The sequence below is a fragment of the Tenrec ecaudatus genome, chromosome 14 (genome assembly GCF_050624435.1).
Source record: "Tenrec ecaudatus isolate mTenEca1 chromosome 14, mTenEca1.hap1, whole genome shotgun sequence".
NCBI lineage: Eukaryota > Metazoa > Chordata > Mammalia > Afrosoricida > Tenrecidae > Tenrec > Tenrec ecaudatus.
This window is the reverse complement of record NC_134543.1, coordinates 44,749,356-44,893,534: the sequence shown is the minus strand read 5'-3', so window position 1 is coordinate 44,893,534 and position 144,179 is coordinate 44,749,356. Positions and strand designations below refer to the sequence as shown.

At 41.5% G+C, this 144,179-nt stretch overlaps 2 protein-coding genes across 4 annotated transcripts; both read left to right on the top strand.

The window, feature by feature from the left end:
- Positions 1 to 3,489: 3,489 nt before the first annotated feature.
- LOC142425367 (large ribosomal subunit protein eL32) lies at positions 3,490 to 3,996 on the top strand. Its single transcript, XM_075530556.1, has one exon. It carries the CDS (start codon positions 3,535 to 3,537, stop codon positions 3,940 to 3,942), a length of 408 nt encoding a protein of 135 aa, XP_075386671.1. The 5' UTR covers positions 3,490 to 3,534; the 3' UTR covers positions 3,943 to 3,996.
- A 45,710-nt stretch (positions 3,997 to 49,706) lies between these two features.
- PPM1A (protein phosphatase, Mg2+/Mn2+ dependent 1A) lies at positions 49,707 to 97,318 on the top strand. 3 transcript variants are annotated; one of them, XM_075531792.1, is made up of 6 exons: positions 49,707 to 49,834; positions 82,505 to 83,358; positions 87,414 to 87,531; positions 91,547 to 91,655; positions 92,883 to 92,940; positions 93,889 to 97,318. In XM_075531792.1, exons 2-6 carry the CDS (start codon positions 82,525 to 82,527, stop codon positions 93,916 to 93,918), a joined length of 1,149 nt encoding a protein of 382 aa, XP_075387907.1. In that variant the 5' UTR covers positions 49,707 to 49,834; positions 82,505 to 82,524; the 3' UTR covers positions 93,919 to 97,318. The 3 variants fall into 3 exon arrangements, with proteins under 3 accessions (XP_075387907.1, XP_075387905.1, XP_075387906.1); XM_075531790.1 differs by lacking the exon at positions 49,707 to 49,834 and adding an exon at positions 50,413 to 50,769; XM_075531791.1 differs by lacking the exon at positions 49,707 to 49,834 and adding an exon at positions 63,054 to 63,161.
- Positions 97,319 to 144,179: the final 46,861 nt, after the last annotated feature.

Here is a 144,179-nt window from a genome sequence, read left to right as displayed (position 1 = left end):
TCACCACAACACGAGGAACTGTATTAAAGGGTTGCGGCATTAGGAAGGTTGAGAACCACTGCAATAGAGGAATATAGCAGAGTGGCAGGATACAAGATCAACAAGCAGAAGTCTATTGGACTGTTATATTCATCAAAAAATATCACAGAAGAGGGGATCAAAAAGGTAGTACCCTTCACAATAGCCAAACACAAACTGAAATATCTATGGATATACTTAAATTTAAAAAAAAGATTTGTACAAGGAAAACACTATTACAAGAAACCAAGAGTGACTCAACAAATGGAAGACTATACCATGCTCATGGATCAGAAGATTCAATATAGTAAAAATGTCCGTTTTCCCCAGGGCTATGCCAACACAGATACCATTACCTTTCTTCACAGAATTGGAAAAACTGATTGCCAACGTCATATGGAGAAGGAAAAAGCCCAGAATTAGCCGAGAATTCCTCAAGAAGAAGGACAAAATGGGAGGGCTTTCTCTACTTGACTTTAGCACATATTTTACAGCCATTGTGGTCAAACAGCATGGTACTGGTATAATGATAGATACTTTAACCAATGGAAAAGGATGGAAGACCCAGAAATAAAATCATCAACATACAGACAACTGATCTTTGATAAGGGCCCCAAAAAATATAAATGGGAAGCAGATGTCCTGTTCAACAAGTGGTGCCAGAAAAAATGGATATCTACATGCAGAAAAATTAAGCAATACCCTGCCCTCACCCTATGTACAAGAATAAATTCAAGGTGGGTCACAGACCTTGAAGTAAGACCCCCAAATATTAGAGCCATCAATGAGGGAATTGGTATAAACCTTAGAACTTTGGTACAGGGAATACATAGACTATTGGAAATAGGGACGGACACAAATACAAAGGAGTCACATATTGACGAATGGGATATACTGAAGATAAAAACATCTGTGCACATCGAAAGAATTCACCAAGAGAGTAATAAGAGAGTCCACAGACTAGGAAAACATCTTGAGCAATGACACATCAGACAAAGGCCTTATTACTAAAATCTACAGTACTCTGCTAGCTTACAAAAAGAAAAAAAACTAATTACCCACTGAGGAGGGGGGCAAAGGACCCGAACAGAAGTTTCACAGAGACAGAAATCCGAATGGCCAGTAAACATATGAGAAAATGTTCCCAATTATTAGCCATAAGAAAAATGCAAATTAAAACAAGTATGAGATACCACCTAACACCCTCAGAGATAGCCCAATTTAAAAAAAATCAAAGTAACAAGTGATGGGGGGCTGTGGGGACATAGGAACTCTCGCCCACTGCAGGTAGACTATAAGTATGTACATCCATTATGGAAATCAATTGGACAATATCTAAAATAGATGGAAATCAAGCTACCATATAACCCCCCCCTCCCCTACTGGGCATATACCCAGAAGAGGCAAGAAACAAACCACAGCCAGACATGTGTGCTCCAATGTTCATCGAGGCACAGTTCACAATCACAAGGAGTTGGAAACAACCCAAAATTTCATCAATGGATGAATGGATTAAAAATCTATAATACATATTTAACACTGGAGTACTATGCATCCCTAAAAAGCAGTGATGAACACATGAAGCACATCACTGCATGGGAAGATTTGAAGGAAATTATGCTAAGCGTAGTAAGCCTAGCACAAAAGGACAAATAAAACATTAATCCCCTGAGGTAAGCTTAAAAATGCAAAAGGGGCATAGGGGAAAAGCTACTGTATACATACATTCGTGGGGTGAGATCCAGGTAGTATGGCAGGAGCCAGACCCACTCCAAGGATACATATGGAAGACAACTAAAAAGTAGGGGGAAAGAAAGAAAAAAAAGATGGGTAGCGGGAAGAGGACACTAACTCACCCAAGGGGATGGGTTTATTTATATCTCCACAGGAGTGGGAGAGAGGGACTAGACTTCAACCCGGTGAGCCAAGATGTGGAGGCAACCCACTGGCAGGAAGCAGGGAACAAATAGAGAGGTCTTCGGGCCAATCCCAATCCCACCTACATGGACACCCCCTACCCTCACTCCCAATGGAATTCACTTCAGAGGACAGCACTGAATCTACAGCTCAAGGAGAGGGGCACACCTGATCAGGAGCAAATGAAGAGGGAAGGAGAGAGAGTGGAGCACATCCTGTCACACCAAACCCCAAGGGTGATATTCCTGCTCAGAGCAGCCAATGCATAGAGAGGGCTGGCCCCACCTCGAGACACGGCATCCCTCACTGACCATATTGCTGTGAGGGACAACACTGAAGGCACAGTGTGGAAATTGTGCCCAATATGACCACACCACACTGGGGCGGAATGCTATGGGCATGCAACAGAGCACCAAGGGGTGCAAAGCAATGAAGTCCCTGGAGAACACAAAAAATAAACTTTGGGCCCAGGGCATGACACCCCATCAGACTCGACCAGAAAACACTCCTAAAGGTCAACAAACAGATCTGGAACTATTTATAGGCTTTTCTTTTTTGTCCTTTGTTTTTTTTTTGTTTTCTTTTGTTGCTTTGTTTTGCTCTGTCTTGTTTTTGTGCTTATTGTTGTCTCTGCATATCTATACAGAGAATATAGGTGGGATAAACAATCTGGAGGAGTTAACAACGGGACCAAAGTTTCCAGGGGAACACAGGAGAGGGCGACGCAGGGGGAAAGGAATGAAAAAGTGTCAACCAACCCAGGAACAAGGGAGTGACAAGTGATCTAAAACAGATGACAAGGAGGGCATGAGATACCTGGTGGAGCTTGATCAAGGGCAATGTAGCCCAGAGAAACAACTGAAAACCAAATGAAGGCTGAGCATGATAGTGGGACAAGAGGAAGGTAAAAGGAAATAGAGGAAAGAACTAGGAGGCAAAGGACATTTATAGAGGTCTAAATACAGTCATGTACATATGTAAATATATTTATATGTGATGATAGGGAAATCGATCTATGTGCATATATTTATACATTTATTAAGGTAGCAGACGGACATTAGGCCTCTATTTAAGTACTCCCTCAATGAAAGATCACTTTGTTCTAATAACCTGGCATTTTGTGATGCTCACCTTCCCAACAGGATCGCTGAAGACAAAATGGGTGCATGAACAAATGTGATGAAGAAAGCTGATGGTGCCTGGCTATCAAGTGGAGGGTGAGTGGGTTGGAAAGGGGGAACTGATTACAAGGATCCACATGTGACCTCTTCCTTGGGAGAGGGACAGCAGAGAAGGGGGGAAGGGAGACTCCGGATAGGGCAAGATATGACAAAATAACGATGTATAAATTACCAAGGGCATATGAGGGAGGGGGGAATGGGGAGGGAGGGGGGGGGAAGAGGACCTGATGCAAGGGGCTTAAGTGGAGAGCAAATGCCTTGAGAATGATTGGGGCAGGGAATGTATGGATGTGCTTTATACAATTGATGTATGTATATGTATGGATTGTGGTAAGAGTTGTATGAGTCCCTAATAAAATGTAAAAGAGCTCTTCTTCGGCGCTGCCTACGGAGGAGGCAGCCATCTCCCACCGGCATCATGGCTGCCCTCAGACCCTTGGTGAAACCTAAAATTGTAAAAAAGAGGACCAAGAAGTTCATCCGGCACCAGTCCGACCGCTATGTAAAGATTAAGCGCAACTGGCGCAAGCCCAGAGGCATTGACAACAGGGTTCGGAGAAGATTCAAGGGCCAGATCTTGATGCCCAACATTGGTTATGGGAGCAACAAGAAAACCAAGCACATGCTGCCCAGTGGCTTCCGCAAGTTTCTGGTCCACAACGTCAAGGAGCTGGAAGTGCTGCTGATGTGCAACAAGTCGTATTGTGCAGAGATTGCTCACAACGTTTCCTCCAAGAATCGCAAAGCCATTGTAGAAAGAGCAGCCCAGCTGGCCATCAGAGTCACCAATCCCAACGCCAGGCTGCGCAGTGAAGAAAATGAGTAGATGGCCCATTTTCGAGTTTTATTTGTGCTAAATAAAACCATAAATGAAAAAAAAAATGTAAAAGAAAAAAAAAGATATAGCATCTGGGGTTTTAAAGGCTTGAAGATAAACAGCCATCTAGCTGAGCAACAACAAAGTCCACATGAAAGAAGCACACCAGCCTGTATAATCATGAGTTGTCAATGGGATCAGGTATCAGGCATCAAGGACCCAGAAAACAAAAAATCATATCATAGTGAATGAGGGGGAGTGTGGAGTGCAGACCCAAAGCCCATCTGTAACCAATTGGACATCCCTTTACAGAAGGGTCACAAGGAAGAGACGAGCCAGTCAGGGTGCAGTATAGCACCAATGAAACATATAACTTTCCTCTAGTTCTTTAATGCCTCCCTCCCCACTAATATGACCCCAATTCTACCTTACAAATCCAGCTAGACCACAGCATGTACACTGGTACAGATAAGAGCAGGAAACACAGGGAGTCCAGGACAGATAAACCCCTGAGGACCAATTATGAGAGTAGCGATACCAGGAAGGTAAGGGGGAGGTTTGGGGAGAAAAGGGGAATGAATCACAATGATCTACATATAACCCCCCTCCGAAGGGGACAGACTACATAAAAGTGGGTGAAGGGAGACATCTGTCAGTGTAAGACATGAAAAAAAATTTTTTATGTTGACAAGGGTTCATGGGGGAGGGAGTCTGGGGTCTTAAAGACTTGTTCTCAAACAAGCAGCCGTCTAAGCGAGGCGTCAGCTAAATCTACATGGAAGAAGCACACCAGCCCGTGTAATCCAAGGGCTATAAAGAACATAACCCAAATCTAAATCAGGGAATGGTATCAAAGCTTAAATTGCAAACACCTAGTTTGCAAAAGGCTATGGATGACCATGGAAGCCCCAATCCACTTGCAGCATCTGCACATGGGTTAACCCTCCAGTGACTCCCCTCTGGTCACAGTTGAGGGATGTGAATAACAGGGAGCATTGTAAACCCGATTGTGGCAGAGGAAGTTAGGTCAAAATGTAATACCTTATCATTTGATCTCTCTTTTGACCCATTTTTTAAATGTTTCCATTTTTTAAAATAGTGAGGAAATACATGTGGATTAATCCCCAGGTGCATCCCCTCTGACCATGGTCTAGGGGAGTAGCTGTGCTAACATGCAGACTTCATTGGAAAGCAGATTGTTGCAGATGCAGCTAGGTTAACATTGAGCACCCTGTCATTTGATCTCCCTTATGATCTATTTAATTTTGGTCTTATTTTTAATGTTTTCTGCTTTGTTTCGATTGAGGCTTTTGTCTGTTTTACTTTGTTATTCTTGTTAGCTTTGCTTGTTTAATGTTTTTCTGTATATGAAATCCGGGATAGATAAATCTCTAGAGATAGTAACTGGATTAATGCTTCCTTGGCAGTATGTCAGGAGAGGGTGGGGGAATGGGGAGTTAATAATGATGAGCTCAGGAATGAAGAAAACGAAAAAAATGATGAGGGCAAAGACTGTACAGATGTGCTTTATACAATTGATGTATGTATATGTATGAACTGTGAAAAGAATTGTATCAGCCCCAATAAATTGTTAAAAAAAAAAAGAATGAAGAAAACGTTCTAAAATTAGTTGTGGTGATGATTGCACAACCCTTCTTGATGTGAATGAACTATTGAATTGTATGATGTGTGAATTATATGTCAATAAAACTGTTGGGGTGGGGGGGATAAAAGAATTGCAGTCTCAGAAAACCACAGGGCCAGTTCTACCCAGTCATATAGTGTACCTGTGAGTTGGAATCCACTTGATGGCGATGGGTTTGTTTGGTTGAAACAAAGTTAAGGTCAAATGATAATTGAGAAAAAGATCTGTGACTGTCAAAGTATTCATAGTCTTACTATTAAAAATGCTTACACCCCCCCCCCACAGACACACAAAACAGAATATAGTTGGCCATTCCAATAAAAAAGTCATTCCAAGATGTGATGAGGAAATTCACAAAAGAATATCCACCAAGTACCAAGGCCTATGCAGGATGTCCATCCTTTCTAACAGCAAATGCAAATTAAAGCAAGACCGAAGCACTCTTTGGGCCTTTCATGCTGGCAGTGGGTGGTCATTCCCTCTCCATGGTCTGAGTGGAAGGGCCATTTCCTTTTGTCAAAGTGACCAGCTCCACACCCTCTCCTTCTAGCCCCTGAACTTGGGCACTCAGCAAGGTCAATCACAAGTGTGTCTCTGTTACTAGTCACACCAACAAGCTGGGAGGTTGTGGAACTCTCTGGCCTCAGAAGGAACATCCAGGTGCCATAGCGGGAGTGGTGCCAAGAGTGTCTGGTGCCCGGTGTCCAATGTCTCAAGCACAGCCCCTGTACCAGCATGTTACTCCACCTCAGTGGCCATGGCCCTGCAGTCCTCGCTGCATGACTCTGCGATGAGATCGTCACTGGGCTTCGGGCTGCACTGCCTTCCTGTGTCACGGCCCATTTTCTAAACTGGAGGCTCTAGTCTTCCTAAAAAATCTGTGAGCTGGCCAACTCCTTCCATGTATTCTTGTGATAGTTTCTGTTGACTGACTAATATGTTCTACGAGGGGGCTGCAGACAGTTTGCAGGGAAAAAAATTCCATTAACTTTCTATTCCATTTTTCCATGAACTTTTGTAAGCCCCCCATTTATAAAGATCTCTGACCTATTAATTTCACTTCTAAGGTCATAAATCAAGTAAATCAACAGAAAGGTGCACATTTATGTTCAAGATGTGCTCCTGAGCATTGTTTAGCAAAAAAAAAAGCGGGGGGAGCAAATTTTTATCCTTGGGAATTTGTTAAACAAATTTTATTTATGTTTATAATGTGGAATATTATCTATTAATTAAAAATCAAGCCCTTAAAGAATATTAAAAGACTCCTACCACTAAATTTCCTTAATGAAATATTCAGTAAGACACTCAGTTTTCATAAATAATCAAATGTTAATGGTTGCTTCTCCTGGAGGAGGGATTACTGGCGAGTTCTGGAACCCTGATGGCATGGTGGGTTATAGGCTGGGTGCTAACAGCAGAGTCAACAGTTCATCAAGACCATCAGCTGCTCCAGGAGAGGAAGCTGAAGCTCAGAAATCCACAGGGGCAGTTCTGCCCTGTGCAACAGAGTCACCATGAGCGGAAATTGATTCAATGGCAGTGAATTTTTGTGCTTTATTTTCCTTGTACTTTGTATGTGTTATTATTCCTCCAGAGTGTGCATTGCTCTGATATGTGGGGGAAAAAAAGTAAAGAAAGGGTCTATTTTAAGAAATAGATTTATTTGAAACTGTCAAGTGGGTTAATTGATTTGATGTCTGTTCGTTTGTGTGTTTGCTTTTTTGCATTTTGTTAATATATCTTCAAGTGGTAAAGGGGGAATTTTAACCAGCTTCTGAATAGTTAAGACACCACAAAATAGCCTGGAATTCGTTTGGCCATATAGGGAAGGATGGAGCAGAAGGGAGACGAATGGACTTACGGAGAGCCCTCCTATCTGGGGTCATCAAAAACCAGTACCAATTCTAAAATCCCTGGGAACAGACATATATCATTCTCCAGCGAGCACATGTTAATTATCTTTGCCTTATGATGATGCCACTCTTAATAACACTTCTTCCAGGACAAGGTGCTTTACATTTTATGAAGTATTTGCACTTCCCCGTGTATTATGAGCAGACTCGTTTTATGGGAGAGAAAATGAAGCCCTAGAGAAGCTAAATGGTTTTCACAATGCCTCGTGATTATTAACTAGTCACAGAACTAGGCCTAGAAACCAGGTCTTCTGCATTTTTGACAGTTCCTGGAGGTGATAGAGCCCAGTGTGGTTAAAAGCCCGGGCTTTGGAATAAGACAGCCGTGTTTATGCAGCCAGCTCACTAGCGGTGTGAACTTGGAGAAAGTGCTTGAACTTGCCACCCCCAATTTCCGCATCATTGAGGCAGAGACATAGACATGTACCTTGGAAAGGCACTGAGAGATTAAAACAGAAATCCAAGCCCTTTGCCCTTGGCTCCCTTCCTGCTCATAGAAACCTTGCAGGACAACGTGGAACTGCCCCTCTGGGTTTCCAAAGCTGCAACGTGTTGGGACCAGCAAGTCTTATCTTTCTCTAGTTGCACCAGTAGAGCGACTGGTGGGTTCAAACTGTGGACCTTGCAGTTAGCAGCCCAACGCATTACCCACTGCGCCCACGGGCTCCTTGGAAGAATAAAGGGTGCCAATTACTCTTATCCCGGGAAAGATGAAGCTGTCTGCTCTCGAAAGGACTTTAACCCCGGAAACCCTCGGGAGAGAGCAGTTCGACTCTGTCCAATAGGCTCACTCGACGTCAGAACCAATTGGATGGCAGTGGGTATCTTATTATCACCCTGCTTACATGTTGACAGATCTTGTTTTTGTCCCAGAGACCTTCTTTCCCTAGCCGGTGTGGCACTGGTGTCTCAGAGATGTGTGTCACTGTCATGGGATCACAACAAGCTGCCCTCTTGAGAGCCTTCTTGCCTCCAAGTTCATTCAACACAAAAGTCCCTCAAAGGGGAAATCTGAACAAATGTAGGTCCTAGTTTTGGGTTGTTTGCTTGTTTTGTTTTAAGTTTGTTCTTACCCTCTTGTCAGAAATATACCTTAATCATAAATGTACTTCAGGTTGTCATTGGCATTTATATCATCCACCCTATTGAAGCAGGGTCTCCTGTCAAGCCACGTAGACTTGCTAAGGATGAGGCTCAGGAAAATGTCCTCTTCCAAAGGTTTCCGAGGGATTTCAAAGATCAGTTGGTTTTATGAAACAAAATGACATTATTTGTTTAACTGCATTCAAAAATAGGACCAGGTAGCAATAACAGCAAACCAAGACCCTAAACAAGTGCCACCTTCAGCTCCCTGAAAGAACCAGGTGGCACTGGCTATCAGTACCACCTTCTGATCGGAGGCACAATTGAGGACCTACAAGGCCAGGAGATGCTGCAGAAAGGACTCGGCTCCGAGAATGTCCGGAGTGACTGGAACAGTTCAAATTAGAGGAGGCTCCGAAACTGTTACCCTCAGAGCCCTTTCAACTTTTCATTGAAACTGCACCCTGAGGTCACCTTTTGACAAGATAATAGATGGGGAGACAAAGGAGATCATCCATGACTATGGTGCTGCATTAAATATAGATATATATACACCTAAGCATATGTTTCATCCAAATCACAATAAAACATTTTTAAGGAAAAAAATCCATATGAAACCAAAAGGTCAACAACTCCTCTAAAGGAAAGATGAGAAGAGAAGGGGGTGGGGAAACAGAGCACCGGAAACAGAACAAGAACCCAATGAAAGAGAATGTTAACACGTTGTGGTAAACACAACTAATGCTATAAAGAATTTGTGTAGAAATTGTCAAATGAAAGCCTATTGTGCTGTGTACACTTTCACCGAAAACACAACAAAACATTGTTGTTGAAACAAGAAGAAGACAAAGTAAAATGTATTCATTAATTTCTTATTCCAGCTGTACTAAGCTACAACAAACTTAACTTAGTGGCTTTAGAACAACACAAGCTCATGGTCTTCACCATGCTGCTGACGGACGACCTAAGATACGTTAGCACGCTTCTTCTGGAGAGTCTAGGGAGGAATTTATTTCCTCGCTTCTAAAGGATGCCCACATTCCTTGGATCATGACCCCTTTGTGGAATCACTTTGATTTCTGATTCCTTCATCATACATCTACTACCTGAGAATTTTCCCCGTTGCCTATTTTATAAAATGTGACTAATATTTATAATCCGTTATAATCATTGAGTCTATGCAGATAATGCAGGATAATTTTTCCATCTCATAACTCTCATTTTACTTTTTGGCCATGTGTGCCTGTCAGGGTGCTCCAGAAAAAGAGAGCCAAGAGGAGATTTTAGGTGATAGGTAAGTAGGTAGGTAGGAAGGTACATAGGTAAGGAGGGAGGGAGGGAGAGAGACTAGACACGTTGGTAGATAGATCATTTATCTTTAAGGAATTGGTTCATGTGATCTTGGGGACTGGCAAGTCTGAAATTAGCAGGGCAGGCTGGAAAATCCAAGAGGGCTTCTATGTTTCAGTTTTGAGACAATTCTTTCTTCTTCTAGAATCCTCAGTTTTTGCTCTTAAGGTTTCAACTGATTGGATGAGATCTACCTACCTCATTTGAGGCTAATCTTCTTCACTTAACATCTAGTGATTGTAAATGTTAATCATACCCTCAAAATATCTTTCTGGAAATAAATTAGTGCCTGACCAAGCAATTGGGCACCACAGCCTAATCAAATCGACACATAAAATCCATCATCACATCATCAAGGCTCTGAAAGTAGCACCTAGACATCTCTGAGGGGAAGGAATATTGTTCTGTCTGCCGCAATGTAAGAAGGTCCTATTTCTATTTGTGGTTGTCCTTTTGTTGTTGTTGTCATAAGATATGAGTGATCCACACAGGGTCATTATTCATCAGAATTTCCCCAATGCCAGTGCGTTTGAGTTTGTGTGTGAAGGACTGATCCTTTCCCCCCTCCTTAATTCTCATTCTGAATTCCTTAGGTCCATGATGGCTTTCCTGGCTTTCTTTTCCACATTCTCATGTTCAGTTTTATATCATTTTATGGGTAGCAATTTGGAATTGACTTACTAATATTTGAATGTCTTAGGAAAATAAGAAAACATTTCATTTTAGTTTTCAAAGTTTAAGAACTAGGGGGACAGAGAGTATATATGTAATACAAACCTAAAAAATGTTCTAGAATCTAGATGAATTAAGAGAAAAAAATAGAGATAGACCTTGGGTTTGGGACACCACAGAGTTTCTCTAATGACTTCGAACAATGTTGCTAGATTTTAAAGTCATAGCAAATGGCATGAAAAAATTCGTACAAAAATTAGTTAAAACAAAACCCACTGCCATTAAGTGGATCTGAACTCGCAGCAATACTATGAGACATGTCCCATAGAGTTTCTAAGGTTGTAAATCTTTAGAGAAGCAGAGAGTCACATCATTCTCCCACAGATTGGTTGGCGGGTTGAAATTTGCTGTGTAAACTTTCACCTAGAACACAATATATATATATGAAGTTATCAGGATGGCATTTATTTTTATTTGCATTAACATGAAAAATAAAAGAAGACGCCATATACATATTGTGAGATAGAACTGCATTGTAAAAGAGTTTTCAAGCAATATCACATTATGATATTGTCAAAGAGGCCCTGGGAATCATGAGCTTTGCAGATACAATATTAATTATCTATTGTTATTTGACAAATTAGCCTTAAACTCTGTGGTTTAAAGCAACAAACATTTATATCTCCCCATTTCTATGGGTCGGGAATCTGGGGGCCGCTTAGCGAGGTCTGGATCTATCTGCAGTCAGGGTGTTACTGTGGCTTCAGTCCCCTGAAGGCTCAGCTAGGGATGAATCTTCTTCCAAGTTCATTCACATTGTTGTTGGCAGGATTGGCTTTCTTCTGGGATGGTCCAAGGGCTCACTGGAGGTTGCCATTAGTACTAGACGAATGAACCTCTTCATAGGACAGTTCAGAGCAGCACAAATGAGCTAGAAAATGAGCAAATACAAGCAGAACAGAATCTACAGTCTCTTGTCATCTAATTTTGGAATTGTCATCGCAACTCTTTTGCCATATTTTGTTGTTTTTGAAAGAGTGACTAGGTGCAATCCACATTCAAGGGGAGGGATTACACAAGGGTGTGGATGCAAGCAGATGGAGTCACTGGGACTGTCTTAGAAGGCTGTCTGTCTACTACAGATGTTAAACAGGGAGATGGGGGGGTCTTCTGTCGGTGGCTTCTTGGGCCCCTCTCTGTTCAACTACTCTATGCCTTTTCTTCTTTTTTCTGAGTTCAGACTGTCCGTCACATTGGTCTATAATTATGTCTACAGGAAAGGATGTAGCTAGTTTTCTGAGGCCATCATTTCCAGTGTTTTAGACACTGATAAAGCACAGCGGCTTTCAACTGTGAGCATAGTGATATGTCTCCATGACTGCTGCCTTCTGGTCCAATTTCCACACCTCCATCAGGGTGGACTTTAAAAAATCCTGCCTAATCCTACCATTTCCCTACCCATTCTTATATGACTCACATACATGTCTCTGTAAAACCTCGACAAGAAGGGGCAAGAGCCCCATTTACAAAACCAAGGCTCACCAGTCGTCCGTAGCTTCAGCCTTCTTTACGCTCCCTCTCAAACAGCATGATCAGGTGCTCTTAAATGATTTTAAGTTGCTCAAGAACATAATGCTTCAGACAGCATGCTATTCCTGCTTGAAATTTGCCTCCCTTCCAACACGATCAGCTCCCTGTTCATTTTCATTGAATTCAATCATATTTCTATATAACACGTGACTTTTGGACTTACTTGAGTCTCAAATTATGCTGCACATTGAATTCTAAATACTCTCATCATACATAGTTCTTCTTCATCTTAACAGCTTGTGTTTTAATTGCTCATTTATTTAACAGTTACTCCTCTACTGCAGGGTTTTTCAAATTGTGGCTGTGAGTCATCAGTAGGTGATACATTCAAATTAGCAAATTGTGACCAAAGTTTTTAAAAGAATAAAATAATACAAGACATCAGAGTACAGTATGTAGTAAGGGTGTCTATGTGTTCCATTTTTATTTGTGCATATACATATGTAAATTTATACAAGTCATACAAATCCCTATCTAAAATATGTTATATTGACATGTAAAAGAAACCATTCTATCTATATGCACACATATTTGTGTGTATTGAATTGTGGACAACAACTTTGAACAACCCCAAGTGAAGTTTCTTCGGGACTGGGGCCAGTTTCTTGTTCTTGGTTTCTTCCAAGACTCAGCACATAGCAGGAGTCCAATAAACAGTTGTGACCTACTAACTGAATAAGCAAAGACAAATCATATGCAAGACAGTCACCTCAGGACTTTGATTTTTTTAATTATTTGTATGACTGGCACATGAGATTGGTTATATATTTTGTGGGTTAAGTGCAAAACGAAAATGTAGGATCCTTGCTTAAGAAAAAATTATAAAGAATTTCAGGATGGTGATAACAGAGTATTAAATGGAACACAGAGCCTTGCTCAGCACTGGTCTTGTGTGCAATGTTGGATGCCATAATGCTGGTCCTGCTTACACCACTTCCTGGGGCAAATTCCTCTAAACCGATAATGCATTCAAACAGGGATCTGATGTAGATGGTCGCAAGAATTGGATGACAAAGGTACCCTTCTCTTAACTCCAGCTATTCATTTTTAAGTCCTGACAGCAAAAACAAAACAATAAATCTGGTGAAAAAAATAGGCTCTTGAGAAACTAGTTGAAGACTAATGATATTTTGTGTTTCAAAACAACTCTTTTCAACCAGAATCCTCAAAAGGTCTCATCAATATGGATTTCCCCTTTAAGAAGACATGCTCAGGAAGCAGGTCATTAAACCCATGGAAAGATTCAGTGTCTCCACTTTCCCAATGGGAAATAGAAGCACAAAAGTAAAGAAATAATGTTATTATAGAGAAGTAATAAAAAGACTCTATCCCTTGAAATTTGTAAATAAAAGAGTAGAATTGTGTGAATTACTCATTTGATTATTCCTCCTACTTCCACCCTTTCCCTTTGTTACTCCCCTTCTTTTAAGGGGAAGAAAAATAGCATTTTTTTCTCCTAAAATGTCTGTTCCAGGATTTGAACTGTCAAGGGCAACTGTTGATGAACTATAATGGGCCCATTGGTTAAAAATAAAAGGAGAAGTAGCCTAAGAGGGGCGACTGAGCCTGAATCACTCTGCTCCAGCCTTCAGGGGTTCCCCAAGGACCCATTTTTTCAGTACTAAAATTAGCTGCTTAAAAGGGTAGATACAACTTTAATGGCCCCGGTGCACATTCTGAATGAGGGGGATGAGACACAGTGGTCGGATTTTTTTCCCATTAAGCCACCATCCCTCTTTTCCTTTATCTTGGGAAGCCATTTTTCATTGCTGTTGATTCTCTGAGCTATACTTAGTGATCTAATGGGTCATTAATAGTCTTTGACTTCAAGCAGCTCACACCAACATCATCCTATCTTAGAAAAAAGGGTAAGATAATAGACCAATACAGGATAGGCCAGAAAAAATTGGAGGACTCGATTTGGTATGTTTAGTCTCAAAGGACATTCAGAAGGAACTGCTCAGGCTGAAAAACAAAAACAAAAACAAAAACCCAGGCACTGGCTCAAAATGAGAAAATGGCCTACAAAGCACCTGTGGGTGTCACTAGCTCAGGACTCAGAGCTCTGAAAGTGACTGTCAACCATCTCACCTATGTCTGCCAGAGGAGCCTTGATGCACTGTGGGCAAGCATTGGCAGCTAACCACCAGATGGGTAGTTCAACCCATTAGCCTGGAGAAAGATGAGCCTGTCTGGACCTGTAAAGATGTATAGTCTCAAAAGTCTGAAGGAGCAGTCTACTCTGTCCTGGAGTACAGAGCGTGAGGCCAGCTCTGACCTTCTTTGGCTACACAAAGGACCAAACTCCATCCCCACACCAGCCCAAGGCTGAAGGCCATGAGATAGAGATGCCTCCACTTGCCTATTATTTATTTTACCTTCTTTTGACACCAATTGTTCCTACTCTGCTGGGTTGGACAATGTAGTACAATAGCCACATAAAACTCACAATCGAGGGAGCTTAGGGAAGTTAACAAATTACCCTAAGTCAGGATCATAAAACATGAAGGACAGTCACTGGTCCACAGCAATGCCTCTCCTCGGGTAGCAGCCAAATCTCTCTCTGGGCATCTGCCTTTCAGTCATGTGGTCCTGTGACCTGGAAACCCACCTGCTGCTCACAGTCTCAGAGTCTTGGGATGCTCCTCTGCTCTAGCTCATGGTCCCCTTGCCTGGGCCTCTGGTCTCAGCATGGTATGGCCTCTGCTGCCTACACCACTCTGGCAGGGATTTCTAATGTGCTCCTTTGATGGCTCTTCTTCCTTGAAGTTCCTGGGAATTCTGTCTTTCTGCTTCTGAGTTGCCTCATTCGTATAGTCAGGAGACTGGCAAAAAATGACCAATCCCTGAGTTAGATTCCTCTACATCTTATGCAACCTCAGGGTTGGCCATTCTTGCCATTGCCCCGACTGTAAGAATGAGGCATCTGGCTTGGATCCACAATCAATGCTCATGGAAGCAGCTATCAAGAAATCAAAAGACAAGTTATATTAGATAAGTCTGCTGTGCAAGATCTCTTTAGAGTACTGAAAAGCAAGAATGTGCATTTGAAGACCAAGGTGCACCTGATCCAAGCCATGGTATCTTCCATTGCCTCATATACATGTGGATGTTGGACACTGACTAAGAAAGGCCAAACAAGAATCAATGGATTTGAATTGTGGAGCTGGACGGGAACATTGAAAGCACCAAGGACTGCTGTCAAGACAGACAGATCTGTCTCGGAAGAAGTTTGACTAGAGTGTTTCTTAAAGGCAAGGAAAGTAAAACATTGTCTTACATACTTCAGACATGTTGTCAGGAGAGACTAGTCCCTGAAGAAGAGCATCATGCTTTGTGAAGTCGAGGGGCGGTACAGGAAAAGGCCCTTAAGAAGATGAACTGACACACTGGTGGTAACAATGGCTGGGAGAATGGTGCAAAATGCAGCAGTTTGGTCTTGTTGTGTATCGGGTCACTGTGGGTCAGAACCGACTGGATGGCACCTAACAACAACAACAACAACAACAACAACAACAGCAACACATGATTTACATGGTTCCACCCAATCATTTGGTGGAATTTGTAAAGAAATAGATAGAAGAGCCATAACCAAAACCAAAACAAATTCACTGTCATTGAGTTGATTCTGAGTCATAAAGACCCTTTTTGGGTTGCTGAAATATTAAATCTTTATAAGGGGCAGACAGGCATCTTTCTTCTGTAGAGCAACTGGTGGGTTTGAACTGCAAAAGAGCTCTAAGTAAGCAATTTCACTTCATCACAATTCCACATATTGTTGCTATGAGTGAGAATTAACTTGATGGAAATGGGTTTCTTTCTTTCTTTGTTTTTGTGTTTTATGTCTGCCAACTGTACTGCCAAGGAGGACCCCATCTGTCTCTAGCAAAAGGCAAGTACTTACTTCCACGTAAACAACACAAGAGGAGACTTTCCCAAAGAGAAGTCCGTGCTATTAGGAAGGGGTGCAGAAATGTTTAAAAATCACAAGTTTCTTTATGATGAAGACGACAGTGGATTCCCCATCTTTCTGGTTATCTAATGTTGGATACACAGGTTTGCCTTGGCTCCGCAATAGCTAAGGTCTCATTTGATGACGCAAAGACTGGAGTTGACTTAATAATGGATATTGGAATCAGATGAAAGCTCATTCACTTAGCTTCTAGTGATTGATGCTGCCTATCCGCTGAGACTCAGCTAGGACTGGCTGTCAATCAGAATACGGACACATGCAGCCTGAACTTCCTGACAACATGGTGGCCAGGTGTCTTGGTGGTGTAGTGGTTAAACACTTGACTGCTAATTGACAAGTTGGTGGTTCAAACTCATCAGCTGCTTCATGGAGAAAGATGTGGCTATCTAGTTCCACCATGATTACAACCTTAGAAATTGTGAGACAGTTCTACCTTTGACCACTCTCGATGAGCTGTAACTCCTCCAATCACCAGCCATTCTGCCCCCAGCTACTTTCTCTGCCCCAAAGAATTCCTTCCAGGAATAAGCACCCTGACCACAGCCACCATCTGTGCTGCCATGAAATATTTCCAGATCAGGGACCTTTCCCCTAGATAGCACTGATGTCAGTGGAACTCGTTCTGGGATCAGTGCACCGCTCAATCACAGCCCACTCTGTGAACTCTCTACTAACAGAAGGTGCCAACCATACTTGGCTTTTGTTTGGTTGGTTCTTTTTCCTTATTTTTATGGCTTTCATTCTTTCCTTCTGTTTCTTTTCTTTTATCCCTTCCCTTGTTTCTATTTTCTTTTCTTTTTTAATTTTCTATTCTCTTATATCTTTTTTCTCCATTTCCCAATCTTGTTTACTAATTTTGCTTATGAAAATTTCTTTTTTCTATTTTATCTACTCAATTTATGTTACTCTCCTTTCTACTCTCTATTTATTTTACTTTCATTCTCTTTCATTAATTAAATTCCATTATTAACTTATTTTTTTCTTGCTTTTTTTTCTTTCAAGCTCTCTCCCTGCTTGTTTTTTAATTTTAGTTGTTTATTTTTTGACTGTTGTTTGCTTTTTTTCCTCCCTTGTCCTGCACAGCAGAGTGATGGATAAAATAACTAGAAAGAAAAATGACAAGGACTTGGAATGTTCAAACAGCACAACCACCTAATCTGACTTCATGGACACACACAGAGCACTCCATCTATCTAAGAACATCACAGTGTACATTCTTCTCCAGAACACACAAAACATTCTCCAAAATATCCCATACTTTAGACCACATGTCATGTTGCAATAAATTGTAAAACTATCAAAGTATTATAAGCTATCTTCTCAAATCACAAGGCTATAAAATTAGAAATCAAGGATAGGAAGATCAAGAAAAAAAATCAAATACATGGAAATTGAATAGCATCCGTGTTAAAAACGACTGGATAATAGAAGAAAGAAAAAAATAAAATCAACAAATTCCTTGAATCAAATGAGAAGGAAAACACAATATACCAAACCTTTGATATACAATAGAAGCAGTACTCAGAGGCCAATTTATAGCTATAAATGCAGTGATAACAATAAATGTACGCATCAAAACAGAAGTTAGATTCAAAACCAACACCTCACCCTAACATCTTTGACAGTTTGGGAAAAATGCAGCGAAACAAGCTCATAGCCACCAGAATAAAAGAAATAATAAAGATAAAGCAAAAATAAATGAAGCAGAAAATCAATAGAAAAATCAACAAGGCGAACAAAAAAATCATATCATTGTGAATGAGGGGCCGTGTGGAGTGGGGACCCAAGGTCACGGGGAGGACACAAGCCAGACAGGGTGCAGTGTAGCAAGGATGAAACATACAACTTTCCTCTAGTTCTTAAATGCTTCCTCTCCACCCACCCCCTCTATCATGATCCCAATCCTACCTTACAAATCTGGCTAGACCAGAGGATGTATACTGGTACAGATAGGAACTGGAAACACAGGGACTCCAGGACAGATGATCGCTTCAGGACCAGTGGTGAAAGTGGCGATACCAGGAGGGTGGAGAGAAAGTGGGGGGAGAAAGGGGGAACCGATTACAAGGATCTACATACAACCTCCTCCCTGGGGGGATGAACAACAGAAAAGTGGGTGAAGGGAGACATCAGATAGTGTAAGACATGACAAAATAATAATAATTTATAAATTATCAAGGGTTCATGAGGGAGGGGGTTAGTGGGAAGGCAGGGGAAAAAATGAGGAGCTGATACCAAGGGCTCAAGTAGAAAGTAAATGTTTTGAGAATGATGATGGCAACAAATGTGCAAATGTGCTGGATACAATGGGTGTATTTATGGATTGTGATAAGAGTTGTATGAACCCCCCAAAAAATGATTGAAGAAAACCAACAAGACAAAAAGTTAAACAAAACAGACAAGCCACTGAAAATTCTAATAAAGGAAATGAAAGAAGATTCAAATAACATGAATAAGAAATGAAAAGGGCAACATCCTAACAGAACCAAACAAAATAAAAAGGTTAATAACAGAATATTATGAAGAGCCAAGGAGCCTTATATGTCTCAGAGAAGGTAATTACATTTCTATTGGTAGGTAAATGGGAGGAGAAATCTCCTATTGGGGAAAAAAATGCTTAACAACTCTGATAGTTATATAATCATTTGTCAGTTTGAGGATTAAGAATTTAGGGGTGGAGACTGTCAATCAGATCATAGAAAATGAGGCCTCTGTGTGGGCATGGCTTTCTCCTGAAAATTCCGGGAAATCTGGGATTTCCTCCTTGGAGGTAGGAGAGACTCTCTCACTACTTCACTCCCTGGGAGACATTGCAGCTGACAAGACACATGAACTACCCTAGTGCCCTGAGCCGGAAAAGCCACATAGACGCAGCCAGAACTCTGAAGCTGGAGAAGCCACAGAGAGACCCCTGCCAGCACTGAGATGCTTACACCACCACTGGACGCAAAGACTTTCTACCCACTGGCTTATGATCATCCTGAATTTGGCTTCATTACATGTGTTTCGTGAGTTGGAAGAGGACTTTATAAATTGGTATCAGAGAAATGGGCTTATGGCCTTGGACTGGACTGGGTTGTTTTCTTAATGTACAATTGCCTTTGTATATAAACCTCTTCCTTATACACATATGTGTGCCCAAAGATTTGTTTCTCTAGTCTACCCAGATTAACACAACAACACTTATATAGAACCCAAGAGGAGAATATGCCTGGTCTTATGTGCCCAAGTGGACATTTTGACCTAGTTTCTATTCATCATTTGGTGACCCAGGCAGTGTGCTGTAGACTTTTGGAACTTTACACTCTGTTCTTTCAAGGTGCACAACATCCTTCATGGGCCACACTAGGACTCCATGTGTGAACTCCACTAAGCGAACTGGGCTTGACCTCAACTTAACCATAGGCCTGGAACTTAAGGCTAAAATTCCCTAAGAAGATGACTGCTTTCTCACATTATATAACTGATGGTCATTGGACTTTGGTTCAGATTTCTTGCCTTGAGGGTGTCCAATGAATGATGACCTGGAACTACCATATATTTCCTATTTAAATGTCCTCCTTGCTTTATTATGACAGGTATTAATCTGGTAGGCATGGTTCTGTTGATGTTAGTGAATCTTATTGACACTTTTGCCCTATCACCAACTCCCACTCTTTGTGTAAATAGTGTCCAGTCACATGCAAGTTTAATCTATCAACAATTCATGTATTGTGGTCTGAAGCCAGCCTATATTTGTATAAATTCCTTTCCTCAACAGTGTTTTACATTCTATATCGTTGGCTAAATTAATAACACCATCAATAGAATCACCTTACACCCTAAGGGGGTGATTGATAATGTCCTCTATTATAAAATGATAATGACGTCTCTAAAGTGAACCAGAGATCGATATAAACCATAATAGCTGAATGGATTTGGGCTTGCACTTGATCATAGCCTCAATCTAAAAATAGTTGCTATGTCATGGCCTTGTTCGGTGCTCGCCTGCATAAAGGGATCACTAAAGATCCGGGTGCGGCGGCAAAGTGTGGTGAGGAAATCCGATGGTGACAGGGCGTCAGAAAGAATAGGGTGTGGGGTCTTAATGGCTTACCTGCAAACAAGCAGCTATCTAAGTGAGGCTTCGATTAAGTCCACATGGAAGAAGCCCATCAGCCTGTGTTGTCCAAGGATTATAAAAAATAAAATCCAAATCTGAAAGAGGATGGTATCAGAACTTAAATTGTGAACACCCAGTTGATAGAAGGCTATGGGTGACAGTGGGAACTCACATATCCTTTGCAGTGTCCACACGTGAATAAGCCTCCAGTGAACCCCTCTGACTATAGTGCAGGGATGTGACAGACAACAATATATTCAGATACTGTTCACTGTTAATAGACATGGTAAAGTTGATGATGGTAAATTATAGTTTGGTAGATAAGGTTAGGTTAAAATGTAATAGCTTATCATTTGATCTCCTTTTGATTAAATTGAAAGTAGTTTCACTTCTGTTTTATTTTGTTTTCTAAGTGAAGGGACATACATTTGGATTAAGCCTCTGGTGACTCCCCTCTCACCACAGGCCAGGAAGGCACACAGCCAGCTGTCAAGCAAAGTATATTGGGACATGGATTATTGCATATGCAATGAGATGAACGTTTAATACCTTATCATTTGGTCTCCTTTTTAACTCTTGTAAATTTGGTCTAGTTTTTAATATTTTCTTTCTTTTATATTGAGGTTTACCTCTGTTTTATTTTGTTATTATTGATGATCTTTTGTAAGCTTTTCTGTGAATGTAATTCAAGATAGACAAATCTATATAGATGGCCACTGGATCAATGAGTTCTTGGGTTATGGCAGGGGAGGTTATGAGGGACATAAGGAGCTGATCACAATGAGTACAAGAAAGAAGAAAATGTTCTAAAATTGTGGTGATTATGGTAACAACACTTCTTAATATGATTGAACCATTGAATTGTATGATATGTGAATTATATGCCAATAAGACTATTTTTAAAAGAATATTATGAAGAACTATACTGGTAGTCCAGCAAATTTGAAAACCTGGAGGAAATGAATAAATTTCTAAAAACATGCTACTTAACTAAATGAAGTGAAATAGAAAACCTGAACAGACCAATAATAAAAGAAAAATTGAATAATTCATTAGCGAACTCCTAACCCCCCAAAAAGTCTGGGCCCACACAACTTCATTGGTAAATTCTATCAAACATTCTAAGAAGAGCTGACACACATTCTACTCAAATTATTTCAGCATACAGAAAGATGAGAAACTCTCAAATTCATTTTATGAAGCAAGTCCAAGACAAAGACATTATTTAAAAAGATGATTACACATCAATACTTCTCCTACACACAGATGCAAAACTTACAATAAAATCCTAGCTAGTAGAATCCTACAACACACCAAAAAATAATAGTAATAAATCTTGACCAAGTGGGGTTCAACAATGCATGCAATCCATCAGGCAATAAAACAATTAGCCCAGAAAAGGCCTTTAATAAAATCCAGCAACTATTCCTGATAATAACACTCAACAAAATAGGAATAGAAAGGAAATTCCTCAATATCATAAAGGGCATGGATACTAAACCAGTTGCCAACATTAATCTCAACAGAGAGAAGCTGAAAGCATTATCCTTGCAAAGAGGAGTCAGACAAGGATGCCTTTTATCATACTCCTAGCACCAATATGGTGCCAGGAATCTGAACAAGTTCTATTTGACAGGAAAGGGAAAGTAAAGGTACCCAAGTCAGCAAATAAGAAGTAAAACTCTTAATTCACAGATGGCATGATCCTATACATAGAAGATTTCTAAAGCTTGGCAGAAATAACTGAAAGATCCGCAAAGTGGCAGGACCAAAGATCGACATGGAAAAAACCATTGGTTTCCTTCATGCTAACCAACAGAACTCTGAAAAACAAACCAGGAACATGATAACACTTACAATGGCATTACCATTTACAATAGTCACTCAAAAGATGAAATACTTAGAAATAAATCTAATTAGAGAAGCAAAAGATCTGTACAAAGATCAGAAAATATTGTTATAAGAAACCAAAAAGAGACCTAGCTAAAAGAATGCACAATGCTAATAGACAGGAAGGTTTAAGATTGTGAAAACATCAATTATACTTAAGGTGATTGAGGGAATGACCTGGCGGTGGTCGAATCTGATCTCTGGCTTCACAAGGAAGGAGGAGAATCCAATACCACACCAGCCCAAGAGTGTTTGCCACGTGGCAGAGACACCAACTCTCCTCACCCCACCCCACAGCACTCTTACTTCTCTGCTGGATTTGATAGCTTGTTGCAATAACCCCACGAAAAAATACTCACGATTAGGTGGGTTTATTAAGGAAATGACCAGGCTATGAAATGGTAAGGATCCTGTCCTTTAGTCCACAGAGACTCTTTTCAGTCATGGCTTGCAGGCATGTCCCTCTGCTCCTTGGCCTGTCCATCACGTGAGCTTGTGACCTCTGCCTCTCTACCTCATTGCCTCATAGTCTCATCACTTCTTTGCTCTCTCTCAGTGTGACTCCTTGGTTCTGTCTCATGGTTTCTGTGCTGTGGCTTCTGTGCTGCCTCTGCCACTTCAGACAGGGAAATAGACCATGTTCTGCTGCTGGCTGTTTTTTCTTGATAGTCCTAGAATCCTGAGAGGGCTGCCTTGTAGCCAGGTACGTGGAAAAACCGACCAACCCCTGTTAGTCTACACTTTATTTATATGGTCCCATCCAATCACTTGGTGGAAATTAGAGAGAAATAGAAGAACTCTAGGTAATTACTTTCACTTCTCCATAGCAGTCTACAATACTAATGCAAGCCAAATTCCAATTCCAACACGACTCTGCAAAGAGATGGAAAACTAACTGCCCACTCTCTGTGGAAAGGAAAGAGACCTAGACGAGAAAAGCACCACGAAAGAAGAACAAAGTCGGAGGTACACTGTCGACCTCAAAGCAGTCTCCTTGCTCTTCAACACTTGGAAGTGGTCTTGGGCAGCAGATTTGCCTAATGCAAGATAGCCTTTGATTTCTTGACTGCTGCTTCCGTGAGCATTAATTGCAGATCCAAAGAAAATGAAATCTTCCCCAACTCCGATCTTTTCTCCCTTTTGCATGAAGTTGCCTATGTGTCCAGTTGTGAGGATTCGGGTTGTTTCACTTGTTTGCTTACGTTGAGTTGCCGTCCATTCTAGAGGCTGCAGTCTTGGCTTTCATCGGCGAGAGCTCCTCCCTTTCAGCAAGCAGGGTGGTGTCATCTGTGCATTGCAGGTTGTTAATAAGCCTGCCTCCCACCTTGATTCCGAGTTCTCTTCCATATCATCTAGCTTCTTGGATCATCTGCTAGGCATACAGAATGAGTAAGTGTGATGAACAGATACAACTCTTAGGTATACCTTTCCTGATTATAGACAACTCAAAATTTCCTTACTCTGTTAAAATGAGGCAAATACTGCAATATACAAAATCCTGCAACCATTGGGATCTACAAGTAGAAGCTTGGATAAATACATAGATTGAACAGGCTGGAAAGGGAGAGTGTGTATATATATATATATATATATATATATATATATATAAATACACACACACACATATATAGTTTTCACAAAGGATAGTATATGTATATATATATGAATATATATACATATATATGTATAGTTTTCACCATGGATATTTGTATATGTATATTTCCTCTTATGGAAAATATATTCATGAATGTGGTGGAACATCCAGGGTACAAAATTTTGAAAAATCCTTAGATATAATACAACACCTGATAAAGGCTCATGAGTGGCCATCTAAGGTGCAGTTATCCCCTAACCAATAGAAAGAAGAGTGACAAAAAGCAAAAGACACATAGAAACAATTCATCCAAACTATTGGGCCACACACAAAGATCCGTTTCCACAACGCTGACACCACGTGAGACGAGCTAATTTCTCTGAGAAAGATTGCATTAGAAGGTCCTGGGTTGAGGAGGAAAATGTGGAACAGAATTCAAAATCAAAAAAGATGCCTGGCTTACTGGTTGGACAGAGATGATAGGATCCCCAAGACTCTGATCTTACTCTTCAGGCCTGGTCCTAAACTCAGTCCTATGTTAGAATAGCCAACCATTTAAGATTGAAGGGGCTTCCTATACTCAAGGACAGAGGGTTAGGAAAGAAGTAGCAGTGAGAACAGGAAACACAGGGAAGATGTCAGATAAAGGATGGTCTTGAAAAGGTTGCAATAGATGAGTTGAATCAGAATGTGCATGAATTGTTGGATGTAAAACTATGATCTGCTTTGTAATCCTTTATGTAATTCATGGTAAAAACTTTTTTCCCCCAATTGTTTTATTAGTCTGGTACCCTTTTAATGCAATAGGAATTTTAGGTTCAGCTTGTAAATTTCTGCAAAACAAAACAACAAGGCAGCTTTGATTTTGATAGGTTTTATAGAGAAGCTGTAGATCAACTTTAAGTGTATTACCAGCCTAACAATATTGGTCTTTCCACAATTTAGAGCCTCTTTAATTTCTTTCTATTTTGTTTTGTTTTTAGTGTACTTTGTAAAATTTATTCTGAAGTATTTTAGTATTTGTGAAGTTATTATAAATCAAGTTGTTTTCTTAATTTCATTTTCAGTTTATTGCTAGTGTAGAGAAATGCTGTGAAGTTTTGTACCAGTGGTAGGATTCAAATAACTTAATAACTGATCCACTGCCCTAATGACCATTTTAAGTATAAAAAAATACCAAAAGGTAGTTTATTATTTCATATAATTAATACTTAAATAAGAACAACAAAATTGGCACACAAAACTAGATAATAAGAGTTTTAAAATATTAATAGAAGAATATGAAATAATATCTGACAAAAGCAATAAAACTGTATTTAAGGTATTTCTATATTGCTTCTTGATTGGCATCCTCACTTGCAATATTCTTTGCTTTTATCGAAAGAGCATCAACATCTCTGCACCGTAGGAGTAGGACCCCATGCCTTTAGGCAAACAAAAAGACAAACAGGTGACTTCTCTTCTCTGAGCATATTATGTTTATCTTTGAAAAACCCTTTTCCACTTCTGCTGAACTTACGTCAATGTTTCTGACAATATTTCTAGCTCTTTGAACACTTTTAGGAATTGCAGAATTCACTCATGGGAATGTGGGGCCTAACACAAAGCTGAAACGAATGACAGCGAATCAACCACTGGTCGGCATTTTTATTCTTGACATTTTATGTTTGTTTACTGAAGTAACAAACACAAGGGAATAAAAATGTAGCATTTCGTCAAAAGTATAACGAGTTTTATTAAACGAGTAAATTGATATTACAAGCAGAGTCCCATCTAATTTTTTAAACTCTGGACGGAATGAACACTGTTGTGGGTGCTTAGAATACACTGCTGCACAGATGCACATTAAAAAAGAGCAAGGAATGTAAATTTGTGATTTCCATATTGGGCAGCTGCTAGCTGCTTGCCTTAGGAAGAACCCCAATTACCCATGCCATTTTAACAAGCACTTTGAAGAACTCAACAAAAAATTAGGTGTCAGTTTTGCTGAACTGGTGTGACCGGCTGAATCCGATCATTGTTTTACATATTGAGACACTTTTTCAAATGAGGATATTCCTTTGTATTCCTAGCTGAGAGGGTTGACCACAAAAGGGTTTTCTCAAATGACTTTATCAGGGATTGTCTCAAATGATTTTTGTGTCAAATAGAATTATGATGGTTTTGCTTTTTTATCTACTACTAAATCAGTATAATACATTGACTTTCAAATGTTAAAATAAGCTTACATTCTTATGGTAAATCTCAGATGACTATCCCCTTTATGTGTTTCTGGATTTGACTTGCTTGCACTTTGTTGAAGGCTTTGCATCTGTACTTACAGGGATTATTGGTTCATGGTTTTCTTTCCTTGTGTAGTCTTTGGGGTTGGCGTCAGGTTTATCATACTGACACTAAGATGAATTTGGAAGAGTTCTGTACCATTCTAATATTTGGAAGAACTTGTGAAGCATTTTGTTAAGTCTTGCAATATTTGGTAGAACATCAGTGAAGCTATCTGGACTTGAGCTTTGTGAGGTGAGAATTTGAAAAATTAAAACTCTAATCTCCTTACTCTTCTACATGTATTTCTCCTTAAGTCAGCAGCAGCAGGACACTTGTCAGTAGGAGTTTTCCCATTTCATGGAAATTCATTTGTTACATTCAGTTTCTTCTGTAAAATTGGTAGTAGCATTCCATCTTGCATTCTCTATTTTAGCATGTTGATTCTTGTTTTTAGTTAACTTTGTTTAATCCAAGGGTTTAACAAACATAAGGCTGAATAGACAGAGTTCAGAATTCCATCAACTTAATCATATCAAGCACATATGAAGCCTCTTCTATATAAACATAGCTCCTTGAATGCCCGTTCATCTTCATCTGGAGAGCTAAAAAAGAAAAGGCCAAGTTGTCTTCTCTCCATATATTCAAAATACAACTGTTATCCATACTATTCCAACAAGAGAATGATGGGAGACACACAGTGGTCATGGCTCCGCCGAAATTCTAAAGCCCAACTGGGCACATAAGCCACCTATTAGATTTTGGGTCAGTGTGCTAAATTGGGTTGACTAGAGAAACAAATCCAAAGACACTCATATATGTGAAAGAAAGAGCTTAATATCAAAAAGTAATTGTATATTAAGAAAACATCCCAACCCGGTCCAGATCAAGTCCATAAGTCTTGTATTAGCCCATAAGTCCCATACTAGTCCAAAAATCCTTCTTCAGACTCATGCAGTCATATGCAAAGATGTGAAATGCAGGAAGGTTTGTGGGTGCAAAGTCTTGTGGATCCAGTGGCTGTGGAAGCATCTCAGTACTGGCGCAGGTCTCTATGTGGCTTCTCTGGCTCTCCCAGTGTGGCTCTTCAATAGAAAGGTGAAGCAGAAAGAGAGCGCTCTTGAATGTCTCAGCAAGGCTCTGCATGGCTTGCCAACAGGAAGACTTAGGCAGAGGGAGAGAGAGGAAGTTCCCAGAATCCTCATGAGAAGGCCCAATGAGGTATCATCAAGCTATGACCTGATTAACAGGGTAAGCTCCAGCCCTTCACTCTTAATACCCTCAAATTGACATGAGATTATGTAACCACCACAGTCTGTTAACCTAGGAATGAGTCTCTACTATTTGTGACTGTGTCTCTGAATCTCCGAAGCTCTGAATTGCAGTCCAACAACAGCAACAAAAGGGTGTTTTTGGTGTCTTGGCTTTCAGACCTCTTCCTGGGGACATATGGGGCACTGATTCAGATGATTGCATTGGCTAGACCACATCAGCTCTAATTTCTTAGATACGGTGTTTCCACTACATTTTCTGCTTTTAAGTTATATTAATTTATCATCTTAGTTTTAAATATGAGAAGACTTCAAACCCACAAATTATAGGATAAGACTAAAAATAAGAAATATTTTAAAATAATTAGGTATTCAAGGACCTCCATGGGAAGCTGTCTATGGACTTATGGTGGCTAGTTGGTTACACACTGAGATGCCAATTGTAAGGGCGGTGGGTCGAACCCACCAGTCACTGCAGGATTTATAAGAATTAAAGATTTGGAAACCCCACAAAGCAGTTTTCCTCTGTCCTATAAGGTCACTGTGAGTCAAAATTGATTAGATGCAGCAGGTTTTTCATTTTGGCATGGGAAGCTGTGTACTATATTTAGAGGCTGCAAGTTGAATATATATATATATATATATATATATATATATATATATATATATATATATATATATATATAAAGTTGGATATATATAAAGCTTGAGAAAAGTGGAAAAGAAAATTGAAAAGCCACATATATAAAAGGTATGAAGGCCATTTACTCACTTCCATGAGTCAATGCTGACTCACGATGATCCTCTTTGGGTTCCCAAGACTGTCACTCTTTGCGGGAGCAGAGAATGCAATCTCTCTCCTGCAGAGCTGCTGGTGGTTTGAACAGCTGACCATGCAGCTCACAGTCCAATGCGTAACCACTATCCCACCTGGGCTCTGAGGGCAATTGAGAGTGTTGAAAATATGACTTCATAGCAATGTTCATAAATAATTTGAACCTCTAAAATTTTCTTCTTCAAATTATGAAGTAAATATTTCAGAACACATTTTAATATATAGAAGTCAATGGATAATTCATGTTAAGTGTTTCAGAGGTAAGGTTGACTCTAAACTTCTTTATAAGAAAACTCTTTCAAGAGTTTCTGTGCACAAGTGGTTAAGTTGTACCGTCTTATAACAAAACTGGGACATTTTAATGGCAATAAAGTAATTTGAACTGACAGACCCATTTTGGGTTTTAGAACATTTGAATCTCCTACTTATTGCACCAAATTCACTACTACCAGTGAATCAATTGTGACTCATAAGGCATAGGACAGAGTGGATTTGCTTTCTGTGGGTTTCTCAGGCTGTGCATTTTTATGCGAGCAGATAGATATCTCATCTGGCAACAGGCCTGGCGGGCTCCCATAGATTCCCGTGCAATTAGCAGTCAGACACAGAACCCACACACCACCAGGGCTCCTTATGTATTGTACCGTAACTCTTATTTCTGGGTCCTTTTAAAGATAACAAATTAGAAGAACTGCCTGCTATTCCGTTCCTCATAAAGGTGAAATGACACTTGGGGAAAATTCCAAGTTCATATAGTTTGTGTTGTTCAAAAATCTTTGAATCAAAGGACACCATGTGAAGGCTAACTTGACCTAAATACTTAGTACAACATGGTACTTTCAATAAAGCCAGGATGTATCCTCTCACATAGATTAGCTAACACTGCATTAAGATAATCTTGATTTTTTTATGGGCAGGCAGAGTGGTAGATGATGTATGTTCTGAATCTCATAAACTAGAGCTGATAAGGGAAAATTAGTACCATTATTTTTTAAATCAGCGGGTCACGTATACTCAGAAACAAGTCTAACACATGAGGCACCAAAATGTGTGTTGGTCTTCTCCAAAGTAGCTACTATTTGCGGATAGTTTTCTGTTTGGTTCCTGCCCATCAAAGTGCATGGATAGAGACCTCTTTTTCCTTTGTACTGTCTCTGCCTCTTTCAGGACAGGCTGATAAAAATCCATGGAATCTGTTGTGGGTTTCTTTTGAGTCAATTGAGTCCATTGCCACTCAATGTCGTTGAGAAAAGTGTTTCCTTACATTAGCATCTTTGTATGTTACTGTAAAACTGTCCCTTAAGATTCTTGGAAGTCAAAAAAAAAAAAAAGATTCTTGGAAGCCCTGTCCCATACTGTAGAGTATTGATGAAGCATGCCATTAAGATCCATCAAGTAACTTTTGACTGTTTGAAAGGGTCTATGAGGTACCACTTTACACACGTCTGAGATCTTAACAAGGAATTTACAGCCAACCCTTGGCCTCTCCTTTAGACTATATTTTCCTGACAGCACCCTCAATTTGACCTCTTCCAGGAAGCTACTTCTTATTTTTAGCATCGTTTGCCATCTGGAGAGACTGGGAATGAGAAGCAATTTTATTTTTGAACCCAGCAAGTCCTGGCTCTTTCATCTTTGACAGATGTTTCTTTCGCTTATCTTTCTCCTCTCACATTTTACTAAGGCATTCAAAGGAAGCCATGGGGCATCATTAACATTCTGTCCGAAATGTTCTTAGCCAGATCGGAACTCGTTATTTGGCTACAATTCCTTCATTCTACATTACCTCAGGTAACAATGATGACCAACTTCCTACATTACAAAACAAGGGTCTACTTTCCTCCATTTCCCAGTAACATTCCCCTCATTTTCTATTTGGCCCTTATCAACCTACTGCTTGAGGGCTCTCACAATTTCCAATAATAGTTTCTGCAAGGTCCTTCTACTCGCTGTCTCATGCTTTAGGTTTGATTACAAGAGCACCCACCTCCAGGTACAAAAATATATTTCTATGTTCCAGTTATATATTGCTATGTTATGTATTACCCTAAAATATAGAAGCATGAAAGAGTCATTGGAGGGGTTCTTTGGGCAGAAATTTGGAGAAGGCATAGGAAGGATGACTTATTTCTGTTTCATTTTGTCTAGGGCCTCAGGTCAAAAACCCAGAAGCTGAGAGTAACTTGATACATGGGTTCTGGAATCCGCCGAAGGCTTATCCACACACATATCTATGGTCATTCCTGGCTAGGCACTTAGACCTGGGCTGCGGCTGTCAAACTTAAGACCTACACAGGGCTTGTCCATATGGCCTAGGTTTCCTCCAAGCAGTTGGCATGGTTCCAAGGGAAATGTGCTCAAAGAGATTGAGTTAAGTACAAGCTGTCTTGCATTTATGACCTGGCTGCATTTAGAAGAAAGGCAGTTGTCACTTCAATCACATTGCCGTTGTCCAGGCTGTTCCAAAGGCTTGCCCAAGATGAAGGGGAGACAATAGCGATTCCTCCTTATTATGTGACAATGTCGAGGCTTGGAAGAACAGAAACCTGATAACAGAAATATCATTAGAGTCTTTCTTGAAAAATGTAATTTGACAAATATCAAGTCTAAAATTGCCCTGGGGGCTTTCAAGATCTTTGACAATTCGGTTTCATACTACTCTGCCTCCCTGGTCTCTAACCGCCTCCTTTCACTTTCCTTCCCATCCAGTTACGAGAGTCGTTTCTGTCTCACAGGTCCTGGGCATAGCCCTCCTTTGACTAGAAAGCCTTCTCCTAGTGAAAGGAAGCCATCTTTCAACGATCTCTTATTTTAATATCTATGAACTGACAATGACATTGTTAGGGAGGCACCGGGGGTGCACATGGTACTGGGTGACAGCATCAGAGGAGGTGACATGAAAATGACCATAAGATTTTTGTGAATCAGAAATTTATTCTTTTTATTAAAATATTCCTTTAGTTAGTTATAAGAGCAAAAACATTTTTCATAAGCCCAGCTTACATGTATCCATGTACCTATCAGCTAATATTGTACGCTACTTTACTGCTTGAACCTTCCAGTAGATTCTGGGCCGGCTGCCATTGTTACACATCTCTTCATGTGATTTCATCTGCACACACAACACGCATGTGGTCCTGTTTTCATTACAGCTGATGTCATTATAGTTACTAATATCAAATTTTCTGATATTTTAACTACACTATCATAGTAATTCACATTTCTAAATATAATGTACATCAGTAACTTTTTCTGAGGATGAACTCCTAACTAAAGGGGACCCCACAGGGCTTCTGAGACTAAATCTTCACAGAAGCCGACAGCCTCAGCATTCTCCTGTGGAGTGGGTGGTGGATTTGAATCACTGATTTTGCAGTTAGCAGCCCAGCACCAAATCTGCAGCAACACCCAAAAACCAAAACAAAAAGAACTCGCGTCTATTGGATCTGTGGTAACGTGTAGTGACCCTAGAGGATAGAGTAGAACTGCCCTTGTGAGTTTCCAAGGCTGTAAATCGTCATGAGAACAGAAAGCTCCATATTTTCCCCATGAAATGGCTGGTAGCTCTTAAAGGAGGAGAGAGAGAGAGAGAGAGAGAGAGAGAGAGAGAGGATTCCACTCAGTTACTAATCATGTTGGTATTCAAAGTAAAAGATTATGCAAAACATTTTTGTTGTTATTATTCACATAATCTTAGGAACACTGAATTTAAGCAATTTATCTCTATACTGATTACATATTATTCTAGGATTAAAATTGATCATAAACATTACTAAAGATTCTGTATGGCTTGATGAGGGAGGAGGTCCATGGTGGATGGCGGGGTGACATCGTGAACTACCATACTGTGTGACATCACCTCTAGTGACCAATAAGCCAAACTATCCATTAAAGCGGCTTAATGAAGTAGAATTTGTTGCCTCAAGTAACTGAACAAACCAGAGGAGGAGCCGACTGTGGCCCCGCCCCTAGAAGCTCTCAATTCCCATTCTGCTTAGGGTTACCAGTCCTAGGACAACAGAGCCCCTTCCCTGTGAATCCAAAACAACTCCTGGGATTTACTCTTACCTGGTCCACTGATATCATGTGCCCATTTTGCACCACATTCCCAGTCTGAGAAAGCGACTGTACTGATTAAATTTAGAAAGAGGACAAGGTGGCTCTCTCCGAATGTGAGTTACTGTTGCCAGATTAAAGGGGAAATTGATGCCCAATTCCAGAGTCAGAGGTTTGTCCTTGCTTGGAGGTAGAATATTGAACCTGGAAGGGACCATCAATACGATCTGATCCAATGCCTTTATTTTATAAAAGTGAAGACTTGACATTTTGAAAGTTGCCAATTTACATAGTGACCTAGTGTCAGAAGAAGACTAAAATCCTGTGTATTGACCCTCTAGGCTAACAGCTGTTTGTGCAGTCCGATGTTTGACGTGAAGCCAAGATTATATTTTAAACTTTAGTTCTGTGCGCTGTGGTGGCTTACAGAATGTGCAAGAAACTTAACCGCTTTGAACGTCCTTTCTCATCTCTGAAATGTAGGTAGTTAATAGCACCTACTTCAAAAGGATTCTGTTAGGATTGAATTCGACACTCAGAAATAAAGATTTTGGCAAACAGGAAATGCTCAATGAATGATAGTTATTATTTAAAATACATCTCTTGTTATGCTTAATAAGGCTTGACACCTACTATGTTTTTATCTCATCTGTTGTCTGATGGACTTGATTCTTTCCAGAGAGGGAGTGCAATCTACATCATCTAGAGAGAATTTCATTGTTGAGTCAGTGAGAGTTCTTCTCCACAGACTTCAAATACTTAAATAATCAAGAAGAATCTAATCCAAATTATATAGAATCACAAAGAGCATTTCATGGGCTTTTAAGAGCAATTTTGTAACTAACATTGCCTTTGGGGATTTAAGTGTAAGATTGTAACAATTTCATACACTGTCAATCCCATGTGTAACTTGTATTTTAGTTTTTGTGTGTCGAATTCAGACCGGATGGACACGTGAGGATGATTTATCCCAACTGCCTTGAAGCTGATGCTTATGAGCACATAACCCAGACATGATGCACATGACTCACTAGGCCTTATAAATCACTGGTATTTTAGATCAAGCCAAGATTTTTTCCTTTGACATCAAATGTTTCAAGTACTCACATTGTTCCCTTTAACCTTTCCACGCTTTTGTTGTGATTGACGACACAAAAGAGTTTTTTATGCCTTGTCTACTTGGACAAAGGTCAGTACTTTCACTGCCCCCTCCCCAACAGATGTACACATGGTTCTTTAAAAGTACAGATGGAAATAGTTTATTAAATATTTCCTTCAAAAATGTATAGTTTTGATAAAAGTGTAATTTAAACAGCAAATTTTTGCGAACATATTTATAACAGAATTGGTACCACATACATACAAAAATAGAGCAAATAAGGGAGGTGCAAAATATTGTGGTAGCAATTGCTTATATCCTTCTCTATGTTTAATGGTGTCTGACACATTGCTGGATATTAATCAATACTTGGTTGTGAGTGATGTATTAATTATTCTTTCTGATGGTGGGTCATTGTGATTCACATCAAAGTACATGAGCAGAAATTATTGTTTTAGCTCATTAACAGATTTCAGATGTAATTAGTAGCAGTAATAATTTTTATTATGAAAATTTATTTATTATGAAATTAGTCATAGTCTCTTTCCCAAGACCTATTTTAAATGTACTTTCAAGATGATCAACTTATGACCATTAAATGACATGAAGAAAGCCCTATTGAACCTAAGAAGACTCAACATCTGAAGTGTATATATTCCTTTCATAGATCCATGGGAACTGAACATAGGTACAATTTTAGTAGATGTTAGATCATCTTTGGTGTTACTGAGGTTTTGAACTAAATCCCTTCTAAATTTCCTTTACCCCACTTTTCCAACATATGTCAAGGCAACTTGCTTCCCAAGTATGAAAATCTGACTCTGAGAAGGATCTTTAGATCTTCATATTAAAATGTAAATATCTACTTTAGGTAAGGTTACCTTAACTATGATTTTCACTGGATGGCACAAGACATAAAATAGTAGAATTTTAGAATTTAGCCTTCAGATGTGTGTTCATCATTGTGAGTAGCTGTCGTCTGGTTGGTAAGACTCACAGTGACCCTCTGTACAACAGAACGGGAACACTGCGGGGTCCTGCCCCATCCTCCCTGTTATGCTTGAGCTCACTGTTGCAGTCACTGTCTCAATCCATCTCGTCTCGGGTATTCCTCGTCTACTGTACTGGATAGGGATGTTCTTTTCCAGACACTGACCACTCCTGATAAAACGTGCAGAGTATGTAAGACAAAGTTTTACCATCCTTGTTTCTAAGGAGCATTGTGACAGTGCTTCTTTCATGACAGATTTGTTTGTTCTTCTGACAGTCCATGGGATTTTTTATATCCTTTTCCCAACACCTAATTCAAATGCACCAGTTTTTTAGTCTTCCTTATTCAATGTCCAACTTTCACATATATATGAGGTGACTGAAAATACCATGACTTGAACCAAAGCACGTTAGTCCTCAACGTAACACTCTGGATCTTCAACACTCTGTTTACTTTTTATGGATATGTGATGACCATAACACACAATCCAATGGCTCCAGAATTTCAAGAAAGGCTGTGCAATTGTTGCCACAATCACTGTTGCCAGGCTTTCCCCCACTTCTTTTACACAATGATGTTAGATATAGATTCGCTCAATGCTATCCATTGTTTGATTTCTTGACTGCTGGTTCCATGAGCATTGATTGTGGATCCTAGCAAAATTAAATCCTTGATCATTTCAACCCTTTGTTTATCATGATGTTATCTATTGGTCTAGTTGTGATGGTTTGTTTTCTTTACATTGAGTTGCAATCCATACTAAAGGCTGCATTCTTTGATTTTCAACAGCAAATGCTTCAAGTTTTCTTAGCTTTCAGCAAGCAAGGTTGTATCATCTGTGTATCACAGGTTGTTAATAAGCTTTCTTCCAACCTTAATGCCAAGTTCTTCTTCATTTGCCCAGATTCTTAGATTGCTTTCTAAGTATATTGAATAAGTATGGTGGAAAGATACAACCCTGACAGACACACATTTCCTGATTTTAAACTATGCAGTATTTCCTTTTTCTGTTCAAACAAATACCTCTTGGTCTGTGTACACACTCCACATAAGCATAATTGGAATATTCTTCTCAATGTTATGCATTGTTTATTATGACCCATACAGTCTAATGCTTTTGTATAATCAAACACAAGCAAACATCTTTTTTTTTTTTATTCTCTACTTCCAGCCAACATCCATTTGATATCAGAAATTATATCCCTCATGCCACATCCTCTTCTGAATCCATCTTGAATTTCTGGGAGCTCCCTACTTATGTATTGCTACAAAAATTCTTGTTTATTTGCAGCAAACTTCTAGTTGCATTTGATATTAATGGTATTCTTTAATAATGTTCACATTTTATTGGGTCACCTTCTCTGGAATGAATACAAATATTGTTATCTTCTAGTTGGTTGGCCAGGTAATTGTCTTCTAAATTTCTTGGCATAGACAAGAGCGTGTTTCCAGTGCTTCATCAGCTTATTAAAACATTTCGATTGGTATCCCATCAATTCCTGGAGCCTTATTCTTGGTTAATGCCATCGATCCAGCTTGGACTTCTTTCTTTATGACCATTGGTTCTTGATCAAATGCAACCTTTTGAGATGGTTACATGTTGATCAGCTATTTTCTGTATAGTGACTCTGTGTCTTCCTCCCATCTTCTTCTTCCTGTATTATTAAATATTTTGCCCAAGGAATCTTTCAATATTTAAACTAAAATTCAGGTTGGGATTTTTATCAGTGCTTTTAACTTGATATATGCTGAGTGTTTTCTTTCCTTCAGGCTTTCTATTTCCAAGTATTTTCACATTTCATTTTTCTACTTTGTCTTCTCAAGTTGGCTTTTGAAATTTTCTGTGTAACTCTTTTCCTTCATCATTACTTCACTTGTGTTAGCTGCTCTACATTAAAGAATCATTTCAGAGTTTCTTCAAACATCCACTTTGACCTGCTCCTTCTTGTCTTTTTAATGACCTTCTGATTTCTTCATGTATGATCAAATTTTGATGGCATGCCACAACTCATCAGGTCTCTGTCATTAGTCTTCAATAAGTCAACATTGATATTGAGATGTTCTCTAAATTCAGTTGGAATATACACAAGGTAGTATTCTGGCTCTTGTAGACTTGTTTTAATTTTCTTCAGCTTCAATCTAAATTTGCACATGAGCAACTGATGGTCTATTCCACAATTGGCCTTTAGTCTTATTTTGACTGGTGATACTGAGCTTCTCCATCATCTCTTCCCATAGATTTAGCTGATTTGATTCCTCTGTATTTGTTCTAAGAAAGTCTACAAATACAGTTGCCATTTATGTTGTTGAAAAAGGTATTTGCACCCATCTAGCTCAGAAGCAACAAAGCCCACATGGAAGAACCACACCAGCCTGTGTGATCAAGAAGTGATGAAGGGATCAGTTATCAGGTATCAAAGAACAAAAAATCAAACCACTATGAATGAAGGGGAGTGCAGATTGGGGACCCAAGACGCATCTGTAGGCTGGACATCCCCTTACAGAAGGGTCATGGGGAGGAGATGAGCCAGTCAGAGTGAAGTTTAGCAACCATGTAACATACAACTTTCCTCTAGTTCCTAAATGCTTCTTCCCACCCCCACCACCATGATCATGATCCCAATTCTACCTTACAAAACTGGCTAGAACAGTACACTGGTACAGATAGAAACTGGAAACACAGGGAATCCAGGGTGGATGATACCTTCAGGACCAGTGGTGTGAGCGGTGATACTGGGAGGGTGGGGTGGAAAGGGGAACTGATTACAAGGATTTACATATAACCTCCTCCCTTGGGGATGGACAACAGAAAAGTGGGTGAAGGGAGATGTTGGACAGTGTCAGATATGACAAAATAATTTATAAATTATAAAGGGTGTAAGATGAAAGGGGAAGCAGGGAGTGATGGGGAAAATGAGGAGCTGTATTTGCAATAAAGAAGTCACTGGTCCTGCAAAATTCTATCATATGATCTTGGTTTCTATCACCAATGTCATTATTTTTCAATTACTGTTCTTTTCCGTTTCCATTCCAATCACCAGTAATGATCAATGCATCTTGATTGAATTTTTGGTCAATTTAAGGCTAGAGAAGTTGGTAGAAACCTTCTATTTCTTCATCACTAGCTTTAGTGGTTGGTGCATGCTTGAATAATAGTTGTATTGACTGGACTTCCTTGCATGTATACAGGTATTAGCCTATCACAGACACTAGTGTACTTCAAGGTAGATCTTGAGATGTTCTTTTTGATAACTAACGTGATTCCATTCCTCTTGAATTGATCATTTTTAGCATAGTAAGCCATATGCTTTTCTGAGCAAAATGGCCAATACCAGTCAATTTCAACTCACTAACGTGTAGTATATCAATCTTTGTGTTCCATTTTGTTTCTTAAAACTCTAATTTTCCTAGCTTCATACTTCACACATCCCATGTTCCTATTACTGGTGAAGGCTTGCAGCTGTTTCTTTTCATTTTAAAACATGGCCCATCAGCAAGTGCAGGTCCCCAAAGTTTTACTCTCTCCACATCATTGGGGTTGAGGAGACAACTCTTCCTTAGTCATACTTGGAGTGTCTTTCAACCCGTGGAGTTCATCTTCAGCTACCATATGTGACAATGCCCCATTGCCATTCATACAGTTTTCAGTGGCTAGTCCTTCAAGCCGATCCACATTGGAAGCAGTAAGGCCAGAGCCCTCCTTAGAGGTGAGGATGGCAAGACTTCTTTACATACTTTGGGCATATTGTCAGGAGGGACCGGTCCCTGGAGAAGGACACTATATTTGGTGTAGAGGATGGGACTGTGAAAAAGAGGAAGGTCCTCAGCCAGATGGAGTGACCCAGTGACTACAACAATGGGCTCAGACATAGGAACAATTGTAGGATGGCACAGGATCTGCCAGTGTTTCATTCTGTTGTGCACAGGGTCACTGTGGTTCAGGGCTGACTCAATGGCAATGAACAACAGCAAAAATACGCCCTCCAGAGTGGACAGCCGATTCCTACTTTGTCATCTGATCTTTGTCTGGAAGTTCTGCTGAAACTTGTTCATCATGGGTGACCTTGCTGATATTTGAAATATTGGTGGCATCGCTTCCAGCAACACACAGCCATGACAAACTGACAGATGAGTGGTGGATATGTGTTGGAGATAGTGGTAAGTAAAGAGAGAGAGAGAGAGAGAGAGAGAGACAGAGAGAGAGAGAGAGAGAGAGAGAGAGAGAGAGAGAGAGAGAGAGAGAGAGAGAGTAATGAGGCTTTTAAAGGATATTTTTTAGGTAACAAGCCTTTCTTTGAAATCAAACTGCTTAAATGGGCTTCTATTTTACCTACACTTAACTTTGTCCTCCTTACTACATTTTACTAAACTTACCAAGAGAGGTTACTTGATGATTCATTGGCAAAAGACCCAGTAATAGTTTACAAAAAGTGAAAAGATGAGCCCCAGTGAAAAGAGCTCCCTAAGTGACCACATTCCTAGCACCAAACTAGAGTTGGGTTTTGTTAGGTTTTAAATGACATAACAAATAGGTTGCTATGTCATTTTACACTGGAAGCTAGTTTCAATTCCTCTTTGTAAATATGAAACTGATGAGAAAAATAATTTCACACTTCCACTTTTACTTTCCTAAAACCTCTTCACTATACTGCAGCAAAAGCAAGACATAAATCCCCAGAATAATAACCTACCATGCTTTTCCATCACACTCAGGGACCCTGACTACATCACACTCTCCTTGGTGGGCTATGCCCTGGGCATCCAGAATTCTGCCTGCTCCTTAAACAGTGAGCTCCTCCATGCTCACTGTCACTTCAGGACCTTTGTTCTGCCCTGGGATGCTCCCAGATCCTCCCAAAGAGGCTTCCTCCCATCATTCCAGCCTACTTGGTTGTCACCCACTCCAATAGGTCTTCTCTGACCCACCTGCTTACAGAAATCCATATCGCTCCCACTCTGACCAGCCAGCTCACACTTGCCCTGCCTGTGTGTGTGCTCCTCTGCACCAAAAACCCATTGCCAATGAGTAGTCCAACTCATAGTGACCCTACGGAACACAGTGGAATGCCCGCTGGGTTCCCAATGGGCATTCTGTAAATCTTTACAGCAGCAGACTCCAACTTTTAGTAGCAGATGAATATTTGAACCACGACACCACCTAGGCTCCTTCCCTCTACGCAATGGCCTTGTTTATTTTCTGTTTACCCACATGTCTTAGTCTGGGTTCTCTGAAGGAGCAAAATGAGTCCAGCTTACATGTATATATGTGTAAATATGGAGAGATGCCCTTCAAGAACATGGCTCGTGCAATTGTGGGGAGCGGGCAAGTCCTAAATCCATGGGTCTGGTGCAGACGGGAAACGTGTGCTGGTTCATGGGTTGTGGGGGCCAATTCAGGTCAGATGCTGAGAAGAGTGCGTAGCCTTGAGAAAGAGAGTGAGAGGAAGACCGTCAAAGCTGGGGATCCAGGGCTTTGAAAGGGGAAGTCCCTGTCTTTTCCCTTCAACTGACTGGATGATCAGATCAGATCACATAATGGGAAGTGGTTGCATTGTATGATGTATAGAAGAGTATCCAGTCCAGTGTCTACAGAACTACTGAGACGCTCCATGAAAACTGCATTTTTTAACCATAATATCCCCAGCATCTAAAGCAGTGCTTGGCATATTTCTGGTGATCTGTATCTATTGAATGACTAACTGAATGAATGTATAGTGTGTCAGATTCTCTAACCTAAGTTAGATAAATACTATCAAACATCAAATATAACAATGAGGTGTTTGGGTTCTTCTTTTGACCCACTATAAGAAGAACGACGTAAGAGTTTAGTTTCTGTGGTAATTAGATATCATGTCAACTAACCACTCCTGACGAGGGGTGGAGTTCAACCTGTCAATCAAGTCACAGCCTGATGATGCCCTCTTGGGAGTGTGGCCTTTTGATAAGGGAGAAGCTGGAGCTTCCTTCTCTCTCTCTTACCCCTTCCTCCACTGGCCAGTTGGCTGGGGCTCTGTGTCTGCTTCAGGGATCCCATGTGGGCCGCCTGCCTGTTTCCACAGACCTGACACCCACGCAGCTCTGCACCCACTGGCTGTGATCCTTCCTGCTTTCTACTGTATTTTTCTGTGTAGTCCGGCTGCAGTGATGGGTCAGAAGAGGGCCCCCGCTAGCATTGAACTTATGGACTTGAGGTGAACGGAGCTGGGATGACTACTTGATCTGGAATTATTTCTTGACATAAGGCTCTTTCTTGTACCTAGATGAGTGGCACTGATTTGTTCCTCTAGACAACCCAGCCTAACACAGGTTCAAAACCAAATAGTCACCTTTGGAGTAGAGGGTATGAAGGAGAGAACACACACACACACACACACACACACACACACACACACACACACCCGTGAAAGAGCAGCACTGCTGGGAGAGGCAGAACAGGACAGCAGAAAATCATCTTCTTCCCGTGATGATTCATCAGAACGCATGAGGCAATGTACCTTGCCACAGGCCCGCGCTAAGCTGAAAATCTGGCCATGATAACAAGTCTTTGACATGGCACAAACAGTTGACCCTTCATCTACTAACTAAAAGATCCGTGATTTACACCCACCTAGAGGCCCCTTGGGAGAAAGACTTGGAGACCCGCTTCTGAAATGTGGCAACCATGGAAAACCCTGCAAGAGCACAGCTCCTCCCTGAAACGCATGGTCACCGTGAGTCGTCACCCGCTGGACAGCTGGCCCCTCTAGCAGGAATTTCTAACTCAGCGGTGGGATAGATGAAATACTGAGTGGATATGTCAAATCATTTACAATGTGTTGTTTTCATTCAAACCTCACACACCATCTGGTTAAAACTAACAGTTATGCTTTGTTGTACATCTACAAATAATGTGCTAAGTTCATTATGTGTGGCATCTCATCTGGTCTTGTAAGGTAGGTACTATGAATCCCATGTTCCAGATGAGGAAACCAAGGCTGAGGGGTAAAGAACTTGCCCACAGAGTGGCGAGAGCAGAGACGGACTTGGGCCCAAGTCAATTCACTAAGAGGTCAAGAAGCATCCTCTTTAGCTAATCTGTTTAAAATCTTTCTTACCTATTATTGTTTGAAGATCTTCAAATGGAGCAAATATTCTCTCCTCCCCCACAGTTCCCACCTCTCCTTATTGCATACATTCTGCCTGATCTAATGTAGGGACTGCCTGGCCCCACTCATAGGTATGTGGGTTTGAGTCTCTGATGCTCTGCTGCATGATTTGCATTTCATGGCTACTGCTCCACAAAGAGTCTGCCTACCATGCTGGTACCAGTGACAGCCTCCATTGAGGCTCTCCAGGGATATGTGATGCTAGGAGGAGACAATGAGTGGTGTGTTAGCATCTGCCTTGCTGAATGAAATTTCTCAGGAGAGTGTGCTAGGAGTCCTTTTGTGGATTAGATTGAAGCAGGGGTGAGGAACCTTTTTTCTGCCCAGCATCATTTGGATATTTATAACATCATTCACAGGCCATACAGACTGATCAATTTAAAAATGAGCCTATGGTATTTGGTCAAATATCTGATTAACTCACCCCTAATGTAATGGCTGGACCTGCTTCTCTTTGGTGAGGCGTGTGATGTTAGCTGGGATTGATTTCTTTTTTAAAAATTTTTTTATCATTTCATTGGGGCTCGTACAATTCTTATCACAATCCATACATACATCCACTGTGTCAAGAACATATGTACATTTGTTGCCATCATCATTCTCAAATCATTTGCCTCTACTTGAGCCCTTAATATCTGCTGCTCATTTTCCCCCTCCCTCCTACCTCATGAGGTATTGATTTCTTAGGTCACACATTTCCAATGCCTGGATTGGAGAGAGGGTTTAAGTGGAAAGAACAGGAGAAATCTGGAAGCAGAATTATGGAACAAGCAACAAGACTTTTATGTGAAGCGTAAGAGAGATTTGATTGTGGAATGTGTAGAATTATGCCTATGCCATCTCCACAGGAAAGAACTCTGGTGGCCTAGTGAGTTATGCATTGATCTCATAAGCACAAGATCAGCAGTTGGAACTCATGAACTCATCCTGCTGTGCAGGAGAAAGATGAGGTTCTCTGCTCCTGTCTCAGAAACCCAAAGAGGCAGTTCTACCCTGTTCTCTAGGGTACTGTGAGTGAGGGCGGAGTTGGTGGCAAGGGGTTAGGTTTGCTTGGATCTCTGCAAAACCCCTTCAATAAAAACACTCTTTGGGGTATTGTCTACTTTTTCTCGTGAGTGAGCTTGTGCACTGAAAAGCGTCTCAAGGAAGAGCAAGCCAGCCCAAGAAGGCACAGCCGTCTTCTGCAACAGAGAAGGCAGGGACTCTGAAACCAGATGGTCCTGGGGTTGGAAAGGAATGTGGAAATAATCGTATCTTCTTTGCAAAGTCGTTATGAGAATTAAAGAAGATAATATCCATACGGGGCCTGCTATAGAGCTTGGCATATCCTCAGCCAAGGTCATTCCCCTTCAACTTATATTGAGTTAAAATGGTCTCTGAAATTCCCAGAAATGACTCCTCTTAACCATTCTGGAGAGCACAACATGTTTCTGTCCCTGCTTTTCATGAAATAGTGCTTGCCTAACTCCTTCAATAAAAGAAAATGCATAATAACATCTTGTGTCTGTTTGTTCTCAAGCTTAAGTGGCTTCATTTAAAGTTTTCAATAGCACTGCCCAATCAGAAACATCTTAAAGAATTGAGAAAAAGACTAAAAGTGAAACTCCGAACTGAACAAATTCCTCAGATATTTAAAGAATACAGTCAGTATACATTTGACCATGGCAGTCCTTCTAAAGGCAATAGATGTTATTGTGGGGACGTCCTAGCTTTACTGAGAGCACATAGGTGTCAGGGACGTACCAAGGCTTCTACTGTGTTTGGGTGCTCTTAGCCACAAATGGTAAATATAAAAAGCAAGTGTGTGACACTTACAGTTCCCTCTGTCCCTCACCCCCACCCCCGCGGCAAGATCAGTCATTGCTGAGATGGCTTAGTGGCCCAGCCATGTGAAGGATCTGACCTCCTGCTTCTCTCCCGCCCCCCCGCCCCCACCTCACTGTTAAGGTTTGAATTGTGTCCCCTGAAACTTTGTGTCGAAGTTCCAACTCAGGTACCTGTGACTGTGAACTTGTTTTCATGGAATTTAAGTGTGAGCATATATAGTATAGTGTTTTTATTATATATATATTACTTCTAATATCTATTACATATAATAATACATACTACTTCATATACATTAGAAGTAATATAGTCTATGTGGCAGTTACATAATCTGTTGTCAACTTGAGACATTAAGAATGAAGGGGTGGAGTTTAGTCTGTCAACCAGATCGCAGCTTGATGACTTCATTTGGAGGTGCTAAGAAGATAAATCGCTCGCTAGAGATGGGACACAGAGATACTCCCTGCGAGACATTCCTGTTGACAAGCCACATGAAAACCCCTGATAGAACCAGGACCCTCGAGCTGGAGGAGCCACATGGAGAACAATGCCAGGGCTGAGATGCTCCCACCGTCACTGCATCCACAAGACTTCCCACCTGCTGGCCTGTAATCTTCCTGAATTTAGCATCATTGCATGCGTTGTGTGAGTCTGAAGAGTAAATTATAGACTGCTATCAGACATTTGGGCTAATATCGGACTTATGGACTTGATCTGGACTGGACTGAAATATTTTCTTAATATACAATTGCTCTTTAATATAAAGTTCTCTCTTACACACACAAGTATCTATGAATTTCTCTAGTCAACCCAGACTAACACAGTCTAATATGAATATTAGTGTGTGTGTGCATGTGTGTGTGTAATGTAGCGGGGCGGTGAAGAGGAAGTAGGCCCTTGACAGGATGGATGGACAAAGTGGCTACACTGATGGGTTCAAGCGTAACAACAATTGTGAGGACAGTGCAAGACCGGGCAGTGTTTCCTTCTGCTGTCCTTCGGGCCCCTACGAGTTGGAACTACTTTATGGCACCTAACAACCATACACAACCTTACATTTATAGCAGCAGTCCATACCGTTGTAGAGGCAGGCAAGTTCCAAGTTAAGGGGATCAGATGTCAGACTGGAGGACTTTCTTGACCCACTCATGTAGCTGCAGGAGCTGATGGATCCAAGGTCAGATGATCAACTTCTAGCTGCAAAGGTGAATGCATCCAAGGTTGGCAGGCAAGATGGCAGGCTACTGACTGATTCTCCGGAATGGCAGACTACTATCTCAAGTCCAGAGAACCAGAGGTCAAAAGACAAGCCAGATGCAGGATCCAGACTCAATAAAAAGCAAGCAGTAAAAAGCTTTCTCCATGCACCCACAAATAACAGACAGGGCACATTTCCAAGGAAACATCCTTTCAGTCGATTGGCTGCTCCTAGCTGATCTGATAATGGAGTTGATTATATTAAAGCTCATCATGCGGAATTAAGATATCTTAACCGCCAAAGGCTGAGACTCCTGGCCCAGCCAAATTGACACATAACCTTAATGATCACATAACCCCTCTGACCTCGGATTTTCTCTTCTGCAAAGAATGGGATTAACACTCCTTGCCCTACCTACTCGCACGGGTTGTTGTGAAGAGTGATTGGGCTGCTCTGTGTGGCTGTAGAGTGAAGACAAGCAATGCTTTACATTATGAGTATGTCACCACTGGTTTTCAGCCAGGCCACTGTCTTAAGGATGCAAACTATGTTGCCGATCACAAAGGGATTATATCAGTTAAGATCTTCCACAATGTTTGAAATACACAGTAAACATGAGGAGCCTGGTGGCCCAGTGGGTTAAGCATTGGGCTGCTAGCTGAAATAAACAGTAAACACTTGGGAAAATGTTTCTCAGGATGTCCATTCAAATGTTTGAAAGGTCTTTACTTAATAATCATTCACTCACTGCCAGTGAGTCGTTTCCATCTCATAGCAGCCCTATAGGATCGGGTAGAACTGCGCCTGTGGGTTTCCCAGATGGTAACTCTTTACAGGAGTAGAAAGACTCATCTTTCTACCAGGGAGTAGTTGGTGTTTTTACACTGCGGACCTTGTGGTTACTGCCCAACCATAAACACTATAGCACCAGGGTGCCTTTACTTAATAATAGCTAATATCTATATTGGTGAGATGGGGTCCCTAAATGTCCCAACAAATGAAGTGCTCTACGATTAACTGAAATGTTGGTGGCTCAAACCCATCCAGAGGCACCTTGAAAGAAACATCTAGCAATCTACTTCCAACAGGTCTTGAGTGTTTGGGTCTCCATTAGTCGAAGGCGACTCAACAGAAACTGGTGGTTGGAGAAACACGACCCTCGACTCCACTGCCCCCATAAAGCTCATAGCTGGGTCATCAGAAAGGACCTATGACGGGGTTGTGGCATGCGTCTCAATTTCAGCAGTGGAAAACAGAGTTCCTTGATGTGGAATTTTGTTTCTCCACAGTTGCTTCGCTTCTGAGGGCAGAACAATTCACTAAGCTTTTTGAATCAATTGTACCCTTTTGCTAAAGGTAGTTTCTTTTTTTTTCTTTTTAAGGTAATTTCTTAATGATGAAGTTAGTAGATATTGTAATATCCTAAGTTGAAACAGATTCTAAATCTTTGTGACTTTATAAATTTGCCTTGACACATGTACAGAGACCAAAGTTTATTAGTGAGTAGTAGGGGTAGCAGAGATTCAGGAAGGAGGGCCCTATTGCTTAGAAAAGTGAGTTTCTGTTTATGGTGATGTGAAATTGGAGAGTGATGGTTGCTATGGAGGATGGGTAAGCAACATGATAATTATCATTGATATAACCAAACTGTACAGGGAAATATTATACTAGCAAATGGTATGCATATATATCAACATATGCTTATATGTATAACAAATATATGTCTATAGTTGTATACATTTATATGTATTTATATGTATACATAGGTGCACATATACACATGTGTACACATATATGTACATGTATACAAAATGGTATATAGCTATATCTTTATGTAGCTATATCTATTATATACAAATAGATATACACTTATACATACATGCCATTTGCCAATATAATTTACTAATTATAAAACCAAAAAAGATTTGCCTTGGGTTTGCTAGGCTCCTTTTGGGAATGAACTCTTTTTGTAGGAAAGTCTTTTTTCTGCACACTCTATCCCACCTCAGGCCTTTTGCTCAAGCAGATACCTCTCCTGGAATGCCCTCCCCTGACTCCTTCTCATTCTTCAATTTAAATGCTACCTCTTTAGAGAGATCTGTCTTGATCATCAGTTTCAAATCATCTCCCCTCCTCCTTTGTATTTGGTTCCTTCACAGCACGGATCACAATCTGTAATTTATTTATCCACTTCTCTGTCTGCCTCCCTCACTATCATGCCAGCTCCTTGGGGGCCGAGACCTTTTCCCTTGATATCAGTATCTAGCCTCAGCATGCAGCACAATGCCAGCCATGGAATCACTATCAGATGAACTTGTCTGGCAAGACACACACCAATCTGTAAGGCTGTGGGTGAGAGGCTAACTTAAAGACCAATCCGAATTTTGTGACTCTTACAGTGGGCCATGAGTCATAATAAATAAGTTGCCCCTGGTCTATGGATGGGCTCACAGTGGTGAATCACAAAGCACTGCTGACTACCTTACCCTGCCCCCACCCCTCATGAGGCTAGCCCAGTGACGTCACATAGGATTAGATTCTCTAATCCTTTCATTCCATGACAGTCCTCTTAACAGTCTGGGTTTTTAAGACATGATATGATGGGAGGGAAGGTAGTAAGGGTGACTGGGGAAGGAGGGTTCACACTCTCTAAAGGAAATTAGTTTTAGGGTACAACTAGCTCCCATGTACTACTTTAGGAGCAAAGAGGAAGCAGAGGCTGTAATTTGGACTAAGATAAAAGAAGAAATAGAGAAGAGAACGATGGGGAAAAGAAGGGCCAAGGAGATGAAAAGAGAACTGAAGAAAATGACAAGAAAGACAACAAAGAAAAAAGAGAGACAAGGAGGACAGCTGAAGAGGATGTGCGGGAGAAGAAGATGGGAAACGGGCTGTAGAGGAGGGGAAGGTAGGAAGACTCCAGTCATCTTCCACTGGGCTTTGAAATTCTTGGGTACAGGCTGTCTTCAGTGTGAAGGACTAGATGGCTCAGGTGAAAGTGCTTTGCAGGCATCGCTTTGCCCCACGCCCACCCCTATCCCCATCCCCGCCCCCAGGGGTCACTCACTGCTGAGATTATTTTGAGAGGCCCAGACCAAGCTGGCTCAAGGGTTCATTCTAGTAATTTGGCATAAGAGAATGTAATCCTCTTTAAATCATGATTGTGGAAGAAAAAGAGAGGCTGTTGCTGACCAGATGACATTTTTAGCTTTGCCCCAACACAGTGCTTAGTCCTTCGCCCAGTTTCTAGACTCGCAGCCCCCTGAGGAATTCTGGGCATTTAAGTCAACTTTCAGATAACGCCTCCATGTTAACTGAATACCGATTTCTCAAGCAGAGCAGTATCGTCTTAGACCATGCTGATATAAATTGCTATACAAATGGCAACACACAGCCCACTGAAGTGACACAAACTCTTACTGTGAACATCCATGATGTGTGTCCGACACCCAAGCTCAGCCTCCAAAGAGGAAAACAACTGACTGACCTTCAACTCTCGGGTCTCATACTTCGCTTTCTAAATATTTAGAATTTCTCCTTACTAGATTTTCTGGGAGGAAGATGGAGCTTTCTATTTCTGTCCGGAGTTACAGTCTCAGAAACTCACAAGGGTCCCTCTTGAGTCGGCCAACAAGTCGATGCCAGTGAGTTTGGTCTGAGGATAAGCTTTACCAACAGGGATATTATAGCAGTGAGCATATTTCCAAATATTAATCTTATAATTCATGAGTTTCCTAGTTCATCCCAAAATACCCCCCCTGCAAGTTGTCTCCAGAAACCAGAAACACCAGGAAGGGGCAGGTTGATTCGTCTTAGTCTGAGGCACACCCTGCCAATTCCTATAAATCTCTCTTCATGCTCATTTCGCCCGCTATTTTTCTGCCATTCCTGCCACTCAGCCCAAATGTACAGCACAGGGAAGGGCAGAAGCCTAAGGGAAGGGAGAAGAAAGATGGGGCAAGACCTTCAGTTGTCTGCGGCCCACTTCTGCCTTATGAATAAGAAAATTCATTTTGTTAAGAGCACGCTAAGTCACGGTTGCCACATGGGCTTTTCTATTTCCGAGTAGTAATAGGCCCACCAGCACGCTAATCGTGCTGTTACTTGTCTGAAGCATTCAGGATTTCAGTAAGGCAGCATTTCAAAGATCTTTGATCCAATTTCTTTCATTGGCAGGTGTGTGAATTAGGAAATGTGTCCTCAGATGGGACCAAAAATGCCTAAGTGAGTTTTATTTTTACTTCATAGGTCCGGAAAGGACCCATCTTCATTTTACTCTAAGAAATTGTAAGGCCAAAAATTGGGGGTAGAGTGATATCAGGTTTCTTGAAGATCTGGCTATTTGGCAGATTGGAGGCCTGAAAGTGGAAGGCACTGGACCTTCCCTACGAAAGCCAGATTGAAGAGGAAAAAGGGAAAAAAAAAGATATTATGCACTTTAAAAGCAACTAATTAGTGTTTGCCATATGACCAAATGACATAATACGTTGTTTTTGATCCAAGAGTTGAGGCAACAAAGTGATTTTAGGAGATAAAAAGTAGCAGGCTGCAAAATGCTACAATAAACTCCAGAGATAAAATGGAGAGGCCGCATCACACATTTACCTTCCTATTGGCCAGGTCTCAATGTGACTCATATTTTCAGGTGCGCTTTTAAAAGTAACTTCCTCCTATAAGTGAAATATTTGGTTTGTCTATTATATACCAAAGCATCGCTTAATGCATGGATTTTTCTTTTTAACTTCTGGGACTGCGCAGGTGGTGTTAGGTCAAGTCCATGAACAGGTTAATCCAGGAGAAAGACCGCAGCCAATGGGAGCGTGTTGGTGATGTATTGCTCTCAGACCTGATTCATTGGCCGCCCAGGGTTTGTCATTCTACCCCTGGCGTTTGCGTGAAGCGTGGGTCGCGTTATCCGAGTCTAGCTAGCTAAACTGGATTTGGGCCGCCTGCACGTGCAGTTTCAATTCAGTTTAGCTCATCTCTAACTCTTAATAGAAGCAGCCATTCCGCTTCTGAATATTCTCGATTCGGAAAACTCCATTCCTAACCTCATTGGAGACCGTTGGAGGTCCCCCTGTGGCAGAATAACGCGACTGTCTAGCATGTGCAAATGTGGAATCCCATGAGTTACAGACGGAAAACCTGCCAGAAACTCAGAGCATGTCATGTGCCCTGCGCGTGAATCAGTTGCACTAAGTGTGGGTGGGTGGCGATAGGGTGTGTGTTCTTGCTCTTCGGAGCCCGAGGTGTGTGGCCGTGGCACTAGCGTGGGCTTCCCGGGGTCACCGGGGGAGGGAGAAGAGACCCTGGGGGGAGCAGGTCTGGTTGGGCCACGAGACCAAACGCGCGTCCGGAGGCCAGCGGCCTGACCACGGTTGCGCCGGAGAGGACTTGACAAACTCGAGGTCGGTCCTTGGGGCTGCGCGGGCGGCATCTCCGCGGGGACGGTCCGGGGCGGGGAGTGGGCTGTGCGGCTGCAGACAGGTGGTAGCTCCGGGACTGGAGGCGCACACGCCCTGGGCGGGTGGGTGTGGGGGTTCTTCAGCGACCCGTCTGGGCCCACGGCAGGGCTCAGAGAGATTCAGGATCCACCGGGCTCGGAAGAGCAGCGCACCCATTCCAGCCCCCAGACCCCGGGCGTGAAGGCCCCAGTCCAAACTCCAATCCGGGATTCAGACGCCTCCCTCGGCCTGGGCCGGGAGCCGGGGCGGGGGAACGGCGGCCGCGGCCTCAGAAGCTGGGTAGGGCAGTGACGTCATTCGCGACCGCCCCTCCCCCCCGCCCGCCGGCGCTCGCCGCAGTTCCTGCCCAACGACATCCGGGTCTTTGCGGCTGCTCGGCTGCGCCGCTGCTGTAGCGAGGGCGGGGCGGGGCGGGGCGGGGGAGGAGAGGGGGAAGGGCGGCGCGGCGCCGTCGTGAGCGCGCCTGCGCGGGGGCGCGCTAGAGGCGGCGGCGCTGGGGGCGGGAGCGCGCGCGGGAGCGAGGGAGCTGTGGTCTCTGCGCCGGCCCGGCCCGGAGCTTCGGGAGCTCGGGCGGCTGCAGCTCCGGAACGGGTGGCTGGGGTGGGGGGTGGGGGGGCGCCAGGCAGGTGGGGCGCGAACGCTATGACTCCTCGGCTCTTCCTCCGGGACCCGCTCGCCGCCGCCCGCTTCAACGCCCGGATGAACTGAACCGCGAGGGCGCCGAGAGCCGGGGGCCCGGACGCAGCCCGGCTCCTCCCCTCCTCCGCCCCCTCCCCGGACTGACCCGGCCGGACGCCACCGCGGTGACCCCCTCCCCGCCCCCGCCCCGGCCGCCGCCTCGGCCGACCAGAGACCTGCCAGTCCGCGGCTTGCTCCGGGTAAGCGCGGCGCTCGGGCTGAGGGCGGGCGGGCGGCTCGGGCCTGCGCGGCGGCGGCGGCGACGGCGGCGCGGCCAGGCCTGGGGCCTGTAAACAAGACGGGCGTCTGCCGGGGCGCTCCCGGGAGCAGACGCGACAACTCCACCCCCTGGCCTGCCTCCTTCCCGGAGCCCGGCGGCGGGCGACCAGGGGTTAACGCTCCGCGAGGGTGGCGGCGGGGGCGGGGTGTTTGCGGCCGCGGCGCGGGGAGGGGGCGCGACCCTCCCACGGACCGGGCGGGGTGTTTGGGGCCCGCGGGGCGGCCTGGCCCGAGAGCGGCCGGCCGAACTTTTCCCGAGCGAGGAGGGGACCCCGCGACGCCGGCGCCCCCATTCACCCACTCACCCGGCCGCGCCGCCCTGCGCGCTCCAACCCCGGGAGGGAGGCCGGGAGGAAGAAAGGGGGAGGCGGCCTGTAGATGGGACTCGCCCTGACCACCCTCAATTCTGGAGGGGTTCCTTTGGGCTTTATAGGGAGGCAGGGCTGGGGGCGAGGATCCTTCCCGAACCCCTGTCGGTGACGCCTCCAATTCATTCATAGTCAGGCATCGAACCAAATCCATTGAAGAAAATGACTCTGGTTTCTCCTCCTCATCCTTTTAATCGTGAAAGTGGTTTGGGGTAAAAGTTCTTGGTATTAAGAGTTTGGTTATGGCATGGTTCTGTTCCTCTCGTAGATGGTAAATAAACTTTGAAGCCCGTTTTTGTTTTGTTTTTTAAGACAGCATGGTGTGGAGAGCCTTCTAACCAACCGCAGTCTTAGGTACCTTTTGAAAATTTCATCACTTGAGGTATTTCCATTCCCTCGTCTCAAGCACCACATGGTCCATAAGAAACCCGCAAAGGTCATGCTTCATCCCCCCCCCCTTCCTCTCAACAAAACATAACAAAACAAAACACATTTTGATGAAGAATAATGAGCAGGCTGTGTTTTAAGAAGTTCTTGAAAGAGTATGGGAGGTGTTAAAGTTGAGGGGGAGCTTATCTGTGTCTTACTTTCCCAGACTAAGTGCATTTGAGATTATTGAAAATAATTGTTCTGGAGGGGAAAGTCTTACTAAGCTTTTGCTTTGTGATTTAAAACAGTATTTTTTCTTCATGCACTGAGCTGTGAAGAAGCAGAGTATTTCTTTTGAACAGTGCGCTGCTGCTAGGCTTTAAGGGTCTTAGATCTCAAGAGCCCATCTGGCAGGGCATGGTCCTCAACTCGTTTTTTTTAAATGGAACAACATCAAATTTTTCATTTTTTTATATATTGGACCTCTTCCCAAGATTGCATCTTATAAATGATAAAATCAGATTCAAGAGCTCAAGACCACAGCCCTTAAATCCTCTTAGTAGCCCTGCCTCCAGGTTTCTAACTTTGAATGTTAATGTTTCCTCTGCCATGAAATTAAATGGAAGCACAAAGTAACATTTGTAACATGGAATTATAGTTCTGTGCTTTATGTGTAACTCGCCCGGTTAAACATTCGATTGTGTTGGATGGATTACTCTTAACCTGCAAGTTTACAGCAAATACCACATGATTGAAGTTATAATAAACTGTCCATGGAAGTTTCACAAGATATATTTTACTTGATAAACATTCTCCATATCGGTGAAGTTATTGTTAATGCGGAGATGCATGTTAGTCTGGTAGCAGTTTGAAATTAGCTACCTCGGTATGTGTATCTACAAGGGAGGACTTAAAAATTTGTGGGAAAATCCATTTCTGTTCCATTTTTCCATGAACTTTTTGATGACCTCCTTTTGTATGTGAGAACCAATAGGGTTTTGAGTGCTCAAGTCATCAAAATAAATTTTTACAAGGATTCTCTCTCTCTAATAAGAAGGCTTGATTCGAGGGATGCCTGTGTTGAAGAGTATGACTTGTTGAAGAAGGACACTTTCTAGGAGACAAGATTAGTTTAGTCATGGCTGTGCTCCAAAATCATCTGTCTGTGGACAAGTCCCTTAACCTTTTCAGTCGTGACTTCCGAAAGCATCAAGAGAGGTAGATTGTGTTAGCAAATGTTAAATTTTTTATTCTCTTGTTAGCATTGTGTGCCTGACATTCAATATACCGTGACCGAATGCGGACAATGTGCTAGGCACTCAGATGCTTCAGCATTCTAAAGCTGATTTTCTTTGTGGGTTGTGTTTCATTTAAAAGAACTTTTAGCTGTTGGTTGTTCCTGAGGAAAGCTCCTCCAGGGAATCACACATTTATTTCCCCATTGAGATTGGGAAGAAGTTATGAGGAAGACTGAGTTTCCCAGGAACATTGGCTAAGACGACAGGTTTGATCAAGCACTCTCTTCTTGGCAGTTTAATTTGAATGACATTATGAGTGCCTTATGAAGATTTTTCGAGGTCTGGCTTATCTTGTTGAAATTGGTTTGAATTTGTTCCCTAAAAACGGGTGCTGTATCCTCTCAAAGAAAAAGCAACATCATTGCCACAATAAAGATTGCTACCCAATAAATTACACCCATTGCTATAGTCAATTCTGACTGTAATGACCCTGTAGCATTTTAGAACTGCACCACAGAGCTCCGAAGGTTACAAATCTGTCCTCAAGTGGACTGCCACCTCTTTCTCCAAGGGCTTCAGACGGCCCAATTTTCAGTTAGCACTTGAGAATTTCTTAGTGCTAAGTGCTTGCTAAAGTTGTTTTCATTTCTTCAGCTTAAACCTAGACTTTATTAAGAATGTGTAATAGTTGACTCTGGTTTAACTGTGAATGCTTATTTTATACTTTGACATTAGAGACTGGCATATGTATATCCAGTGAGTTTGTTCATTTCTCACCCATGTGTTAGGTTAATATTTTTAAATGGCAAATCTTGTATTGCGTTACACGGTGATATTTTGGTGATTTCCCACAAGTTATTAGCTTTTGCCTGAGCACTAGGCTCTTTGTGGTATTCTTGATTATTTTGATCCTATGCAAGTTGGTGTAAGGAGAGGGCCCTGTAAGAAAATCAGCCCAACAAGTAGAGTACAAAAGTTAATCGTGAAGATAAAACGAGGTGTGGCTCAGTGATACACAAGGGCCTTGAAGGAGGGGAGGGTGTGGTGTGCCAAGTAGGTAAAAGTTGTGGCTTCCTATGAACGCGTACCTTTTTATGGAGTTTCATGCCAGAATATGCCCTCCTTCCATCTCAAGTAATGTTGGTGAGTTTTCCTTTTTTTTTTCTTCCAGTTACTTCAGTTATTGTTTCACTACTAGCCCAAGATGTATCTAAGTTTGTATCTCCACCTGGGATTATTGATTAATAACCACCCTAAGCATGAAAGGAGCCAGCCTACGGGTGCTATGTGATAAGCATTGGACTGTGTGAAACCACAAGGTTGACAGCTTAAACCTGCCGCCTGCTCCTCGGGAAAATGATGAGGCTGTCTGTCTGACAGCCCTGCAAAGATTCACAACCTTGGAAACCCTGTAGAAGGTTACTATGAGTTTCAGTGAACTTGATGGCATTGGTGTTTTGCTTTGTTTCCTTCCATGATAGAATCTGAGGTTAACCTGTATCAAAATGAAAAGGTTGTTTGTCTATATTTTTTCTTCCTTTCTCTCTTTCTGATGTCTGGTGCACTCCATATTACACAAAGAACGATTTTTTACTTTCTTATGAGTCTCTTGAATGTGCTCTGTAATGATTTTGACCTTTGACTGTGTGTGTATCACCTAGATAATCTCTTTACCTTGCTTCTCTTTTGCTGAATATGGCCTCTTTCCATCTGCTGAGGCAGGTGGGAGGAGCTAGAAAAAGTAAATGATTAAGAGAGGTGAGCTTTGGTATATTTTTATTTAAAATGGAATAGACTTTAGAACTCTAAAGAAAATGAGGGGAAGGTAGTGAGTATTGATGTTTCAAGGAACCTTTAAAAACATGAGTTTTATAAACAGTATCAAGTATTTTGATAAACATTCCTTAAATAAATAAAAAGAGTAAAGAAGGGAACTTGAGTTTTTAATAATTCTTACTATGCTTAGTAGGCCTGTATCCATTGGTTAAATTTATGTAGTTTTCATATGTAAGCTTTAGATTAGAAGTCATTAGACTTTTTTTATGATTGTTATGATACGAATTAAAATTCTATGAGCCTGAATTACTTTTGGACCCAAAGGACTGAGTTTTAAGAACCATTATTCATTGAACACTCCTTTGTTCCAGGCTTTAATTTTTTCACCACAGACTTCTAAAGTACAAGATGCAATCTCCATCTAACCAATGAAATACAGAAATTAGTGAAGTGTTGGTAATTTGCTTAGAATTGGACATGTATAAGTATTCCTAGGAACCAAAACATTTTTAAGCTGAATATGTTACCACTTCTGAATCATGAATCCTTAGAGCTAAAAGAGACCTTGTAATTTCATTTAGTTGAATCTTGAAATACAAGAGTCCCTTCTAAAACAGAAGAGAGTTAAGAAATTTAAGTTCAAAAGGAAAGAAATTAAGTTCATTTTCTAATTTCCAGGATTTCAGAAACTTAGCTAAGCATTTTATAAGTTAAACTATCACTGGTCAGATTGTGCATTAGAATCAATATTGATTCCCAAATAGTAAAAAAAACAAACAAAAACATAGCCACATTGAAGGTTCCAGAAAGAAAGTGGTAAAACAAGCTCTTGGACATCAGGTAAGACTGAGTTTAAATCCCTTCTTTTCTACTAACTAGTACCATGATCTTGGATAAACTGTTTAATTTCTCTCCACCTCAGCTTTCTTTGTCAAGTAGAAATGCCTTTTCATAAGGTTAGCTTGACAAACTAGATTTGTAAAGAATGTGACATATTCCAAGAAGAAAGTGCCAAATAAATAGTAGCGATTATTTTTTTATTAAATACTTTTATTAGGGGCTCTTACATCATCACAATCCATACATTCACCCATTGTGTCAAGCACATCTGTACATTTGTTGCCACCATTTTCTTTCTACTTGAGCCCCTTGTATCCGCTCCTCATTTTTCCCTTTCCCTCATGAACCTTGATAAGTTATAGAGTCTTATTTTCATATCTTAAATACCGTCCTCCGTCACCCAGTATTATTATTGTTGAGCATTTGAAATCCTGGCTATCCAGAGGAGTATAAATGTAATCGATTGAGAGTATTCTTTGAGTATAGTTTTTGCAGAAAACTTGGAGCTACACTAGAAGAAATTGAGTGTCAGCTGTAGAAAACAATGAAAAGTTATGGATACAATAAGTAAATGAATAACCCATTGCCATCAAGTCTGTCTATTGATTCATAATGACCATGTAGGACAGTAGACTTGCCGTATGCATGGATCTTCCAAGGCTCTAATCCATATGGAAGCAAACTGATTGGTTGGTTAGAATTGTCCACCTGTCAAGTAGCAGCCAAGTACCTAGCCACCAAGTCTTCAAGGCTTCATCTAGATTTAAACCAAGCCCTGTGGGGAGTTGATTCCTGCTGGTAAGGCCTCTGTGGAACAGTGTCCTTTGGTTTTCACAAGACCACGTTTTCATGGAAACAGACTGCTGCAGCTTTCTCTCATGGGATGGGATGACTGGTGGGTTTGAACTACTGTTAGGGTTAGCTGTCAATGCTTGACACCCCCCACCCCCAGGCTCCTTTGTGGGATAGAGTTTATTCTTGCATATGAATGTGCTGAAGCGAAGGGGTAGAAAGAGAAAGTGGAAAGAAGCCATGGGCCTGGAGTTAATGATTAGGAGGGAGTAGTTGGCTAAATCAGAGGATAAAGAGTAAAAGCAATAAAGCAAAGGTGAATGTTCAGCTTAGAGGGTTTGGTGAGGAGAACATCGTTTGTTATTTTGAAGAAGAATTACAGTTCATGGTTAGAAATAGGCAAGAAGATATTGCTACAAGAGAAGATACCAGAGAGTAAGGAAACTAAATTATTCTGAGGCCTTCCTATAAAATGGGTGGGGGAGGTGGTCCTTCATATAGAATACATTAAGGTAAAACTGAAAAGTTATTACCTACTAAAACCATAATTAACACTTTTAACTGGTCTTTTTCTTACCAGTGTCTTGTGCTGCATCTCCCTCCTTCATTGTATAAAATGCCATCGAAAAATTCTACCAAAATAACTGTTTTAACCATATTCTCAGCTCAATATTTTTCAATGACTCCCTCTAGTTTCTAGACTAAAGGTCAGATTTTCTTGTTTGACTTTTGACAACAGAATTATTATATGTCAACCAAGTTTGGTATACTTTCCAACTCTGGAGTACACTACTTATTTTCTCTGTGGGTTTTTGTTTATGACAATTCGCAGCCTGGGACTCTTGTTCTACTTTGTACAGCTTTTGTTTTCTGTTTGTGTCAAAGCTCCTTTCTCATGTGTGCTCCTCCACGAAGCCTCCCTAACGGCCACGGTGGTTCCGTCTCTCCTCTCTGAGCAGTTATAGTATGTATGTGTGTATTGCTTGTTTGGCACTAATATATTTTAAGTGTTCAACGAATTATAAACCTTTGAAGGGGAAAATACAGTAGCTTTTTATTATACTCAAAGCCTAGCACGGTGCCTTGTGTATTGTGATCATTCAAATATTTGGTAAATAGGCAGAATCTCTTTGGGACTAGGAGTGATTGGTATAAGAAGTGGTAGAAGCACTAAATTTTCTGGACATTTTGATTCTTTTCCTATCTGTTTAGATATTTAAAGTGTTAAGGTTATACAAATTTGAAGGGTGGCATAAGGTTTATGTTGTGAAAAACACAGTTGACTGATTTGGACCTTATGATTTAATACTAAACATTTTATAAAATAATAGCTAATTAATTTTCTATATTTTGGGTTTAAGGGTTCACAAACTTTCATAATCACATGTATTTTCAGAATTTTATATTTGCATATATTATTATGAAACTAGGTAGGGATTGAAAGGTCAACCAGAAAGGATTTCTAAAAACACAGGAATTTAGTGCCTTTGTTAAAGCAGGAAGATTTTGCACCAGAAAATACCCAACATAGGAATTCATATTCATATAAAGCTCTTGGTTAAACTAATGAAAGGTTTAAAACACCTCTGATATCATCCCAGATGATAAAAATGGTCAAGTGCTGGGCTCCCAGCCCAGAGGTAGGTCAGACGCACCCCATGGTTCTGGAGGGAAGAGATCTAGCCATCTCCTTCTATCAAGATTAAAGATGTCAAACCTCTGCCACTGAGTAGGTTTTGGCTTATAGCAACCAGTCCCATAGGCAAACTGCCACATCCTTTTCCCTTAGAGTGGCTGGTGGATTCAAATTGCTGACACCTCAGTTAAAAGCAGATCCATTTAATCATGATTCCACCTCGACCCCTCCCATAAAGATTACAGCCTAGAATACTGCCCTGTGGGGGTAGTTCTACTCTGTCAGATGGGTTTGCTATGAGTTGAGTTGAATTTGACATCAACTAATAGCAACATAACATAGATAACGATTAACCTTTAACTCTTTTTCGAATGTGAGTCACTGCAGTTTTGTTGCTACTCCTGAAATAAAGTCTGTGGGGAGTTGGGATGAATTAGAAACTCTTTGTATATAGAGGATATTATACCCAGAAAGTGAATTTTGTGATTGAGTTTGGATCTGAGGTGGAAGTGTATACTAAATTTGAAAAGTACCTTGTCGTGTGTCAGTGTTGGCTTCCTTTTAAAAACTTTCACTAAGTATAACCATTAATTTTTAGTATAAAATATAACTAAACCTATATTTTGTCTCATGTTTTATTTTTTCACATCCCCTGTATTTAATTAGTCCTTTATTCAACTGAAGTTTTATTTTTATTTTTTTAATTTAATTTTAAAATCTTTACTGGGGCCTTGTAAAACTTACCACAATCCATCCATACATAACATCCATTGTTAAGCACATTTGTACATTTGTTGCCATCATCATTCTCAAAATATTTTCTTTCTACTTGAGCTTTTGGTTTCAGCTCATTTTTTGCCCTCCCTCCCCCACCTTCCCTCGCTCCCTCCCCCTTGATAGTTTATAAATTATTATTTTTTCATGTCTTTTATCTCCCTTCACCCACTTTTCTGTTGTCCATCCCCCAGGGAGGGGTTATATGTATGTAGATCGTGTTCCCTCTTTCTCCCCTACCTTCCCCTTACCCTCCTGGTATCTCTACTCTCATTTTTGGGCCTGAGGGGTTTATCTGTCCTGGATTCCCTGTTTCAAGCTCTAATATGTACCAGTGTACATCCTCTTCTCTAGTCAACTGAAGTTTTTAATGAGTGTAATAATTTCAAGCTTAAGCTACCTGACTGGGCTTATAGTAAGATATTATAAATGAACGTTTCAGTGCTAAAATTTATTGAAACGAGGTCAGGGACCATGTTTCACTAATTTAAATAGGTGTTCCATAGATCAGCGGTTCTCAATCTGTGGGTCACAACCCCTTTGGGGGTCAAACGACCCTTTCACGGGAGTTGCTTAAGACCATTGGTAAAAACACAAATATTTCACAATATATAATTACATATTGTTTTGTAATTAATCATTATGTTTTAATTATGTTCAATTTGTAACAATGCAAATACATCCTGCATATCAGGTATTTACATTACACTTCATAACAGTAGCAAAATTACAGTTATGAAGTAGCAATGAAAATAATTTTATGGTCACCACACATGAGGAACTGTATTAGAGGGTCACGGCATTAGGAAGGTTGAGAACCACTGCCATAGATAATCATTTCATCTTCATAATCTCCCTTCTCATTTTCTGGTGAGCACATGACAGAATATTGAATGTGGGCCAGAAGTGTAAGTTTAACCCAGTTTAAATTTAGGCTGGTGCTTTACGGGCATCTGTGATAGGACTCTCGGGCAGGGATGCAGATAAACAAGACATATATTTATCCTTTGGTCATACTTTATGTGGCTTACTTATTTCATTTGAATAATATCCAAGGATTAACAGTTGTACAGTTTCAAAGAGTACGAGCATAATTCATTACCGACATTGAATCTCTTGGCCTCTCAGCATTGTTTAACTCTTTAGCATGAGTGGTAGAAAATTACCTCAGATTGGTATTAGGTCTAATGAAGATGGAGCTTGCCTACCTTTTGTCACTAAAATTCATAAACTAAAATATTAACAATGAAGAAAGCGAAGGAGTGGCCATATATGTGGAGGCTTCAAAAAGTTAGTGGAAAAGTGGAACTTAAAAGATAATGGACTTTGTTTCAACCATCTCAAAATTTACCAGGCATTAGGGAGGAAATTTTTTTGATCAGTATGCCATCATACGAGTTAATAAAATAGTTACATTTTGTAATGTGATAGGATATTATCTTTATTGAGAAATTGTAAGACTATTTTAGTAATCTAGGGGATGTTTTAGAAGTGGCAGATTTTGTTATGTAAACCACTGTTAACTTTTTATCTGTAGCCTTACATTTTTCCAATGTGGGCTTAAGTGCTGCCTGACACTCTAAGCATTTGCTTCAGTAATTAGCTGTCTATCGTCACCTTGTACTGGTTTGCTACAGACAGTAGAAAAAGTTGGTCATTTTTCTGCCTTGCAGTAGGTTTTTTATTTTGAAAATATACACAACAAATGCTCATTTTTTTAATGCAGTAAAACTCCAAGATTAAGCTGAAGACGTTTTTGTATAAAATACATTGAAAGTGGGTTTCTTATTTCCAGGAATTATTTCTCTTTTGTGTCTCAATTACCATATACTTTGTTTCTCATAGAAAAGACATAAAACTGTGTCCATCATCCATGACTGTTGAATGGATGAACAGATGAGTAAATAAATAGGTCAGGGAAAGAAAATGTGGGATCTTAGGTAGTCATAATATCTTTTCTCTGTTGTCCCCTCCAGGGTGCGTTTTGTAGCATTTTCCAGTAATGGAGTATATGACTAATGCCAAAAAAACATTTGTCATTAGTGACCAGTAAATAATCCAGAAATCAAGGTTTTGTTAGTAAACCTGATTTGCTTTAGGGTTTAATTTTTTCCTATTAGGAACCAGTTGTGATAGTTTTGTAGAAATAAAAATAAATAGGGCTAGATAGTCTATTTTTAGTCTAGAGACTAAACAAAATAAGAATGTTATGATATAGCTTGTTTGCAGGTCACCCTGCTGGGAGAATGATCTCTGAGCAGGAAAGAGCCTCCCATTCTGTCAGCCTGGATGGTTTGTGAGCTGTTGCTGTGAGGTCTGTAGGAAGTGAGAAGAACTGTCAGGAAAAGAGGGAAGATCAGGACAAGGTAGTGAAAGGGAAGGGGGGAGGCCTTTCTCAAAGAGGAAGAAACAGCAGTGTGAGTTACTCCTGAGAAGAGGGAAGAAGCTGAAGATCAAAGCGAGTTCTTGACGTTCATCTAGAAAGAGATCATAGTCAGTGGGTAGAACAATCAGTAGAATGGCCAGAGAAGAAGCCATGTGGTGTAGGTTCAAGATTGAGTGGAAAGGGAGGAGTAAAGTTGGAGATGACAGATGGAGGTAAGGTAAGATGAACTGTTTTTTTGGGCATTAGTCATATACTCCGTTATTGGAAAATGCTGCAAAATGCACCCTGGAGGGGACAACAGAGAAAAGATATTATGACTACCTAATAGCCCACATTTTCTTTCCCTGAGCTATTTATTTACTCATCTGCTCATTCATTCAAGTCATGATGGACACCGTTTGATGTCTTTTCGATGAGAAACAAAGTATACGATAATTGGAGGTGTTTGGAATCTAGATGTTTTTTTCCCCTCCCCATTGTAAAAATGTGAAACATGGTCCAACAATGATAGGGAAAGAGAAGGCAAAAAAATACAGGAAAGAAGGAATGGGTATTAATAGAGGGAGATCTTGGTGTGAAGCAGGAAAGTGAGTGGCTTCAAACCAAACCCATTCTTGTCAGTCAGGTCCATGTCCATCCTGGGCAGGCAGCCGCTCTTCACAGATGGAGAGTGCCACAGTTTGCTTCAGTGCAGTGGCTGCTGGGTTTAAACCATGGACATTTCAGTGAGCAGCTGAGGACTTGACCCCAGTGCCACCTCGGTGCCTCACAATGGAGCCAAAGGCTAAGGCAAGCTGAGAAATTATCAAGGTAATCTTAAATACTTTTTATAGTTTAATTAGGCATCTCACCTCATCTCTTGCCTCTGTTAGTTCCCCACCTAGCTTTTTAATCCTTTCTTCTTGTCTTTATAATTTGGTAGATCCATTTTCTTAAACCTTTTTCCTATGTCTCAGTTTTACTTTGTCTTTGAATAGCCTACATCCCTTTCTCTTCACAAGCCTAGTCCCCACCTCAAAACGAAATCAAAACCCTTTACCCTAAAGGTCTAGTCTAAATGATTGAGTCTTGAAAGGTCAATAAGCCCATTGTCTTTTTTCATATGTAATCTACATTGAGTAGCCCCGGTGGCATAGTGGTTAAGCATTGGTCTATGGGTCAGCAGTTCAAAACTGCCTGCGACTCTTCGATGAAAAAGATGAGACTTTCTACTCCTGTAAAGAGTTACAATCAGAGAAACTCACAGAGACAGTTCTACCCTTTCCTGTCTAGCTGCTATGAGTTGCAATCAACTAGATGGCAGTGAGTTTAGTTTGGCTTTTAATTATATTCAAAGCCATTGAACTTCATCAATAAGTGATTTGAGTCATCTTCATTTTGGCAAGCAAAGTTGTATCATCTGCATGTTATGTTTCAGTCATCTCTTCCAGCAGTTATATTTCATATGTGTAAAACTTTTTAAGATCCTGAAACATTTTGCTGTGACTAAATCTTTTACCATCTTAAACATTTAATGAATTATATTTGTCCTTTAAGCTTGTAAAGACAAGATTATTAGAAAACAAATGCCCTTAGTTTAAAAGGTTTTGTTTAAGCAAAGGGGAATAGGAATAGATTAGCTTAGTAAATCCATTACTGTTTTCTGGGTCAGTTGAAACTGAATTCTCAAATATGTACAGAATAAAATTATGTACAGTTTAAAATTACAAACAGTTGAATCTGCTTCTCAATATGTAGATAAATTACCGATCCCAAAATGAAAAATTTTGAAAAAGTTAGATGAGTCAAGTTGAGATTGTAAATAATAGAACATTCTTAGAAAACTTTAAAAAATGAAATAGCTGTCTATTCTCAATGTTGTGCTCGTCCTGTAATAGTGAAAATAGTTCGTATCTAATTTCTGCAGTCACCAGAACCCTCCAATTAAATTTAGTTCATATATTTTTCAGGCAGTTATAGACTTATAAAACTATACTTAACAGGATTAATTAAAAAACTGTAATGTGTTCTTTTGTAGAAATTTAAGAAGACTACTTTGTGGAGTATACGTCATATTATAGTTGATAAACATCAAAGATGGTGGTGAGCTCGGCCTCGTGCACTTTATGAAATTGAAACTGCTCCTAATATCTGGGTACTTAGAGTTTTTTAACCTAATTTAGCAAAAAAAATTAATAAGCTTTGGATGGGGACAAAGGCTGTGTTAGGAGTTTTATGGAAATAATCTTGATTTTTACAATGTTTACAGAATTATACACCCCTCACTACAATTTCATTTAGAACCAGTGGTTCTCAACCTTCTAATGCCACAACTTTTTAATACAGCTCCTCACGTTGTGGTGACCCCCAACCATAAAATTATTTTCATTGCTTCTTCATAGCTGTCATTTTGCTACTGTTATGCATCGGGCAACCCCTGTGACAGGGTCCTTCAATCCCCCAAAGGGATTGTGACCCACAGGTTGAGAAACGCTGATTTAGAGCATTGCCACCCCTCCCAAAAGAAGACCCATGCCCTTTAGAAGTCACTCCCTGTTCTTTTCTCCCAAGTTCATGGAGACCACGAGTATGTTTCTGTTGCCTATTCTGGACATTTCATGTAAATGGAATCCAGATAACGATTTTTTTAACACATAACTTAAAATTTTGTATCATGTTAAAGTGTACCATTTTTTAAAAACTTGCCTCTTAAGCCATTTTTAAGTGTGCACTTCTGTGACAGTTACACTCACTGTGTTGTGCTATCACCACTCTCCATTTCAAAAATTTTACATCACTTTAAACAGACACTCAGCACCCCTTGAGCAAGAACGTTTACTCCTTCCTGCTGTTGTGTTTAATACACATCTCACTGAAAGTTTCCCTTGCTTTTGCTGTACCCTCGAGCTAGCATGACGCCCTTTTCTAGCAGTTGGTTTTTCCTGATGATGCATCCAAAGTAAGCATGCCGAAGTCTTGTTATCCTTCCTTCTAAGAAGGAATTCTGATTGTATCTTTTCCAAGATTGACTTGTTCATTCTTTTGGTATATTTACTATTTGCATATATCGAAATTTGAATGCATCAATTCGTCTTTCATTGTTAAGCTTTTGCATGCATATTAGCTTATTGAAAAGATTTTGCCTCTGTTAGGTTACTTTAGTCATCAAAGTGACATCTTTGCTTTTTAAAACCTGAAAAGAGGTCTTTTGCAGTAGATTGCCCGGTTCAGTACATCATTTGATTTCTTCACTGCTGTTTCCATGGACATTGATTTTTACATCCTTAAAAACTTCAATTTCTTCTTCGTTTAGCATGGTGTTTATTGGTCTACTTGTGAAGATGTTCTTTTTCTTCATGCTTATACATAATATATAGTGAAGGCTTTAAAGGGACTTCATCAGTTTGCACTTCAGACCACCTTCACTTTAGGCAAGCATAGTGTGTTGCCTGTGGGAAGAAGGATTGACAGAGTGTTTGCAGCAGTGGTCTCAAAGATCATAGAGATAGCACAGGACAGGGCAGTATTTCATTATATCATGCATAAGGTCGCAATGAATTGCAGCTGCTGCAGTGACACAACGTGATCTAAGTATATTTTTAAAAGAAGACGTTATATCAGAGAGACGGTTGTTAAATGAGATCAAAACCCTTGATCTGTTATTTACTGTCGTGGAGGGGTCGGATTTTCTCCTCTCCTCTTGGTTATAGGGTTTTTGTTACTAACTTCTTACTGTGACGTGGGTGAAGATTAACAGACCAGATCAGTTTTCCTTTCAGTAATTCATAAATATTTTGTTTCGTGTCATTGTTTACAATTTCTACAATGTACCCTTCTTCCTTCCTTCCTGTCTGTTTCCCTTTCTATCCTTCTTTTGAACTTTGTTCTTGGGTAAATGCTGCCCTTTTGATCTCAAATGCTTGATTATTCTGAGGTAAATGTGCCTCCCTTATATTACTGTTCCCTGATGATTCTGAGGGTTGTTTTGCATTTTTCTCCCATTCTCCTCAGGACCTTCTAATATGATCTCTGTCAGAGCAGTTAGTGGTGGTAGCTGGGCACCATCTGGTGCTTTTGTTCTTAGCATGATAGTCCCTTGGAGGCTAGTCCATTGTCCCTTGATTTTACAAAGAGAAAATATTTTTCTTATTTCAAGTTTAAAAATTATTTAAGGACAGTAGATTTGGAGTGTGCACCAGTCTCAATTCAGTTAAGTCTGGTTTCCACAGGAATTTGATGTTTGGTTATAAAAATTTTTTCTCCTTTTGATCGGTCTCTCTCTCTCTCTCTCTCTCTCTCTCTCTCTCTCTCTCCCTCCCTCCCTCCCTCCCTCCCTCCCTCCCTCTCTCTCTCTCTCTCTCTCTCTCTCTCTCTCTCTCGCTCTCGCTCTCGCTCTCGCTCTCGCTCTCGCTCTCGCTCTCTCTCTCTCGCTCTCTCTCTCTCGCTCTCTCTCTCTCTCTCTTTCTGTTCCTTGATCAGACTATTCAGTAAAAGGTACCAGGCAAAATAGATGGTACTAGTTAATGGAGGCTATAGTCCATTTTCTTCTCCGTCCTCCACTTATGGTAAGCCAATAGATATTCTGATGCAAGAAACCATGACCTTGAATCTTTAAGCCAGTGGTTCTCAACCTGTGGGTCATGACCCCTTTGGGGTAGCATTTTGGTAGCAAAATGACAGTTATGAAGTAGCAACGAAAATACTTTTATGGTTGGGGGTTCACCACAACATAAAGGGTCGCGGCATTAGGGAGGTTGAGGAACCATTGCTTTAAACCAACGATCTAATTCCATGAAGTGTTTTGTTGTACCTAATTAGTATCCACAGATGCCCCTTTTTAGAAGGAGAGGTTGCTGTTGCTATAAAATTACGTCTGACACGATTTGCCTTTTGCACCAGCCTCTCCTGCTATTTCTTGGTGCTGTCAGGGACATTATTCTCACTGTACAACCATTGCCCTGGATGGTTTTTTCCTCACCGTAGACAAAGGTAGCTACTTTTCAGAGGATTTCCTCTCTCCTTTTCCCTCCTGTCTCTGATAACCACAGTAACCACGGGCATCTGTATATTTCATTCTTGTCATTACACGTAAGTGCAACCATGTAATATTTTTTGTTATTAACTTGCTTAGCATAATGTCTTCGGAGTTCATCCATGTTGTAGCACGTTATCCTTGATTCCTTTTTGTTAAGCAATCTTTTTTATCGTTTATTTTTACGAGTTTTCATGGCCATATACAATTCACATATTATACATTTCTATGGTTCAGTCACATTCATAAGAATTGTACAACCATCACCAACATCAATTCCCAAATAGTCCTTTTTCCTTGGACTCTCTGTTAGCGCTTCTTGTCCCACCCACCTCTCTGCCATGTCCCTTTGAAACTACTACTCCACTTGTTGCCTCTACAGGTTTACCTTTCCTCGGTTTCACATAGAGAAAAGCATACAAAATCTACAAACAAATGGCCCAACAACGACAGGATGAAATATAGAAAAATGTCAATCAAAAACAAAGTAGAAAATACTAAAACCTGGAACAATTATACATTGGATCAAGAGGGAGATCAAATGACAAGGTGTCGCTTGTTTTTTCTTGATTCTTAATGACATCTTTATTCTTTTAAGGCTACATTTTGTTTTATTTTATGTAAATTGTTACTTTCTTCTGTGTTCAGGGTAAGTTCTTCAGTGCTTTTTACAAATTTAGCATCCTTTAATTTTGTCCCAGAATTAATCTGGCTCCATGAATTTTGTTTCCATTCTCAATTTAAAGATGTTTGCTCTGTTCTCTGAGGCAAATAGTGTCATAGACCATTTTAAAGCAACAGTAGCCTCTTCTTCCAAAATAGTGGGTCTAGACATTCTTTCATTTAAACTTGACTGGCTGATGATGTGGAATTACAACTTCAGTTATGATGTTCCGGTGTTTTCTTTGTTTTGTTTTTTAGAAAGATGATAGGGAGCCTGTTAGTGTGTTGTAGGTCAGGTAGATGTCTATTGGTTTTCTCTTGATAATAGTTTAAGTTGCTGTAGAATTTCATCTTTACCAAGTTTGAGAATTTTCTTTCCCAGCAGGCAGACTTGACTACTGGGTTTTATGTAGGCTTCCTTTGGCTGCTAGAGTAAGTTTCCACACAATTGGTGGTTTAAAACAGCATACATTTATACTCTTTGAGTTCTGGGGACAAAAACAAAACCCAAACTCACTGCTGTCGACTCAATTTCATTTCATAGTCACCCTATAGCACAGGGTAGAAACTGCCCCAATGGGATTCCATGACTGTAACTTTACAGGAGTCAAAAGCTGAACATTTCTTCCTCAGAGCAGTGGAGTAGCAGCCTGACTTGTAACTACTAAGCTCCTTTTGAGAGACTAGAAGTCAGAAAGTTGTTCCCTGGGCCCACATCAAATTATTAGCAGGAGCACACCTACTCCAGAGGCTGTGGGAGATAATCACTTACTGTCCTTTAACAGCTTGACATTGTTGCCTTGTGACCTCATCCCTCTTCAGCATCTTCATATCTTTCCCTGTTGTGTTTCCACATAGCTTTCTTCACAGAATGTGTCAAATCTCATTTTGCCTCTCTCTTAAAAGGATAATTGTTCATTGTATTCAGGGCCATCACCACCATAAACCCAGGGTAATCTCTTTTTCCCAGACCCTTTCACTTAATCACATCTGCAGAGACCTTCTAATGGGGTAGCATTTACAGGTTCCAGGTACTAAGACTGTTAGGATAACTTTTGGGGTGCCATTATTCAGCTACTTTGTGAGAAGGTGGCCAAATGAGTCAGAAATCAAGTTAGAGCAAGGCCCCCTGAACCATAGAATCACAAGTCTTTTCCTCTGTACCAAATGATACACACTCAGGTGCCATTGCAGGAAAGCGAGTGAAATGTGCTCCATGCAGTTAATAAGCAATGCTGGGCACTTTGGAGTGTGCATATCCAAAAAGGGCTGATATCATGCAAGGGGCTTCGAAAAATTTGAGAAAATGGAATAAAAATAATCTCAGCATAAATTCCATCAGTGTCAAAACACTTTTGTAAGCAAAGATCCCAGCTATTTAGGACCATTAGAATAAGAACAAGTCCATCCCTAAAGAATGGAGGCTTCTGGGAGTTTAACCATGTCGATTCGGTCATGTCAAATGGGTGCCTTTGAAAAATTCTGTAGGGTTCAGAAGCCCCCCCAAAAAAAAACCTGTGAGGGAGCCAAATCATAACTGTAAGGTATATGCCTAATGTTTTCCCATTTAAATTCTTGCAAAATTGCTTGTTTGATAAGAATGAGCAGGGACGCTATGGTGGACAAAGAATTTCTGGTGACACTTTCCGGGGTGATTTTCTGTTACAGCTTTGGCCAGTTTTTCTCAAAACAGCCATCAGAAGAAAATGTTACCATTTCTTTGGCCCTCTGCAAAATACCTGAGTATCCCCAAAATTGTTGCCTGGCTTTTGCTCTTGACTGGTTTGCTTTTGTTACAACTAGACCACTTCCACCTGATGATAGCCATTGCTTTGCTTGTACTACTTTGTCTTCACGATCATACTGGTAAAACCATGTTTCATCTCCTGTTACAATTCATTTGAGAAATATGTTTTAGGAACTGAATCCCACTTGTTTAAAATTTCCATGGAAAGCTCTATTCTTACCTGCAGCTGACCTGGCAGCAACAGGTTGGTACCTATCAAGCAGGAAGTTTACTCAGCTTGTTGAACCAATTGGGATGCCTATGATGTTGGCTACTGTTTGTGCTGTTAATCATCAGTCCTCTTCAATTAGGGCACAAACCAAGTTTGTTTTTTCCTCTCAAATTGTTGTGAATGATCTGCTACAGACTTCATCTTCAACGTCATCTTGTCCTTTCTTAAATCGAGTTACACATTTATAAACTGATGATTTCCTTGAGGCATTGTTCCCATAAAACTTTCAAAAAGCACTAAGGATTTCACCATTATTCCACCCAGACTTCACCATGAATTTGATGTTTGTTTTCAGTTTTAGTAGAATCCATGTTGCTAAGGTAGGGGCTCTTTTCAAACTGATGTCTTGGCTGCTTTCGTGACTCAAACTAGATCATGTTCAGACATATTATAACCAGTTAGTAGTAGTTTATTTTTGTGCAAAAAAATCTATTAATCATGCATATGTTTTTTGGTGTGTGTTTTTCCTCATAATAGGCATTATCCATGAACTTTCTAGACCTTGTATATGAAAGTCAAATTCTGGCTACCAGTTTGCAGTACTAGCTTACAGTTGCTTTCTTTTTTAAGTCTGAATGTGAAGGCTCTCGCTGTTTACTTCATTCTATAGATTGTATTTTTCTAATTTAGAGAGATCTCAATAGAGTCCAATGCTCGAAAACCAGGTCAGAAAATTGACAGTGAACTCCCCAAATGCATTTGCAGAGCGCACTGGAGTAAGCCTTTGGTGAACCCCCTTAGTTGAGGGATATGAGTAGTATTGCTATCCAGACAGGATTGTAAAGTCAATGATGGCAGATGTAGTTTGGTTAAAATGTAATACCTTGCCATTTGATCTCCCTTTTGACTCATTTTAAAGTTGCTTCAGTTTTTTAATTTTTTCTCTTTTCTTTTTGATTGGGGTTTTTCTGTTTTGTCTAGTTGTTGTTTGCTTGATTGCTTGTCTCCTGTCTGTGTTGTATATGAAATCCAAGATAAGGTTAATTATAAGAGATAGTAACTGGATTGATAATTGCTGAAAGGCATGGCAGAGGTGATTGGGGGAAATGGAGTGTTATCAACAATGAGGATGAGAAGAAAATGCCCTGCAATTTATTGTGATGATGATTGCACAACTCATCTTCACATTATTGAACTATTAAATTATAATTATGTTAAGTATGCGCCAATAAAACTACTGGAAAAAAACAAAAAGAAAGGAAACGCTTACTACTCCAAAGTGGGAAAAGGAGCTCTGGGGGGTGGTGGGGGGAGGGCGGGGTTCTGTCTCTCAACTCTTCCTTTCAGCTCTTGTTTCTCTAAATTCAGATGTTCTCCACCAGCTTCCTCCACTGTTATGTCTGTTTCTGCCCAAGGAGAGTTTACTTAGATAGGTTTTGGTAAGTGTTGTAGTATTTCACCTTGCTGATGCTCTCTCCTTGTTTTGACTCATTTTTAAATTCTTTTTTTGGTCATTTTCTAGAAGGGAGGTCTGTTACCTTGTCATATTTCCTTACTCTACTTTTTGGTTGTAAGATAACTGTCTGGAGGCATAGCAGGTTACACATTGAGCTAATAACTACAAGGTCAGCGGTTCACATCAAGCAGCTGCTCTTAAGAGAAAGATGAAACTGTCTACTCTTGTAAAAATTTGAACTCTGGAAAACCCAAAAGGGCACTTCTGCTTGTCCTACAGGGTTACTAGAGTTGGAACTGGCTTTATGGCTATAGATTTTTTAGTTTAAGTTGGTTAATTTAATTGTGTATTTTTTTCTCATTGTATTTTGCCAGTGGTTATAGATGCCAGTATCTTTTCATTCCTTTTATATATGATTACATTATTTTAAGGCTAATTCATAAAATAGACATGTTTTAGCAATTATCTTTTACAAGATAATTTTGTATATCATAATCTTCATCTTTGTATTGAAAATGAGAGTTTCTAAATGAGAGTTTGTTCATATGATTTAATTTAATAATGATGTTTTCTCACTTAATTTCTTATATCTTGAATTGAAGTCATTGGCAAATATTCAAAGATATTTATCAATGAGAAAAGCTACACATTAAAGTAAAAGATTTATACAAGTTGTATACTGGACAGACTTGTAACTTAATGTTAATTTTATGAGAGAATTTTCCTTTTTTTATGTTTCAAATTTGCTTTGCTGATGATAGGATTCTAAAGACATAAAAGGAATATCTTCCTAACTAGATATGTGGTCAATTTTCTGTTCTTTTGCTTCTTGTTTGCTTTTCTGGCTACAATGTTATTAAAGAATTATGATAGTGGCAAGTCATAGAAATGTACTTAATTTTTAATGTGACAAGTATATATTTATGTTTCTATAATGAGGGTTATGGGTGGTATACTTGAATCCTTGTGTGTCTTAAAATGTCCTTTTCCTCCCCTCACCCCCCCCCCCAACACACCCCACGTATGCTATAGTTTGGATGGTTATATAATTCTAAACTGTTGTCTTTTACCTCTTAGAATTGCTTTTTCTCTGCTACCTTTAGGATTCGGTTTTTCATTTGAGAGGTGATTAATATCATAATATCCTTTCCTTTATGGATGACTTCCCAGGGTGGTGGTAAGGGTTTTCCTTTTTCTGCAAACGTAAAGGTTGGAGGTTCGAACCCACGCAGTGATGCTTTGGAAGGAAGGCCTATAATCCCCTCCTTAAATAAGGTCGATTGTCAAGAAAACCCATGGAACAGTTCTACTCTGACACATGGAATTACCATGAGATGGAATTGACTCGGCAGCAATGGGTTTAGGTGGGCTTTATTGTTGTTTCCTTTTGAGAATTCCACATGTTTCCTGTATAGAAGTATACCCAACAGATTCTTTTTCTTGAATTTCAATTGTGGGCAAAAACTAGGTGTGTGTGGTTAGCAATTAAACCTACCAGATACTCAGTGAGCTTTTAATGTCAGTACATTCAATTCTGGGTAAATCCCTTATACTATTTTGATTATAGTCTCTTTAGTTTCTGGAGGAGAAGCCATTTTCTTTGTGTGTGGATTTACTCTCTGAATAGACTGTTATAAAATGTTAACATTGCACCTGCTTTTACTTTGAGTGTATTTTATTCAGCAATTTTACTTGAAGGAGTGCTACCTGCTCTGTATCCCCTAGAGAAATGGCCCACGAGAGGCTCTCTGAAAGAACTGATGCTGGAAGAATGAGTGAGAATTAAATAGACTTTTAAGAGATGAAGGAATGGGACATTAGATAAAGAAAGTAGCCTTTGCACACACACATTTAGAGAAGGAATGGCAAGTGCTTGTAACTTGTTGGAGTGGGAATGTGTAGAGAAGAGCAGCACGGAGTGAGATGAGACAGGAGAAGGCAGGCTGAGGGCTGGCAACTCAGGGACCCCCCCCCAAAATGTTTGTAAAATGTTTAGTACAGAAGTGATGGGTGAATTTTTGCATTTTGAAAGGTTTACTTAGCTTGCAATTTGGTGAATGACTTGGGAGGAGACCAGCATACATGTGGGAAGATAAGAGTGTGGTATAGAATAACTAGTGAAAGATGTTAGTAGCTTGAAGCTAGGTGGAAAAAAGGGGACAGACTTGACAATATTTAAGAAGTATTATAATTCATGGGGTTTGATACATGTGAGTTGTGTGGGAGACTTATGTGGGAGATGCAGTAGAGAGAGGTTCAAAGATAGTTTTTTGGATTATATTCTTGTTAATGGATGATGGCAAAAGTTGCTGATAGTGAAAGAGTGCCTAGAGAGAGCATCGCATGAAGACAGCCTAGGTCTAAGCCAAGCTGGAATGATCCAGGGGGACTGCAAGAGCAGATAACTACATTTTATCCTGGATTCTGGACTATGGTACAAACCTTTTTAATTGCCAGGTGAATGCGAGGTAGTTTGGGGCCATAGGTCAAATAAATTTGGGAACCCATGAGTAAATCCATGAGCAATGCCAGTAAATTGGGTAAGGGTGAGCCTCCAACAGAGACAAGGCTTGAAAAATTAGATTTCAAAGGAACGCCTATCTTGCAGAGTCAGAGAGAAGGATGTTTCTGAAGAGGTGTGGTGTTGTGTCAGAGTGCTGCTGGGAGTATTGGACAAGGACTAAGATATCCATTTGGATTAAGTGACTTGGAGGAGTTTATTTTTGTGACATGACTAAATAATGGTTGGGAAAATAACCCACCCCAAGGAGTGTAACTAAAGGGAGGGGGCAGTAGGTAGCTAGAGAGGAATTGAGTCAAGTGAGAACTGATTGCTAATGGCAGACACTTGTCATTAAAAATCACACTCCCAATTTAAAAGAGAGATTACATATAAAGGGGAGAAAAAGATCATGTATATGACTTTGAGAAGAGAGTTCAGAAAATCCAGGGTAAAATGAAATTAGAAGATAATGAAATGTTTCCACAAACGTCTTGATACTTCCTCATATAAGATTATTTTGAAGCATATTCTCCAAAGTTCAAGTAGAGGAATTTATCTTAGGCGAGAGAATGGAGAATCCTCCAGTATAGCAGAATAGTAAGGAGGCTAGAATGGTACCCTGCAGATGTTGGTGAGTTTGAATGCTTTGAGGTGATGTTCTCATTACTGATTGGAGTTGTCTGTTGTATCCAACCTGCTTTTCATTCATTGTCTGTATTAAAATGTTTACTTTGGTAATTGATTTTCTCTCCTTGAACTTACTGTCAATGTGCCTTTGTTACTATTTTTCATTGACAGACTCAATTTTATTCATATGTCACCTAATACCTTACCAAAAGAATCTGTTTTTTGTAGTAATCCTTATCAGGGAACTAATTTCCCATTTTAGCCTTTATATTGAAGCATAGAAGGGTAAATACAAAAGTATTACTACGAAATTATAGAAACCTCAGTAAGCAGATAAATCAAAATGTAAGTGAATCACTACGGGTACTTCCTGCGAATTGGAGCCGTGCACATCATAGGACGGCTCTGATTGGTTAGATTTGAGTAAATAAACATTCAAAGCCCTGCAGTGTCAGCACATTTTTTGTGCTGAAAAACTCGGCTTATACACGGGTATATATAATTGTCTTCATTAACTTCAATCTTGCTCCTGAAAGATCGAGTCCTAGAGATTGCTTACATTCCCACAACATTTGTGTTACCCATTGAGCCAAAAGCTTGCTGGGGCCAAATGTTCACTTAAAACTGAAAATGCCAAACCTGGTGAATTCCCAGCTTCATTAGTAATCACATCAGTGATAATTCTACAATCTTCTACAACCAGTTTCTGCACTTCGGCCATAATTCCTTCATCCAATCTAGATTGATGGTCTTCCTTCTCATGGTTTCGTGGAAGTCTCCCTGATCGTGCTTAAAATGTTTCATCTACCTAAAAACTATTGTTTTCTATTGGGCAGTATTCCCATATATTGCAAAGCTTCTGTGATTTGAGAAGTGCACCCGAGTTTTGTTAAAATTTGATACTAGCCCTATCAAAGAACAAAACACCATATCATTGTGTGCCCACCTTCCCGATATAATCGCTGAAGACAGATGTGTACATAAGCAAATGTGATGAAGAAAGCTGATGGTGCCCGGCTATCAAAAGACATAGCGTCTGGGGTCTTAAAGGCTTGAAGGTAAACAAGTGGCCATCTAGCTCAGAAGCAACAAAGCCCACATGGAAGAAGCACACCAGCCTGTGACCATGAGGTGTTGAAGGGATCCAGGTATCAAGCATCAAAGAACAAAAAATCAGATCATTGTAAATGAGGGGGAGTGCAAAGTAGAGACCCAAAGCCCATCTATAGACACCTCCTTATAGAAGGGTCGCAGGTAAGAAATGAACCAGTCAGCATGCAGTGTAGCAACAGTAAAACACACAACTTTCCTCTAATTCTTAAAGGCTTCCCCGCCACCCACTATCATGATCCCAATTTTACCTTACAAATCCGGCTAGACCAAAGGATGTACACTGGTACAGATAAGAGCCAGAAACACATGGAATCCAGGACAGATGATCCCTTCAGGACAAGTGGTGAGAGTGGAGATACTGGGAGGGTGGAGGGAAGGTGGGGTAGAAAGGGGGAACCGATTATAAGGATCTACATATAACCTCCTCCCTAGGGGATGGACAACAGAAAAGTGAGTGAAGGGAAATGTCGGACAGTGTAAGACAAGACAAAATAATAATTATAAATTATCAAGGGTTCATGAGTGAGGGCGAAGCGGGAAGGGAGGGGGAAAATGAGCTGATACCAAGGGCTTAAGTGGAGAGCAAATATTTTGAGAATGATGAGGGCAACAAATGTACTGACACAATGGAAGTATGTATGGATTGTGATAAGAGTTGTACGAGCCCCCGATAAAATGATTTTTAAAACAAAAACAATCTTTTAATCTTGAAGGCACCCTACTGGTATAAATACAAGTGTATTGCTGAGAGAGCTAATCTACGGCCATCTGCTGATATCAGGGACCCATTTAAGCCTGTGAGCCGGAATCCTAATAGCAGTACTTGTTGACTCATACATGTATTACATTTTGTCATCATTGTACATCTTTGTATATGAAGACTCGAGTGAACATACCTATATAGCTAGTAACTGGGATTGAGGAACAGAACATTACCAGTTCTTCAAAATTCTTCATCACGTTTCCTTCTAGTTACTCACTCACTGCTCTTACTTCCACTCACCCGTGCCCCCACGAACAGGACTTTGAATAGTATGGATTAATAATGCTTGCTTGGATTTGGAATTTGTATATTGTGTCTAGTTTCTTTTGTTCAGCATTGTTTGTGTCATTCAACTACATTTCATTATGTAATTGTAGATTGTCCATTGTACATTTGCCAAGCATTTGGGTAATTTCTACTTTGGAGCTAATGAGTCCCCCTTTATCTAAACTTCTGAATCTTTATTATTTTTTTTACCCCTACTTCTAGTTTAATATTTCATTTAGCCTGAATATCTGAGATTGGCTTTGCCAGAAATCATAGCTCACTATTCTGTTCTTTAAGTTCCAAGCAAAATGTGTGTGTGTGTGTGTGTGTGTGTGTGTGTGTGTGTCTGTCTGTCTGTCTAGCCTCTGGTGTGCGGGGCAGAAGCACGAGCTCTAATTTTGGTCTCTGTGGATCGCAAGCTGCAAAGATGGAACCCCAAGCAAAATTTTATTTAAAGTTTCAAGTTTTTGCCTTCCTTTTCATCCCACTATCCCTCCCTCCTTTCCTTCCTTCCTTGGTCATTTCTCTTTTGACAGTTTGGAGAACAGATTATTGGAGTAGGGAAGCCTTGTAGGCTCAGGGAGAAATGGCACTGCAGACATTTCCATTTTGCTCAATCACAGCTTTTTTGTACTTAAAAAAAAAACTGTTTTTAGATTTCCATTTTCTCCATTACTTCATTTATAAGTACATAGTACAACAGTGGAGTGGAGGTATAGAAAACTAGGCCTTTAGTGCTTTACTGCTGAACTAGCCCTGTGGCCAACCTAGTTTCAGATCATTTCTTCATTTGGGCACTGGTTAGTTATATAAGGTATCAGAATCAAATTCATAACTAAACGCTGGGAGCGTCACAGAGTTTGTAGGAAAATTCTATTTTCATTTGTTTTTTCACAAACTTTTTGAAGCCCCTCTGTCTGTGTAATAATTGTAAAAAGCAGTAATCAGGGAGAAATGGAGAAAACGTACCCAGAGGCTAGCCTTGTTTTTAATCCCCCTTCCCTCCTCCTCGCAGTGTCACCCATGCTGTTTCTCATTGTCATAGATCAACCTTGAGTGGCTGCCCTGCATATTATAATATATAGCTTGGCGAGTTAAAAGTAGTTTATGCATCCGAAATTATCCTTTACAGTGATATGGCCATGAGTGCTATGTTTCTTCACTAAATTCCAGCTGTGCAGTATATTGCTTAATACTCTGTAATTCAGTAAACGTGCATCCCTGCGGACAGCTGACTGTTGGGCCGTGTGTTTGAAGACAGTCTTCCCATTTGTAAGCGTTAGTGAGCAATGCCAAGTGCACTAATGAGGGTGGAGGGTTTACACTCCATGCTGCACTGCACATGTTGGGGTGTCTTATTTAGCTGTCACCTTTCATTATCATCTCAGTATATTTTCAGTCCTTACCTCATACCATATGTAGTTGATCAAAGTAGTGTTTCTCAGAAATACTTGTTCTTGTCTTAAAAACAATTCTGGTACCAGTTGCTAAGAAAATGCCCTTTTCTCAATATTGCTTACATGTTTCTGTTTGTCTTCCAAGACTGTGAGTCCAGTAGCCAGACAGAAAATACATTATAGGATATAGTCTTCCTTTTAAATTTTAATCCAAGACCTCTGACCAAATTGGGAATTGAATAGTTCTTGATACTTTTGCCTAATTGCTTTGGAGCTTTTTTAATTTGGGGCAATTCTGAATGGATTAAAGCAGATGACCTGTGACAACTCTTTGCTATGGTTATGCTATCAGTATTGCTTAATAAGAGGTAGTAGTGAAGCTATTGAATTACTTCTTGGTCCAGTCTTAGAATTTTTTAAACTTAGGCATTAGTTTGGTTTTAAAAGACATGAAATGCTCATCAAGTTTTTGATTCTCTCAAAGATGAACCAGTCTTGTGATTGTCAGCACTTTGTTTTGAGAAGTTTAGATCCACTGATATGCTAGTGCTGTGCTGAGACCCAGCATGTGCACAGAGCAGATAGAAAGCTTTCCCACCCCTCTAGTCAAGAATTGAGTTTCTCAGAAACCAACTGAAATTAAATCCCCGCTGGAATACACTATTTTTGATATATGCCAATTTAATGATTTGATTAAATAAAATGCTCTTCAGTAGTCTACTTATAGAAGATTTCTTTCTAAAAGTACTGTTTTTAATGAGTAAATGTTATATTTACATATTATCTGCTGTATTTATATAACTGTAGAACCCAAGAAGTTGAGATTTCTTCTTTCCAGCATGCAAAGTCCAACTACAAAATGATTAATTTACCCTTTATTGTGTTTTTACTATTTGATTGAATTGAACTTATAATTTTATCAGATGATTAACTTGAATTGCTGTTTTTACACCACCAATATTTCTTCAAAAGTCTATAGATTTTGTTTTAAGAAAGTATACCTTCATCATCAAAGAATTATTTATTTGGTTGTTTCATATACATGTCTGGTAAATAATTACTGGACCTGTCTATAAAAGAAAGAATATAGTCCCTGTTTGCAGAGGCACGAGTCTAGCTATGGCTTTTTATGGAGGAATGCAGTAATAGTTACAATAGCTTGTATTTTGGTGAGCATATCATTGGTGCCAGGCAATGAGACTACTGTGTAGCCATTCCATCATGTAAACTTTGCAGTAACAGAGCTAAGTGTTGATGTGCCCTTTGAACAGATTGGGAAATTGAGGGATACTCCATTAGTATATTCAGGTGTCTAAGTATAACACCTCCCTCTTCTCTTCCTAGTTAAGGGAATTAAGACCTGGAAATATGATGTAACTTGCTGTTGACCTTCAGCAGTTGACTAAACTTTTCACCTTAGATCAGTTTGCTAGTCAGTAAATCAGGGATAAACCAAGCTTTTAAAAATGGGAGAGTCCCTGGATAGTGCAAATAGTTAAACATTTGGTTACTAACTGAAAGGCTGACAGTTCAAATTTTCCTGGAGTCACTTCAGAAGAAAAGGCCTGGTGATCTACTTCCCGAAGAAGCCATTGAAACCCTGTTGCACAGTTCTGCCTGAAACACACGAAGTCACCGTGACTCAGAATCGACTTTACGGCAAAAATAAAAATAAAACAAATTGGGGGCAGGGGGGAGAGATTTATTCTCTCCTAGCTGAGGAGGTGAAAAGTCTGAATTCAGAGTGCCAACCTTAGAGGAAGGCTTTCTCTCTGTTGACTCTGGGGAAAGGTTCTTGGAAACGTAGGGACCCCAAATCTGAAGGACTCTACTCCTGCTTTTTGTTTCTTGGTGATAGTAGGTCACTCCAAATCAAATTTTTTTTTTTCGTAAGTGGTTGTGTGAAAAGAGAGGGAGAACGTGTGTGTGTGTGTGTGTGTGTGTTTGTGTGTGTGTGTAGAACAATGTAATGTTTACCTGGTAGTAATCCCTCTGTGAATGTTAGATGTTACTTTTAAGCCTTTAACCACCTATTAGCTGGTTGTTCAACAGTGAGTACATGTGGGGTATAAGAAGAATGAGGGAGAGAACAGGCTAACATAGAGATAGATCTAGTTAAATTTTAAGAGAATCTTCTTTGCTTTTTGGAATTTTGATTTCCTTGGTTCCTGTATTTTCTTTTGATTTCTTAAGTAACATTTGAGGACTTTTGTGTATCTTAGTTAAGCCATTAAAAAAACTAAAGTCAAAAAGTAAAGCAGCTGTTCGTGAGAATTCCGCCATGCTTCAGCAGTCAGTCAGTACCGATTACAGAGAGGTTTAATTCCACTTGGGGTTCCTCTTCTGAGGTTATTCTCCTTCTTTCTTCCCAGAAGGAAACATCATTCAGCAAATTATTTAGGTTCTGCTATGTGTTGGGCTATGGTCTAAATGCTAGAGGGACATTGGTTAATAAAACCACTCACAACTATTCTGAAGTATAAATCAAGTTTTTGTGTTTTTACCAAAAATGAAGTCAATTTCTGCATTATTATTCACACTGCCTTTTGTTTTGAAAAATGCCTGTTAATCTGTATGTAGAGTACATTTTTCTGTTAATAATGAACAGTTAATTTGTTTCTACTTGTTTACTGCTGTAGTTCTCAAAAAACATTTGTATACATATCACCTTGGTCACATAGAAAAATTCCAAAATTTCTGACTAAGAATTATATAAAGCAACTCAATAAAACACATTTGTATGTGTGAAACAAAAACTTTAAATAAAAACGGGTTTTATTTACCTTTACCATATGCAGTGCACTGCATTTCACCTTTTTGAAAATGTAGATAATTAACAATAATACATTAATTTCACAGAAAGAAAAAAATAATAAATTAATTTCTCTATCAAGTGTTTATAAAACTTTGACCTTGCAATGCTTGCCATCACAGCTCTCATCTGTGGGTGTGCCTATTGAATATATGTATGAGTTCATTCACTTTTATCCTTCCCTTGGATTATAGATTCCCAAACTCATTTGGCTTACTACCCCTTTTCAGGGGGGAAAAAATCCTCAGTGCCCTCTCGCAATTAAAACCTTTTGTACCATAGTCCATCGTCCACATTAAAGTGTAGGTATCTGCTCTTGTAGCCCCACTAGATTGTTCCAGTCACCACCACCCCCAACCACCAACCAGGGGGGGGGGGGGTGATATATCCCCTTTTCAGGAAAATACTGCTCTAGATCATAGACCTTTCTGCCTGTAAGACATCTCATTCAGAGTCTACTGCATTTTGAAGGACTTTGTCTGTCTACCCTTTCTTTATCTGACCTGTCTCCTCTCCTCATTTTCTATCTTGGCAGTCCATCTCATCTTCCTAGTGCTTTGCTGAATCATACTTGAAGATTGTTAAATGTGCAGATGCTTGGATTCTAGCCCTGCTGTAGAAATTTGGATTTGAAAATAATTGTTTTTCAAAAGCATCATAAATGATTTTGTTGCACTGCAATGGTTGAGACATTTCTGTAGTGGCTGATGGAATTTTGGGGTCATGCCAACTTGAGTTAGAGTTATTGATTTTCCTAAATTTATTGGTCAAGCGACCTTGTCCACGTTGCTCAATCTTAAACTAAATTTTTTCATCTGTAAATTGAGGATAATACTCCCACCTTAGAGGGTTGTTGAGAGTAAATGAGGTAATAATACTTGCAAAGCTTTTAGCAGAGTTATTTAGAATTATTTTTAAATATCGGCTATGAATAAGGTATCATCGTCATGTTTATTATCTCTCTAATGGAAATTTACCCATAATGTTTTTCTACCTGGTGTCAGGAAAAAAATCTAATAATACCATAGAGAAAAAAATGATGTCTGTTTCTCAATATTTAGTGGTATTTATGAATAAGGAGTATGGAAGTAGGCAGGAAATTGCTATACCACACCAGTCAGCCAGTTTTCTGCCTGGGAATCAGTTTGGGCCTTAGCTGGAAAAAGAAGAGCAAAGAGATTAGCATCACTAGTATCACCAACCTTCTAGCCTCAGAATTGCATGCATCCTGCTTTTATTTTGTTTGCTAGGTGATTTTCTCCACCCATAATCAAGCTCTACTACCCATCTCTCCTTCATCTGCATTCAAGTGCTTTTCCTCATTCTGCCCTTTCTGATGGCTCTGGGTGGAATTACAGGTCATTTAATGATTCAGAACCCCAAGTCTCTATCCTAGATGAATATTCAAGGGTGTTCTAAATCCTAACCAACTGTCTCCTCACATTGTAGAGGTTTTTAGCTTTTACTGTTGAAAAAGAATTAGAGTAGCTGAGCTGTTAGACTTATAAGCAAGGCTGTCAATGTACCCAGTGACCAGTCTCCTTTACCATTTATACTTTCAAGATTATAAAGTGGTACTGATTTACAGTATTGCCATTAGATTAATAAACTACCAAGAGATTGCTTTTATTTTTACAAGGGCACTTCAAAAAGTTCATGGAAAATGGAATTAAAAGAGAATGGAATTTTTCCAGAAACTTTAGAAAGCACCCTCATACCTTGTAAGCTTTGTTGTTAGACACGTGTGTAATATCGTGCAACTTGAAAATTGGTGCTACATCATTTACTGTAATTTACTAGCTTGTAGGCATTTTTTTTAACTGTAAAGTCACGGAAAATATAAAATTTGAGCTAAATTTTAAATGACAGCTGCATGTGGGGCTTCCGTTAGGGGATTGACATGCAACCCAAGACTTCCAAGAAGGAATGTGAAAATGTAGAACATCGGGAGTAGATCATTTTGATGTTTGCAGAGGGTTTTGTGATGAGAGTAAATTAGATAGTTGGGTGTCAAATTGCAAGAAATCCTCAATGTCTAAGATATCTTTGAGTTAGTGGGATTTTCTTGATTGTTATACACACACAGTTTGTACATGTTTGGTCCATCCATAAAAATTTGCCTGGTTTATTTATGTAACTTAGTGGCTATTTCCAGGTCTCCTTTCCACCTCAAGTTGTTATGTCTTAAAGATCTAGAGCAGCGGTTCTCAACCTGTGGGTCACAACCCCTTTGAGGGGTCAAGCGACTGTTTCATAGAGGTTATCTAAGACCATCGGAAAACACATTTCTGATGGTCTTAAGAACCAAGACACCGCTCCTCTATCCATCTTCAGGCAAGTCTGCCCACATGCAGATATGCCCACATACGAGTACCTGGTGTGAACACTGTTACCCATGCTATACCATGCTTCAAGACAAAATTTCATTTATTTGTAATATGAAATATTTCACAATATATAGTTATATATTTTTGTGATTGATCACTGTGCTTTTAATTATGTTCAGTTTTTAACAATGAGAACACATCCTGCATATCAGATAATTTATTTACATTAGGATTCATAACAGTAGCAAAATTATAGTTATGAAGTAGCAACAAAAATAATTTTATGGTTAAGGGTCACCACAACATGAGGAACTGTTTCAAAAGGTCGCGGCATTAGGAAGGTTGAGAACCACTGATCTAGAGTGTTCCCTTGACCTTTATCCTAATGGGTTTTGTTCTTCCTGTATGTTCTCGGTTCTGAGCCCTGTCTGATCAACCATTCCCTCAGTGTCTGATGACCACAGAGTTGTGAATTCTTATTTAAAGTTGCCTGTATCTCTTTCACCTTTAAAAACATTGTTTTGATATGCATTTTGTTTATAAGCCAGTTAATAATTTTCTTATTTTGCTTCCTTTTCAGACCTAGAATATCAAGACATAATGGGAGCATTTTTAGACAAGCCAAAGATGGAAAAGCATAATGCCCAGGGGCAGGGAAATGGGCTGCGATATGGACTAAGCAGCATGCAAGGCTGGCGTGTTGAAATGGAGGATGCACATACTGCTGTGATTGGTTTGCCAAGTGGACTTGAAACATGGTCGTTCTTTGCTGTGTATGATGGGCATGCTGGTTCTCAGGTTGCCAAATACTGCTGTGAGCATTTGTTAGATCACATCACCAATAACCAAGATTTTAAAGGGTCTGCAGGAGCACCTTCTGTGGAAAATGTAAAGAGTGGAATCAGAACAGGTTTTCTGGAGATTGATGAACATATGAGAGTTATGTCAGAGAAGAAACATGGTGCAGATAGAAGTGGGTCAACAGCTGTGGGGGTCTTAATTTCGCCCCATCATACTTATTTCATTAACTGTGGAGACTCAAGGGGCTTACTTTGTAGGAACAGGAAAGTTCACTTCTTCACACAAGATCACAAACCAAGTAATCCGCTGGAAAAAGAACGGATTCAGAATGCAGGTGGCTCTGTGATGATTCAGCGTGTAAATGGCTCTCTGGCTGTATCGAGGGCCCTTGGGGATTTCGATTACAAATGTGTCCATGGAAAAGGTCCTACAGAGCAGCTTGTCTCACCAGAGCCTGAAGTGTATGATATTGAAAGATCAGAAGAAGATGATCAGTTCATTATCCTTGCATGCGATGGTATCTGGGATGTTATGGGAAATGAAGAGCTCTGTGATTTTGTAAGATCCAGGCTTGAAGTCACTGATGACCTTGAGAAAGTTTGCAATGAAGTAGTCGACACCTGTTTGTATAAGGTAGCTAGACTTTTTTTTAAGAAAATCTGTTGTTATTTTAATTCTAGTATTTTTCATCTTAAAACCTATAGTTTTTGAAAATAAGTTTTGACAGTAATACAGGGTAATCTTCCCTATTAGAATTCATCATAACCATTTTTAAAAATAAATTACTCAATTATCATTTATGCAAGAGTTATAACCTGAATATTTAGTCTTAATAAGCCTGACTTGAGCTTTTTAATCACTTGAAAGTTTATCCGAGATAAAAGAGATCATATTGCAATTTATGTTTTAAAAGATGGAAGTAGGGAAAGTTAGGCTTCTGTCTATAAGTGAAAACATTTTATAATTTGAGTATCTTTATCATGTGATATGTTGGCACATTTATAACAATACTTTGAGACTATAATGAATCAATAGTACTAACCAAGAAACCTTAGGAATTTTCATCTGATATGCTATGCTAGAAGCAACCTACGGTTGTATTGTCAGAGCAACTTGGTCGAGAGTATGTGGGACTTCAGTTCAGGAAAATCAGTTTATTTAATTGTGAAATGTACTATGAATATATTACCTTATCTCATGGAATTGTCACAATTAAATGGCATACTAAGGACTTCAAAAATCACAGAAAATTTCCACTAATATTTTGGTTAATAGTGCGGTTTCATTACTTTGATTTATTTCCTTTTTTTTTTTAAGAACAAATGTTTCTCCTTGGTAATCAGGATTAATCACACCACTCAGTACAGTGAAGAAAAAACTAACAAATGTTGATTTTTTTTTTTGTATAGCTCTTCTTTTTTTTTTTAATCATTTTATTAGGGGATCATACAACTCTTATCACAGTCCACACATACATCAATTGTGTAAAGCACATTTGTAAATTGATTGCCCTCATCATTCTCAAAACATTTGCTCTCCACTTAAGCCCCTAGCATCAGGTCCTCAGTTTTTCCTCTTCCCACCCGCTTCCCCCTCACTCATGAACCCTTGATAATTTATAAATTATTTTGTCATATCTTGCCTTGACCGACTCTCCCTTCACCCACTTTTCTGTTGTCCGTCCCCCAGGGAGGAGGTCACATGTAGAGTCTTGTACTTGGTTCCCCCTTACCACCCCACCCTCCCTCTACCCTCCCAGTATCGCCACTCACCACTGGTCCTGAAGGGATCATCTGCCCTGATTCCCTGTGTTTCTGGTTCCTATCTGTACCAGTGTACATCCTCTGGTCTATCCAGACCTACAAGGTAGAATTGGGATCATGATGGGAGGGTGGGGGAAACATTTAGGAACTAGAGGAAAGTTGTATGTTTCATCGTTGCTACATCGCACCCTGTCTGGCTTGTCTCCTTCCCGAGACCCCTCTGCAAGGGAATCTCCAGTGGCCTACAAATGGGCTTTGGATCTCCACTCTGCACCCCCCCCCCCCCCCACCGTCCCCATTCACTGTGGTAAGATTTTTTTGTTCTGATGATGACTGATACCTGATCCCTTGAGCACCTCCTGATTACACAGGCTGGTGTGCTTCTTCCATGTGGGCTTTGTTGCTTCTGAGCTAGATGGCCGCTTGTTTACCTTCAAGCCTTTAAGACCCCAGACACTATATCTTTTGATGGCCGGGTACCATCAGCTTTCTTCACCACATTTGCTTATGCACCTATTAGTCTTCAGCGATCCTGTCATGGAGGTGAGCACACGATGATATGATTTTTTGTTCTTTGATGCCTGATAACTGATCCCTTCGGCACCTCGTGATCACACAGGCTGGTGTGCTTCTTCTATGTGGGCTTTGTTGCTTCTGAGCTAGATGGCCGCTTGTTTACCTTCAAGCCTTTAAGACCCCAGATGCTATATCTTTTGATAGCTGGCCACCATCAGCTTTCTTTACCACATTTGCTTATGTACCCGCCTTCTCTTCAGCGGTTGTGTTGGGAAGGTGAGCATCATAGATGCCAATTTAATAGAAGAAAGTATTCTTGCATTGAGGGAATACTTGAGTAGAGGCCCAATGTCCTTCTGCTACCTTAATACCAAACCTATAAATATATGCACATAGATCTATTTCCCCACCCTCATATACAAATATATTTACGTATATACATGTCTTTATCTAGACCTCTGTAAATGCCCTTAGCCTCCCAGCTTTTTCCTCTATTTCCCTTGACTTTCCTCTTATCCCACTATCATGTTCAGCCTTCGTTTAGGTTTCAATAATTCCTCTTGGTTACATTACCCTTGATCACGCCCTGTCAGGCCTCCCACACTGTCCTCACCACCAATTTGGATCAGTTGTTGTTCCCTTGTCCCTGGGTTTGTTAACACCACTTCCTTTCCCTCCACCTCCCCCTCTCCTAGGTCCCCCCAGAACTGTTGGTCCCATTGTTTTCACCTCCAGATTGTTCATCCAGCCTATTTTATTTAGACAGACCTGTGGAGATAATAACATGCACAAAAACAAGACAGAGCAAAACCAAGCAACAATATACAACAACAACCAACCAATGACAACAAAACAAAACACAATAAGAAAGAAAAGCTTGTAGTTAGTTTAAGGATCATTTTTTGGCCTTTAGAAGTGTTTTCCAGTCCAGTCTGTTGGGTCACCACGCCCTGGCCCCAAAGTCTACATTCAGCATTCCCTGGGGACCTCACTGCACCATTCCCTTGCTGTTCTGTTGCACCCCCTTAGTGTTTTGCCTCGGTGTGGCGGGATCAGATCTGGTGCAATTCTCACACTATGTCTCCGGTGTTGTCCTCTGTAGAGCTGTGGGTCAGTGAGGGGTGTTGTGTCTCATAGTGGGGCTGGCCATGTGGTCTTCTCTGTGGACTGGCCGCTCTAATTGTATCATTCTTCTAAGGCTGCATATTTTTTATCTAGCATAGAAAAAATAAAGGCCATTTATAATATTCTTTATTTTCTCATATACACACTGCCAGTTAAAATCTTAATTAAAATCTGATTATATTTAGAAATCAAATATATGTTAACATCCCAACTAGCCATATGCTTAAAATTCAGTAGAGCAAAAAATTGACAGTTAATAATGTACATTGATGCTGCCAATTTCAGAATTAGGAGAGAACTAAAAAGTGATCTCTTATGGTATGTAAGGTCTTTTCCCATAGTATACATAAAAGGAGTATCCATGGATTGAATTTATTTTGTAGTCTTGAAAATTAAAATTTTTTATCTGGATTAAAAGCCAAGTTCTTAAGAGAATTGTCTAATTCACATATTAGTGAATTAGGGCTCAGGTTTGACATCATTTGTGTTCCATTCTATTTTATAAATTACTTAGTATCGTTCTTATTGTAAGTTCTATTATTGTACAGTTTGCCCTTACTATATAGCAAAATTAAATACTTGAAATTCAGAAGTTAAACTCTACGTTACTAGTCAAGATGAGGCTATGAGAGGGCAACAATGATAAATAATTACAGCATTTTAAGTACTTAGATGTCATTTGAATTGAAGTTTCTAAGTCAGTGTCTTAATTAAAAGTTAAAATCTGGTTTATAAACTTTATATCTGTATAGTTAAATTTCTGATTTGCTATTTCTACTTTGTAAAGTGAGTAAATTAGCTTCATGATACTTATTACAATGTTTTAAAGGTAAATTTTGTCAAATATACATGTAATTCTCGGTCCTGTTGTAAGAATTACGACTGAAATTTTGTGTTTTGTTATATTGTGTGAATATATGTATAGGTCAGGTATTGCTTCAAGTTAAGTAGAAAATTTTTGTTATCAAATTTTTAAAAATGATTATTACAGAGGGGAGGTGGGTTTAACCTTTTATATTTCTCTGCTATCTTTTGGAATGTTGTTTATACTACATGCATCTATATATATTTTTACACCATATATGTGGGAGAGCAAGGAGCACCCACACAGATACATTTTCCCCTTTATTATATAATCTCACTAAACAAGTATTGATCTCACTAACCAAATATATAGATAGTATGTTTATACTTGGCATGCTGTAAAGATTCTCAAAGCTTTAAAGAAGATATATGGTCAGGCAAAAAGAAAACAAATATTTTCTCAAACTTTTTTCTTCCCAGGGAAGTCGAGACAACATGAGTGTGATATTGATCTGTTTCCCAAATGCACCCAAAGTATCGCCAGAAGCAGTGAAGAAGGAGGCAGAGTTGGACAAGTACCTGGAAAGCAGAGTAGAAGGTGGATCATTTAACCAAAAATAAGTAACTTTTTTAGAGAAAAGCTTTCAACACAAGCAAATGTTAACATTTAGCTTTTACATCTTTACATGCCTTTGACATCTAGTATTTAGTGTATAAACGCTACAAAAGGCATTTCTGTAGCTATTTAGGTGTATGGTGATGTCCTGTCAGATAATAATAGAAGTAGCAGCTAGCATGGCACCCTGTACAATTTATTCAGGATACTTTTGTTTAAAGGCTAAAATGTTTTTGTGCTTATAACAATGCTCACTGACTTCACTGGCATGAATAATGTTATGCCATAACAATCTGATTCGTGGTTTACTTAATAACATATTCAGAGATTACGTCTGATGGTGATCATTTGAAAATCATCTATCTGTGAAAAGCTGGGGATGTTGGGTGTTTTTTGTTGTTTTTTTTTTTGTAACTTGCACGTGATAGCCTGGTTTTTAACAACTGACCTATGACATAGAGTTTCATTTTTCTTTTCCTTTCCCCATTTGAATCAGGGCTTGTCTAAACCTAAATTAACTTCCATAAATGTGAGAGGCCTGAATAAAAGAACACTAGGTTTCTACCTGGAAGAAATGTGAATGCTGACTTACCATCAAGATACAAGTTGAGAATTCTAGGAGTGTATTTGTTGTGATTCTGCAAATTGCTTCCCAAGAACTAGTAAAATGTTTTTAACTCAAGTGTAGTGCCTTTAAATATCTGAAAAAGAACTTAAATTATCTTTGATACCACTACTACTTGATATAAAAGTTAGGCCCTAGAGAATACTAGTTTGCTGCATATTTGCAATAGCAGGTAAATTATGCAGTTTATTTTTTAAAAACTCACAAACTTGAATATGATAGTATTAAAACACATTTTAGGCTTCTATAATGCCCACGTTCAAGACCTAAAATAGCAAACAAACATTGTCCTACCACACTTATATTCTACTGTGGCTGCATTAGAGAATATAATATGCACTTTAATTTTGTTTTCCTCTCCCCTTTAACTTTTGGATTTGGGTCATAGTTGGTCTGATGTTAAAATCAATTCTTTTGATTTTTCAATACTGTGTAGGGCTGCTATTTTGTTTTTATTGTGCCTTCCCACTTTGATATAGTGCTCTATCTAGTCTGTGTATGTACTACTTAGTGTATAATTCATTGGACATTACTCAATGAATTTGTTCTCTTAAAATTACCAGAGTATTGGAAATTTTATATTTTAAAGGAACCATTTTAATGAGTTATTTATGTAGATAAAATGGTAAAATAACATAGAGTGTTTCAAAATCATTAGTTCAAATTATTCATCACTGGAAAAGTATAAAACCATAAGAGTGATGTAGGATACGTTTCATATCTAATGTTTAGCACTTTAAAGGTATCGATGTTTTCTTACTGCGAGAACTATGTATTTTAGTTTAATTCACTATGAAATGGAAACTAATTTTAGGAAGTAATCACTACATTCCCCTCTAGTGTACATTCTTTTAAAGTAAGTTTTGATGAAATACTGAAATACTCAAACTTCAGACATGTTTTGTTATAATACTAAGTTTTTATATTGCTTATTACCAAGAGAGTTGCTACCTGAGCAGAGTTTATGTTACTACTTGATATTTTTGATACATTGAAGTGCTGTTATACTTGTACCATTCAATTGGAAATTGTATCATAAAATATATTTGATGGTATTTACTGAGGCAGGTTTGATGAAACTGCAACTATAAAACAAATAATCCATTAATGAAAACTGCTGCTATTTAAAAATCTTAAAAAAATGTAACTACTTACGTTGTAAAAGTTGTCTTAAAAATTACTAATTTAATTTTCAAGGCAGGTACCAAATATATTTTCTTTCTTATTTTTTAAATGCATGCCTTCACTAAATGTCTGTGACTTGCTAGATTTCATTTAGTGGGTTTTAAACACTTTTTTTTGCTTCTTAAAGTTTTTCTTTCTTAAAGCTTTTTAGCTTTTCTTTCTCTTCTTACGGCTGTCCTCCTAGACACTTAGCTCCCTGGGAACATGAAAAGACTTAATTTGTAACTTACACTCTTGTTCTATTCAGTGTGTGGCCCACATTAGCCAGTTGAGATTATATCTGCGTGTGAGTATTTAACTTTGCTACTGACTGCCTGAGCTGCTGATTGGGAGATGACTGGTCGACCTCCTCAAAGTCAAAGGAGTGGGGAAAACGGAAGGGACTTGCACATGTGTACAAGAGGGGTTCAGAAAGTTTGTAGGGAAAGTGTATTATGTTTTACTTCTGTTGTCTACAAACTTTTTGAAGCATTTGCACATATAAAACTTCAATATTTTATACATATATCTATAATTTCATAAAAACAATTTTTATAACTGGTTAAAATTTATAATATGAGAATGCTTGAATAGTTCTTAAAATTCGTTTCTTTTTCTTTTTTAAAAGCAGAAAGAAGCAAGGCTTATTGTGAATGTTCTGATAGTTTAAATGGACTGCCCCATCTGGAATAGGGACAATGACTATAAAGTCTTACATATTTTTTTTAAAAACTTGCTTATTTTTCTGTACTTTTCTTCACAGTTTAAGATATCTTAATTTATATTTTAACAAAAAAAGATGTAAGATAAATCAAATACAGGTGATTCAAGATAATATTTTTTAGACCTGAAACCATCATGAATTGCGTTTACCATCAGTGTTCATTTCTGTTGTATCTAGTTATCTTCCAAATCATTGTACTGACTTAGCAGAGACTGTATGTTAAGTGTATTGCAGCTTTAGTGTGTGAAACTGTGCAGTTTAGGTAAACATCAGACCCCTTTATTTTTGTAAAGCAGCTTTTCAGCATTAGAGCCGTGTAGAATAAGTACACTAGATGTTAAAGTTCACACAATAAAGGAACTTGGCAAACCAAATCTTGAGATCCTTGCTTTTGTTCAGATTTAAGAGTGGTTTTTAAAAAGAAAGAAAATAACAGATGGTAAAATCTGGCCTTAATTCTAAAAGGGTATTTTGAGCCATTTAAGGAAATATGGGTAGCGTGTCTGTCTTTTAAAATGTACTTTCAATGGTGAATTAATATTTTGAGAATTCATCAGAAAATGAAAGATCTTTAGATACATTGTTACATTCAAATATACTTACAAATTGAGAACTAGATTGTTTTATTGACCCAGTGATGATTAAAATATTTTTAAATAAACACTGAAAAAAATTGAAGAGTTAGAAGAAATACCTCTGCTATGATCTTGCACTCCTGTACTTCAGTGTGTAGTTGAGAGGTCTCTAAGCCCTTGTGCATCATCTTGGTGTTGTGTGGTATGAGTAGCAGTATAAATCTGCACAGTGTTGCAGATCATATCACTATGCCCATTTAATAATTGGATGTTTGCTATTATTTTAAATGTATTTGTCTGGTTTGTCAAATATTTTCTTTTTAAAAATGTCCTGAAGTTTATACTTTTCATTCAAGGCTTTGTTCAAATAATCAACTGAGGAAGTGGTATTACATATTTATTGTTCAAAGATACATTAGACAAAAATTAAGCTGAGAGTGATGGTCAGGAACATATGCTAATCTGTGTGCAACTTAGTTGTTAGTCTGCAAGTATGACATCGATAAAAAATGTTTTGGAGTAGTACATAATAAATCTCCTTATTTTTTTTTTTGACTCTTGAAATTGCTTCTTTTTTTCTTTTAAATTTGTGCCAAGTATTTTACAGGACAAAGTTCAGGAAAAATGTCTCCAGTCTAAAGAGAGGAGATGGTCTCCTCAGAAGTAACTGTGTGGCATCTTAAGAAGGATATTCTTTAAATAAAAAAAAAAAAGATATTCTTACTTGTGCACATATAGTCTTGGTTATGTAATATATTAACATAACATGAAATATATTTTTCAATGACACCAGTTTAGAAAATCTCATATATAGTAAATGCCATCTTTAAAAGACTAAGTTATCTTTGTTTCGGTTTTTTTTAATTAAATTTGGATAGCACTTACAAAAAAAGTACTTCTGATTCCCAGAAATCATAAAGAAGCAGGGGGAAGGCGTCCCTGACTTAGTCCATGTGATGCGCACATTATCGAGTGAGAACATCCCCAGCCTCCCACCAGGGGGTGAATTGGCAAGCAAGTAAGTTACATTCTGCACACTCTTATGCTTTGTACCAGACTTTGGAAACATTGGGTGTATGTTGATCAAATTTACCTAATTTGTAAATTGATGCAATTATCTGTGTTTCCAAAACATTTTATGTAACCTGTGGTTCAGTGTTTCTCAGTGACATATGTTGCTTGATTAAGTATCAGGATGGCATTGTAACTAAGTACACTGTAGGTTTGTCTTCAGTGAAAGTTTGGATAACATTTTTCCACCCCTTGCATAAAAGATAGTGAAAGCACATTTAAAACCACATGACATTATAAAACCTTGTTACTGCTATTTGAACTTGTCAACCCCTGGATCACTTTATCAGGCCATCTTTCTCTAGCTTGTTGGTTTGGTTTGGTTTGGTTTGGGGAGTCAAGGAACACGGAAGGGTGCATTTCTTCAGCGTTTCCCTCTCTGCTTTGGCTGATAGAACTGGGTTATTTTGTTTTAAATATTAAAGCATACATCGCTTAATGGAGAATTCGAGCATTTTAAAAATTCAAGCCTTAAAATGTGTTTATCGCTTGCCGTTTTTCTTGATTTTCCACCATGGCTTAAAAGTTATGACCATGCTGTTTGTAATCATTTTATTCAATAGTGATTGTAAACATTCTTATTTGAAGCTTTTATTTTTTAGAAACTTTTTCTTCCAATATGACCTTTTGCAAAATGTCTGTATAATACCTTCTAATCAATTTTGGACGTAGCGAGACACTATAACTTATAAATCCCACCTCATATTTTTAAAAATTAAATATTAAAAAATAAATTCCTTAGACTTATGGAATTAATCATATTTGGCATTTCAGTTATAATAAAGCTTTTAAAAGCATTAAGAAAAGCAGAAACTTGCACATTTAAATTATATAATGTGTTGAAGAAGCTTCTTTAAAACTAACATGCAACTCTACCATATAATCATAGAATGCATAGTATATATTTGTGAGAATTGCATTTCATTGCTGCCACAGTTCAAATAGAAGTAGATTCTATAGGCTGATCGTATCTTTTTAAACCATGACTTTGTAGTCTTCTGTTATCCGAGTTGGTGGAAAACCATTAGGTCCCAGTTAATCAAGTGAAGCTCACTTGTAAGAGCAAGAAATACAACTAGATTGTCTTTAATGCTTTAATGAACACCTGGCCATGAGTTATTAGTGTTTTACTATTTTGAAGAATTAATTTTGGGTTTTTTTCCCTTCAATGTAGGCGGAATATAATTGAAGCTGTTTACAATAGACTGAATCCTTACAAAAATGATGACACAGTAAGTAATAGTTCGACTCCCTCTGCGTGCCCCGCCCTCCACTCTCAATGCAGATCCTCCCACCTGTTTGTGCAGAGCTGTTCACTGCAGCCCTCTCTCAAACAGCCCCCTGGTGGAGTGCTCTGATCTCTGCCTGCAAAGGGTTCTAGTGATTGTGGACATTGTCATGGTGAGTGGCCACCTCCAACGAAGAAGCAGCCCTTTGGATTATTTCAGGTTTTGTAAGCTTCTAAAAGCCAAAAGGTTTGCCTCCGCTAAATGCTTTTTGAAGTTGGTAATATCTCTGCAGAATCTTAAATTTTTCAGAGTTTTGTAAGCAGCTATGATATTTAAATTTTAAATGTTTGTCTTCACTGAATGGTTTTTATGATTACCAGGAACCCTGAAATGTATAATTTTATTTAAATATGAAAATAGAAGATTCCATTTATATAGACATTAAATGCCTCATTCTCCAAGTTTTCTGTTGGAATTCTGCCAGAGTAGTTTTTATAGGAAGCTGGTAACCTAACACCATTTCTCCACTTTCCTGATATATTTCATGTATGACATTTTGAAACAGCATGAGGACTCAAAAAGTTAAAGGAAAAATTTCATTATTTGCGGTCCAATTTCATATTTATACAGTGAAAATTTAGAGCAATGCTACCCTAAAAATAAATGTGTTTTTATTTAAGGAAACAAATATAATTCCTTTTGGTAGTCTTATTGGTTTAGAAATATATTGGGTTAATTTTGTGATAAAACCAGATATAATGTATTTTACTTTAAAAGGAAGGTTAAAAATTCTCTGAACAAATTACATATTGATATTTTATACATGTACATATACTTTTTAAAAATACACCCTAAAAATCTACTTTACAGGAACTTGTCTATATTATCCAGAAAGTAATGTATTTCGTCACTTGCCCACTTTAATTTCTTGTTTTATTTTCTCTTATCAAGGACTCTACATCAACTGATGATATGTGGTAAAACTGCTCATCTAGCCATGGAGTTTACCTTCACCTCCAAAGGAGAGTGCAGCTCTACTTTAATGAATCTTTTTAACAGCCATCCTCAACGTACAAGAAGGGGATATGACGTGGGGGAGAGTGATTACAGCAGAGAACTTCAGCAGTACAACAGCTAGCCCAGAACGGATTTTTTTTTTTTTTTGTAAATTTGAGACTTACGTAAACGTGATTTCAAACCATAATTCATGTTGTAAATCAGACTCCAGCAATTTTTGTTGTATGATTTTGTTTTTTGTAAAGTGTAATTGTCCTTGTACAAATGCTCATATTTAATTATGAACTGCTTTAAATCACTATCAAAGTTACAAGAAATGTTTGGCTTGTGTGATGCAGCAGACATATAGCCCTTTAAAGTCATGTTGTGTTTTGAATTTGGGATTGGGACACAGGGAGAGCAGCAGCCACATCAGCTAGATGCCCAAATGTGCGCGTGATTATGGAGAATAATTTCAACATCTTACAAAGCTGAACATCCAGGGGTTTTGAAAACTAAATATTGGAGTTGGGATTGGCATTGTTGATAAAGCCTTCCCTTCATTTAACCTGTCTTTCAGGATGTTCTCTCCTTGTTGCCATGAGTATTGAAGGGTGATACAGTATATTCTTAATCTCAATCTTGGGGCTAGAATGCCTTGATTCTTTGCACCTCTTTTACAAGTCCTTACATTAAATTACTAATTGATAAGCAGCAGCTTCCTATGTAATGTAGGAGTCTGCCACATTTTACTATGATTGGCTGAACCTGCTGCTGTTCCTAGTAAGATATTCTGAATTCCATTTTATCAATAAAGCTTGATTTAACAAACAATAAATTTAATCATGTACGTGTAATTCCTCTTTTATCCCGGCCTTTTGAAACATCATGTCATTGTAAATGAGAAGTTTCTCATGGGGGAAAGATGTTAGTCTATTAAATGGACAATAATGTGCTACCCAAGACATAGATAGACTGTTTCTCTTCCTAGGAAGGGGGGATGGGGGGAACCTGTGAGATTTATGTCTCTGTTGCTTCTTTCTGCTTTTTTTTCATGGAGATGTGCATCAGCTAAATTTACCTACTGTCTAATTAAAGTAATTGTCAAGCGTGACAATCTAACACTCCATGGTGTGTGTGTGTGTGTGTGCGTGTGTGTGTGTGTTTAGCTTCATTGGCCCGTGTCCTTAGACTACAGTGGTTAAGATGTACTTGTGATTTGAAATACAGCATGTTGATAATATTTAGTTGTTGGTCTTTAAAAATAACTCTCAAAATTTAAGGAATTATAGATAATTTAATTTAGGTTTAAATTCCTAAGATTAAGCATGTGAAAGTAAGTTTTTAAATCTGTCACATTGAAAAGACTACTGTTCTGTGCCCCTTGTCTCGCTAGGTTGACTTGTATTTATCACTATGTAATTTAAGCATTCAGTAGGCAGACTTCCCACCAGAAAACTGTTTTGGTGTAAGATTAAAATACAACATTGAACACAAAATCTTGTGTATAAAAGGTAGTATAATCTATTTTATATTTGGTTTTTTAAAATTTTTGTTTATTCCCCTAACTAGCAAGTATACATATTTTATTTGTATATATAACCTTAAAAGTTAGGGGAGTCGTGGGAAAGTAATGTGAGATGTCTCAGATTTAAGTAGTTACAAACCAGCAAAATCGTTTTATTATCCCTCTTTGTGAGATGGTTAAATGTAACTTAATTGTATTTTATTTATATTTTAATCCAGCATGACTAAAAATATATTGAAATACTATTTATATTAAGAAATTCATAAGTTGGAATTAAAGAACCAATTCCGTACTTAACAATTAGTGCTTACTTACTAAAATCTGTCGTCGAGTGCAAAGTGTGATCATGGTCTAAGTCAGCGGTTCTCAACCTGTGGGTCGCGACCCCTCTGGAGGTAGAACTACCGTTTCACAGGGATTGCCTGATTTGTAACAGTAGCAAAAGGACAGTTATGAAGTAGCAACAAACATAATTTTATGGTTGGGGGGGGTCACCACAACATGAGGAACTGTGTTACAGGGTCACGGCCTTAGGGAGGTTGAGAACCACTGTGCTAAGTTAATGGCTTTGTAAGCATCTCTCTGTGCATTTAGTGAATAGCAGTGCTTCTGGAGTGGATTGGGTTCCAGACATCCTGCTGTTCAATTAAATTCCCTATTACAACAATTCAGTTTATTTTTTTAAGTAGACTTTGTAGTTGTAGAAATTTCCAAGCCTTGAACTGTACTGTGGAATATTTTGAGATGTAGAATATTAAATCACAAGTAAGGTATGTGGTGGAAAGCTACTTCAAACCATAACATGTTTAGAGGCTTGTTTATTTGAGAATCTTAACATGAACAAGAAAAAAAGATTAAAATACTCTTACTGAAATTAGCTTTGGAGATGGAAGAAAATTGAAGCTTGATCTACAAAGGCGATGTCTTTTCCATGTAAGTCAGCACTGCCATACTAGATAGTTTTTCGTTATTAAAAAAAAGTTTTTCATTATGAAACTGCAGGAAGGAAGTCTACATTATGATAGGCTGTGTGCTTTCCTGATCCTGGGCATTTAGTGGTGGGTGAGAAGGGTGAATTACCCCCACTTTTTAAAAGGTGCTTTTGCACCTCTGCTGTGTCCTTCGTTTTATGCCACTTAAATTCTTGATCCCACTCGGTCCCTTTGAGCTAATTATAGCATCTCAGGGCAGTGCCTCAAAAATATTGATGTGTTCCCTTGTTTTCTTTGGAGGGAGAAGGCTCTGTGGTGATAATAGAGCATTACAGATGTACCCTGATTAAAATGTTTTAATAGAATGAACCTAATTTGCTGCTTTTTAAACATAATTCAATTTTTGTATAGCAGATTCTTGTTACCCTAACTTTAAAAGTCTTTACTGATCAATCTTTTACTGTTTTAGCAAGATAAGATGTCTTAACATACTGGAGATTATACGTTGACAAAATCAAAGTAATATTTTTCCTATTTTGCATTTTATCTATTTCAAGCATCTTTTTAGCTGTAATGCATTAATAACCAAACTAGAGCTCTGTGCAATTAAAACTGCTCTTGCCCTGTTTTTTTCCGAACTTCATAGCATGAAGGAGTGACGGATGAACTGATGATAATTTAAGCCATCGGAACTGTATTGTCTGTCCCTTAGTCGTGTGTCTAACTCTTCCATAAAGTGCACACTTGTGTGCAGAAATCTATTTTACACTTACAGATTATAACAAAATGAATAGGCACTTGCCCTCAAGGAGTTTACATTTAAGCAAATTATTAATCTCGTATATGTTAATCTTGTAACTGGGTCATTCATTCTCTCCCCCCACCCCCACCCCAAAAAAGGGTATTGCCCACCTACAACATGGCAGATACTTTCCTGGACAAGACAGCCCCCACCCACCCCCCACATACTTCATTTTTATTCACCACGGCTCTTTTCCTCCTTAAAATGAAAAATCTCATCCCAGAGTAAACTCTGCAGTAAAATTAAAATTGGACTGTTAAAGGCCATTCAGTAGGCACAAAATTGGCACGTCTGCCTACAGGAGCAATTAATAAAGGGGTCATGCATTTCTCAGAAGTCTCCAACCTTGGAAATACAGGCTACCGGGTTTTAAGTTTAAAGCATTCATATTTCGGTAAAACTTTTATTGAAAATACATTCAGTATTGATAACCAATTTTAGCCAAATAATTCTTGTGTAGGCTTTTTGTTTTAATGATTTTCTGCCAATATTTACTGGATACATTTATCTGATAATTCAGTTTGATTTATGAAAAGAAAACAGATGAAATTGCATACTGGTGTTCTATGTTGTGGTGGCGTTTACTTTATTGTTTCCTCTTAATTTTGAATTTTGAGTGTATATTAGTTCTCTGACTGAGAGGCTTTGCACCTTTACTGTTTTGGTTGATCTTTGTACAAGATGATGTTTAGGATGTGGTATTAGAAAATAATGTGTACATGTTCTTCATTTGGGGTTTTTCTTTGAAGGGACCTTGAAGAGTTTCAGCTACTTTGCTTGCAGACACTGCTGGTGAGATGACCACTTTTTAAATTAGTGAATCTAGTCTTTTAACAATTTTCTTTAGGCATTGAGAAGACATCTTTGTAGGGTGTTAATTTGTAGAAGCTGATTTTACCTTGTATCGGTCAATGTGCCGTGTGTTTTGGGTTGTTTTGACTTCTGTAATTATTTCAGAATATGCTTGAAAAACTTAAGGAACATTTTGTAAGTGTCTATTACTATTTGGTCAGCAGTCAGCTTCAGTAACCACGTGCTAGTCACTGCTGATGGAGTGCAGTTGCAGGATGGACGGCCTTCATGGCCACTTCCCTGTCAGTTGGACATCCTCCATCGATTTGGTTCACCTTCACACAGAGGCTTTCCCTTTTTCTTGCTTTGTACATTAAGCTAGTGGCCTCTGTTCTCACTGCTTCTCCTTTTATATCACCAATATATGAAAGTGGTAGTTAGAAAACCCAGATGGTGTTGAAATTGCAGTTAACCACAAATACTTTTGTTAGATGGGGAAGAAGAGTTAGATAGGTGGGGTGGGGTTGATAAGACAAGAAAGTGGCAGATTCCCCCTTATGCTGCATGACATTTGCTATCATTTCCCCTCTACCCCGTTTGGTTCTATCTGCTTGTCCCTGTCCCCTCTTTATTCCTCCATTCTCATGTTTGCTACTTCTAAACAAACTGGCCCACTCCATTTTCTTGAGCTGAGAGCCTCATCAAGTTCTGCTCTGACAAACTGGGCGTATTCCAGTCAGAGAACTTGAGAGCGATATCACCAGGAGGGAGGAGAATGATTCCTACTTCTTTCCAAAGCCATAGGGATGTTTTCTGTGAACCCAGAACGTGAATGACACAAACCAACAAGAACCAACCTTTATTTCTTTAGACTTTTATAGCAAGTAAGGCAATGATCGAAGCTGCTGCATTGAGGAGGAGGTAACTGAAGCAAAACGGGCAGTTCCTCAAAGTCCAACCCTCCAAGTTCTTTTCGCTGCTTCAAAGTCCAGCATGCTACAATGGCTTGTTTTAACTCCTGTCTAGAAAAAGAGTCGAGTGTGTTCTTTGTTTTACATAGCCCTCCTGAGTCAAGAAAGAACTCGTTAGTAACATTTGCATTGGTGCTCTATGTTCTGTAGTTAGATTTGTATAAGAGATGGGTAACTGCAAAACAAAAGAAATGTCCTACTTAGGGATAGTGACTGGCACAAATTCATCATAGCAATGGTTACGCATCTGGGTCGCAGGCCCTATGAGACTGATGAATCTATAGACTCCCTTACCCAGGAAAATGCATATAATGTACATAGTCATCCCCCGAGTTTTCAGTGTTGCAGTGATTCATGGGTTCCCTGATGATTCTGTACTAAAGATACTATCGGGTATGTTTTTTTCCCCTGAAAAATCATAAAAATATTTCAAAGACACCAAAATAACTTCTATTTTAAGCAGTTATTTAACTTTTTAAAAGGTGAGAGGTGGGTTGTATCTGGGCTACACGTTGATAATTTTTAATTTAAAAGGTCTGTGAAGAAAGGGGAATGTGACCAAAGGTTTTAAAATGTAATGTAAGGAATGGTTTTGGAGGATGACATCTTTCTCTAAGAAGATTTGCAACTTCTGAAATTCCAACTGAAAAACGAAAATGAGAAATTGAACATTTCTGAAATGCTTCTGACCCATGTAGTATAGATAAAATGTTTTAACAAACAGTACATTTCACTGTCAGATCTCACTCAGGTTTTAGGATTTTGAACTTCCTGGTAGAATCAACAAAATGTTTAATTTCAGATTGTAAGGAATTAGGAGTTTAAGTACTAATACAGAATCTTAAAGTGGAGCTAGCTTGGACACCCACCAGTGTCCAGGGTTAATGATATAACTACAATGAAAAAAATAGTTGTTACATTTGTTGCCAAAATTGGATGGTCAGTTATAGGTTGCTTAAATCCCATTTGTGGGAATCATTGTTTTACCTAGCACGCCCGCGACTTGATGAAAGCATAATTGCAGGACAGTGTCTTGGTTGTGATATGCACCAATACTGGTTGGTTTCACTCTTGAACTGATTTGTTTCACTTAATTTGTACGAATGTTATGAATGGAGAGAGATGTACATGTTAAAAGCATGTTGCATTATATATAAATTCATTTTTAATCTACAAATGTAAGACTAATACAACTACAGAAATATTTTTCTTAAAACAACATGTAACAAAAATCACCACAGTAATTCACCCTTGTTCGCAGTTTATGTGATCTAAACTGTTTAAAGAAATTCCATAAATGTATATTTTGTATTATGTACCATTTCCTGGTCCAAAGAAAATATGTGAATTTAGTTCTAATTTTAAGAATGTACTTTTTTGTTTTCGAGTCTGATGAAGAAATTGCATTCAGCCTGTGAATGGTTGCAGATTGTATGTGAGATTTAAAAGTAGAAAGAACACCGTTTGCAAATACGGTGCCATTAAATAAACAGGCAATTGCATAATGTGTGTGTATTTATGATTGTTTAAAAGTGCAAGCAGCATTTCTGTTCTGCCAAGAAACCTGGAAGCTTTGGATTGAATTATTGGGAAGCCTGAAAAAAGGATTCTTTTTTTCTAACTGAACTTGGATGAATTTGATGAATCTGGTAGTCACAGTCTGAACTAGACTTAACCCTTACAGATTTTAGAAAGATTGCTGAAAGCCATTGTTTTAGTTGGTGCTGTCATTAAAACATTGAAGATAAGAAGACGCTTTAGAAGCTGTTCTTAATAAATACCGTACATTACTATTTTTCACCCTGCTTAAAGATAGACGAGGGTTAAGTCAAAAAGTATTGCTAGTAAGGCCCCAGTTCATGTGTTTGGGCTTATTCCCCATAAAACCTATTTGAACATGTTTCTGCATCCGTCATATGAGCAACAAGGTTCTCTGTGTAACACACTGTCATAGTCTCAGGCTGCCGTCCAAAAAAAGGTTCAATCAAAACAATGGCTTCTCAGGGTCTGCTGGGCAAGTACAGTTCAAGTGGGAACGCCTCCCACTCAGAAGCTGTTGGGAGACTGTGGATTGTTAAGGAGTAATCTTGATCGTTTCCTCAAAGGACACAGGACGATCGTGGGTTTACTCTGAAGAAACATTGAAAAATAAATTGATGAGAGGCTGGGAAACTTGCTCTGAGGCATTTTTTCACATCACAACAGTGCACCTGCTCATTCTTTGAAGATAGCAAGGGCCGTCCTATGAGAATTCCATTAGGAAGCCTTCCTTGATCCCCTACAGCCCTGATTCAGCCCCTTCAGACTTATTTCCCCCAACTCAGTAGTTCAGAGGACCACAATTTGAGTCCCTCAAGGAAGCCAGAACTGACATTTTGAAGTGTAAGTTGACCACGGAATTCTTCCAGCAGCGTTAGATGGAAACACTTTTCAAACACTATAGCCCTAGATGGAAGGCTTAATGAGAAACAATAGCGTCACGTTTTGCTATTTTTGTTCGCCCTTTATGATTTTGAGGCAATACTTTTTGATTCACCCTTGTACTTCCTGTTTCTCTGAAAAGGAGATTAGGGAAGGGGAGTGGTGGTAAGTAAGGACCTAGCACTCAAATGCCTGCTTTATCGCCGTGTGTGTGTGTGTGTGTGTGTGTGTGTGTGTGAGAGAGAGAGAGAGAGATGTAGATGGGAGATGCAGATTTCCTCTGCTAATTCTGATGACTAGTGTTCATGTCTGAAAGTTATAGTTTTGAGTATGTCCACTCTTTAATTGAAAGGAAGTGTGGTAAATGCCTTGAGCTAGATATTGGGCTAACAGCAAGGTTGGCAGATCAAACCCACCCAGCTGCTAATCCAGAGAAGGTTAAGGCTGTCCAGCATTCATAAAGATTTACAGTCTTGGAAAACCTTGGAAGCACTTCTGTGTCTTAGAGGGGCTCTGAGTGTGAATTGATGGCAGTGGGGTTTGTTTTGTTCTTTAGTTTAAATGAAAGAGTCTTGGTGATGTGATGTTTTAAGTGCTTGTCTGTTAATCAAAAAGGTTAGGGGTTAGAACTTAGTGCCCGCTGTGTGTGAGAAGGATGTGGCCGTCTGCTTCTGTAAAGATTTGCAGCCTGGGAAAAACCCTAGGACGTAGTGTAACTGTCCTGTGGGACGACTGTCAGAATGACTCCACAGCAATAGGTGTGGGTTTGGGGTTTAGTGTTTATTATGGAATCAAATGGATTTCTTAGAGGTCCTGAACTGGCAGTATCGATGAAAACCTACAAAACCTATGAGCTACAAGAGCTCATGTAGTTGGGTGTAGAAATGTGTAATGAGAATACAATAATGAGGCAGCATAACCAAGGGCAACGAATCTGAGGACAAAAAGTTTGAGCATCTATAGTTTTGCATGTTTCCCCCCCTCTTAACTCCTGAAAAGTGAACGTTGGGGTACTCATTTTACTCTCCTCTATTTCAGAGTGAACTTCCCATGAGAGTACAAATCTTGATTTGAATTCAAGTTCTTTAATGAGCTACAGAAGCCGAGAAATCTTGGCTTGCATGGCATCCATCAGCGGTTTACTTGTCAGAGACTGGCAAAAGATCTGTGCTTTGGGGGCTTAATGTTGTCTCCAGGGGAGTCATATTTATTTGTTCTGCTATCCTAAAAAGGTCACTTATAGGACACAATGCTGTTACATTTTGTTTAAAGGTACGGAATTTAATGAAAACCTTTCAGATAATAAAATTACCAACTTAGTCATAACTTTTCCTAGCTCTAGACATTAGTAGCACCCTTATTGACTCGATGGCAGTGAATTTGAATTTTTGAGACATTGCTGTGAAATGTTACCCAGCTGTGACCAAGAAAGGGAATAATTTAATTGTTCACACGAGGACAAGATTATAATAAAGATCAGGTTGGGCAAATGATAGTGAGGACTTACTTCAAATTACATAACTAAAACAAGGTGGGTCAAAATTCCTTTCTCATATTGTTCTCTGTGTTAAGATGTATAGATCTGGCTCAGTCTCTCCCTGTGAGGTATCACTGAGGAAGTCTCAGAAAATAATTGTTCTTTGAAGTGCAGTCCTTGTTAAGGTAGATGAGAAGTCTACCCATATTCTAGATGACTCTCAAACTCTCCGCTGGGCTGTGACCATGCTGTGCCCATTCTAAGATCTACCCCGTATTATGTTCTGCTGTTTGTGTCCAAGCGATTGGAGCCTAGAGAGTTGGCCAGAAAAGATTTGACTGTTCTGGGCCAAAGGAGTAATATGTGTACCTGGTATGAGTGTACTGATGAATGTGTATTTGAGGCTGTTTAATGAAGATAATATTTTTGCAAAGATTTATGCTATATAATAGCAAAGTTCTCGATCTTTTTAGCCACTGAGCTGTTAACAGTTTTAACTATAAAAGCGTCCAGAACATTCCTGACAAAATAACCAAAATTCTCCAGTGATTGTATAGTGACAGATTGGAAGCGCCTGAAAAACAACAACAAACTTGTTGTTAGCAAATAAATGTCTTCAGGTTCTTCAGTTTTCCTATCTGCTCGCTTTTTTAAAATGTATTTCAACTGACACACCTTGCTGCAGTGATCTGTAATAAAAACAGAAGCCTTTGCCTTGAATAAGAGCAACGAAACTGCCTATTTCAGGGGGAAAAAAAAAACTTACTTGGTGATCGTTACCACTTAGTATCTATCTAACTTTACATCTAAAATCAAAATGATTGGCCAAAGTCTTGGCATTGGTAGGTTTTTGTTTCTGCTTTTTTTCTTTAAATATATATGTTCACTGACAGAAAAGTCTGAGGTCATTCATGGGTTCTGACTCCTTGAATAACATAAAGTTGGTGTGCCACATGCTCTATCCTGATTTTTATAACAATGTAGACTAGCCTGTTCAGTGGCAATATGGCCCAAGTGTGTTGGATATGTATGTATAAATAAATACCCATATTCAAGTTCAATGCCACAGTGCTTTTCAGTGGTTCAACTTGACCTTCTGAAAGAACTGCCTGCTCCACACCCAGATGGATTTGGCATCTGACAGGACCACAGTGCTGGTGCATGGGTTCCAAGAAGAGCATTTCCTGGAGGGCAAAACCTCTGCAAGACTGCATTCACAACTGATGAAGATCACATAGTTCATTCTCACAGTCTGTTGGAACGGTCTTGATCATTTTAATTTCTTGGACTGAAAGTCCAACATTTTTGTTCACAGCTTGTTTCTTCTGGCATAGAGATTTGAATGCTTTCCATGAAAATAATTGTACTTTTCATCGTAGAATCTGTGATTTCCTAGATTGCAAAGTCCTTTAATGAAACTACCTGGCAAGGAAGGACTGGGAAAAGGGAGGCTAGGAGAAGAAGAATAGGGGATAAATGCTAAAGGGTAAGGGGGGGGGGGAGGTTGAAAATGAAAAGTAAGCTATAGTTTTGTTTTTTCTTTCTATTTTTTTTAATACAAAGTGGAATTTGTCAGTTTGGGCACCAGTCAACCAGAACTTCACTGGTTGGAAAACCTCTCCCTCCATTGTGTCTATATGTGCAGTATTTCAGAGCCCAGAGCTTAGTGGCAGGGCACAAAGATGATTGGAACTCAGTTTGTCAATTGTTACCTGGAGGTTTGATTTAAGACAACAATTAAAGTAATGTTTGATATACAGACTGGAGGTTTCTATTTTTGGTCACTGGGCTTGTCTTAAGCAGTGGTTATCAACCTGGCAGAAAGATAGAGTGATCTGGGAGCTTTAAAAAAAAATCCTTAGTGAAGCTTCAGCTGGAAAATTCACACTGGAAGTTGCTGTCACCCAATCTCCCTCCTGTGTCCTTTCAGATCAGTCACTACTCAAATCTCTGTGATGTTCTCAGGTCACTGAGAGCCAAAGTTCTTAACAAGTGGCCTGCAAAGCTGTCTATGTGATCTGTTCCTGGTGGCCTTCCAAACTCACCTTCCAGTACTCTTTCCCTGTCTCACTCTGCTATAGGCAAGTGCCCCTAATTGAGCCTTAGGATCTTAGAGTCAATTCTTAGGGCTTTCCCTCTGTTCCCCAAAGCAAGTCACACCTATCTTCAAGGCAGCCTGAAAGGGACTAACTGGAATTTGGGGGAACAACTGTCATAAGCACCACAGGGCCCGGGACTTGGTGAGTGAGTTTGGATGGATGCATGTGTGCGTACCTGCAGAAAATGAACTGGAGGTATGTACCTGCCAGGAGACATGGCCTTCTACATCTCGCGTCACTGCACAGAGACAAATGCATAGTAGCAGAGAAGTTGGGACTTTAAAGCACTGTTACCTGGAATGCATCTTTGGGGAAGATGGAACCTGACTTTTATTTTGGGGGAGAAATCAGATTTACAGAGCAAAAGTAAGTTTTCTAGAAGAAATGGCATGAGCAAAAGAAAGAAGCATTGCCTAGGAAAGACAGCAGCATCCAGGGGAGTACCTGGGCGATTCAGGAACTTTGTCAGGCACACTCGACCAATTAAACCATTCCCTAAGGGGGCTGAGTGAGGTACTTTCCTACGAAAATGCCCGACTTATTATTTTTTTGTGTTTCCAATTTTTTTAAGATCATTTTATTGGAGGCTCTTACAACTCTTAAAACAATCCATATATCAATTGTATCAAGCATTATTTTCTAAACATTTCTATTTTAACCCTTGGTGTCTTTTTACCCTCCCTCCCACCCCGACCGACCTCTTGATAAATTATTCTCATATTTTACACCAACTGCTTTCTCTCTTCCCCCTCTATTTCTTCCCCCCCCCCCACCTCCCCATATCCTCCCTACCCTCCTGGTATCACTACTCCCATTTCTATTCCTGAGGGGTTTATCCGACTTGGATTCCATGTGGCATGAGCTCTTACTTGTACCTATGTACATGCTCCGGACTAGCGCTCAGTAAAAAGCAGGACTGAGGTCATGATAGTGGGGGGCGAGGAAGCCTCAAGGAACCAGAGGAATATTGTGTGTTTCATTGGTGCTTGACTGTGCCCTGGTTGACTTATCCCTTCCTTGTGAGCCTTCTGTGAGGGGATGTCCAATTGTTTACAGATGAGTATGATTGCTGAAGACAAAATGGGTACAACAAGCAAGTGTGAAGAAAACTGGTGGTGCCTGGCTTTCAAAAGATAACGCGTCTGAGGTCTTAAAGGCTTGACATTGAAATGCCCGGTTTCTATGATTGCTTCTTGAAGGAAACCTGGTAGCAAGCATAGTTTTCACAAGTTGGGCTGCTAGCTTCAAGGAAAACACCAGCTGCTGCTCAGGAGAAAGACAAGGCTTTCTACTGCCGTCAAGAATTACAGTCTGAGAAACCCACAGGGACAGGCCTACCCTGCCCTAAAGGGTCTCTGAGTAAGTATTTGCTTGGTGGCAGGGAGTTAGGGGTTTGGGTTTTTTGTTATGTTTGCTTCTTGAAAAGCAGTTTCATTTACTAAGTTTGTAGAAATAGATGCTGCTCTCCTTGCGGCTCCAGAATTTTCTGGCCGGGGCAGGAGGCCCGCCCTTGGGGGGCTGCTCCCGCCTATGTAGCCTCTGCCCATAGGCTCAACTCTACAGGCCTGCAGGGAACTGGGAGGGCTTGCTGAACTGAAGAGCATTCCCCACCCCCACATAGCCCGGCTCCGGAGCCAGATAAGCACCAAGTCCCGTGACAGCGAGGCCTCGCCCACCTCCACATTCTATTAGGCATCACTAGAACTTAGAGGGAAAAGAGGGGGAGGGGGGGAATTTATATATACACATCTTTTATATCACGCTGGTTTTTCTCTTTTCATTCTTTTACTTTGTTGTCTTCTCTCTTCTTCCTCCTTTTTCATTATTGCTAGTACTTTTCTTCTGCCCCTTTTCTATAGGATTTCCTTCTACCTTTTTTCCCTCCTTATACTTCTACTATTATCCTCTTTTGTTGCTTCTCCTTCCTCTCCATTCTTTTTCTTTTTCCGCCCAAAATTTTGTTTAAAATAAATTTTTAAATTTTTAACCTTTTAAATTCTTTTTTAAAAGGGCTGCTAAGGGTACCCTGACAAACCAGGTCAAAGCAGCCTGAGGGCACTCACTGAGGCTCCAGGCCCCACTCCAGTTGCTGAAACATTTCACCACTGCGGGTCACTAAGCCTTCTAGGAACTCTGCCTACACAGCAGTCTGACCCATCCTTATAATAGGTCATAGGCAGTCGCCTGAAAGAATCCTTAACAGTAACACAGATAAGGTTACCCTGGCCTCCCAGAAGCATGGGGCCTATGAAAGGTTCGAGGAAAAATCAACAAACCACATCACTCCCAACAACAAACATACAAACAAAAAAACCCGAGAGACAAAACAGTAGCAGAGCTAACTTCTCTCATAGAAGAAACAGATACAGGTCTGCCAGAGAAGGAAATCTTCAGAAGTGTGCTCACAGTAATACAGCAGCTGGGGAAGCAACCCAGAATAAGGATGCAATGATAGAGGAGATGAAGTCCACAATAGAGGGGATGAAATCTACCCACCAAAGGGAACTGCAGGAGCTAACAGAGGAGGTAGCAGAAGCCACACAAAAGGTCACAGAATTTACAATTAGACTTGAGGAAGCAGAGAACCATATCAGTGATCTTGAGGACACTCAGACCTAAGCAAGCGAGAAAGACAGGAAAATTAAAGAAACAGAAGATAGCCTGAGATCAGTGACAGATGCTATGGAGAGGAATAATATTAGAATAATTGGTCTACCAGAGCACAACACAACACACAAGTCTACAGCCAAGATAGCAAAGGAATTTCTGGAAGAAAACTTTCCCATCCTAACAAGGGAGAACTCATACAGGAAGCAGAAAGGACGCCAGCTAGACTAAATCCCAAGAAGAACACGCCACGACATATAATAGTAAAAATATCCAACTTTAGAGGAAAAAGAGAAAATTTATGAGCAGCAAGAGAACGGAAGACATTCACATACAAAGGAGCACAGGTAAGAATATGCTCAGACCTATCAGCAAATACCATGAAGAGGAGGTGAGAATGGAGCAACATCTTCCAAAAGCTGAAAGAAAAAATGCCTCCCCCAGAATCCTGTACCCTGCCAAGTTATCCATTAGGATATATGGTGAGATAAGGGTCTTCCAGGACAAGGAAAGACTCAAATAATATGCTGCAGAAGACCGGACCCTGGAAGATACTGGCTGACTCACTATGACCAGAGGATCAACCTCCACCAAGAACAAATAGGAGACCATATAGCCCATCTCCATCTAGAAGCCAACATGCCAGCAACAATTACCAGGACAACAGGGTCTCAGATGGAAAAGAGGACAAGATAGAAACTCTCCAAAGATAAAAAACAGGGTAGGATAACTGAATCCACAGATAGTGATAATAACTCTGAATGCTAATGGACTCAATTTGTACATTAAAAGAAAAAGGCTTGAGGACTGGCTCAGAAAACAATCCAGCAATCTGTTGCCTGCGAAAGACACATCCTAAATGCACAGACAAGAATATGCTAATTTAAAAAGGTTGTCAGAAAGCTTACCAACCCAATTTTAACTCCAAAAAGGCAGGGGTGGCTATCTTAATCCACGACAAAATGGACCTCAAGATCCAAATCATAAAAGAGACAAAGAGGGACACTACATAATGCTCAAAGGTTCAGTAAACAAGGAAGCACTTAGGATATTGAATATTTACACTCCTAATGATGGTGTGGCAAATTTCGTCAAACAAACTATTAAAAAGATGAAAAAAGAAATCACAGAATCAACAATCAAAGTAGGTGACTTTAACACTCCACATCAGAGAAAGACAGATCACTTGGAAAGAAGCTCAGCAAAGAGGCCAGAGAGCTAAAATATGTCATTAGGCAACAGGGCCTGATAGACATCTATAGAGTTTTCCATCCAAAAGCAAAGGGTTTCACATTCTTTTCAAATCCACATGGATCTTTTTCAAGAATAGACCACATGCTGGGACAGAAGTCCAGCCTGAGTAAATTCAAACACATAGATATTATCCAGACATCTTTCTCAGATCACCATGCCATAAAGCTGGAGATTAATAAGAGGATGTCCAGAAAAGCAAGGCCAACCAATTGGAGAATGAACAATGATCTCCTGCGACATGAATGGGTACAGACCCAGATCAGAGAGAATATTAGGAAGTTTCTAGAAACTAATGAAAAAGAGAATGCAACATATCAAAACTTATGGGACACTACAAAGGCAGTTATCAGAGATAGCTTGATATCATTAAATGCATATATGAAAAAAGAAGAACGGCGTATGACAGATACGGTAACAAAACCTCCAACACCTGGAACAGAGCCAGCAGAACAACCGCTCCAATAGCAAGAGAAAAGAAATAATAAAAATCAGGGCGGAGTTAAACCAGTGGGAAGACAAGAGAACAATGCAAAAGATAAATGCAGCTAAAAGCTGGTTCGATGAAAGAATTAACAAAATTGACAGTCCTCTGGCAAAGCTTACCAAGGATACAAAGGAGCAAACATCAATAGCCAGGATGAGGGATGAATCAGGGGCAATAACAACAGATCCCATTGAGATTAAAAGGATAATCACAAAGCACTATGAAGGTCTGTATTCTAATGAATTCAGAAACATGGAAGACATGGATAAATGTTTGGAAAAACAGTCTCTCCCTAGGTTATCTCAGACAGAGATTAAGAACCTCAAGAAACCCATAGCAAAAGAAGAAATAGAGAGGGTCATCAAAAACCTACCAACAAAAAATGCCCCAGGGCCAGATGGTTTCACAGCAGATTTCTACCAAGCATTCAGGGAAGAATTGACATCGATCCTCCACAAAGTATTCCATGACATAGAAGAGGATGGCAAACTCATTTTACGAAGCCAGCATTACTTTGATACCCAAACAGGGCAAAGACCCCACAGGTATAGAGAATTACAGACCAATATCTCTAATGAACATAGATGCAAAAATCCTTAACAATATATTGGCCAATAGAATACAAAAGTATATAAAACATATCATCCACCATGACCAGGTAGGATTCATCCCAGGGACGCAGGGATGGTTTAACATTTGAAAATTCATCAATATTATACATCACATTGAGAAGAAAAAGGATAAAAACCATATGATAATATCCATAGATGCAGAAAAAGCATTCAACAACATCCAACACCCATTCCTAATCAAGACACGCATGAAGATAGGATTGGAAGGTAAGTTCCTCAAGCTTACACAAGCTATAAAAGACCAACAGCCAACATTATAGTCAATGGAGAAAAGACAAGAACAATCCCACTGAAAAAGGGTACAAGACAAGGATACCCTCTATCCTCACTTCTATTCAATATCGTTTTGGAGGTTCTGGCTAACAACATAAGACAGCAGAAGGACATCAAAGGGGGGATCCAAATGGGAGAGGAGGAGGTGAAACTATCGCTATTTGCAGACGACATGATCCTGTACATTGAAAACCCCAAAAGCTCCACAGCTGGAGTACTTACAGCAATAGAGGAATATGGAAGGGTAGCAGGATACAAGATCAATAAACAGAAGTCGGTAGGTTTTCTATACACATTGGGACAGGACCATGGAAGAGGGGATTAAGAAAGAAGTACCTGTCACCGTAGCTAAGTACAAACTGAAATACCTAGGAATATATTTAACAAAAAATACTAAAGACCTACCCAAGGAAAACTATAAGACCCTAGTACAGGAAACCAAAAGTGACCTCCACAAATGGAAGAACATCCCCTGCTCATGGTTAGGTAGGCTCAACATAGTAAAGATGACAGTCCTACCTAAAGCACTTTACAAGTTCAATGCTGTACCAATTCAAATACCATCAACCTTCTTCAAAGAATTGGAAAAACTGACCACCAATTTCATATGGAGAGGAAAGAAACCCAGAATTAGCAGAGAACTCCTGAAGAAGAAGGACACAGTTGGAGGACTTGCCTTACCTGATTTTAATGCCTATTACACAGTACATTGGTCAAAACAGCTTGGTACTGGCACAACAGACACTCAGACCAGTGGGAAAGAATAGAAAGCCCAAAAATAAAACCATCAGCATATAGACAACTGACCTTCGACAAGGGTCCCAAAACCATCAAGTGGGAAGTGGATGCCCTTTTTAACAAGTGGTGCTGGAAACAATGGATATCCACGTGTAGAAAGATGAAATAAGACGTTTACCTCACCCCATGCACAAGAATAAACTCAAGATGGATCACAGACCTAGAAGTTAAACCCCAAACCATCAGGACCATCAAGGAGGGAATTGGGACTAACCTCAGAGCACTGACCCAGGGAACTCATAGGCTCACTGCAATAGGGAAGGGCACACACCCAGGTGAACTGGATATTGAAAAATGGGTTTTAATAAAAATAAAGCACCTGTGCACCTCGAAAGACTTCACCAAGAGGATGACAAGACAACCCACAGACTGGGAGAAGATTTCTAGTAATGACACATCGGAAAAAGGGCTCATTACTAAAATCTGTAACACCATCATGACCTGCAAAACAAGGAAAACAGTTAACCCCCTAAGGAAGTGGGTAAAAGAACTTTCACTAGAGAGGAGACCCACATGGCCAATAAGTATATGAGAAAGTGTTCCAGGTCATTAGCCATAAGAGAAATGCAAATCAAAACAACCATGAGATACCACCTAACACCCCTGAGGCTAGCACAAATCAGCAAATCGGAGAGCAACACGTGTTGGAGGGGCTGTGGTGAAGTAGGAACCCTCCTCCACTACTGGTGGTCATGTAGATTTGTACAGCTACTGTGGAAAGCAATCTGGAGATAAAGAAAACGGAAATTGATCTACCTTATGACCCAGCCATTCCTCTACTGGGCATATACCCGTGGAAGCAGCACATAAAACACGACCAGTCATCTGCACTCCAATGTTTATTGCAGCACAATTCACAATCGCAAAGACTTGGAAACAGCCTAAGTTTCCATCGATAGATGAGTGGATTAGTAAACTCTGGCAAAAACACACATTGGAGTACTATGCAGCACTGAAAAGCATGGATGATCACACGAAACACATCGTTTCGTGGGAAGAGCTGGAAGGAATCATGTTAAGCGAGGTAAGGCAAACTCAAAAGGACAGGTATAACATGAGTCCCCTGAGGTAAGTACAATCAGCATGCCAGGAATAGAAGAATAAACACCTATCTCGCAATGAACAGGTGGAAGCATAGATAGTTGGAGGGAGGGCAGGCCACACCTAGGGAGGTGCATGAGAGCCCAACATAAAGAAGGGGAAGTGTGGCAGGTGGAGGGGGAAGCGGGGTGGGGAGAAACCGAGTGGATGGCATGGGGGGAACAGGACACTAACCCATCCGGGGGAGAGTACTGGTTGTGTCCCCAAAGAACCAAAACATGCATACGGACCCCACCATGACACGCCAAACCAGGAGGGCATCGTAAAGCACAGAGGAATACACAGGCTGGACCATACACCAACCCCAACCAGAATTAACCCGACCTCCACCATTGAAGGGAGTACCACAGAAAATGAAAATAGATTGTCTGGTGTGGGAAAGGAACTGACCTACCACACCACACCCAGAAGGAAGCGGAAGCAAAGGAAGGAGGAAGAATGGAGCAGAGCACGCCTGGGTCTAAGGGCCCAATGTACAGAGAGGACCATATAGCCCACCCCACGGCGAGATGTGACATCCTACACTGTCCCTACACGGGACAGCACCTGAGACACAGTGGGGGATGTGCGACTGAGTTGACCCCACCACACTGAAGCCAAATACTGGGGGCGTGAAACGGAGCGGTGGGGGAAGCAGAGTAAGGAGGTCCCAAGGGAGTATAAAGGACGGACTTTGGGGCCAGGATGTGGCACCACATCAGACTCGTCCGGAAAACACTCCTAAAGGTCAACAAACAGACCCTGAACTACTAACAGGCTTTTTTTTTTTTTCTGTCTTTGTTTTTTTCTCTTCTTTTAAATTTGGTATGTCAGTGGCTTTTTGTTTGTTAGCTTGTCGGTGCTGCTGCCATCGATGCCATGTTCTTATGTGCCACTGTGGTGCTGTCAAAACCATCCACATTTTTATGCACATATTACTGTATCTGCAGGTCCACCTAGATAAATAGGCTGGACAAACAATGTGAGAAGGAAATAAGAGTATGGGAGGTAGGGGAAGGGAGGAGGTGTTGACCAACCTAGGGACAAGGGAACAATGAGTGGTTCAAAACCAGTGGAGGGAGGGGATGGGAGGACTGGTAGGGAGTGACCAAGGGCAAGGTAACTGAGAGGAATTACTGAAACCAGAATGAAGGCTGAACATGGTAGTGGGACAGGAGGAAAGCGTAAGGAAATAGAGGAGAGGAGTAGGGGGCAAAGGGCATACATAGAAGCCTAAATACAGGCATGTACACACGTAAATATATTTATGATTATGGGGGAAATAGACCTATGTACTTAGGTCTAGTAGTAGAGTAGCAGGTGGACATTGGGCTTCCTCACGCGCATTCCCTCAATACAAGAGCACCTTGCTCAGCTAATCAGTCATTTCATGATAACCACCTTCCTGACATGATCGCTGAAGACAGATGTGTGCATAAGCAAACATGAAGAAAGCTGATGGTGCCCGGGTACCAAAAGATATCGCGTCTGGGGTCTTAAAAGCTTGAAGACAAACAAGCGGCCATCTAGCTCGGAAGCAACAAAGCCCACAGAGAAGAAGCACACAGCCTAAGTGAACACGAGGTGTTGAAGGAATCAGGAAGCAGACACCAAAGAACAAAAAACATCATTGTGTGATCACCTTCCCCACTTAAACGCTGAAGACAAATGTGTGCATAAGTGTGGTGAAGAAGGCTGATGGTGCCTGGCTATTGAGAGATATAGCATCTGGGGTGATAAAGGTTTAAAAGTAAACAAGCGGCCATCTAACCCAGAAGCAACAAAGCCCACATGGAAGCAGCACACCAACATGTGTGATCATGAAGGGCTGAGGAGGCCAGGTTTCAAGCACCAATGGTGGGCAGGGTGGGATGGGAATCATATCATCATGAATGAGGGGAGCGCATGATGGGGACCCAATGCCCACCTGTAGACAACTGGTCATCCCTTGCAGAGGGGTAGTGGGGAGGAGATGAGTCACTCAGGGTTCAGTGTAGCAATAATGAAACTCACAACCTTCCTCTAGTTCTTAAATGCTTCCTCCCCACAACTATCATGATCCCAATTCTACCTTGCAAACCTGGTTAGACCAGAGGATGCACAGCAGTACAGATGGGATCTGGAAACACAGGAAATCTAGGAAAGATGAACCCCTCAGGACCAAGGGTGATAGTGGCGATACCGGGAGGGAAGGGAGTGTAGAAAGGGGGAACCGATCTCAGGGGTCTACATATAACCTCCTCTCTGGGGGGTGGGCAATGGGAAAGTGGGTGAAGGGAGATGCCGGGCAGTGTAAGATAAAATAAAATAATAATTTATGAATTATTAAGGGTTCATGGGGGAGCGGGGAGCTGGGAAGGAGGGGTAGGGAAAAAAGGAAAATGAGCTGATTCCAGGAACCCAAGTGGAAGGCGAATTTTGAGAATGATAAGGGCAATGAATGTATGTGTGCTTTACACAATTGATGTATGTATGGATTGTGATGAGTTGTATGAGCCCCAATAAAATGATTTAAATTAAAAAAAAAAGAAATAGATGCTGCTTACCTCAAAGCAGCTCTCCTTTCACATTCAGCAGTATTTTAATAATACGTGGAGGGTGACTGCCGTTGACCTGTTTTGTTGCCTTCCTCAGACATCCTGAATTCAGTGCTGCCCCAAACCTGGAGTCAGCTGCCTTCTCGTCTGTTCTGACCAGGGCTGACACCAGCTCATTCGGGATCCGTCCCAAATACACTCTTTCTCCCAAAGAGCGGCTAGCAGTTTCAAACTCCTGACCTTGCAGTTAGTAGTCTAACAAATGCGTCACCACTGTGCCACCACAGCCCCAAACTTAGTAGTCCTTAAGTAGTTTTGGCCGAACCGGTCAGAGAAATTCATCTGCTGTGCCCTTCCCCCAACAAATGGTGTGTTCTGAAGCCTTGGGAAGAGGGGGGAGGTGGGGAGCTGCTGGTACGAGAGCATCCCGTGGTAGGATTAAGATAACAACCAGTCCATGAAGTCTTTTAAGTATTAAAAAAGTGAAATACTAAGAGATAATTTATTATTTCCTACAGTTAATACTTAAACAAGAACAAAGAGGTTCACAAAGTTAGATTGTTATGTTTTAAAAGATCAGTGAAAAGATATTAAATAATACCTGACAAAAACAATAAAATTTTTTATTTAAGATATTTCATATGGCTTGCTGATTGACCTCCTCACTTAGAATAGTCTTTGATTTTTTAAAAAAACACTTTATTGGGGGCTCGTACAATTCTTATCACAATCCATACACACATCCATTGTTGTTCTCATCCTCAAAACATTTGCTTCTATTTGAGCCCTTAATATTGGCTGAATTTTTCCCTCTCCCTCTCCACTCCCCCTCCCTCATAAACCCTTAATTCATAAATTATTATTATTTTGTCATGTGTTACACTGTCCGATGTCTCCCCCCACCCTCTTCTGTGCTGTCCATCTCCCAAGGAGGAGGCTATACGTAGATTCTTGTAATTGGCTCCCCCTTTCTACCTCACATTCCATCCACCCTCCAGGCATCGCCACTCTCACCACTGGTCCTAAAGGAGTCATCTGTCCTGGATTCCCTGTGTTTCCAGTTCCTATCTGTACCAATGTACATTCTCTGGTCTAGCCAGATTTGTAAGGTAGAAATGGGATCATGATAGTTGGGGGGCAGGAGGAAAGGAAGCATTTAAGGACTAGAGGAAAGTTATATGTTTCATCGTTGCCACCCTGCACCCTGACTGGCTTATCTCCTCCCCACAACCCTTCAGTAAGGGGGTTTCCAGTTGCCTCCCGATGGGCTTTGAGTCTCCACTCTGCACTCACCCAGTTTTACAATGATATGATTTTTTGTTCTTTGATGCTTGATACCTGATCCCTTTGACAGCTCATGGTCACACAGGCTGGTGTGCTTCCTCCATATGGGCCTTGTTGCTTCTGAGCTAGATGGCCACTTGTCTATCTTCAAGCCTTTAAGACCCCAGATGCTATAACTTTTGATAGCCGGGCACCATCAGCTTTCTTCATCACTTTTGCATATGCACACGTTTCTTCCATGATTGTATCAGGAAGGTGGGCACCCACTGATATGATTTTTAGTTCTTTGATGTTTGATAACTGGTCCCTTCTACACCTCGTGGTCAGACAGGCTGGTGTGCTTCTTCCATGTGGGGTTTGATGCTTCTCAGCTAGATGGCCGCTTGTTTATCTTCAAGTCTTTAAGACTTCAGATGCTATATCCTTTGATAGCCGGGCACCATCAGCTTTCTTCACCACATTTGCTTATGCACACATTTTTCTTCAGCAATCGTGCCGGGAAGGTGTGCATCCTGGAATGCCAATTTAATAGAACAAAATATTGTTGCATTGAGGGAGTGCTTGAGTGGAGGCCCAATTTCCATCTGCTGCCTTAATACTAAACCTATAAATATATCCATGTAGATCTGTTTTCCCACACACTTATATAAATATATTTACATATGTACATTCCAGTCTTTGGACCTCTATAAATACCCTTTGTCATCTAGTTCTTTTTCCTTTTGCTTTCCTCTTGTCCCACTATCATACTTAGCCTTCATTTGGGTTTCAGTAATTTCTCTCGATTACATTGCCCTTGCTGAATCCCTACCAGGCCTCTCACACCCTCCTTGCCACTGATTTTGGATCACTTGTTGCTCCCCTGTCCCTGGGTTGATCAACACCACCTCCTTACCTCCCTCCCCTTCTTCCATGTCCCGCACCCCCCCACCCCGAACCATTTGTCCCATTGTTTTCTCCTCCAGACTGGAATAGTCTCTGCTTTTGTCTGAGCATCCTTGGTTGTGTGATGGATCCTTACTCATCTTTTCACTGAAGGAGTAGGACCCCATTCCTTTAAAGGTAGGCCAAGTAGACAGTAGTCATTGTGTTTGATAGATTTAGAAACAGGTAACTCCTCTGAACATAGTATGTTCATGTTTGAAAAAGAAAACAACTTTCCACTTCTGCTGAACTTATAGCAATTGTTCTGACAATATTTTTAGCTCTTTGAACACTTCTATGAATTTCATAATTCACCCATAATGTCTCATGGCAATAACGGGTATAACACAAAGCTGAAATGAATGACAGCACACCATCCTGTTTTTTGGGGGCACTTTTTATATGTTTGTTGACTGACGTAACAAATCCAAAGGAATAAAAATGTATTTCATCAAAACTATAACTCGTTTTATGAAATGAATAAATATTACAAGTGTAATTCCATCTAATTTTTTACTACTGTGGACAGAATGACCATTATTGTAGGCACTTAGATTATGCCATTGAACAGGTAGATGAACATTAAAAAGAATTTGTGATTTCCTCTGATTATAAGTGCCATTTTAACTCTCCAAACTCAACAACAACAACAAAAAAATAGGCATTTGTTCTGCTGAACTAGTGTGAACCAGCTGAAGCCTAGCCCTGAATGGATCCCAGTGAGAGGCATTTTCCATAACTGCCCCTGAGCACCCCTGAGGGGGCTGGCGGCATCCGCACTAAGGCAAGTTCTTGGTGGGTCAGAGGCGGGGGCCACGGGAAATGCTCTTTGAGGTTTCCTGTTCCCTCTTGCTCAGGTGCTGCTGCTACTGCCCCATCACCCTCCCCCCTCCAAACCCAAACAAAGGGCGCCTTCTGAAGACAAGTGATGCTGAAAGCATTCACATTTTGAGTAATTTGTCTTGGTCCACATTTTCCTCAAGTTTTCCACCAAAGCCAATGCTCCTTTTTATAGTTAAAGACCAAAAACCCCACTGTATAATAAAAAAATAAAGCGAGGTCAGTAACAACAATGGGTTTGGGGCAGCACTGCACTGGGTGGTGTATGAGGAAGGCAAGAACCAGAACCGCGCAGTCCCCCCCACCACCACCACCCGCGGATCTTGTGAAAGCTCTTCTGGGTTTGAAAGGAAAGCCTGTCCTGAGCACCATTTACTCCTCACCAGGCGTCTACGAACTGAGTGTAAAAAAGACTAGCAACTTGCCGGCCATTTCTTTCCATCGTGGCTGTCTTTAAATGTATGGTGTGCATACTTTGGGGCTGCTTCTAAGGTTATCACACAGTCGATTTATTTTTAACATGGTGCTTTAGACAACCTTTCTCAGACTCTCTAAGTTTTACCAAAAAGCTTCCCTCCACCTAAGGAGCTGTCTTTCTTTTCCATCGGAAGCAGCTACCTCTCCGCCAGTTTGGACAAGAACATGGAGTAACCAGTAAGCAAGAAAGTCGTGCTCCGAGGGGTCCCGTTCAGGTACCCGTGGGCTTCTTCCAAACAAAATGTGGTGAAACGCCGAAAATCAGTGGATGGCTGCCAACAAGCTCTCTGGGTGATACACTGGGTGCCCGTAGAGTCCAGTGAAAACAGTGGCTTCCCAGGGAACCTGCTGAGCCACTTAAATCGAGGCAGAAAGTTCAGCTCAGCCACTGTTTAGAGAGCTCCCAAGGGGTCATCTTGATAGATTTTCTCATAGGAGACTGGAAGATTATAGGAGGTGATTCTGAAGAAACTTTTAAAAGAAAATAAAAAACTACAATGGTGTCTAACCCTACACCCCTGAGTTTGCCCCTTCCGATTTCTTCTTTCCCCAATTCAAAGAACCCTTTTGCAGGGGTTCTCAACCTTCCTAATGCCGCGACCCTTTCATACAGCTCCTCATGTGGTGGTGACTCCCCCAACCGTAAGATTATTTTTGTTGCTACTTCATAACTGTGATTTTGCTACTGTTAAGATTTGGGAGACCCCTGTGAAAGGGCCGTGTGACCCGCAAAGGGGTCGCGACCCACAGGTTGAGAACTGCTGTTTCAAAGAAACACAATTTGTGTCCCTGGAGAGCGCCCACATTGCCATGGTATGGGTAAGTTGAAGAGCGCAGAATTCTCCAGGGGAAGGGCTACAGGGATGGGAACCCTGCTTTCAAAAGTCTACAGGCCTCGCCGGAGCTACGCAGGCCTTCAAAATGTGACGGTGTAAAATAAAGTGTCTAGGATTTTATAGCAATACCTCTTGTCTTACTTTCTTACTTCTTTATATGTTGAAAACCAACATGGGCCAAGAGGGGTCCTGCATGCTTACTGGATACTCTCTGCCACCCCAGCTATTGGGTCTGGTGTTGCCAGGGAGAATTATGAAATAAATCCCTGAAATAGACCACAGAGTAAGCCTGTCCACCGCCATCCACAATCCTAGGCTTGCACTTCTGCCTTTCCGACTTGATTTGCAGTTTTCGTGGAAGTGCTTTATCCTGCAGTTACTTGGGCCTCACTTTCATCTTCCCCACATGACGATTCCCTGCCTTTCTCAGGTGCTTCTGGGAGCAACAAAGTGAGTCTTCTTTACCACAGAGGCTATATTTTAAGTTTGATTACCTTAAACATCCAGACCTAGTGGCAGTTTTTCACAATTATTTACTGTGACGCAGGGAACGACCAAAAATCAAATGGATTACTACATAGGCTAAGGAATGTTAATAATTCAATATTTGCTAGATTCATATACTAGTGGTTACATGTTGGGCTGCATCCTCAAGGTCAGCAGTTCAAAGCCACCAGGCTCTGCCGAAGAAAGGGCTTTCTATTCCCATGAAGAGTTACAGTCTGGGAAACCCCTAGGGGCAGTTCCACCCTGTTCTAGAGGGTCACCAGGAGTCAGCATCGAATTGATGGCAGTGCAATTGAGTCTGAAAGCTATAAGAAATGCCAGCTTTCCAACATCTTTGATCAGCATTAACCACCCAATGAACTCTCCGGGGAGATCTCGCCAGCTTATTTGCAATGATGGATTGAGCTGTTCCAGCTTCCCCTTCTCCCTCCTCAGCAGTGGGCAGAGATTGCAGGCAAAAAGCTTGCCAACTACTGCTTTTTCCCTGCGCACCTGGCTGATGAGGAACAGTGTGGATTTCTATCAGAATAGCTAGCCGGCACTACATTGCCATGTGAAAGTTCCTGTTTGCCAAGACAAATGGAATCTGCAGTTCTTGTTTACTAACAATTAGCCTTTGCCGCCTGCCTGCTTGGCTTGCCATGAGCTTGGCAGATGGCTGCGAGAACTGAGGAGACTGAATACAAGGCACCTAGCGCGCTGTCTGGGTGATTCTGTTACGGTTCTTTGTTTCCAGGCGATAGATTCTGCCACTAGCAAACATTAGCAAAAAGTGAAATTTATAGAAAGACCATTAGGCGCTCAGAATTAAACGAAGGCTAGAAAGCCAGTTGGGAAAATGTGTAGAAGTCAAGGTATGGTGAAATGGAATTTCTTCCAGTGGCTCTTCTATGTCTGTCTCTATAACTCCCACCACGCGATTGGGTGAGAGTATGCAAATAGGGCATGTGTAACACTGTAGAGGAGAAATCCCAGGACCATCGAGGAAGAAGAGCTTCCAGTGGAGCGGGCTCAAGCTCGCTCTCTAAAGTGGCAGAGGCCAAGGCCAGGGCCACCTGAGGCACAGAGACCATGAGACAGAAAAGCAGCCAGGCCCAGACCAGAGGCAGAGGCCAAGGCCAGCATGAGACAGAGCAGGCCAAGCAGGATGGAGCCTGAGATTAGGAAAGCAGACGACTGGCTACCTGGCCCACAAGGCAAGAGCTGAAGGACCATGTGGCTGAGAGGCTGAGGATGAGAGAGACACATGGCTGCAGACTGAGGGGAGGGGTTGCCGTGGGGCAATGAGTGTACCCTTCAACTGTTTCATGTGCCTAACTGGTGGCAACCTGCTAACTACCCTAATGGCTGGCTTGTGGATTTTGTTGATAAGTTCCGTACAGCCATTGCAACAGATATGAAGTCCAGCAGAAGATAGAGTGTTATGGGAGGAATGGTTGGTGTCCAAATAGGGTAAAGGAAGAAAGATGAGGGTAGAGGCATTTCTGATTATATATATATAATATTCCACTATATATATAATATTCATAGAATATTAAAGACAATTATATCATATATCCAGAGAAACCTTTATTAGACAGATATTAAAATGTAAAGCTACTGTGTCTTGACATATCCTTCACCTAGATCTATATATACTCTTGGGAAGGCAGTGGGTCCTTCTCTGTAACCCTTCCCTGAGGAAATATGCACTGAGATTTATACCACATCAAAAATGGCAGCTTTGGCATCCTTAAGGGATTCAAATGTTCCTTTTCAATGTTCTTTGAGTTTTGGAAGCAAAAATAAATCTGAAAGGGCAAGATCAGGGCTGTAGAGTGGATGGTGTATTTTATAAGGCAAAATTCTCATAGGACAGCCTCTGCTACCTCAAAGAAAGAGCGAGTACATTTTCAGGACAGAAAAAAATTCCACAGCACAACTTTCCTGGTCTTTTTCTCACCAATGCCATTTTCCACTTTTTAAAAATGTCTGAAGAAACCTCCTTGATAGTTCTTTGTCCTTCAAGGGAGATCCGTCAAGATTGTTGTTCGGTGCCGTCAGTCGATTCCAATTCACAGTGGTTCCATGTGCAACAGCACAAAACCCACACGGTCCTCACAATGGTTTCTGCTGAGCACACTGTTGCAGCCACGGTGTCAATCCACCCCCCTCTTTGTCGCTGCCCCTCCACTTTACCAAACATGATGTCCTCCTCCAGGGACTGCTCTCTCCTGACCGCATGTCCAAAGAACAGGAGGCGAACTTTTGCCATCTCTGCCTGCAAGGAGCACCTTGGCCATACTTCTTCCAAGACAGATACCTTTGGGGTTTTTTAGCAGTCAAGATTATCACCTTGGGAATCCCAAAACCAATCGACATAACCTTCTGAACTGAGCACTCTGCTTTGAACTTGTTACCCAGGGAATCCACTATTTCCGCTGGGCCTTTTCCTTGTAGGCGCTGTAATGAAACCGAGACACATGTACTGCTGAGAGAAATTATCTGTAGCCATACACTGACTGTACACACATGCTGAAGCATGGCCTGCTTGGGATAAGTCCTTGCATGTATAAACTGGAAGCCAACGAGCAGTATTTTTCTTTAATTCCCCTCATACTCTTTGCTTATATTTTATTCTAATGTGTAGTTACCAGTAGTCCATTTGTTTTGTTTTATTCTTTTTTAAGAGAAATGGGGTGTGTGTAACACTGTGGGGCATGTGTAACACTATAGAGGGGACTGATCTATGTTAGTTGGGAGTTAAGGACAACGAGGATCGCAAAAGCCAGATTCAGCCAGGTTAGCCCCGTGAATAAAATGCGTGTCACGTAGGTTTTGCTTGGTTCGGAGCTTGCTAAGAAGCCAGTGCAAAAGGGAGTGTTTTTCATGAGCCGGTCTTTATTCACACGTGAATCCCTGCATGGTACTAATGGTTAATGCATTCAGCTGCTAACTGAAAGGTTAGAAGTTCAAATCCACCCAGAGGCGACTCGGAAGAACCACCTGGTGATCGACTTCTGAGAAATCAGCCATTGAAAACCCTACAGAACATAGTTCTGTTTGTGCACACATGAGCCAGCATCGACAGGCAGTTGTTATGTTTATATACATTCATCAAGCAGTGGGTGATGCTTTCTAACTGTCTCATTTAAACGGAAGTCGTTTAATGATTGGCTTCCCATGGAAACGAAAGACGAGTGCAGGAAAGCGAAGACTGTGGAAACCATTAGTTCCACAGACCAATGGGCCGTGCAGACGTCAGTCCCCAGGACCCTGAGAACCAAGAACTAGGTGATGCCTGGCTGCCCTGACCAACTGCTCTGAAAAAGAGTCCCTGTAGGAAATCCTGCACAGTGGGATAAAAGATGGAACAAAACTCAAGACTAAAAAAGAGACCAGGCTTACTAGTAGGACAGAGACGGGTGGGACTCCTCAAGAGTCTGGCCCTTGGTCACCCTTCAGTTCTGGAATGAACTCAGCCCCACGGCTCAGGGTTCAACCAAGCAGCAGACAGGTCTAACGGAGCGCAACACTAGTGAGGTGTAGATGCCTTAACGAACAGCCAACCGTCTCCGATCAAAAGGCCAGGACTGACCCAAGGACACATTTCAGAAGGGTTACAAAAGGAGGAATGGAAATGGGAAACACAGGGACGAGAGGAGTAAACGATGTTACATTGGAGGGACCCCAAGGAATGAGATGAAGCAAAGGGTATAACGAATTGGCGAATGTAAACCTCATGATCGTTCTGCAAACCTGCACCCAAGGGACAATAAAAAACTTCAAGTTTGCGACAAAACATGGGAAACACTTCTCTCATCCAGTGCCAGGTAAGGATGGGCCACCCTCTCCTGCAACCTCTAGAACACAGCAGTGTTTCTGGGAGGGGCCAGAGACAGAACATACTGCTCTCACCCACGGCCAGAGCCAGGAAGAGTAAATAAGCATTTCACAACAAGGTTGGCCTTCACTGTGGGCTTAACAGGTGCCGGCCTCTGCACTGAGTGCTGCCAAGCCGCTCCGGAAAATTGCCACCACTATTATCAGCCCTGTGCATTGAGCTGCTAACCTCAAGGGCAGTGGTTCAAACCAACCAGCCGCTCCTTGGGAGAAAGCTGAGGCAGGCTGTCTACTGGAAAGATGGAAAATCACAACCACCCAAAGCGACAGTTGTACCCTGTCCTATAGGGTCCCTTTGAGTGAGTTTAGTGTTTGGTTTTATTACCAGTAAATGAGTGCCTCTGAGCTGACTCTGATTCCTGGGGACTCTGTGTGTGTCAAAACAGACTTGTGTTCCACACGGGGTCCGGTGGCTAATTTCTGGGAAGCAGGTCACCAGTCCTTTCTTCTGAGGTGCGTCTGGGTGGACTTGAACGCCCAGCCACCTTTCAGCTAGCATCACCACCCAGAGCCTCAATGGAAAGCTGGGCTTGGAGAGGCCGAATGCCAGGCCCCCCGCCCCGCGCCCAGCCCGCTGTGCCCCTACGCCCAATTCATCAAGTCAGTCCTGCGAACCCGCCTTCAACTCCCAAGCATTTCGCCTCCCTGTGGTCCCCGCCAGAGTCTGTCTACTGGATGAATGACAGCCTCTTGCTTCCTTGCCTTAATCCCAGTTTGGACATAAAGCCAATACCCTCATTGAGGGGAACCTGGCAGGGAGCCCCTCCCCCTGCTCTGGAGCCTGCAGGTTCAAGTCTACACTGGCTTCTTGGGCTCCAGACCCTTGGGTTGCTGGGTAAATTCCATTTCCTTTCCTATTGTCTGACGTTTCTTAGCGAGCTCACGTTACACTTCTGTTTCTTGCTCTTGAGGAAAAAGAAAGAAAAAGAAACTTCGATGGAGGTTGGCAAATTACCATTGGGGCTGCAGGGCTGATGGAGTCCCAGGTGATGAGTGGAAGCCACGCACCTGGCGTCCATAATGACAGGCTCATGAGCGGAGGAAAGAGGGGATAAAGGCAGCCAAATACAGCTGCGTGTGGGAGTCGGGCGAAGGGCGTGTTGAGAGAGCTGAGGGCGGAAAAGGGGGCAGCTGAGGATGAGGCCATGCAGGCAGGCAGGCACCTTTAATCTCTCCGGTCCCGCCCCTGCTCCTCTCCCCACCCTGTTTTGAGCTGTATTTTTCCCCTCATCTCAGATCTTTTGTCCATCTACCCGCAGCAGCACCAGATGGTCCCTGCGGATCGAGATGAAAGCTCGCAAGGTGTCCGTGCTATGAGCCGTCTGTGTTTGGCTCCTTCAGTGGGACTTTCTGATCTGCCGGGAGCCGCTGAGCAACTTACTGCAGAGAAAACCGAGAACACGTGGGTCACAACTGCTGTGGTTACTCTCTGTGTCTGGGTGCTATTGGTATTGTTTGTTTGTTTGTTTGTTTGTTTTGGACAGGGGAAACAGCCTGTTAGTCTGGGTTGACTAGAGAAACAAATTAATGGACACTCATTATGTGAATAAGAAAAAGTTTTACATACCAGAGCAATTGAATATTGAGAAAACATCGCAGCCCAGTCCAGATTAAGTCCACAAGTCGGATATTAGCCCATACGTCTGATGCCAATCTATAAATCCCTCTTCAGACTCATACAACACACGCAAAGATGCCAAATGCAGGAAGATCACAGGCCAGTGGGTAGGAAGTCTTGTGGATCCATTGGCAGTGGAAGCATCTCAGTGCTGGCAGGGATCTCCACGTGGCTCCTTCAGCTCCAGGGCTCTCATGTAGCTCCATATGTCTTGTCAACAGGAATGTCTTGCAGGGAGGGAGTGTGTGTCCCGCATCCAGCGAGCTATTTATCTCCTTAGCGCCTCCAAATGAGGTACAGGCTGCAAACTGATTGACAGGCAAACCTCCACCTCTTCTTTCTTAATACTCTCAGATTGACAAGAGATTATATAACTACCACATAGCCTAATCTATTAGGCCTGTGATGCGACTATTGAAATGATAATTTAAATGAATAAAAATAGAATTAGATTAAACATTCCTCAGTTGGACAAGCCACACTTCAAGTAAATGCGGTGGTTCCAAAAGCCACCTGTACTTAAAAAAAAAAACACAACACACACACACACATAACCCACCAACAGAACTCACTGCCATCGAGCCGATTCCGAATCACAGTGATTCCACAGTACTGAGTAGAAGCATCCCCCTGGTTTTCAATACTTTATATCTTTACAGGAACAGAAAGCCTCATCTTTCTTCCACAGTGGCTGGTGGGTTCAAAGGCTGACCTTGTGGTTAGCAGCCCAGCGCATAGGCCACAATGGCACCAGGGCTCCCTACCTGTGATTCGTGGCTCCCTATGGGACTGGGCAGGCAGAGAACACTTCCAGCAGAGCAGCACATTCCCTCCCGTGGCGAGTGCCATGCAGACACCACTACTTTGGTCTTGATGACGTGTCCCTGGAGCAAGACTTCTAAAAGGGCAGTGGGACAGACAGCAATCCTCCAGGCAGCCCATCACACGTGGTTTAAAACTCTGCTCAGCCACAGAGTCTGTGAGTAAGCTAGGTTCTGTGTGTGAAGCAGAATTGATCCTGGCAGAGAGGGTGGGCATCTGGGGCACGTGACATCCTCGCAGTCTTTGACGGTCTAGAGCTGCCTCTGTCCCTGCTGCACCCACTGCGGATGTCCTTGGCCCTGCTCATCTGTTAACAGCACCCCTGTGTCCTCACCGAGTCCAACCTGACAGCCTCTCCGTAACATCACCCCAAGCCTTTCCCAGGAGCACAGGAAACGACGAGAAGGAAATGGCTAGGGCTGCCTTCTCTGCTCACTTCCAGGGTAAGGCTCCTCTGCTCCCAGGGTCCCTCTGAGCTCTGCCATGGTGGGCCCTGTGCCTTTTAGAAGGAAAACACCTCTCCTGCTGTCCTACGGTTCTTATAGGGGTGAGGCACCTTTCTCTTACAGGCCACCCACTGCAGTGGGGTCAATTCTGACTTATAGCGACCCCACACGAAAGAGTACAACTACTGCACAGGGTTTCTGAGACTGCCAATCTTTACAGGACTGGGCAGTCTCATCTTTCACCCATGGAGGCGCTGGTGGGCTTTACCCGAAGACCTCCTAGTTATCAGCCTGGTGCTTAACCCACGGTGCCACCAGGGCACCTTCCTGAAAGGGTCAAGTAGTAAACAGTTGAGGTTCCACACACCATACCAGTCTGCTGAAAGGATTCTGTTCTGCTGTTGTAATATAAAAGCAACCACGGACAGCATGTAAATAAATGGGTGTGGCTGTGTTTTAATAAAACTTTATTTGCAAAAATCTTATCCCCACAGACTCATTAGCCCCTGGTTTACAGTATAAAGTCTGGGCTCCACCTGCAGTCTTTTGCCTTAGTATTTAGAAACAAGCTTTTGGGATTATAAAAAAGTAATTGTTTTCAAATCAACTGGTCTTAATATAAATTTTAAACTCGATCATAGAAAAGTGAAATTAAACGGTAATGAAATTTTCCCACAAGTATTTTGAAGCCCCTGCATACTATGGAAGTTGCTGGAATACATTTTTGGTCATGACAAGACAAAAACTCTTTAAGGACCACGTGAATATTAAGGATTAGAACAAGACATAAACTATATCTATAGTTTTAAAGCCACTTGTCTCCCAAGTACATTTCAAAATTAACATATAGAAAGGAAAATAAGATTTAAAACTTGACCTTCCACCAAAAAATAATCTTCCCTCTCGAGGATGGCTTATTAGTGCTAGAAGCCCTGGTGGTGTGGTGGATTCCTCGCTGGGTTACTAAATGCCAGGTTAGTGGTTTGAAACCACCAGATGCCCTACAGGAGAAAAATGAGACTTGCTGGTTCCTTAAAAAAGGTACCCACAAGGGCAGTTCTAAGCTGTCTCTAGGAGTCAAGAGTGGACGGTAGAGTGCTTTGTCTGAGTACAGGAGAAAGCAGACTGACCTTGTTCTGCTGAGTGTAGAAAGGGAAGAGGCCGTTGCTAGGGAGACAATCCCTACACATGGCCGCCTAAGTAGGGCAGAGTTCCAACTGCCCCATTGTGCTTGCAAGCCATGATCTTCATGGAAGCAAACTGTCACATCTTTCTCCCACAGAACGGCTCATGGGTTCCAGTCGCCAGACTTGCTTAGCAGCTGAGTGCTTAACCACCGTGCCACCAGGCTCCTTAGAGGAGAGGAAAGGGTCATGAACATGACATGAAAGTGTCATGAAAATTTCACCCACATCCCTAGAGAAACTTCACTCAAACTCAATGAAGTCAAATTCACTTCCATTGAGTCAAGTCTGACTCATAGAGACCCTCTAGGGCAGAGTAGAACTGCCCCCTATGACTTTCAGAGACTGATTCTTTACAGGAGTAGAAACCCCCATCTTTCTCCCTCAGAGAAGCTGGTGGTTTTGAACTGCTGATCTTGTGGTTAACAGACCAACGCGAAGCCCACTACACCACCAAGACTCCTTGGTTAGGCAAAGAAAGCAGGGGTATTAGTTGGGAGCTGGCTGACACAGCACCAACAAGGATGAACAACTACACTGTGAGCTGTTGAGGAATGCAGCGAGGCCTTGGGAAGAGTGGGGCCAGGCTCCAGGGAGCATTCTTCCTGCTCTCCATCTCCTTTCCTCCCCTAATTCCCAGACCACATCCTCCCTGAGGAGGGGGTGGTGGTGGAAGGACCGATGGCCACTGAATAGGCCTTGGAACCAGCCCCTTTTGGATCTCTCCTGAGAAGTTGTCTTTCTTCTTCAGCTATCCTAAATCAGAATCTACATTCCAACAGGGGTCTCTAAGAACCTCGTGGGGACCTGGTTAAAATGTACATTCTGATTCCATGTGTTGTCTGGGTGGGAAGACAAGCTCTTCAAAGGGGAAACACTGCTGCTGACAGTTCCCAGGCCTCAATTGCTTCCACCACTGCTGCGGCTGCTGACAGATTCTGGCTCAAACAAAGTCCTAGGGAAGGCGCCGATTGGCTCCTTTTACTTCCAGCCTCAAAAAAGAAAAAGAGTTCTGGGAAAGAATTCCAATTGGTCCAGCTGGGGTCTTGTGTTTACCTAACCCATGGTGACAGCCTGGAGGACAAGGTCATACCTGTTTCCACTCCAATGGTGTGAGATTGAGGAGCCAACTGGCAGGGGCCCCCACACTGCCACCATGGGCCCATCACGTCACCTGGGTTGCCCTTCCATGTGGTTCATCGTTTATCCCAGCACAGGACGGCTATAGCAAAATGTCTCTTTTGCCATGTGTAAATGTCTTTGTCAGGAGCTCTGGTGGCACAGTGGGTACGTGTTGGGCTGCTAATGGCAAGTCAACAGTTTGAACCCACCAGCTGCTCATTGAGAGAAAGAAGAGACTTTCATCTCTGAAAAATATGTACCGTCTCAGAAACTCACAGGGGCAGTTCTACACTGTCCCGCAGGATCTCTAAGAGTCAGAATTGACTCGATAGCAGTGAGGTTGGTTGGTTAGTTGGTTGGTTGGTTGGTTGGTTGGTTGGTTGGTTGGTTGGTTGGTTGGTTGATTGGTTGGTTGGTTGGTTGGTTGGGTTGGTTGGTTGATTGGTTGATTGGTTGGGTTGGTTGGTTGGTTGGTTGGTTGGTTGGTTGGTTGGTTGGGTTGGTTGGTTGGTTGGTTGATTGGTTGGGTTGGTTGGTTGGTTGGTTGGTTGGTTGGTTGGTTGGGTTGGTTGGTTGGTTGGGTTGGTTGGTTGGTTGGTTGGGTTGGTTGGTTGGTTAAAGTATTTGTCACTGTGTCCAAACCAAACAAAAGGCATTTTGCTGCACTCAGGAAACATCGGGTGATTTCGGTGGCTAATTTTGGAGCTCTGAGTGTCTTATTAGAGGTACAGGTGGCATCGTGGCTAAGAAGTGGACTTGCAAGATCAGCTGTTAGAAACCACTAGCTGCTCCGGGGGTGGGGGGGGGGGTGTCAGGACAGACCAGGCTTTGCACTCTCATAAAGAACTGCACTCTCAGAAGTCTACAGGGGCAGGGCTGCTATGAGTCTGCAAGGACTTGCTGGCAGGCAGCGAACCCGTCTTTATGAAAGCTTGGTGAGACCCGTGCTCGGCCTGAGGCCCTGTGGTAGAGACCGGCCCGGAGGGTGAGATGTGCCTGCACTGTGTTCTGTCTGTGCCGGTCGGGCTGTTTCTCCGGTGCTTTCTGTGCCTGGCTGGCGCAGCACTCCCGGCAGCCAGCCTGGTGTTCCCCGGGCTGGAGATGCAGTCAGTAGGGCGCCATCCAGTGCACTTGGAGGATGGGTATTCAGTCTTTCTGCTTAGGATCTTGTCAAGAAAGACTAACCCGCTTGCTATCAACGGCACAGAAAATGCCCTTTGCCACAAACAGCAGTTGTTTGTGCTCACTGATAGTGAGGAATGTCAGTGGCCAAGCCTCCCGGGCCGTCTAGTCAAGGTCAGTTCAATGGATCTTTTCCAGCGAGAACCCAAAGAGGATTACGCTAACATCTGACCTTTAAAGAGCTTTATCGTTGGGGAACCAACCAAGCTAATTAAAACATTAAAAAGCCCGCTTAAAAAAAAAAAAAGCGGACAGCTCAGGAAATAGACCAAAACAGAACGATTCATAGAAGATTCCAAACAGCTATTTAGATTTGCTGGCACGTGGTTGAGCTTAGAGCGGCGATTCTGGAGAGGACACAAAACCAAAATGAACACCAAAGGCACTGCCATCGGGTCAATTTCTCATCGGTGACTCTGCACCAGGTTCCCAAGGCTGTACGTCCTTACGGGAACCGACGGCTCATCTTTTTCTCTCTGAGCAGCTGGTGGGTTTGAACCGCTAGTCTTCAAGTCAGCAGTCCGATGCTCACCAACAGTGCCCCCTTGGCTCTGCCACTTGTTCATTATGTGACCTTGGCCAAGTGTGAGCTTCTCTGGGCTCTTTTCTGACCTGTAAAATAGGGGTAACAATACCAACCACTCCTGGTGGGTCAGCTTAGTTTCCTCCTTATATTATCATGGAGTGTCTTAGGCAGACCATTTTGCTTTCTGACTTGCTCCCCCAGCTTAGTGGCCAAGTGGGATCTCTTGATAAAGTGGCCAGCTCTCCTTACACGCAGCAGGCAGATAAACCTCTTTAGGTTCTGAGAGGGCTCACCTTTGCCCAGGATATTACAGGATAAAGGCAGCAGTGCCGGGACCCCAGCTGCCTCTGCACTTGACCATCTGCTCTAGAGCTACAACACCATGACTCTGCGACCACTAAAGTCATCCTGGGGAAATGGAACCAGGAGGATAGGGATAATACTTCCCCTCCCCACCTCCCCAAAAGCTAGCAACACTTCTGCCTTTAAATCCCCCTACAAATACCTGTTGATCTAAGGAGATAATTTTAATGGGTAAGATGTTTTCAGCCAAAGCCTTCCTCTTGATGGTCGTTGCTTTTCATTGGCCTCTGAGAGGGCTGCAGTCACTTCCTCTGCATGTAAACAAATGGCATGGCTACACACAAACACAGGGGGCAGCATTTAGTCTCCAGCTCCTCATTGCCCAGTCCAGGATCTGCAGCTTTGGCATCTCCGGGGGCTCATTCAAATCAGGACATCCAACCCCTGCTGAGACACCACCTTTCCACCCCAGATACACTGAATCAAAATCTATATTTTACCAAGATCCCTCGGTGATGCTTCTAAGACTCAGATTCAGCCCATCTGGAGTGGAAGGCAAATTCTCAGCACGGGATCAATCTGGAATGAACCAGTTCAAAGCCCTAGTCTGAATTGCAGAAGTTCTGATCCCACCCCAAACCCGATGAGTCAGTGTTTGCTTTTCAATTAAATCGTTTGAAAAGCATTGCCTGGAGCAGAGAGCAGCAACCTTGGCTGCACGGAAGAGGCACTCAGATGATGCCAACGCTGCAGGTCCCGACAGTGAGAGGCCTTGGACTCTGGATTGTAGCTGCCCCATGCTTTCATTTTTCCGCCCTGTCATCGGTCAACAGGCAAAGGAGAGGACTGCAGCCATCTCAGAACCCCAAGGCCTGGGTCCACCCACCTAAACCCTGACTACATTGGCACGGAGGTTTTTTTTTAAAACCTCAGGTGATTGTCATGTGTAACCAAGGTTAAGAACTCATGCTCCACCTCCATGATACGATCGCCGAGGACAAACAGGTGCATAAGCAAATGTGGCGAAGAAAGCTCATGGTGCCCGGCTATCAAAAGAGATAGTGTCTGGGGTCTTAAAGGCTTGAAAGTGAACAAGTGGCCATCTTGCTCAGAAGCAACAAAGCCCACATGGAAGAAGTTTGAAGGGATCAGGTAGGTGTTGAAGGGATCAGGTATAAGGCATCATCATCAAAAAAAAAAAATCTTACCATAGTGAATGAAGGGGGAAGTTCAGAGTGGAGACCCAAAGCCCACTTGTTGGCCACTGGAGACCTCCTCACAGAGGGGTCTAGGGGAGGAGATGAGTCAGTCAGGGTGCGATGTAGCACCGATGAAGAATACAGCTTTCCCCCAGATCTGGATGCTTCCTCCCCCCCAACTACCATGATCCGAATTCTACCTTGCAAGTCTGGATAGAGCAGAGGTTGTACACTGGTGCATATAGGAGCTGGAGGCACAGGGAATCCAGGGCGGATGATACCTTCAGAACCAGGGGGTGAGGGGCGATACTGGGAGAGTAGAGGGTGAGTGGTTTGGAAAGGGGGAACTGATTACAAAGATCTACATGTGACCTCCTCCCTGGGGGACAGAAAACAGAGAAGGGGGGGAAGGGAGACTCCAAATAGGGCAAGATATGACAAAATAATAATCTATAAATTATCAAGGGCTCATGAGGGAGGGGGGAGCTGATGCAAAGAGGACCTGATGCAAAGGGCTTAAGTGGAGAGCAAATGCTTTGAAAATGATTAGGGCAAAGAATGTACGGATGTGCTTTATACAATTGATGTATGTATATGTATGAATTGTGATAAGAGTTGTATGAGCCCCTAATAAAATGTATAAAAAAAAAGAACTCGTGCTCAAGAGAACTTCTTTCTTATTATTAAGCTTCGAATTGTGTCTTTCTTTTCTCTTTCTGTAGAAGTGAACCGCAAAGGAGCCCTGCTTGTGCAGTGGTTACAGTTGGACTGCAAACCACAAGTTCAACGGTTAGAAACCATTACTCCCCTCCGAAGCGTTTGGGGGTGGGGAGGTACATGATGGGAAGGTGGGGGGCGGGGGAGGGAGGGTAGAAGGGAGCTGATGTCAAGGAGTCCAGGAAGGAAAAGAATGGTTGCAAACTGATCGTGGGAGCAATTGTACAAGCCTGCTTGATGTGACTGAACTATGGAAGTATATGACGTAAATATTAACTCCCAATTAATAATAAATTTATTTTAAAATTATAGTCTCAGAAACCTACCAGGGCAGTTTTACCCTGTCCTCCAGGGTCACTGTGAGTCAGCATCGCCTCCAGGTAGTGAGTTTGTGAAGTGAAACTCCGGGGGGAAATGAAGCTTGTTCTACATGGTCTCTATCAAGATGGGGGTCCTTCAAAGATTCACTTTAAATTTAAAGGCTAATCTTTATGAAGGCCTTTGGTGCCTCTGCCAACATCCCCATGGCCCTCTTTTATTTTGAAATTCAGTACTGGGCACCATCCTTCTCAGACAGCCCTACACAGCTTAAGCATCTACATAAAGGACTTTTGTGTCTTTCTGAATGAAAGGTTCCCTTATAGATAAAGTCCGACCATTGGAATTGGGGTGTGCTTGGGGGTAGGGTGGGGCAGCCTCATTGGCCAAGCAAAAAGATTGAGATTTTCTCAGGCTGACACTCAGCCTGGAGCGTGTAGGAACCAGCTATGCCAGGAGACCACCAGCCTTCTCCATTCTGAGCCTTCTTAGAACAGCAGTACCCGCGCCCGTGCTATTTAACCAAACAAGCAAGAAGCTGACCTGCGGACCTGCAATCACAGACCATTAGACAGGTACACTCACTGATACTGACGCCAAGATTGCGTCTCAGGGTCGATACACGTGGCTGATGTTGTGAAAGCAAAAGCTGGGTCAACTGAGACCTTTGAGACAATGGGTAACCAGTCGTCCTCCAAACCAGACAAGTCAATTTATGAATACTGAGTAGAGCCGTTGATAAAACCTACTGCCACCGAGTCCATGCGGACTCACAGCTACCCTTGTGCCTTTCCGAGACTATTTATGGAAGTAGAATGCCTGGTCTTTCTCCTGCGGAGCTCCTGGTAGGTAGTTTTGAATTGTTGGCCATGGGGATCGCAGCCCTGTGCTTAAATACTACCCCGTCAGGGCTCCATGGAACCGTTTCTGAAACATGCCGCAGAGATGTCGGGGCAAAGGCATCGGAGGTTTTAAAAGCTAGGTCAGTCCTTCTCAAATGTTAAAGTACGCTCTTGGCAAACATTCAGATCCCATCCGTAGTTCCAGGGTGGGACAATCCCACTGCTTCCTGGGCCACACTTTGCGAAGCACCAAGACACAACAAAACTCCGGGCAGGCCCTTAGAGATCCTTTAAGACAAGCTAGAACCCGCCTCTGTGGTTTTCTGAGACTGTAGCTCTTTATGGGAGTAGAAAGCCTCGTTTTCTCCCCCTGGAGAGACTGGTGGTTTTGAACTACTGACCTTGCAGTTAGCAGCCCCACGCGTAACCACTATGCACAGCGCTAGGATTGTGTGACAGGCAGGCTGCGAACCTCAACGTGTGCATGAAGTCCAACAAAGCGCACCTCCTCCGCAGCTTTTGTCAGCTGGGAGCAAGCGGGTGCGCGGGAGAAAGACCCGGCGGAGGAACGCGAAAGGTCCTGCTTTGTCCGTGTCCGAGAGGTGGGCTCTTCCCTCCTTGATTTCTCTGGCGAGGAAAGCAGCAGACGGGACTGACCGAGGCTTTCAATCGCTATTGTCTTAGCTGATGTATGTGGAGCACGGTGATAAATTAATCGTGACTGATTCACCCTCCTGCTCTAGGCCAATTTACACTGCGCGTCCTCAGCGCTGGAATGCGGTGCAGGACGCGCGCGGCGGCAGCGCCAAGTTCGGCGTTCACCCCGCCACCGCCATCGTGTCACCGTGTCCTTTGGGCCCAGGGCCCGCGGGGACGGCAGGCTCGGAGCCTGAAGACTTGGCCCGGCCGCGTGCAGAGGCTGCCTGCCCTAAGCAGTGGCAGTTGTTAAAAAATAACTTCCTGGCTTAATGAGCGGGGCGGCTAATTCAGCGGGCGGCCGGGGGGAGCCGCCCTGTTACTAAACATAACAGATGGCAGCTGTCGGTGTCTATATAGGGCACGCCGATAAATCCCCGCGTGGCTGCCCCGCGCTCGCTGGGCGGAGGGGGGAGGCGCGGCGGAGCTGTCAGCCCGCTCAAAGGGCACCTCCTGCGGGAGGACCACCCAGGAGGAGGCCGCTCTCGGGACGTTACCCTGGAGGGTGCACCCAGGCTCAGGCTCCAGACGCCAGTGCTCATCCACCCCACCCCCGGCCTCGGCCCCGCAAACAGTGGGGTGCCGGTCAGGGGGAGCTTTGGGCGTGGGGACAGGGAAGCCTCTCCTTGTGGTCATCTTACTTCCCAGCTGCCAGCACCCACTGGACCCAGGGCAGGCACTCGGGACAAAGCCTCTCCCACCCTCCACCCCTCCCCTTGAAATGGCAAGCTACCCAGGGAACAGTCATTAGTGAATCAAGCTGGGGGTGGCCTGCCTGCCGCAGGAGGCTGTTCCAGGATGGAGCTGAAAATATGAAACAATCCTCACCCACCCTTAAAAACCCCACGTGTGGCCTTGACATTCTCTCTCTCTCTCTCTCTCTCTCTCTCTCTCTCTCTCTCTCTCTCTCTCTCTCTCTCTCTCTCTCTCTCTCTCTCTCTCTCTCTCTCTCTCTCTCTCTCTCTCTCTGCAATATAGAGCTGAAAATGTTGAACGATCCTCCTCACCCACCCTTAAAAACCCCACGTGTGGCCTTGACATTCACCTCCTTTCCTCTCTTCTCCCCTCCCCTCCCCTCCTCTCCTCTCTTCTCTCCTCTCCTCTCTCTCTGCCAGGCAGGATTATAGCTTGCATCTGAAGAGGGTAAGAGGCATGATTTTGTGACTGTGTTGCCCAAAACGTATCTCCCAATCCCCAATGAAGATATCCCTTCAAAAGACCTTTTCATTTTATTTTATGATCTGGGGATGGATTCAGATGGAAAAAGGCTCACAATGTTATAAAAGCTAAGGTGTTTTTCGAGGTGCTTCTAACATACTAGGTTGGAAACAATAAATTTGCATAAATTGGGCCACAGGGGGAAGAGTCATGGAAGGGAGGGCTCTGGACCAGGCTCTCATGGTTTGGGCTTGGGAGTGGAACACGACAGAATACCCACTTGATTCTGGAAATTTCAAGCTGGAAAAGGCAAGACCAAATTATATCCATGGAAGAACTTGTCAATAAATCAATAGCAACTGTCCAAGTAGAGGGTCCAGGGGCGTTGGATCTGAAATGTGCTTAAAGTAGTCGGCCTGGATGATAACATGGGATTCTGCACTACATCCTGGATGTTCCACGGTCCTCTGTGGCAGAGTTCCCACCGCCGCCACCACCCGGATGCTTTATTAGCAAGTGAAACTGGGAAACTTCAGTCATTCTTTCAATACTCGTCTGTTAAGACGGTCTTATATGACAAGTTGTGGTTGGTTTAGGTATTCAGATGCTGAGCGGAAACAAGTAAGACCTTCTGCCCTTATGAAGCTCACAAGAAGCAAAACAAATACACAAAGCCAGTGTTCGCCTGACCATGGTCTGGCACTCAAACGAAAACACCAAACTCACCACCATCAAGGAGATTCTGATTCACAGCGACCCGACAGGACAGAGAAGAACTGCTCTTGTGGGTTTCTGGGGCTGTAAATTTTACAAGAACAGACAGCTTCAAACAAGTACCAATGGCTTAAGAAAAATATTGATTTATTTTTGTCTGTGTGACAGTAAAGGCTGGGTGTCTCCTGGGTGGGCCAGGAGTCTCAGTGTTTTGGCAGGTAAGATGTATTCATCTCCAATGATGAGATCTAATGTCATAGAATCAATTTCATGAAATTGGCTATGAGCAGCCAAGCAACTGAAGGGAGTTTCCTTGGGTGCGTGACCTGCTTCCATTATATGTGAACGTTCTGACAAAGCTTGCTTGTTTTGTGCGCAGTCTGGAGCTGGCATCTGCCTCATGATCTGACCTCGGGTTCTTTAGACTTGAACCAGCAACCTGCCATATTGCCTGCAACCCTGGGGCTCATTAGCATTCTGCCACCTTACTTCTCACTGCCATCAAGTCAATGCCCACTCATAGTGACTCCCTGTGGGTCTATGAGACTGTACTTATTCGCAGGAGTAAAAAGCCCAGTCTTTGTCCTTTGGAGCTGCTGGTTGTTTAGAACTGCCAACCATGCACATCACAGCCCAACGTGAAACCACTACACCACCAGAGCTCCTTTGGATTCATTCATCGCTGCAACCAGAAGCTTGCCTAAGTGCATCAGTCCCTGCAGCTTTGTGAGGCAGGAAAAGCCCCCCATCTGACATCTGACCCATGACCTTAGAAGTCTTGCCTGTCTCCACGACTGTGAGGAGTGCTTCCTTGAGATAAACCCCTCTCTCTCCCTCTGAATATGTAGACATAAACCCACTGCCACTGAGTCAATTCCAACTCATAATGACCCTATATAGGACAGAGTAGAACTGTCCCCTAGGGTTTCTAAGGTTATAAATCTTCATGGGAGCAAACAATCCCATCTTTCTCCTATGGAGGAAATGGTAAGTTTGTATCACGGACCTTGCTGTCAACAATCCAGCGGACAACCCATTACACTACCAGGGTTCGTGTGAGTGAGTGAGTGAGTGAGTGTGTGTGTGTGTGTGTGTGTGCGCACACGCGCGCGCGTGCTGGTTTTGCTTCTCTGAAACACCTAGCCTAAGACAGCCTTTAACTCAAAAAAGTCTGCCGTACAATTTGCAGCTCACAGGGCATCTGTGTTTAATGTGATCATGGTTTTACATCTCCACGCCCACAGGAATTCGACACACGCCAGAAGCCCTCCAGACACTGCAAAGTTGAGTCCCTAAAATGCCAGCCAGTATTGAAAAGACTGGGTGAAAAGCTCTGACCAATCATGAGCAAGTATGGCTACCCTTCACCAGTCTACCCCAAGAAGCACATTTAACAAAACATGAAAACCTGAAGTGGATTTATTTACATGTAGTCTATAAGACACTACCTTCTCTAGACTCTCAGACCACCCCGTGCTTCACAATAGAAGTGCTTCTGCAGGATTCTCAGCTTCCCTGGGGGTACTAGCTGCGAGCAGCACCCCTGCATGTCTTTGTGATAACCCCAAAGACCCCCACATCCACACACATTTGTGGTGCTGACAGGTAAGCATTGAGCTGCTCACCACAAGGTGGGGGTTCAAACTTCTCAGCTGCTTGGCGGGAGAAAGATGAGGTTTTCTGCCCCTCTACAGATCAGATCAGAAACCCCATGGAGGGTCAGGATGAGTCAGCATTGGCTCAATGACAGGGGGTTTCCCTTTCGGGGAGAGGACACCACCCTCAGTTGCCACTGTCTTGCTTACTGCAAAGAAATCAGAGGTTCCAAAAGCAGGGATTCACCCGAGGTTGGTCTCCTGTTAGTCTTTCTGCCAGAACAGGTTAGAGCTTCAGATGAGTTAGATGTCGGGGAGTTACTGAAAGGCCACAGGCAGGTGAGGGAACCAGCTCTGGGGCTGCCCAACTGGCTACGGGAGACACAGAGGGATTCTATCTCCCTATCTCACAGTAGCTGCGAGACTGTGAGGCAGTGCTAGGGACCTGGCTACCATGTCACCATGCCCACTATGCAAGGGACCCAGTGCACCGGACACTTGGCCTTCTGATTGCATGAGTCCTTGCCTCTTTCTTCCCTGTTATAAAAAAAAACCCAACAAACCAAGTGCCATCATATCAATTCCAATTCTTGCCGACCCTACACTTTAGAGAGAAGAACTGTGCTCCCGTGGGGTCTTCGAAGCTAGATCACTAGATCTCTCTGCTGGGCTGCCTTTCAGTGAGTTTGAGCCTTTAGCTATGCAATGTTTCAGCGCTCAATGCCCTCTTCACTGGCTTTCACAGTGGTTCTGATTCCTTACCTTGTTTCTAGTTTCTCTCCCCAGAGCCATGGTGCAGGCAAGCTTGGTCCTGCTCGTCAGCTTACCTAACGCCCTTCTCCACAGGGTTAAGAACATACTTCTCGGATTCAACTTTTTCTTTGTCCTATCTCCCCAGCCACTCCCTGTACCTTGACTATCCGTACTTCAACTCGACACCCAGAAAATGGTACTAGTCACAAAAGGCACTTGCCTTTTAGGCACTGTGTTAGTCTGGGTAGACTAGAGAAACAAATCATTGGGAACACATATGTGTATAAGAAAGAAATTTATATACAAGAGAAATTGAACATTGAGAAAACATCCCAGCCCAGATCAAGTCCATAAGTCCGATATTAGCCCATATATCCAACACCAATCCATAAAGTCCTCTTCAGACTCGTGAAACACATGTAATGACCCTGAATGTAGAAGATCACAGACCAGTGGGTAGAAAGTCTTTGGGTCCAGTGGCATTGAAAGCATCTCAGCGTTGGCAGGGGTCTCTCTGTGGCTTCTCCGACTTCAGAGGTCTGGTTGCATCTCTGTGGCTTGTCTGACTCAGGGAACCAGGGTAGTTCCATGTGTCTTTTCAGCTGCAATGTCTCCCAGGGAGTCTCAGAGAAAGGTGTCTTCCACCTCCAAGGAGGAAGTCCCAGATTTCCCAGAATTCTCAGGAGAGGGTCATGTCCACACAGAAGCCTCATTGGCTATCTCCAGATTGACAGCCTAGACTCCACCCCTACATTCTTAATCCTTAAATTGACACCAGATTAGGTGACTACCACAGGCATTTTTTCCTGCCCACAAGTTCTGTTTTCTAAATCTTGACTACTCTGCCCTTTCCCCCCTATTGCAATCCGGGCTCTCCTCGTTGCTAACGGCCTATATTTTCCTGTTTGCCGCATCCCAGGCATTTCCCTTCGCGCGTCACATTGCCTCATCCCGTGTAAACCCCACCACCGCTCAGGACGTGGGCAATACAACCCGTTCTTCTTATAGACGAGGGGTCGAAACTGCAGAAAACGGAAGTAACTTGCCTTGGGCGACACTGCTGGTGTGGGGGTGAAGGAAGGAGAGGAACTCATTTTTGTGGGTGCCACAGCCACATTACAGTGCCACTCTGCTGCTTCATACTGAGCCCTCCTTTACTCTAGGGTTGCTTCAGCCAGAACGCCTTGCCTAAATGCCTAACTCGTTTTGATAGGTCACTAAAAATGGAAGCTTGGGACCCCTTGGGGTTCATCTCCGTCCCCTCGCACGGGCTCTTTGACACATGGGAACTCAATAGGTATAACTTACATTTAATTATTTAATCATAAAACTCTGTGGCCCTGATAGTAAGCTGAGTAGACGTTTAGTAGAAGTTGAGAGGGGAGACCTCAAGCAGTTACAGAGGCTTGTATGGAGACGGAAGTGGGGCAGATTCTGAAGGCCTGGGCAGATTTGGCAGTCAAAGGGGAGGGCCTGCTCTTGGAGTGGTGATCATGGATGCGACGAGAAGGCAGGAGGAAAGATCCTGGTACCCATGAAGACACGTGGGAAAGGCAGCGCCTAGAAATACAATCCAATGTGCTTTGGGGAAGAATACGTGCGTGGCTAGATTAAATGACCTTGCAAACGATGAATCCATCTGTCACTTTGTGGTACTGTGGTGGCCTGCACGTTGCTAGGATGCTGGAAGCTATGCCACTGGTACTTCAAATACCAGCAGGGTCACATACGGTAGACAACTTCAGTGAAACGTCCAGGCTAGGAAGGAGGACATGCTGATCCACTTCTAAAGAAAGTGGCCACTGAGAAGCTTAGGGATAACCGTGGCACCTTATCTGAGATAGTACCAGAAGACGAGTTCCTTAGGTCAGAAGGAATCCAAACTATGACTGGGAAGGAGCTGCCTTCCCAAAGTAGAGTTGACCTTAACCCAAAGCTTTGTTAATGTGGTCTGATTCAAAATGAAGAGAAATAGCTGCAAACATCCATTAACAGTTGGAAAATGGAATGTATGAATCTAGGAAAACTGAAGTTGTCAAAAAATGAAACGGGACGCACAAAGATCCAAATCCCAGGCACCAGCCAGTTGAAATGGACTGGAACCGGCCATTTCAAACCAGACAATCGTATGCCCTACTTGGCTGGAGAGGACAAATGAAAGGGGGAATGGAGTCACATTTATTGATCAAAAGAAGATTCCAAGGTCTATCCTTAGAGATCTCTATATGTCTTGACATCAATCTTTCCCCCGGGTCTAGGAGATTGGAGGAACTCTGGGTCCCCAGGACACGCTCTGGCCCTCACTCTTCTTTGTGGTGGTAAGAGGCCCCTCCTTCTCAGCTTGCTTCTCTCTCTTCTATCTTGCATGCCACTCCCCTCACTCCCACAGGGAATCTCAGCTTACATTGGATCCGGGTTCTGACCGAAGAAAGGGTGTTGCAGCCCACCTTAAAGCCCTTACAACTGATTGGCATAAAAATCTGACCACATCATGAGTGTGTGCGTGTGTGATTATATCATTACACCACATTCAAGCCATTGAGAATCATGGCTCAGCCAAGTTGACACATATTTTGAGGAGATGCACCTCAATCCATAAGACAAGAAAATTAAACTATTGGTCTAATTGGTCTAATTATTATTACCTAAGGACAAAAACTATGGAACCCTGGTGGTGTTGCTGGGTAAGCACTGGGCTGTTCACCACGAGGTCTATGGTTCAAAGGCACTCTGAGGGAGAAAGACGGGTCCATCTGCTTCTGTTAAGATTTGCAGCCCCAGCAACTCGATGGATGCTGTGGCAGTATGCTTGGTTGGTTGGAAGGACAAGACCTTGTTTGGGCAGTTTCATGGGATTATAATTTTGGACCTGTGTAAATTTTATCACATCATCCTTACTTGTTCGGAATCACAGATTACTGACTCATTGAGCAGAAGGATTCATTCTAAAATAATGGTTTTCTAAGTAAGAATTGGAATCAAGATTTCCTAACTTCACAACTGCCAGAAACCAGGATCCTGTGCTATTTCAAGAATTTCCTCATGCTGTTAGGCACAGCTAAGCGGGTTTAACTCGTAGTGTTTGCTATGTACAGTAGAACAAAACATTTCCCTGTCCTGCGCAAGCTGCACAGTCATTGCTCTGCCTGGGCCCATTGTTGCTGTCATTGTGCCAACCCATCTCCTGGAGGATCTTCCTCTTCTTTCAGTGACCCTCTCATTTATCAAGCATGATCTCTTTCTCTAGGAGTTGGCCCCTCCTAATGATATGACCAAAGCACAAGAGTCAAGGTCTCACCATCCTCACTTCTAAGGAACACTGCGTGCACTGCATTCAGGGCAGATTGGTGGCTCATCTGGCAGCCATGATGTGCTCAATGGAATTTGTCAACCCCATCACTTGAAGGCATCATTTCTTCAATGTTCCTTGATTCTGTACAACTCTCCCAGGTAGATGAGGCAATTGGAAACATCACAGCTTGGGTCAGGGGCATTTGGTCCTCAAAGTGACGCCTTTGCTTTTGACACTTTAAAGAGGTTTTTACAGCAAATTTTCCCAGGGAGCATCCCATCCGAGTTCCCGGCTGCTTCTTCCATGGCATTCATTGTGAATCCAAGGACAATGAAATCTTTCATAACATTGATCTGTTCTCCCTGTATCAGGATTATTGGTCCAGTTTTTGTTTTCTTTATATTGAGTTGTAATCCATACTGGAGGGTATAGTCTTTGATCTTCATCGCCAAAGTGCTTCACGTCCTCCTTTTGATTTCATTAAGCAAGGTTGTGGCATCGGCACAGCCCAAGTTGTCAATGAGTTCCTCCAGTCGGATGCCTTGTGCTTCAAATGGTCCAGCGTTAGCTTTTCAAAGAGTCTGCTACTCTTGGATTATCTTCTCAGCCTGCAGACTCAGTTAAGTGTGTTGACAGGATACAACCCTGGCACATACTTGTCTCACTCGATCTGTTTGAACGACTGCTTCTTGGATGATGGCTGGGTTCTACATGAGCACAATGAAAGGTTCTGGTGTTCCTGGTCTTCCCAATGTTATCTACACAGCTGAGTGCCTTGGCCTAGCCAATACAACCCTGCTCCACATGGCTCTGGTAGTGGCTTCCAGACTGCTTACTAAATGATCTCTGTGACCCAGGGCCATACTCAGCATTCCGGGTCAGGCAACTGAATTCTTTGAGCTTTTAGTTTAGGACAGAAGTCTCATCTCCATTCTTGCCTCAACCACTACGAGCAATCAAGAACAGGAGCTCCTGGGGAAGATGCCTGTCGGGAAAGGTCAGCCCCGCAGATGCCCAGCAAAGACGGGATCTGCATGGCAGCCGCAGATCTAGACCAGGCTGCTTGAATTTGAATCCTTGCCCAGCCTCTTATTATCTGGACTTGGATAAGTTTGGGAGAAAGATGGGCTTTCTACTACTGTAAAGGGTTACAGTCTCAGAGACCCACAGGGGCAGTTCTACCCTGCTCTATAGGGCCTCTCCAAGTCAGTATGGACTCGATCTCAATGAGTTTTGAGTTCGACAAGTTGGTTACTTCCTTCTGCCTCAGTTTCTACACCTGTACAATGAGTCTCAGAATAGGAATGATCTCACAAGATTCTTGTGATGATTAAATGGGATTAGACATTTAAGAGCATCTGGCACATGACAGACACTCAATTATTATAGCCTATAGTTATGAACATGTTTACATGAAATATGAAATACCCCATTAAATAACCTTTGGTATAGATAGGTTATCGCAACCTTTTTTTTAAAAGTAGTTTTTCTTAGCTATTCTACTGAAAGGAGAAATAGATATATACTCCGGGTATTTATTTCCGGTGGCTGTCTCTCACAATAGGAGAATTCCAGAATCCTCTCTTTACCTGACTAGGGCCTAGACTGGTTTGTTCTAGTTTGACAGTCCCCCACCCCATCCCACCCCGTAAGAAATTACTGTTCTCCCCCAGATGTGCAGCATGACAATCTACATTTTCACAAAACTCCCTGGGTGATTCTTGGGCATTCACATCATCTGGGGATCTCCAAGTATCACCTGGGGAGCTTGTTAAAATGCAGATTCTAACCCAGTCTATTGATTTGGGGTGGAAAGGCATATTCTGCAGCAGGCAGCAGGCGGTGGAACCAGAATGAACCGGTTTGAAGCCCAGACCTGAGTTCACCACCTAGAGTAGAGAACAACTATGATGTGGCTGACCACAGACGCTGCCCTTTTAACAGCGGGATCGCTAATCCTGGCATTCAGAGTAATACCTGTCAATCACCTTTTTCCTAATTAAATTTACCTGGAGTTTATTTTAAAGAAAAGAATTTGTTCAGTCAGTCAAAAGTGGTTGCATATTTATGCTACAATTAGTTAAGAACTCCACAAATGCACCCTTCCCCTTGAGCCTCTGTAAAGAAAGGAGAATGCAGTTTGGGCGCCTAAAAGATTTCAGGGCAATTAAGCCCAGAAATGCAGGTGTTTGGAACACCTGTTCCCCCGCCCTCCCCTCACCAGTGGGTTAAAATAATGAACTGACTCCATTGGGCGAAAAGCCCCAGAGCTGCTAAGAGCAACAAGTCTTCCCTTTCTCTTCTGTGTCAGAATTAAGAGCA

Bases quoted from the DNA above. Each gene is read 5' to 3' on its own strand.
- LOC142425367 (XM_075530556.1), top strand. From the start codon at position 3,535: ATGGCTGCCCTCAGACCCTTGGTGAAACCTAAAATTGTAAAAAAGAGG.
- PPM1A (XM_075531792.1), top strand. From the start codon at position 82,525: ATGGGAGCATTTTTAGACAAGCCAAAGATGGAAAAGCATAATGCCCAG. The intron at 83,359-87,413 runs GTAGCTAGACTT...TTTTCTTCCCAG, and splicing joins TCGACACCTGTTTGTATAAG to GGAAGTCGAGACAACATGAG. The intron at 92,941-93,888 runs GTAAGTAATAGT...TCTCTTATCAAG, and splicing joins CTTACAAAAATGATGACACA to GACTCTACATCAACTGATGA.